Source organism: Salmo trutta, chromosome 39, assembly GCF_901001165.1.
Source record: "Salmo trutta chromosome 39, fSalTru1.1, whole genome shotgun sequence".
NCBI classification, from domain to species: Eukaryota; Metazoa; Chordata; class Actinopteri; order Salmoniformes; family Salmonidae; genus Salmo; species Salmo trutta.
In genome coordinates, this window is record NC_042995.1 from 19,383,526 (window position 1) to 19,527,704 (window position 144,179).

The 144,179-nt window shown below is 43.5% G+C and overlaps 3 protein-coding genes across 14 annotated transcripts in view; all 3 read right to left on the reverse strand.

The window, feature by feature from the left end:
- Positions 1-12,906: 12,906 nt before the first annotated feature.
- On the reverse strand, positions 12,907-87,479 carry LOC115179445 (aryl hydrocarbon receptor). Its single transcript, XM_029740983.1, has 13 exons — positions 86,992-87,479; positions 78,317-78,504; positions 27,732-27,877; positions 25,079-25,168; positions 23,259-23,382; positions 22,573-22,718; positions 22,105-22,307; positions 20,788-20,897; positions 20,430-20,571; positions 18,560-18,785; positions 18,127-18,356; positions 15,599-17,147; positions 12,907-15,161 (listed from the first exon to the last, which is right to left on the reverse strand). Exons 1-13 carry the CDS (start codon positions 87,048-87,050, stop codon positions 15,054-15,056), a joined length of 3,321 nt encoding a protein of 1,106 aa, XP_029596843.1. The 5' UTR covers positions 87,051-87,479; the 3' UTR covers positions 12,907-15,053.
- Positions 87,480-114,577: 27,098 nt separating this feature from the next.
- On the reverse strand, positions 114,578-132,377 carry LOC115179436 (aggrecan core protein). Of its 11 annotated transcripts, XM_029740952.1 has the most exons (15): positions 132,199-132,377; positions 131,701-131,815; positions 121,195-121,251; positions 121,000-121,056; positions 120,805-120,861; positions 120,610-120,666; positions 120,415-120,471; positions 120,223-120,276; positions 120,030-120,083; positions 119,833-119,889; positions 119,640-119,693; positions 119,448-119,501; positions 119,251-119,307; positions 115,421-115,468; positions 114,578-114,768 (listed from the first exon to the last, which is right to left on the reverse strand). In XM_029740952.1, exons 2-15 carry the CDS (start codon positions 131,798-131,800, stop codon positions 114,581-114,583), a joined length of 951 nt encoding a protein of 316 aa, XP_029596812.1. In that variant the 5' UTR covers positions 131,801-131,815; positions 132,199-132,377; the 3' UTR covers positions 114,578-114,580. The 11 variants fall into 11 exon arrangements, with proteins under 11 accessions (XP_029596812.1, XP_029596817.1, XP_029596816.1 ...); XM_029740957.1 differs by lacking the exon at positions 121,195-121,251; XM_029740956.1 differs by lacking the exon at positions 120,415-120,471.
- Positions 132,378-141,066: 8,689 nt separating this feature from the next.
- Positions 141,067-144,179, reverse strand: part of LOC115179665 (contactin-associated protein-like 5) — a 28,338-nt gene continuing 25,225 nt past the window's right edge. For both annotated transcript variants that reach the window (XM_029741326.1, XM_029741325.1), the window contains exons 22-23: positions 142,871-142,933; positions 141,067-142,666 (exon numbers count right to left, since the gene is read on the reverse strand). In XM_029741326.1, the coding sequence (XP_029597186.1) occupies positions 142,416-142,666; positions 142,871-142,933 (314 nt within the window). In that variant the 3' untranslated portion in view covers positions 141,067-142,415. The remainder of the gene's footprint in view (positions 142,667-142,870; positions 142,934-144,179) is intronic.

Here is a 144,179-nt window from a genome sequence, read left to right on the forward strand (position 1 = left end):
CCTCTCCTCCTATCCTGTGGGAATCATGAGGGCCCTCAGGCATACCTAAGAGTACAGATAATATCATTCACCTCTAGGGTGAAAAGGAGTCACGTAAGAATCTGGAAAATGTAGAATCTGAAATATATATAAAAAAAATCTTCCTGAAGTCACTAAAACTGCCCAAGCTATTGGAGACAGATAAGAATTTATTAGCCAATAAACAAAGGGGAAATACTGAGGGCACTCATGAGCCTTCAGTCAGGAAAAGCCCCAGGGCTAGACGGTTCACTGTAGAATTTTACCAAAAAAATCAACAACAATTAATAGATGCATTCATGGAAATGCATCAACATATTATTGACAAGGGTGTGTTGGCTCCAACTCTACAAGAGGCCTTGATTTCATTGATCTGTAAACCGGAAAAACACCCCATTATGGCATCTTCTTATCGCCCAATCTCATTCATTAATGTTTATTTGAAATTGATCGCTAAAGCCATTGCATTCAGGCTGGAAGGGTACCTACGAACATTGATTAACAATGACCAAGGTTCATTAAAGATAGAATGTCAACAAATAACTTAAGGCGCCTTTTTCATATCTTATCCGAAGCAAGACAGTCAGATGAACTCGCAGTTGTAGTATCACTTGATGCAGAGAAAGACTTTGATTGTGTTGAATGGGAGTATGTCGTAAAGGTTTTGGAGCATTTACATTTTGTTGCATATTTCAGTAATTATGTTAAGCTTTTATATGACACACCAAAAACCAGAGTGAACATGAATGAAATGGTGACTGCTCTGCTTCCCTATTGGTCGTATTACGAGACAAGGGTGTCCTCTTTCCCCCATGCTGTTTTCCTTGGTTTTGGAACCACTGTCTCAAAAGATTCGAGAGAACTCTTGCATCACAGGATTTTCAGTGGGAGATATAGTGCACAAGATTTCTTTGTACGCTGATGATATCTTAGTATTTCTCACAAAACCAGACACATCACTGCGGTCCCTGTTGAATGTGATTGATTATTTCAGTACTTTCTCTGGTTATAAAATTAACTAGTCTAAGAGTGAGGTCCTTCCGATATCTAAAGCTCAGATTAGAACACTATTTCACTGGTTTAAATGAGAATAATCCTCCTACATGGACTCGGATTGAAGGGCATATTCTAAAAGTACAAGACACAGTATGTAATATGTTCCATATTGCTTTACAACCAAGTAGTCAATCTGTAAAGGTATGGAATGATGTTCATCGATATATGGGGCAGGACACTTATTTGTCACCGTATATCCCAATTACACTCAATACTACACTTACAACAGGCCTGAAAAACCAAGCTTATACTTTTGACTCATCTGTAAATAGAACATTCTTCCAAGAGTCTTGATGATCATCCAGGTGCTCCCAGATGCCTTTTGACAAACTTGAGTCAACTTTTTGGACGAGATGGGTCCCATTATGTCTGGTGAAAACCAAACACTGCATTCCACACTAAGAACCTCATACCAACGGTCAACCATGGTGGTGGTAGTGTGATGGTTTGGGGATGCTTTGCTGCCCCAGGACCTGGAAAACTTGCCTTAATAGAAGGAACCATGAATTATGTTCTGTATCAGAGAATTCTACAGGAGAATGTCAGCCCATCCGTCTGTTTTAAAAAAAAAACAGTTTACCTTTATTTAACCGGGCAAGTCAGTTAAGAACAAGTTCTTATTTTCAATGACAGCCTAGGAACAGTGGGTTAACTGCCTTGTTCAGGAGCAGAATGACAGATTCGTACATTGTCAGCTCAGGGATTTGATCTTGCAACCTTTCAGTTACTAGTCCAACTCTCTAACCACTAGGCTACGCTGCAGCCCCTCTGTAAACTGATGCTGAAGCGCAGCTGGGTCATGCAGCATGACAATGATCCAAAACACACAATCACGTCTACATGAAAATGGTTAAAAAGCAACACATTTGAAGTTTTGGAATGGCCAAGTCAAAGTCCAGACCTTATCCCAATTGAGATGTGGCAGGACTTGAAATGAGCAGTTCATGCTTGAAAACTCACAAATGTCGCTAAGTTAAAGCAGTTCTGCATGCAAGAGTGGGCCAAACTTCCTCCACAGCGATGTGAGAGACTGATCAACAACTACAGGAAGCTGATAATATTCAGTATCAAAAATATGCAAACATAGAGCAAATCAGAATGGGGGCAAATAATTTATCACGGAACTGTAGCTTATTAACAGAATATTCCAAATGTACCACAACAAGGGTGAAAAATAAATGGGAGAGGGATCTTGAGACCCAGATCACAGAAGATCAATGGTCTGAAACGAATGAGCAATCCCAGAGAGTTTACATTAACACAAGATACAAGCTTTGTCAGTAGAAATTCATTCATAGAGCTTATCTTACACCTGAAAAAATGAACCTCTTTAAAAAAGACTGTCCCCACACTGCCCTCGCTGTAAAACAGAGACAGGTTATCTATTACACAGGACATGGGCCTGCTCTGAACTTGGTAGCTGGAGATTGAAAGTATTTTACACGAGGTCCTTCATAGGGAAGTACATCTAACTTCCATGATGACGATCCTTGGTGATCTATATACAATTTACAACTCACCTCTCAGAGAATTAAGAATTTATTTAGCTTAGCTATGACTGAGGCCAAAAGATGTATAACTTTTACGTGGAACCATGAGAATCCTCCCAATATCACTCAATGGATTAATGAGGTCAGCAACTAGTGTCACGCCCTGACCATAGAGAGCCCTTTTATTTCTCTATTTTGGTTAGGTCAGGGTGTGATTTGGGTGGGCATTCTAGATTTTGTAGTTCTATGTTCCATTCTATGTTTTCTATTTCTTTGTTGTTTGCCGAGTATGGTTCCTAATCAGAGGCAGCTGTCTATCGTTGTCTCTGATTGGGAATCATATTTAGGCAGCCCTTTTTCCCTCCTTCAGTTGTGGGATCTTATTTTTGTACAGCTCAGTTTAGCCTGCAGAACGTGATGGTCGTTTTCTGTTGTTTCTTGTTTTGCTTTAGTGTTCTGAGTTAAAATACATTTATCATGAGCACTCACCACGCTGCACCTTGGTCTCCTCTTTACGACGATCGTCACAGCTAGAAAAAATAACATATGATATGCAAGGTATCCCACAGTCCTTTCAAAAAACTTGGGATTCCTGGATAGAATACATAGAGCCATTATAAACATTTGATCATTGTTGGGTGTATGGTGTGTGATTTTGAGGTAAAATCTTGAACAGAGTACCCCCAACTGGTGGCCCGCTCCTGCTCCTCCCCTCCGGCGTACGACGTCGCCAGAGTACTAACCACCGGTCCTGGGATTCATCAGTATGCACACCTGGCACTCATCATTACGCGCACCTATTAATCATTATGATTCACACCTGGACTCCATTACCTTCATAATTTCCTCCCCTTTATATGTCACTCTTCCAGGTTCATTCACCAGTTGGTATTGTTCTTGTGTACTGGCGTTCTGCCTTATGTTAGTGTCGTGTTCTTGGTTTTGTTGTTTTATTAAAATGTTTCACCTGCTTCCGACTCACCGCCCCATCATCACAGAATACCAACTGAAAATATGGAAGCAGCAGGACAACCGGACATCTCCCAGACGATCAATGAACAAGGTGACCTTCTTCGGCAACACCATGACCAGCTGGCTCAACTGGGGACGGCCATGGAAGAGGTTCTCCGCAGTCTACAATGTCTCAACAGCGGAGGATATTCTAGAGCCAGTCTACCCAACGAGTCAGCACACCAGCCCATTCAGCAACCCGCTCAGGTCAGCGATGCCCATCTATCCCTCCCGGAGAAATATGAAGGGACACCATCCAAATGCCGTGGCTTCCTCCTTCAGTGCTCCCTCTATTTTGCACATCAGATGGGAGCTCCCACCACCGAGAGGTCTAAGGTTGTCACGGTTATTTCTCTGCTGACTGGGCGGGCATAGGAATGGGCTACGGCCGTCTGGGAGGGAGGAGAGGAGCTTGAGTCTTATGAGTGGTTCATGGCTCTGTTTTAAATGTATTTTCGATCATCCCACGGAGGGTAGAGAGGGAGGTGAGCGTCTCCTTCAGCTCCAGCTGGAGAATCAGACGGCTGCTGAGTATGCGCTTACCTTCCGGACAGTAGCAGCTTCCAGTGGATGAAATGAGCCGGCGCTCAGCACGTTATTTAGAAGAGGTCTGCGCGAGGAGGTCCAGACGGAACTGGCCTGCCGAGGTGACAACCTTACCCTGGACACACTCATTGCGATGGCCATCCATCTGAATAACCTCCTCCGGGAGCATCGGCATCTACATCGCTTCTCTCCCTCCTTCGGCGAGTGTTTGGGATGAGAGCCTGAACCCATGGAGGTAGGGTCACACGCCTTCCCACGGTGGAACGACGCAGACGGATGCTGCTGGGGCTCTGTCTGTACTGTGGCCAGGGAGGGCACAAGCGCCAGGATCCAGGATCCAATAGAGCAGAGGGATGGTCACGTGATGTTACATCCCCTGGACCAGGAATGAGTATTCCATCTACTGCTCTTCCTGTTACTCTTTTTAGTACCCATCTGTAGAAAAGGCCCATGGAGTTGGTGGAATAATCCTTTAATTCATGGCCACTTACTCAGCTGGGCCTGGGGCACTTTAATTAGGTCAGGTGGAAATGTCCGACAGATCTCATCCCCATAAAAGGAAGAAATCGCCATCGCCCGATCTCGCTGCTTTGTCTTCCTTAACTCCGTCTAATCCAGAAGTTCTGTGCGTCCATGAATCCACCTAAGTCCACCGACTCTGTTACCTTTCATCTGAACCTTTCATCTGAACTATCTGTTTCGATCGGGAGAGCGGGCCATCAGTTATTGTTTGTAGTTATTACCGTGGAGCATGGCTTGGAGCGCACGCTTCAAAGCTATTGTGTAATGTGAATGGTCAATGATCATGGCCCTACGGATCATCACAGGCCAATTATGCCATTGATATATGATTAATATGTAATGAAATTACATGTACACATGAAGATACTTGAAAGGGTGACATATGAAACTTCATTGTTTGCCAAACTGATCGATTCTGACATCAAACTAATGGGGATTATAGATTGAATAACCGATCACTGCTTGTATTCTTCTTCTTATGATTATGATAAATAGTTATGAGCATAAATGACTCAAAGATGATTCCTATTGACTTCTTAATGAACTGGATTGTTGAATTCCCTAATTTTGTTAATAATGAATGAATGTTATGAATTTGATTGGATACATGTTATGAATTTGATTGGATACCTGTTATTCTGTTTCCTTTGTTATGCAGCACAGACTACTCAGTAAATATACCACTTTATGGTTAAATGAATTCCTGCCTCAGTCTCATCCATTCCTCTGTCACCTGACATGTGACCACCTGTTCACCTTCACTGTCAGTCATCCTACCTGTCCAGCTACCCACACAGATTCCACTAATCTTTCACCATCACTCTGGCTGACTGTCCCTCATGCCCTGTGTCTACAGCTTTAGTGGATTCCGGCGCCACAGGGAACTTTATGGATCAGACCCTTGCCTCCTCTCTCAATATTACTACCTACCCACTCTCCTCTCCTTTTCCGGTTCAAAGTCTTGACTGTTGGCCTCAAGGATCCGGAACCATCACCCAACCACTCACCCTCACCGTGGAGCCCAATCACCAGGAAAACATCCCCTTTATCACCAGTTCACAAGATCATCCTCGGCCTACCTTGGCTTCAGCGCCATAACCCTACCATCTCATGGTCGAGGATGAGAATCACCGACTGGTCACCTGAATGCCGGAAGACCTACTTTCCTGTCCCCTGTGATTCCACGTCAGTTGAGTCCTGTGGTTGCCCTCCAGCCCAACATCCCGGAGGAATATCAGGATCTAGGGGAGGTATTCTCCAAGACCCACACTACCTGTCTCCCTCTTCATTGCCCCTGGGACTGTGCCATTGACCTGTTTTCCGGTGCTACACCTCCGCGCAGACGCATCTACCCTCTCTCAGTGGCTGAGACCCAGGCCATGGAGGACTACATTCAAGAGGCACTCCAACAGGGTTTCATCCGCAGCTCCACGTCCCCTGTGTCGGCTGGTTTCTTCTTCGTGGCCAAGGAGGGAGGATTACGCCCTTGTATCGATTACCATGGACTCAATGACTCAAAGTATCGGTACCCTCTCCCGCTGGTGCCGTCAGCCATCGAGCAGCTCCACAGGGCCCGGTTCTTCACCAATCTGGACCTGCGGAGTGCCTACAGTCTCATTCACATCCGGGAGGGGATGAGTGGAAGACGGCGTTCAGCACAATGTCTGGTCACTACGAGTACTTGGTTATGCCCTTTGGCTTAGCCAATTCTCCGTCAGTGTTCCAGGCATTCGTCAATGAGGTATTCAGGGACATGCTCGGACATCAGGTGATTGTGTACATCGATGACATTGTGATCTTCTCGACCCTCCTGGAGGATCACATCACTCACGTTCGAGCAGTCCTGGAACGCCTCTTGACAAACCACCTGTTCGTCAAGGTGGAGAAGTGGCAATTCCACCAGAGGGCTGTCTCCTTCTTGGGCTACCAAATCAACCTGCAGGGAGTGAGGCTGGAGGACAAGAAGGTAGATGCGGTAAGGTCATGGCCAGTCCCAACCACCATCAAGGGGTTACAACGGTTTTTGGGGTTTGCCAACTTTTACCTCTGCTTAATCAGCAACTTTAGCGTCGCCACACCTCTCACCTCCCTCCTCAAGGGTGGGCCTTGTAGGTTGGTTTGGTCTCCAGGTGCCGACGAGGCCTCTCGTCTCCTCAAGGGGCGTTTCACCTCTGCTCCCTTGCTAAAACACCCAGATCCCACGCTACCTTTAGTGGTTGAGGTAGACGCATCGGAGGTGGGTGTGGGGGCAGTTTTGTCACAAAGACAGGGGGACCCGCTAAAAGTATCCTTGTGCTTTCTTCTCCAAGAAACTGTACCCCGCAGAGAGGAATTACGACGTTGGCGATCGTGAGCTCTTGGCGGTGAAGTTGGCATTAGAGGAGTGGAGACACTGGCTGGAAGGTGCTGTCGTGTCTTTGGCTATGCCGGATTAGGTGATATGACATGCTATTCTATAAAATGATTTCTCTGTAATTAATATTACCTGATTAAGCTAATCAGGTAGATAAGTAACTAGAAAGTCGGGGCACCACAAAAGAATGTTTATTGAGCTGTCATCTTCCAAATAAACTCTTAAAGACCTAGTAATCTTTTACATCAATAGCATTCAATATTTAATCCTCACCTTGTTAAGTCTCATCTGAAAGTGGTAAATTCTTGGTTATCTTCACGAACCCTGGCTAACAAGTTGAATCAGCAATACAAAATTTGGTTTAATTATTTACTTACTAAATACCTAACTAATCACAGAATTACATATACACAGAATGCAAATTATGTCATACAGAAAACGTCCCTGGTGGACAGAGCCGACATGACGCCTGGTTACACAAAGGAAAGGGGGTTGGGTTTGAGTGAAAGAGCGGGAAGACTGAGGAACAAAGGGAGAAGCTATGCTATCGTAAATACAGTATCTTATCCATTCTAAATTACCGCCCATTTGAAAAAGGAGAATGCAATAAATATTTACTCTGAGCTGCGCTTCGGTAGGTTGGTCGTAGATGCTGGCCATGTTGCCCAACAGAGATCTTCCTTGTCCTTTGAAGAGTGTCTCTGGTGGTAAACTGGATACTTGGTAGTATCGTGTTTGTTAGGGCAGATCCTCTGTCCATCCTTTCCTAGCCCACGTTTACAGCGGCCGCTGACAACTCAACGGCTAGGAGGTATTACTTCTGGAGTGAATAAGAGTTCAAAGTTCATACCAAGTTGCCATACTTTTTAGCTCATGCTATATTCTGGCTGGTATAGTCGAAATTCATCATCACCTTCACATTGAAACTCAATGCTAATTTCGTTAGGTCCTTGTCGTTCAACCAGAGCTCATGCTGATGATGGCTTAGTTATTTAGGTGATCTTTGTCCTTTCAACGCGGGGACCGAACAGTTTATTATCTGAACACTTTCAACATAGGACTGTCGCCCTAATGTCATCGGAACAGAAGGTTACATTTTCATCAAGGGCTTTATATAGGAGTGGAGAGAAGGGCGTGTTTCAGTTTATAATCAATGTCTCTTCACATGGGCGAGCCACTGAGTGAGCAGAGCTTTAACCTTATGAAAACCCAATTCTCTCATTTGGAAGCTAAAATTACATTTCATCTTTTCACAAATAGTTTCATATTTAAACATTTAAATTGCACAACAATTCCATGTGAATCTGATAACTAGAATGTGTAGACTTTCCAAGATACAGTTTATGTATAATAATGTCTCAGACGCCAACTGATCTGGCATCATATTCATTGAGTACCAACGCATATTTTCAACTGGTTGGATTACCGAAATATGGTTCCTTTCCCGCCACCTTTTGATGTTCCCAGACTCTCTATGTTTAACAAAGGCTATTCAAGAGTCCTTCTGTAGAGCCAAGAGAGAGGAAAGGGAGAAAGGTATTTATGGGGTGTCATAAACCTTACCCACAGGCCAACGTCATGACAGTGCCAATTTGTCATCCTCACCGACCATCGGAACCTTGAGTACATACGGACCGCGAGGAGACTGAATTTGTGTCAAGCCAGGTGGGACCTCTTCTTCACCAGGTTTGACTTCATGCTGACCTATTGCCCAGGTTCTAAGAACATCAAGGCCGATGCCCTGATGCCCTGTATCTACGATTCGGGAGAGGCTCCTGTCCAGAGGGCACCCATAATCCCATCCTCCTGAGTCGTGGGTCCAGTGGTTTGGGACGTAGATGTGGACATCCGCCAGGCTCTAGAGAGGGAGCCCGCACCCCGGAATTGTCCTCCCGCACGCATCTACGTTCCCACAGGGATAAGGGATCGGCTGCTGACCTGGGCACACACAGCTGTCGTCGCTGGACATCCAGGTATTTCTCGCGCCATCCATTCATCACTGAGAAATACTGGTGGCCCACCTTGGCGCAGGATGTTACGCGGTATGTCAACTCCTGTTCCGTGTGTGCTCAAACCAAGTCCCCCTGGAATGCTCCAGCAAGGAAGCTCCTGGCGCTTCCCGTGCCTCAGCGACCTTGGTCCCATCTGTCCATTGACTTTGCTACTGATCTTCCCCCTTCTGATGGATAGATTCTCCAAGTCATGTCGGTTAATCCCTCTTCCTGGTCTTCCCACTGCTCTCCAGGTCGCTGAGGCACTCTTCCACCAGGTCTTCCGGCATTATGGCCTTCCGGAGGACATCATCTCAGACCGTGGCCCTATATTCACATCCCGAGTATGGAGGGCCTTCTTGGAAAAGCTTGGGGTCACGGTTAGTCTCACATCCGGGTATCGGCCTCAGTCTAACAGGCAGGTGGAGAAGATGAATCAGGAGCTGGGGCGGTTCCTGAGGAGTCACGGTCAGGACCGGCAGGGTGAGTAAGCACATTTTCTTCCTTGGGCAGAGTACGCCCAGAACTCTCTACTGGGTTGACCCCCTTCCAGTGTGTGTTCGGTTTCCAGCCGGCCCTGGCCCCGTGGACCCCGGGCCAGACCGCGGCTCCTGCGGTAGATGAGTGGTTCCGGCACGTGGAGGAGGTGTGGAACAATGCGCACGTGAGACTCCATTGTGCCGTCCATCGTCAGAAGAAGCAGGCAGGCCGTCACTGCAGTGAGACCCCTGTGTTCCATCCTGGGGATCGCGTCTGGCTCTCTATCAAGAACCTCCCACTCTGCCTACCCTGCAAGAAACTGAGCCCCCAAGGTTCTCTGGAGGGTCAATGAGGTGACATACGGTAGTGACTGGGTAATTGTAACCTGTATCTCACCCTCTTTTCATGTCTCCCTTCTCAGGCCTGTGGTTCCTGGTCCCTTAGCTGATGCTGTCCCCCACGACACACCTCCACCCCACCTGGACATCGAGGGGAGCTCAGCGTATGCAGTCAGATCCCTACTGGACTCCTGTCATCGTGGGGGTCGGTTCCAGTATCTGGTGGACTGGGAGGGGTATGGCCGAGGAGCGGTGTTGGGTTCCGGTGGAGGACATTCTGGACCCCAACATCTGTGATTTCCACGTTCGCCGCCTGGACCGACCCGCTCCTCGTCCTCTGGGTCGTCCCCCTCGTCGACGTCAACCTGTGGCTGGAGCCGTACGTCAGAGGGGGGTACTGTCACATACGACGTCGCCAGAGTACTAACCACCGGTCCTGGGATTCATCAGTATGCACACCTGGCACTCATTACGCGCACCTGTGAATCATTATGATTCACACCTGGACTCCATTGCCTTCATTTCCTCCCCTTTGATATGTCACTCACCAGTTGGTATTGTTCTTGTGTATCAGCGTTCTGCTTTATGTTAGTGTCGTGTTCTTCGTTTTGTTGTTTTAAAATGCTGCACCTGCTTCCAACTCACCGCCCCATCATTACAACGGATGTGTTGTTCCCAAATGTAATCAAGGTTTGAAACGATGTTTTAGTCAAATACTATATCTTTTTAGGCTTCTTGCGGTCAATTTGCAGTCTAAAAATATATTTGTTCTGGCCACCCGACCATCCACTCAAGAAAGAGTTGGCCCGCAGCTGAATCTAGTTGATGATCCCTGATCTAGAACAATGTGTTGCTATATTCAAGTGTGTCACGTTGGCATAAAGGGTCGGGAGACAGGCGCAGGAATGCGTAATATATTTTTTTTTATTAGACCCAAATTACGGCGTGCCGTGTAAAGGCACAGGGACGAAGACCAAAAACTGATACAACACACAGGGTTGAAACCCAAACAAAAGAGCAAGGAGTATCTCAAATAAATTTCACAAGCGCACAATGATTAACACACATGATGAGACTCGTAATCATCTGCGCAATCCACAAGGGTACGAAAGCCCAAAACACACAGCACAGGTACTCACACAAATCAACGGACATTGTAACAATAATCGACAGGACAAACCAAGGACAGACTTATACAATTGCTAATCACTGGGAATAGGGGCCAGGTGTGCGTAATGAAAGTTCCGGAGGGATCCGTGACAGTGTTATGGTATGGTACAGTGAGGGGAAAAAGTATTTGATCCCCTGCTGATTTTGTACGTTTGCCTACTGACAAAGAACGGTGAGAACGGTGAGATCAGTCTATAATTTTAATGGTAGGTTTTTTTGAACAGTGAGAGACAGAATAACAACAAAAAACTCCAGAAAAATGCATGTCAAAAATGTTATAAAATGATTTGCATTTTAATGAGGGAAATAAGTATTTGACCCCCTCTCAATCAGAAAGATTTCTGGCTTCCAGGTGTCTTTTATACAGGTAACGAGCTGAGATTAGGAGCACACTCTTAAAGGGAGTGCTCCTAATCTCAGTTTGTTACCTGTATAAAAGACACCTGTCCACAGAAGCAATTAATCAATCAGATTCCAAACTTTCCACCATGGCCAAGACCAAAGAGCTCTCCAAGGATGTCAGGGACAAGATTGTAGACCTACACAATGCTGGAATGGGCTACAAGACCATCGCCAAGCAGCTTGGTGAGAAGGTGACAACAGTTGGTGCAATTATTTGCAAATGGAAGAAACACAAAAGAACTGTCAATCTCTCTCGGCCTGGGGCTCCATGCAAGATCTCACCTCGTGGAGTTCCAATGATCATGACAACGGTGAGGAATCAGCCCAGAACTACACGGGAGGATCTTGTCAATGATTTCAAGGCAGCTGGGACCACAGTCACCAAGAAAACAATTGGTTACACACTACGCCGTGAAGGACTGAAATCCTGCAGCACCCGCAAGGTCCCCCTGCTCAAGAAAGCATATATACATGCCCGTCTGAAGTTTGCCAATGAACATCCGAATGATTCAGAGGACAACTGGGTGAAAGTGTTGTGGTCAGATGAGACCAAAATGGAGCTCTTTGGCATCAACTCAACTCGCCGTGTTTGGAGGAGGAATGCTGCCTATGACCCCAAGAATACCATCCCCACCGTCAAACATGGAGGTGGAAACATTATGCTTTGGGGGTGTTTTTCTGCTAAGGGGACAGGACAACTTCACCGCATCAAAGGGACGATGGACGGGGCCATGTACTGTCAAATCTAGGGTGAGAACCTCCTTCCCTCAGCCAGGGCATTGAAAATGGGTCGTGGATGGGTTTTCCAGCATGACAATGACCCAAAACACACGGCCAAGGCAACAAAGGAGTGGCTCAAGAAGAAGCACATTAAGGTCCTGGAGTGGCCTAGCCAGTCTCCAGACCTTAATCCCATAGAGAATCTGTGGAGGGAGCTGAAGGTTCGAGTTGCCAAATGTCAGCCTCGAAACCTTAATGACTTGGAGAAGATCTGCAAAGAGTAGTGGGACAAAATCCCTCCTGAGATGTGTGCAAACCTGGTGGCCAACTACAAGAAACGTCTGACCTCTGTGATTGCCAACAAGTCATGTTTTGCAGAGGGGTCAAATACTTATTTCCCTCATTAAAATGCAAATAATTTTATAACATTTTTGACATGCGTTTTTCTGGATTTTTTTGTTGTTATTCTGTCTCTCACTGTTCAAATAAACCTACCATTAAAATTATAGACTGATCATTTCTTTGTCATTGGGCAAACGTACAAAATCAGCAGGGGATCAAATACTTTTTTCCCCTCACTGTATACTACATACAGCATGTGTGACATATCTATACGTTGTATGTTTTTGTTTATTTCATTTTAAATTTGTATTTATTTGCTCTGCTGATTAAAATTGTATAATTGAACGTCACATTAAAGATTTATTGGATATTGTGAAAATAAATAAATCTCACCAGATCAAATTCCAGTTACATGTAAATGTACTTGACGAATAAAAGTGATTCTGATAAGAACAGACAAACATGTGTAAAGTCATTAAACCTCTTTAATGTGGAGATGAGAAACAACAATTTAGACGTAAGCGCCATGGCTGATACATTGTTAGAGGCAGAAAAACAACAAAAGCCACAAGGTGTATATTTATAAATACTGTTCTGAGGAAACAGGTCAAAAAATGTTTTACAGACATGAACTGTTCTGTGTGAAGAAAACATATGTATAAAATAGTGTACAATAATAGAGGTGAATCTTATGAAGGCCAAATTACTTAAAAATACAAATGAAAAATAGTATGTACACATTAAAACGGTACTGCATATAGAAAGGCGCCTTGGCCTCAGTGCAATAGTTATAGTGCCTACATTGTGCAGAAGCATACAGACAAGAATACTGAATACTATACTTTAATATGGACTCTTATGGTGTTCATTATAGGTTCTGTATTTTTGAAAGCACCCGATCCCCCTAGAATACATTGAATAATCCACATTGAATTGGATCATTGATCATTCTGAAACTGTAGCTGCCAATACTGTATTACTTCCCTGTAGAACTGCAGGGCAATAAAACAATTAATCAAAGAAATGAAAGTAAAGTGAAAGATATTCCCACTTAGGCATAGGAGAGCATATCAACAATGCAGTTTGAACAGTGGCTCTGCTTTTTCTTTTCAAATTGACTGATGATTATATGCTTTTCCATGTTTGGTTAATCGGTTTCTCTTCTGCATATTTATGCAAATGAGGCACTTAAACTATCTGATGCATTTCGGCATGAATACTTTACCAAGGCACCTCCCCTTCTTGGGTGTTTTCTATCAATAGAAGCACAATAGAAGAAAATAAAACTGCAGGTGCACAGGAATCCCACTGGACACAGACATCAATTCAACATTTATTCCAAGTTGGTTCAACATCATTTCATTGAAATGACGTGGAAACAACGCTAATTCAACCAGTGTTTTCCCAGTGGGACACTTCACAAAATAACAGAAAAGACAAAACTGGCTCAATTACATATTTATAGTTTTGGTTAAATGCTTATAAAAATACAAAAGATGATTTTTTTTTCAAAAAACAAAACAAAGCTGAGTAAATAAATGCATTTTTGACGTTGTTGTCATTACATTCTGATTAGCATATCTTGTTGTAATAATAGGATATATCAAAATGGAGCATGGTTTGTGATGCAAGAACGTGATGCAAGTCTCAAAAGTCATCACAAGGAAAATAGTTATTCAATTTTCATTCAGGCCATTGAAGTATTATGATCGCTGGGGAATAGTTTTTTTTTCTCCATATCAAAATAAGCAGTTGATACAGTTTAAACTGTATATCATTCATACATACGTATTGTACAGTACGTAACGATATCCATCCTGTCCATAATATCGTATGCCAACATATTTAGCATTTTCCAAATGCAAATGCTCTTCTTTTTGCCCTTACGGTCATACTGTAGTCAATTTACCAGGCATCGACTATCTCACCTTTCCTTTTGGAATTTGGCTAGATCCTATATGTTCAAATGCATTTAGGGATTAAAAAAACAACAACTTAAAAGTAATCCCAGGAATCTCATTCAGCGGGTTCTCTCTTTTTCTCTATTACTGCTTACTTCATCATCTTTCGTCTTTCCTTTCCAAAATCATCTGGCAATTCTTTAACATCAGAGGCACAATGAGGCACAATTCAAACGGGAGGTACAATTCAAAACAACCAATAAATATATTCTGTCTTTCCTCCATATCGACCAGACGTGACTATGTCCGAAATGGCACTCTATTCCCTATATAGTGCACTACTTTTGACCAGGGCATGCTCACCCAAGGAGAAAGCAAGTCAAGGAGGAGCTCGTGACAGTCACTGGAGCTTCTGTCTTCTGTCTGGTTGCAGAAGAAAAATAAGCCACACGACCCTCTGGTCCAAACGCCTTGTATCTTGCATCCAAACATACGATTTGAGACGCATAGAAGAGAAATGAAGGACGCCATCTTGGCCAATCTCCTTGGTGAAGTAAGGCATGGTGGTGGTAGAATCCCGAAAAGGCACATGGCTGTGTGAGTCTGTATGTGTCCGTGTATCTGATTGTTTAGCAAAGAGGGCTACTCTTCAGTATCTCAACAAATTCCATTCAGCCGTGGAAAAGGCGGGTTCTTCCTCCTTGTAGAACCTTCTAGAAGTCGCAACAGTTGGTTTGATTGTTCTCTGAGAAGTATGTGGTTCTGTTGGGCAGGGCCGGGAACTGGAACGATATGTTTTCCTCCATTGGACAGTTTGTGACCTGGATGGTAAATAATGGACCAAGTTAGCCACAACAGATCAGAAAGACAAGGGGATGATGTAATACATGCAACCCACCGCAAACTGTGCTTGTTTGAGTGCTTTAAAATCCTCATTATACCCTTCTCAAAGAAACCACCAACAATGGACAAAACAAATCTTCAAATGTGCATTTAAGTACATACAACAGAGTAATTAGCTCTAAATGCTTCAATATACGTCAAATACAAATATGAAACAGACACCTTCTTCCCAAAGGTCCCGTCGTGGCTCGTAATAACTGTCCTACTAGTAAAACCCTAAATACTGGTGCAATTAGAAACGCTGTAATCTGGCTGTAATAATGAAACAAGTCTCCCTTGAAAAATAGGTATTTTTACCTCAATGGGACAATCTGTTAAAATAAAGGTCCCATTTAAATACTGGTGCCCGTATTACCTGTGTCTGCCCGTTGCAGTTGAGGTACTGCTGCTGGACCATCAGGCTGTCTGGTGTGAGGCCCCCAGGGGTTAGACCAGGCCCCACCTGACAGGACAGAGGGCTGATGTTGGTGTCACCCTGTGGGATTGCAGAGGAGCCCACAATAGGCCCGCTGGAGTTCCTCTGGAAGTAGCAGGAGGCCTGGGAGGGACTCTGGTCGTGGAGGGGGGCCATGGCTCTCTGACAGGAGGATGGGACCAGGGAACCAAGGGCCGTGTTGGGGGTTAAACAGACCCCGTTGACAGGAACCGAGTGGGGGTTGGTGTTGCTGAACATACAGCTGTTGGAAGAGACGAGAGGAGGGGTGACGACAGCAGAGGTCTTTTGAGGCCTGTACTGGCCTGATATTGTTTGAGCCCTGTTGTAGTTATGGGCCTGAGAGTTCTGCTGTGGCTGGGCCTCGAGCACAGGGATAGGGAGCTGGGGAGCAGTTTGGAAGTCAGACACCTGGTTGTTATAAAAGCTGCCCATGACATTGTGTTGGTGTCCATTTTGTTGGTGTAACATCGAGGGCAGCATTTGCTGCTGCTGCTGATGCAGGGTCTGCAGGGAAAAGTGTCCTTGTAGGCAGCTAGCCGGGTTGGGATCTAGAATGACATCTTTTGGTTGATTTGAAATATTCTGGGCAAAGGTTTCCAACAAGGTGTCGGCCACCATGTTGGTATTGGGCATGGAGGAGGGCAAGGGCATCCACATGGTTTCCTGACCGGGCACTGCAAAGGGATCTGATTGGCTTATGGAGCTCTGGTTCTGGAATCTCATTGGCTGATCATTCATGCCCCACCCCAGCTGGTTCTGGATTGGCAGAACCATAGGAGCAGGGATGGCCTGAGTGGCAGAGCTCCGATTGGCAAGGCCTGACTGCATCTGATGTCTCAGGGAATAAGACGCCAGCCCGTTACCAGGGCTGGACAGGATCTGAGAGGCCTGGAGGCCTTGCTGCCTACCTTTGGCTTGGTTCTGCCGCAGCTGGGCACAGGAGCCAGCCAGGGCAGGGTTAAAGGCCAGAGGGTTAGCGTTGCTCTGCAGGCCCAGGTTCTCTCCCAGGGATTGGGCAAATGTGTTCCTGGAGGAAGCCTGCTGGAGTGTGGGGCCGTTCAATCCCATCTGAGAGCCCATGTTTGTCTGCTTCATCATGCCCTGAACGTTACTCACTGTTTCAGCCGCACTCAAGCCTCCCATCCCAAGCAACTGGTTCTGCTTGGGATCAACCCCCCAGTTGAAGCCCTTTCCTTCAGGCATCATGGTATTCCCCTGCAGGTCGACATTTGTAAGGCACTCTGGTACCTCCAGGAGAGGGTTGTTGACACTAACGGACCCCAGCAGTGAGCCCAAATGCTCGGGCATCTTGAGTCCTCCGTTCTCCTTGAAGAGATGTTCCTCCACATATGACAGGATGTCATGGTTGAGGATGTCATCAAGGTCCTCGGACATCTCACAGTTGCTGGAGCTCATCTTCAGCAGAGTGTTCTCCCAGTCCTTCAGCTCTATGGGGTCCACATCCAGGCTGCAACAAGATAAGATCAGATCAGATCAGATAAGGTCCACTTCCAGGCTGCAATCACATCAAATCCAACTTTATTTGTATAGCACATTTCATACAAGCTGCAGTATAGCAATACAATACAATGCGCTTCACATTATTTTTTAAAAAGAGATACAATAAATCATAGAAAATAGATGGCAAAATTCCATGAACAAAAATTGAAAGTATTTTTGTGGTGGTACAAGAAGTTTAAACATTTTAATTAAGTGAGGCGGTGAAATATATTCAAAGCTCAATTTATTAAAATATCTGGTCTGATTACTTTGATAAACTGTCAACCTCATTACTTTGGACTGTGGGGAAGTTAGATCACATATTTAATCACAAATAATTACACTAAGACTACTACACTTTCACGCATAAGGAATTAGAAATGTTTTTGGTTATCATTTGGGGAGAGAAATATGATGATGCATCTAGTGGAAGAAGTTTAGAAGTTTGTTACTGATGAAAATATGTTGCGGTAGTTGAAGAAGATTTTTTTTTTTTAAGGTTGAGTAAGTTTTGTCCACAGATGTCCACAAATTTCCATTATATGTAAATAGTTTATGATTAGTGAATACTATAACGCAGTTATTCTGTTACATACTTCTCCCGATTAGCTGAAATCGCATTTTTTCAAAGCCATTTTAGTTGTCATGTTAGCTGTTCGGTCCAAACTAATTCACAAATTTGTGGCGCTATGCAGAAGTTGACTCCCTCCAGGCACATGTTGCTAGGCAACCCCCTGCACTTGCCTGGGCAGGACTGCTCCCTCCATGGTTAAAGCAAGTGTTAGAAACGTGCTAACAAACATTTGTGCTGTGCAACTCAATAAATACTGCACTCTGAGTCATGATAGTGTTGCTAGACAAAGCAACTTTACTTTCACCTTTCAATTTTATAATCTACTATTGCTTTTTATTCATTTGTATTACTTATTCTATAGTAGAAGTCAAACCTGGAACACAGGCTGTTGTCCCCGATGATTTGCTGCAGTGTTTCCATCAGGTCCTGGACAGTGGACTCCTCCCTGATGCCTGCGTCCGGCCTGGGCATAGTGTGGTGTTGGGACTGCCAGGAATCACTAGGCACGTTAGCCATTGCATGGCTGTTGCTGAAGGCCTGGTCTTCCCAGGAGCACAGCTCCTGAGGGTTGGGGGGCTCGCTGGAGGGCTCACTGGGGCTGGTCTGCATGGATGAATGATTGAATGAATAAAATACTTTTCGTGTCAAGTCATCCTTAGCGACCCATCCTTACGGGACTATTTGACACATTGCCTGTGTCCAAAATGGCAACCTATTCCCTACATAGTACACTAGAGACCTATTGTCCCTGGTCAAAATTAGTGCATAATATAGGGAATACGGTAAAACAGAGTAAATTGCTGTACCTGCATGTAGATGGCCTGGTCCTGCTTCAGCATGGAGCCCAGCAGGGAGTCGGGGTCCAGGGCCATTTCTTCGGCCATCTTCCTGATCTTAGGGCCCTTGCTCTGGGATGGAACGTCAGTTACGTCCAGAGAGGGGCCCATCTCGTAGAGAACAGCTTCCCCAGTGGTGAAGTTAAAGGGCAGCTGGAGTCTCCGCTGGCGAAGGTGCTCCTCACCCTCATTATTTCTTGAGGAATAAAAAGGAGAGTGCTAGAATAAAATAGAGTAGTAGAGTATGGTAGAGTACAGTAGAGTACAAGAGAGTGCAGTAGAGTACGGTAGAGTAGAGTAGAGTACGGTAGAGTACAGTAGAGTATGGTAGAGTACAGTAGAGTACGGTAGAGTAGAGCAGAGAACGGTACAGTAGAGTACGGTACAGTAGAGTACGGTAGAGTAGAGTACGGTACAGTAGAGTACGGTACAGTAGAGTACGGTAGAGTAGAGTACGGTACAGTAGAGTACGGTACAGTAGAGTACGGTAGAGTAGAGTACGGTACAGTAGAGTACGGTACAGTAGAGAACGGTACAGTAGAGTATGGTACAGTAGAGTACGGTAGAGTAGAGAACGGTACAGTAGAGTACGGTAGAGTACAGTAGAGTACAGTAGAGTAGAGTAGAGAACGGTACAGTAGAGTACGGTAGAGTACAGTAGAGTACAGTAGAGTAGAGTACGGTAGAGTACAGTAGAGTAGAGTACGGTAGAGTACAGTAGAGTATGGTGGAGTACAGTAGAGTACGGTAGAGTAGAGTAGAGTATGGCAGAGTAGAGTACAGTAGAGTACAGTAGAGTAGAGTACGGTAGAGTACAGTACAGTAAAGTACGGTAGAGTAGAGTATGGTAGAGTAGAGTAGAGTATGGTAGAGTACAGTAGAGTACGGTAGAGTACAGTAGAGTACGGTAGAGTAGAGTATGGTAGAGTACAGTAGAGTATGGTAGAGTAGAGTACAATAGAGTATGGTAGAGTACAGTAGAGTATGGTAGAGTACAGTAGAGTACGGTAGAGTACAGTAGAGTACGGTAGAGTAGAGCAGAGTAGAGTACGGTACAGTAGAGTACGGTAAAGTACAGTAGAGTATGGTAGAGTAGAGAACGGTACAGTAGAGTACGGTAGAGTACAGTAGAGTACGGTAGAGTAGAGTACAGTAGAGTACGGTAGAGTAGAGTACAGTAAAGTACGGTAGAGTAGAGTACGGTAGAGTACAGTAAAGTACGGTAGAGTAGAGTACAGTAGAGTATGGTAGAGTACAGTAGAGTACGGTAGAGTAGAGTAGAGAACGGTAGAGTACAGTAGAGTACGGTAGAGTACAGTAGAGTACGGTAGAGTAGAGTAGAGTAGAGTACGGTACAGTAGAGTACGGTAAAGTACAGTAGAGTATGGTAGAGTAGAGAACGGTACAGTAGAGTACGGTAGAGTACAGTAGAGTACGGTAGAGTAGAGTATGGTAGAGTACAGTAGAGTACAGTAGAGTACGGTAGAGTAGAGACCGGTACAGTAGAGTACGGTACAGTAGAGTACGGTAGAGTACAGTAGAGTACGGTAGAGTAGAGTACGGTAGAGTATGGTAGAGTACAGTAGAGTACGGTAGAGTACAGTAGAGTATGGTAGAGTAGAGTACGGTAGAGTACAGTAGAGTACGGTAGAGTAGAGAACGGTACAGTAGAGTACGGAAGAGTACAGCAGAGTACGGTAAAGTAGAGTACGGTAGAGTAGAGTAGAGTTTGGTAGAGTACAGTAGAGTACGGTAGAGTAGAGTAGAGCACGGTAGAGTACAGTAGAGTACAGCGCAGAGTAATCTTAGATTGGATTGTCCAGATGATGACTCTACTCACGATAACGGTCTCTGTCTGACCATGATGAAGTCGGGCCTCCCTCCCTTGTAGATCAGTCTGGCATTAGCCTGAACCCAGATCCACACACCATTCTTGGCCAGGAGCCTAAACACAGTCAGACCAGTCTCCCCTGTCTTTATCACTAAGGAGGGAAACAGACACAAGGAAACTGTCAACAACAGGGTCAGGTACAGCAAATACAGAGCTCATTTGTTTTTGTTCATTTCATTCATTCACTGTTTAATCAATTTGTTAGTTCAGTTATTCATTCATTCATCCGTTCAATCATTCGTTAGTTAATTCAAACATTCAAAGAGGAAAGTTGTAATATTGATTTGGAAACGTGACAAAGACTTACTTCTGACATGGTTGTCGGCACAGTGCATCATGTCAGCAGCGTGAATGAACTGGTATCCAGAGCCTCTCATACACAACTCCAGCTCCGTGTAGCCCAGAACCACCTTCCCTCTGGCACACAATAACACACAGGGGGAATAACATTAGAAACGCTTGCTAATTATTCAGTTTTTTCTGTTCTCTACAGTTTGTGGTTACAATTCATAGTAATGTTCATGAAAAAGTCATTACAAATGCTTATAAATAATTTAGAAATTTATATAAATGTTATAACGCACACAAAGGAATAACGTTGTCTTTAAGTTAGATATACACCACATGGCCAATAGTATGTGGTCATCTTCTTGTCAAACATCTCATTCCAAAATCATGGGCATTAATATAGAGTTGATCCCCTCTTTGCTGCTATAACAGCATCCACTCTTCTGGGAAGGCTTTCCACTAGATGTTGAAACATTGCAGTGTGGACTTGCTTCCAAGTAGCCTAGTGGTTAGAGCGGGGGCCTTGGGCCAGTAACCGAAAGGTTGCTGGATCGAATCCCAGAGCTGACAAGGTAAAAATCTGTCGTTCTGCTCCTGAACAAGGCAGTTAACCCAGTGTTCCCCAGTGTTCCCCGGTAGGCCATCATTGTAAATAATAATTTGTTCTTAAATGACTTGCCTAGTTAAATAAAGATCTAAAATACATTTAAAATTCAGCCACAAGAGCATTAGTGAGGTCGGGCAGTGATATTATGCGATTAGGCAGATTCATCCGTTGGACTGCCAGATGGTGAAACGTGGTCCATCACTCCAGAGAACGCATTTCCACTGCTCCAGAGTCCAATTGTGGCAAGCTTAGGCTTGTGTACGGCTGCTCGGACATGAAAACCCATTTCATGAAGCTCCCGATGAACAGTTATTGTCTTGACGTTGCTTCCAGAGGCAGTTTAAAACTCGGTAGTGAGTGTTGCAACCGAGGACAGACAATTTTTTTGCGGTCCGCGCTTCAGCACTAGGCGGTCCCGTTCTATGAGCTTGTGTGACCTACCACTTCGCGGCTGATCCGTTGTTGCTCCTAGACGTTTCCACTTAACATTAACAGCACTTACAGTTGACTGGGGCAGAAATTTGACGAACTAACTTGTTGAAAGTCACTGAGCTCTTCAGTACGGGCCATTCTACTGCCAATGTTTGTCTATGGAGATTGCATGGCTGTGTGCTCAATTTTATACACTTGTCAGCAACGGGTGCGGCTGAAGTAGCTGAATCCACCAATTTGAAGGGCTGTGCACATACTGTAGTGTACTTTAATAATAACATTGGATGGGAGTGTTACCGTGTATCAACATTCGTGGGGGTGAAGTCCAGCTTGTGTTTGGTCTGGAATATAAGTGTCTTGGTCCTGATCTCCAGGATAGAGGGGGTCTGGATGGGGGTAGCCACCAAGAACAGGGCCAGCTGGGGGTGGTCTATGGTACCATCATCTGACATCTTGTTCTGGCCATGGAGGTACTTCAGACGCCCATTGAAGTTCAGGGCCTGGAGTTGAAGACACAGGGAAATGAGGAAGAAAGGTAAGGGACTTCTCAATCTGTGTGATCACATGAGGATAAACAGAAATCCTCAATACAACTACACTGAGGTAAGTTTTATATATATATTGTATTTTTGTTTTGCGTATATTGTCTCATTCTGTGGAGGTAAAAGTCGTATTTGAACCACTACAACAAAATTACTAATACAAAGTTCATCTGTGGACATTAGGCCTCTTGTCGTGTGTGGTTGGACTGTGAGTTTACTGTACCAGGAAGCCAGAGGAGTTGTCCAGGAGACAGCGGAAGCGACAGACAAAGCTCCTCTCCAGGAAGGAAGAGTTCTCAGGGGGAATGTGCTGCGGGTCGTAGCTCACTATGTTGCTGGTGATGTCACTGCTGTTGTTAGGCTGCAGGTCTACAGTACACACAGTTACAGTACATTTATATATATTTTATATTTTAGTCATGTATTAGGCACTCTTATCCAGAGCAACTTACAAGAGCAATTAGGGTTAAGTGCCTTGCTCAAGGGCACCATTTTCATGAAGTTGGCTCTGGGATTCGAACCAGTGACCTTTCAGTTACTGGCCCAATGCTCTTAACAGCTAGGCTGCCTGTTTATTATCCTGTATACTAACTATACAACATTTTTTTCAAGCAACCTCAAATCTTTCCACAAAGGTTGGCTTAGTCCTCGTGTCAAAGTCATTCCACGGAGGGACGAGTGTCTGCAGGTTTTCACTCCACCCTTGTACTTTACTGCTGAATTAAGGTCACTAATTAGTAAGGAACTCCCTTCACCTGGTAGTCTAGGTCTTAATTGAAAGGAAAAACCCAAAACCCGCAGACACTCGGCCCTCCGTGGAATGAGTTCGACACCCCTGGCTTAGGCAGTCGAAAACCAGGGTGAGTGCTAACATAGCAGGCTAGAGTACTAGCATAGTGTATTACTCACTCTCTGTTGTCCCTGGCTCTGTATCAAACTGGTTGGGGTTAAGGGCGAAGTGGAGCTGACGTCTGAACAAGGCCCTGTCGTCTGTGTGGATCAACTCAAACACACTCTGGTGGACCACATCTGACTGTGGGAGACAGGACAAAAGAGGGAGACAAGAGTGTAAAAGACGATATACAGTACAGTACAGACTAGAGAGGAATATATGAAGTGCATGAGATTCAGTCATTTCCAAATGTCTCCTGGGAATAGGAACTAACAGGTGCTGCCCCCTAGTGGTTTGGCAGCCCTAATACTCCACTGTCTGCTTCATTCAATGTTTTGTGGTAAGGGGAAAGGAGTGGGATGGGCTGTGCATCTCTCATTAAAGAGCAAAGCTCACTAGGGTGCAGAGGCACAAACAAGCCCCGTATCCCAAGAGGACTCTCTGTGAGAGTGTGTGCATACGTGTGTGTTGTTGTTTGGAGCATGAGTCATCAACATATTCAATAGAATACACCTGCATTGTGCTTCTATATCTACATTGCTTGCTGTTTGGGGTTTTAGGCTGGGTTTCTGTACAGCACTTTGGTATATCAGTTGATGGAAGAAGGGCTATATAAATACATTTAAAATTGATTTGATTAGAGCCTCTCTCCTGCAGTGTGACGTCTTTCTTTTGGCAAGTGACTCGGCCATGCACCGTGTGTGTGTGTGTGTGTGTGTGTGTGTGTGTGTGTGTGTGTGTGTGGGTGTGTGTGTGTGTGTGTGTGTGTGTGTGTGTGTGTGTGTGTGTGGGTGTGTGCGCACTGTAAGCAGGGGTGAATGTAGATTTCATTTCTTCTCAGTACGGGACGTCCTATGTGTGTACACGCTTATGGGCCTAATCATAGAATTTTGCCGGGGCGCCGTACCAGACCGCTTTACGTTCACCCCTGGCTGTAAGTGTGTGTGTGTACTGTAGGTGTGTGTGTGTGTGTGTGTGTGTACTGTAAGTGTGTGTGTACTGTAAGTGTGTGTATGGGTTACTGAACCGGGTTCATGCATCGTGTTGCAGAGAGCAAGCAGTGCTTCTGGGCCCAATGTTTTCCGAGCGCATGACTGATGTGTTTTCCCGTCCCCTTCCATCCATGAATCGCTCCGCCGTGAAAAGAATGCTGGGAACGTAGGTCTGACTGAGAGAGAGCTGTGTGAGACGAGCGTGTGCGCTTTGATGCTCTCTCTCTTTTCCCTTAGGCTTCCTAAAACTCGTACTTGACCTCAGTCAAGGTCTCTCTCTGGGAATGATGTGTGTGTGTGTGTGCACGGAACGATCGTTTGGAGTTTGTTGGCCGGTGAACGTCTGACTTAAATAAATATATCCATTTAAATGTGGTCTGTATACATGTCTGTGATGGGAAGGAGAGCCAAGGGCATATCAATCTCAACTCCATGCACTTCTGCTTCCGATTATAGCCTTGCTACTTCAGTTATGACTGATATGCTTTGGGGATGACAGGCTTTTTGACAGATTCATGTTAAAGTTGAGGAGTCACATTAGAATGTTCAACAAGGTCAGCTGGCCAGCAAATTATTCAACTGTGACAATATTGACATTTGTCTTTAGTGTACATATGATGGCGTAATTAGCTAGTTAGTTGATATGGATTGTCATGAGGTGACATGTGCGATACCATTAGCTAGCTAGGTGATACGGCTGCTATGAGGTGACTTGAAAGGTACCTACATACTGTAGGGTCTTCATAACACCTGAATAACCGATACATAATACATTTATAAGCAGTATATGCATAATGTGGGTGCAGTGTGTGTCAGTCATCGTTGGTCAAAAGGTTCTATTTAACCTGGTGGAAGCCTAGGTAGTCCTGAACAGTAGGAGAGGAGTAGAACACGTATCCCTCCGCCGTGACCACCAGCACGAAGCCGTTCAGGGCCTAGAGACACAGAGAGGCACAGTCAGGCAAAAATAAGCACTATAAACTTACTATTTATGAACTTAATAGTATTATATTATTATGAAGTTAACATATGTTCATACTTCATACGTCAAACAAGACACACTTAGTTATTCGACATGACGATGGGCAAATAAACTTAAACTGAAAGAAATAAGAATGAATCCCATGACGTAGTGAATGATAAGGGGCAATAAAGGAGTCAAATTAAATTAGAGGAGGAATTCTGGTCAGCTGTTGCAGGAGGGAGAAGTAGCCATGGTGTGTGTGTGTGTGTGTGTGTGTGTGTGTGTGTGTGTTTGTTCAGGGTTGGGTAAACATCCCATGTAATTAGCCATTCCTTTGTTCAGGTGTTAAATGTGACAATACAACAGAGCGGGGGGAATATAGCTACTTGTCACGCACAGGATCCTGAACCTTGTAAACAATAGACCACCAGAGTGTGTGTGTGTGTGTGTGTGTGTGTGAGTGAGAGAGAGAGCGAGAGAGAGAGAGACAGAAAGTGAGTGACAGGGTCTGTGAAAGGTCCTGCATTTTGGTATTACAATAAAGGGCCTGTCTGGATTTACTGGAAGCTGCTGCAAATTTTCAGCATTTAAAACACAGACATTAGCTGACAGGTTTAGGAATACAGGCCTAAGTATTTGTGTGTGTGTGCAGTGGTGGAAAAAGTACCCATTAGTTGTAGTTGAGTAAAAGTAAAGATACCCTAATAGAAAATGACTCTACTTGAGTAAAAGTCTAAAAGTATTTGGTTTTAAATATACTTAAGTATCAAAAGTACATGTAATTGCAAAACTATACGGATAACCATGGGCACACTCCAACATCATTGAGTCACTCTGGGGCTCCCGAGTGGCGCAGCGGTCTAAGGCACTGTATCTCAGTGCAAGAGGTGTCACTACAGTCCCTGGTTCAAAACCAGGCTGTATCACACCTGGCCATGATTGGGAGTCCCATCGAGCGGTGCACAATTGGCCCAGTGTCGTCCTGGTTTGGCCGGGATAGGCCGCTATTGTAAATAAGAATTCGTTCTTAACTGACTTGCCTAGTTAAATATAAAAACCTTCTTACAAACAAAGCATTTGTGTTTCAGTGAGTCCACCAGATCAGAGGCAGTAGGGATGACCAGGATGTTCTCTTGATAAGTGCGTGAATTGCACCATTTTCCTGTCCTGCTAAACATTCAAAATGTAACGAGTAAAAAGTACAATATTTTCTTTAGGAATGTAGTGAAGTAAAAGTTGTCTAAAAACAACTTAAGTAGTACTTTCAAGTATTTTTACTTAAGTACTTTACACCACTGTGTATGTGTTTGAGGGTAATAGTGAGTGATTCTAACCCACCTACTCTAACTATTTCCTGAGAAAGACTACAGGACAACAAGACGATAACGTGGTTTGTAACATCTTCATGATATATTCTCCCAGATAGCACTGAACAAGTTTTCTGCATGGTGAATCAACTAGCCCCATTAATCTTTGTCTGGTGTATAGGCCTACACAAAAAAACAACAACACACAATTGTGTCTCATAAAGAGCAGCGTTTGTTCTCTGTGTGGATTTACTGCAGTCACCAGGACAGCGACTGAGGAAAAAAGTTAAGATTAAACTACAAACTGCCCAGCATTACCAAACTATCAAGGCGGATAATCAGTCATAAATCAGTCTAGCACCATCCTCCATTAGACCGGTCCCTCCCGGAGAGAATAGCGCTGTGTGTGGTCCGCGTTGAGACCTCCCTGGAGATGGCGATGGTTATCTTTAGCAATAAAACAAACGCTAATGAGGACTAGTGTAGCCCTCACTGAGAAATGGGACAGCACGCTAACACTCCTAGCATTAGCCCCGGTGAGAAAAGGGAGGGCATTGCCCATGGGTAATGAAATGAGAGAGTCAAACTCAAGGATTTAGTCAGGAGGGGAGGGAATGTGGCTGTTTACTCCAAGAAAATGACTCTGTGTGTGTGTGCTCAGACAAGTGGTTGAATCTGCTTCTTTGTGTTCTTCCTTGTTGGCACCGAACATACATGTATGAGAGGCTACACGGAGGTTGTTGAAAAATCAAAGAGTTTATAATCAAGCAGATTTGTTCGAGACTGTACACAGGGCTTCTATATCTATGGTATGCAGTATGCATGATATATAGGCTGACGACGTGAGACAGTAATCCCTAACCTAACTCTAGGTGAGGTGGAGGAGTTTCGGTCGTGTCAAGACGTAAAACAAATAGCTTTTCGTATAACTGGAGGGGAAGGAGTGAGGTTGGTTTCTTTACATGCAGATGGGCATGAGAGGCATCATATAGTGTGTGTGTGAGCTGGGGGACAGGTTGGTGCTTGCCCTTCACGCCAGCTAAGCTTCCTCAGGTAAACCCCAGAGGGAGAGAGAGAGAGAGAGAGAGGCCTCGGGCTGGGGGGAGAGACAGACAGACAGACAGACAGACAGACAGACAGACAGACAGACAGACAGACAGACAGACAGACAGACAGACAGACAGACAGACAGACAGACAGACAGACAGACAGACAGACACTGTATACCTGGTGCAGGAGGTTTCCCTCGGAGAACGTGACCCCATCCACAGAGGTTGTGGTGGCTGTGCTCTTCGCTAGAGTGATCTGTCCATTCCCTCCGAACACCACCGCTCTCTCCACCCCCCACCCTGGACTGCCTTTCTTCATGGTCGCTGCGAAACAGAACAGAGAGAGAAACATAACTTCACACCGGCACGCAAACCTGAAAACAATATGCGCCGGACATTGGGAGAAAGCAGCATGGAAGTCACTTCTCAAAGATTTTGTCGACATGCTCTCTGCTAACGTCTGTAACTCTGAAACAGTTTTCTTCTTCTTCCAAGCCAACAGACTAAACTACAGCCCCTAAGACGGCTCTCCTTCCCTCTCTCCAACCCCTGTTGTTGTTGTTGTTGTTGTGTGTGGCTGTGTGCGTATATGTGTGTGTGTTTGTATGTGTGTGTCTAGGCTTGTTTTACTATCCTCGTTGGTACCGGAAATCCCCAAATGTCACCACAAGGATAGTAAAGGATAGTAAAGGACAGACCCCACAAGGACAAAGGCTATTTTAAGGGTTTGGTTTAGGGTTAGAATTAGGTTAAGGGTTGGGTTTAGGGTTAGGGCTGAAAGTTGGCGTTAAGGTTAGGGTTAGGTTTAGGGGTTAGGAAAAATTGGATTTTGAATGCAAATGCATTTTGAGTCCCCACAAGGATAGTAAAACATATGGTGTGTGTGTGTCTGTGTGTGTGCACGTGCATGTGCTTGCTTGCATATGTCTGTGTCAGCCAGGATTGGCTTGGGGCTCATTTGGGACTTAACTTTGACTCCAGACTTAACAGATGAGATTATAAAACCTCCCTCCCCACTTGTCTAACTCCGTTTTCTAACTTCCCTTGTTCCTTTGTTTTCATCCCCAGGAGAAGCCCTGACAGAGAGCGAGGCATATAGGGGACTAAGTGCGGTTGTGTACGTCATATGTTTCAACTGGAGACTTGAGACATACTCCAGATGTCCACAGCCAGGCCTCTAATCTATGTTTGTGTCCCCTAAAAGCAAAGCTGCAGACACCAAGTATGTTTGCGAAAAAGAAAAAAAAAGCCAATTGTTCTCAGAAATGCCGGATGAGCTGTGACTATTTCTGTCCATTAGTCTAATATCTCAAAGGTAGTCTTCTTAAAATAGGTCAGAATCGAAAGAGAGATAGGGAAGGAAAGAGATAAGGGGAGAGAATGCAGGATAAGAGAGAGAGAGAGGAAGAGAGAAAGAGATGCAGAGAGAGAGAGAGGCAGACAAAGATAGAGTGACAGAGAAGGAGACAAACAAATGGAGGTGACAGACAGTGACAAATAGCTGTACATACTGGAGTCGGACACACTGGTGACTGACTCCCCCAGACTCCAGAATGCAGTCCAGACGGAACCCTAGGGCTCTGGTCTTTCCCGTCTGTAGCTCCAGACCAGAACAAGAGCCTCCTTGTTCCCACTCTCAGCCTCCCCTCGACCCTCATACCCGGCTGGACACAACACACCCACTGTGCTCAGCCACTTCTGATGAGCGCTGAAAGAGCCAGGGGCTTTCTCTTCCTTCACCACAGATCTTAAATCAATAAAGCATGTTGTTCAGCCTGAATTACAGCTTGGACGGGCCTGGCTGGGCCTGGCTGGGCTGGCTGGGCCTGACTGGGCTGGTTGGGCCTGGCTGGACCTGTCAGAAGGCTTTATGGGGGCTGCTACACCAACACTAATTCTTTCAATCACAGAGATAAGTTACTCTCATAGTACTTTGCTATAAGTCTAGAAGTTTCCCAATTGGAATGTGAGTAAGAGAGCTAGCTAGAGAGAGCGGCTGCTGTACATTGGCTAGCCCAGAGCTAGCTAGAGAGACCGGATGCTGTACATTGGCTAGCCCAGAGCTAGCTAGAGAGAGCGGCTGCTGTACATTGGCTAGCCCAGAGCTAGCTAGAGAGAGCGGCTGCTGTACATTGGCTAGCCCAGAGCTAGCTAGAGAGACCGGATGCTGTACATTGGCTAGCCCAGAGCTAGCTAGAGAGAGCGGCTGCTGTACATTGGCTAGCCCAGAGCTAGCTAGAGAGAGCGGCTGCTGTACATTGGCTAGCCCAGAGCTAGCTAGAGAGAGCGGCTGCTGTACATTGGCTAGCCCAGAGCTAGCTAGAGAGAGCGGCTGCTGTACATTGGCTAGCCCAGAGCTAGCTAGAGAGAGCGGCTGCTGTACATTGGCTAGCCCAGAGCTAGCTAGAGAGAGTGGCTGCTGTACATTGGCTAGCCCAGAGCTAGCTAGAGAGACCGGCTGCTGTACATTGGCTAGCCCAGAGCTAGCTAGACAGACCGGCTGCTGTACATTGGCTAGCCCAGAGCTAGCTAGAGAGAGTGGCTGCTGTACATTGGCTAGCCCAGAGCTAGCTAGAGAGATGGCCTGCTGTACATTGGCTAGCCCAGAGCTAGCTAGAGAGATGGCCTGCTGTAGGCTACATTAGGCTAGCCTAACAACTCACACTGCTCTGTCATTCGCTACATACTTTAGTCGTCTGTGATGATGAGGGGAACGAGGGGTGTTGTACACAAGACAAAGTCAACAGTGATTGGATCGTCTCAAACCAATCAGAGTATCAAAGCCAATGCTTTACCCACGTGTGTTCTGGCTCTGGCCCAACCCGTACGTTTCTGGACCAATCACACGGCCCCGAATGTGTTCGCATTCTGTGAAGGGTCAGGGAGGTACTCAGATCCAGACTCATTGAGGAGAAGAAAGGAATGTCTGTAGGCGTGAAGGGAGTCTGGGTAGCCAGGCAAACATCAGGCTATAGCACAGAGCTAACCCTGGCTCTGTGGTACGGCCTAACAGTATGTGGCTGACTGCTATAGTCTACATTGGAGTTAGCTAGAGCGTGTGGTTGCTGTACAGACTAGCCTGGAGCAAGCTCTGCCCCTGAGGTACGGTCGGCTGCAGGCTGGGTGGGGCGCCCAGTCATTTCCTGTGTTGTGAGCTACAGGCTGCAGCTAATGCTATTTCTGGATCCTCAGCCGTTATCAAGCCCTCTGTATCACAAGAAGAAAAATATAGAAAAAAGAGGGGGGGAGAAATCGAGCGAGAGAGAGAGAGTGAGAGCGAGAGCGAGAGCGAGAGCGAGGGAGAGAGCGAGAGCGAGGGAGAGAGCGAGAGCGAGAGCGAGAGCGAGAGCGAGAGCGAGAGAGAGAGAGAGAGAGAGAGAGAGAGGAAAAACAACAGTGTTTCATTCCAGCAACAAAACCCCAAAATACCTTTCCCACAGGACACAGATGTTGGGAGATAATTTTGGGGGAAATGCAAAGTCAAAGGCAAACCACTTAAAAGGATGATGGCCTATCGATATGGCCCAGTAAATTGTCGAGTACTTAACTATGTAGCATACATCAGGGTTGGGAAGGAGAGAGAGAGAGAGAGAGAGAGAGAGAGAGAGAGAGAGAGAAAAAGAAAGAGAGAGAGAGGGAGCACCGTTTCAGGGTTTGACAGACATGTACAGTATGCGGCTATGCGGTATGGTTACTTTCCCATGTTTGTTCCAGTAATGACTAAGGGAGGAAGAGAAGACAGTGTTTCTATTTGGACTGACAATGAGGGCTCATGACTGGGTCATGACCGTGGCCCTATAGCTCAGCTGGTAGAGCGTGGCGCCTGCAGTTCCAGAATAGTGGGTTCAATTCCTGGGAGTACTGTATGTAAAAATGTATGCATGCATGACTAAATCTCTTTGGATAAAAACGTCTGCTAAATGGCATATACATTAAATGATATGTGGACCAGGGAGACCGCTATTTAATTCAGCGAACCAACTAGAGAGAATATGGGCCAGGGTTCAGAGTCTCAGTGTCGGAGCGCTGATATAGGATAAATGTTTCCTCTTAGATCGTTAATGAATACGATTATATGGACAGGGAGGACCGAATTCTATAAAAGCACTCTTACTCTGAGACGCTTTATGAATACGGGCCCAGGACCCCAGTATAGCAGTTGCCTGTCCCACGTAAAGGGAGCCAGCCCTGGCAGGACTAGATGTGTTGTGGTGCTGTTATCCTGCTGCTGTTACTGGAGCACAGAGACCAAACCAAAGCCTTGGAACAGTTCACAGGGCTTAACCAATCAACGAGCTTCGACTTCCCTATCAGAACATCTGTGGCCTGGTCTCTCGGTCTTTGGGGTTAACCTCGACACTGACGTGAAGCTCTGACTACACAGCAAAGGAATGACTGGAGAGCTGGCTCAGCCCGGTGCACACGCACACGCACGCACGCCAAATGAGGAAAACAGACCAGGCCGCAAAATTGCCACTTGGCCGGTCAGATAGCAGCAACAGCAATACCACATTCCTCTATTCTCTCCTGACTGACTGGCTGACTGTAGCCCTGAGAGCTGGAAATGGATGGGAGTCACCGAGTCTAAAAAGGAGAATGGTCTGTAGTGGTTTGGTCAGTGGAGGACCGTAAAGCGGAACTCTGCCCGGCCCGCGGAACTCAATCCATCAGGACTGAATTACCATCCTACTGCTGCCAGTGTATATTATGGAGAATAGCCTATGATTAGAGGCTTTGGAGTCATCTAGTTCCAGTTCCTCTTTCCTAATGATCGCCTGTCACTGACCATCGTACGCCTTCTATGTACTTTGATATGGCACTACGCTCATCATAATTTATCTTCATTTACTTCAAAACAAAATATTCCATTGATATTTTCTTTGAATGTTTCCAACACTAGGAAAATGCCAACATATCCCTTCAAAACCACAAAGTTGGCACTCTCACATTCAAACCATCGCTACTCAACCTAGTGGCGGAGAGAGAGTAGAGAGTGTACGACAGATACGCGCGCGCACACACACACACACACACACACACACACACACACACACACACACACACACACACACACACACACACACACACACACACACACACACACACACACACACAGCCACCTCAACACATCAGGGCAGGCAGCCGGTCCGCCGACCACAGCTGTCTACGCTGGGCAGAGAGCACCAGTCTAGCCTCATCATTATTTTAGTATTAGAAAGTCAACCCACCAGTCAGTCTCCTGTAGGACCAAACAGAACCATAAAAGGTCTCTAATTTCAAGGTCAATCCAATCTACCCACCCACCACTATAACCTGATATACGAGAGAGAGCCAGGGAGCCAAGGAGCCAGGGATGGTCTGGGCACCTAATGGATGAGCATGGTATATATATCCTGACAGTAATGGGATATGTAGTCTCACCCATCAACAAGTAGCCTACCCCATCAACAAGGCGTCCAGAATAATCACATTACAGTGAGACAACACTCCGAGGACAAAGAGAGAGAGTTCGTATGGCACCCTATTCCCTATAAAGAGCACTACTTTTGACCAGGGCTCATGGAGTTCTGGTCAAAAGTAGTACATTATATATATATATATATATAAGGAATTGGGTGCTATTTAGGACAGAGACAAACTCTCTTTCTTTGTTGTCTCACTGCAATGTCATCGGGCGGTGGAAGGACAATTCTGGATGGATGCCTTAATGACGTGCTTAGGCGACAGCAGTTTGTATGTGTGTATGTGTTTGTGTGGATGTGCATGCGCATGCGTGTGAATGACCAGGTTCGTGCCACCTGCCAAAAGGTTAAAGGGTAAAAGGCTGTGTGTGTGAATTATAATAAGCTTGCAGATGTTCAACCGGTATACAGAAGTGTCTCTGAAAGCATGCACATCTTATCACTACAGAGCAGGGCCTCTCTTGGACTGCTACACGAGAGATACAATAATGACACCCAAGATAAACGGCTTCCTGTCACACCGAAGAGGAAATGTTCAACCCCCAAACAGTCTACATGCACACACATATACAGTTGAAGTCGGAAGTTTACATACACCTTAGTCAAATACATTTATTTGTTCCTGACATTTAATCCTAGTAAACATTCCCTGTCTTAGGTCAGTTAGGATCACCACTTTATTTTAATGAATGTGAAATGTCAGAATAATAGTAGAGAGAACGATTTATTTCAGCTTTTATTTATTTCATCACATTCCCAGTGGGTCAGAAGTTTACATACACTCAATTAGTATTTGGTAGCATTGCCTTTAAATTGTTTAACTTGGGGCAAACATTTCAGGAAGCCTTCCACAAGCTTCCCACAATAAGTTGGGTGAATTTCAGCCTATTCCTCCTGAGAGCTGGTGAAACTAAGTAACATTTTTGTAGGCCTCCTTGCTCGCACACGCTTTTTCAGTTCTGCCCACAAATGTTCTATAGGACTGAGGTCTGGGATTTGTGATGGCCACTCCAATACTTGTATTTACTTTACCTTAATTTAACAAGGCAAGTCAGTTAAGAACAAATTCTTATTTTCAATGATGGCCTAGGAACAGTGGGTTAACTGCATTGTTCAGGGGCAGAACAACAGATTTTTACCTTGTCAGCTCGGGGATTCAATCTTGCAACCTTTCGGTTACTAGTCCAACGCTCTAACCACTAGGCTACCTGCCGCCCCATACCTTGACTTTGTTGTCCTTAAGCCATTTTGACACAACTTTGGAAGTATGCTTGGGGTCATTGTCCATTTGGAAGACCCATTTGCGACCAAGCTTTAACTTCCTGACTGATGTCTTGAGATTTTTCTTCAATATATCCACATAATTTTCTTTCCTCATGATGCCATCTATTTTGTGAAGTGCAACAGTCCCTCCTGCAGCAAAACACCCCCAAAACATGATGCTGCCACCCCCTTGCTTCACGGTTGGGATGATGTTCTTCGGCTTGCAAGCCTCCCCCTTTTTCCTCCAAATATAACGATGGTCATTATGGCCAAACAGTTCTATTTTCGTTCCATCAGACCAGAGGACATTTCTCCAAAAAGTACCATCTTTGTCCCCATGTGCAAACCGTAGTCTGGCTTTTTTATGGCGGTTTTGGAGCAGTGGCTTCTTCCTTGCTGTCGATACAGGACTCGTTTTACTGTGGATATAGATACGTTGTACCTGTTTCCTCCAGCATCTTCTCACGGTCCTTTGTTGTTGTTCTGGGATTGATTTGCATATTTTCGCACCAAAGTACGTTCAACTCTAGAAGACTGAACACGTCTCCTTCCTGAGTGGTATGACGGCTGCGTGGTCCCATGGTGTTTACACTTGCGTACTTTTGTTTGTACAGATGAGCGTGGTACCTTCAGGCATTTGAAAATTGCTCCCAAGGATGAACCAGACATGTGGAGGTCTACAACTTTTTTTCTGAGGTCTTGGCTGATTTCTTTTGATTTTCCCATGATGTCAAGCAAAGAGGCACTGCGTTTGAAGGTAGGCCTTGAAATACATCCACAGGTACACCTCTAATTCACTCAAATTATGTCAATTAGCCCATCAGAAGCTTCTAAAGCCATGACTTAAAGCCATCATATTCTGGAATTTTCCAAGCTGTTTAAAGGCACAGTCAACTTAGTGTATGTAAACTTCTGACCCACTGAACATGTGATACAGGGAATTATAAGTGAAAAAATCTGTCTGTAAACAATTGTTTGAAAAATGACTTGTGTCATGCACAAAGTAGATGTCCTAACCGACTTGCCAAAACTACAATTTGTTAACAAGAAATTTGTGGTGTGGTTGAAAAACAAGTTTTAATGACTCCAACATAAGGGTATGTAAACTTCCGACTTCAGCTGTATATATACACATCCCCATACAAGCCACCTACAGTGCAGTTCAGCTGTGTTGTACTGTACCTCACTACCTCCCTCTTTTCCTCACCTTTCTCTCTCTCTACCTCCATCCCTCTTTCACCCCCTCTCTATCTCCCTCTTTACCATGCCTCTACCTCCTTCTTTCACTTCCTTCCCTCTTTTACCTCCTTCCTTCCCTCCCTCCCTCCCTCGCTCCCTCCACCCCTGGTGTATAGAATAGGAACACACAACGACTGTCGAGTGACTAGCTCATCCCCCTTTGAATGGCTGATGTTTCCCAGCCATGGAGCCATGATTCATACTCTTTACACTAGAGGAGAGAGCGAGGGAGGAGGGAGCGAGGGAGGAGAGAGCGAGCGAGCGAGGGGAGGCGAAAGAGAGGGAGAGGAGAGAAAGCAGGAGGAGAGAGGGAAGAGAGAGGGGGTAATAGAGGGAGAAGAGAGACTGGGAGGAGATAAATGGAGAAAAGAGAGATGGGGTAAGAGAGGGAGAGGGAGGTGGGAGAGAGGGTGGAAGAGAGAAAGAGAGGAGATCAAGATCAAGATAGAGCGAGCGAGAGAGGGGCAAAAAGAGAGGGCGAGAGAGAGAGGAGTTACAGTTTAAGACAGAGAGAGGGGCATACATTGAAATTGAGACAGAGAGACAGAGAGAGAGAGAGAGAGAAAGAAATAAGTCCAGCCTCCTCTATCTGATCTTGCTCTTGTATGGCCGTCTAGTTAATGACCATCGCGTGCAGAGCGAGACCGCATCCTTGACAGCACCTGAACCCTATTAGCTAACAAACTGGACCACTTCCCAGTATTGTCTTTGCTCTCTTTTTTGTGTGTAAATGGTGTTTGGCACTAATGACTCCCACCCTCTTGCTGCCCTAAACATAAAGAACTCCATACATTTCATAGGTAAACAAATGTGTGATAGTGCCCCTAGCACTCACTGTGGGTGGACTACAATACCAAGACCAGTCGGGGGTAATGAGAGACCCACACAAAGGGTCCGCATCCTGTTAGTGACCCTTTCACTTAAACTGGAAGAAAATCGACAATACAACAATGTGATTGTTTTGTATGTCATTTTCGTAGCAGAGGATTGTGTACATGTGTATTTGTGTGTGCACGGTGTGAGGTTTTGCCCGACGGTACGCTTAAAGCCCAGGGAGAGAGAGGAGAGCTCCAGTGTGTGGGATGTATAAACATGTACTTCTAAATAACGACTTGCTCGTTTCTCAACTCTGGAGTTTTTTCTGAGCCGTGCCAAATAGTTGTAATTTCTCTCATGGCGCGCTATGTTGAACACGATTTACAGCAAAACACTGAAGATAGATTTTATGCACTCTCCAAATTCACAGACATCATCGGACACTTTTTCTTCCCACCTTTTTCTCTGTTTGTGAGGCTGAGCTATGTTAGAGATTGTTATTAACACGTGAAATAAAATGTAGGCTACGGCCGATTGATTTCCTCTGTGTCTAAGCTAAGCACACATTGGTTTGTAAACTCTTCAGTTCCTGATCAACTTTCCTTCAAGTGACAAAAAAACTCCATAACAGTGCCAACGCGTTACTGAGTTAGAAAGAATGTTAGAATGATATACAGTAAGACAAGTACACTGTATTAGTGTACTGTATACTAGTAAGTGTAGTACTCTGTACTACAGGGCGCTTTAGTAGGCTAGGCTTTGTGTTATGGGCATGTTGGGGCATGCTCAGTGGACCTCCTCTGTAATACTCGGTGCCTCCCGCACTTTGAACCTCTCTCTGCTTCTCTCTGCCTCCACGTCCTGACTCTCTACCCTCTGTGGCCAACCCGGAGCTGTTTTCCATTTGCGCAGTACTTCGGATTTAGGGAGAAAGAAGGAAACAATGAGCAAAAAAAAAACACGAGGAGAACAAAGAGGAAGAGAAGAGGGGGAAGAAATAAAGAGGGAATGTCTGTGGGGAAGTAGTAGTACCATGGGGACTCAACTGGACTGGTTCAGATTCTGATGCTGGAAAACCAGCCGACTTTGTTTCATCCATCCCACACTGCACTGTAGCACTACCTATAACTTTAATTAGAACCAGCTGGACAGGGGAAAGCAGCCAGCAAACCCCCAGTCAGTCCCGTAATAAAGCAAGAGACCCCATTCCTATCTCTCCCCCATCTCTCTCTACATCTCCCCCTTCTTGCCTTTAAAGTAAAGAGGTAAAGCGATGGGGCCTCCTCAGCCGCTAGGGGTTCCCCTAGGCTCTATGCTAAGTCCTCTAGAGATTCTACTACAACTTCTCCTGGCGTCAAACGTTGTACATACAGTAGAGGAAATGAAACCATTTAAGCCCCCTGCACCCCTATAGTCCCCCACCCTCTCTTCTCTCTCTCTCTCTCTCTCTCTCTCCATCTCCACAAACCCTCTGACCCTCCCCATACTTCGCCCGTCTCTCCCTAACTTCACCCCCACACCCATTCACTGTTTTTTTTGTTGTTGCAGATTTTGAAACCTAAGAGCTGAATTGAACCATTGTTTTCCCTGCCTGCCTCGTCGTCTGGCCAGCCAGCACAACCTCATCCAGCCTCTCTCATTCCCTCTCTTATCTCTCTCTCTCTCTTTTTTGTTTAAGGGCAGGTCGTAACTTGCAGAGCTCTGGAGGAGCACAGTGCTCTATCTATCTGTAGTTGGACACTCTCTCTTCAGCAGTGGCACAGACAGACCCCCTCGGTTCCCTTGTACAGAATAATACAGTACACAGACCCAATCCACACAACTCGTTTGAAGAGTAACTTGGATTTTCTTTTAATCAACTGCCATTACCATACTTGTTCTCCCTAAACATGCCTTAACATATTGTACCTACAGAAAGATATTCTGACAAGGTATCTACGCGTTTGTTTACATCTTGATAAAGGTCCCACAGTTGCCCCCAGGTAAGTGCAAAAGCTACTTAGCTTCCTCTGACTCCATGCAGTCAACCAACGCAGGATAATCTCAACGTTACGTACTCTCAATATTAGCTGTTCTAATACCCGATGAGCTATTCCGCAGAATAAAACGGACACTCTAGACGCCACACGCAAGTTACCCTTTTTTGGGCTTTCCATTACACAGTTTGGTGAAACTATGTGCAGGCCAGCTAATAAGCGACATTACTGTCTTCCCTCTGGCCCTCATTCATGTTTCACCCTCCAGCTCCCCTGTCTGTCCCTACATATCCCTATAGTCTAAATGTTTGCCTGTTGTCCCCGCCACAGGGTATATTATCCCCACCACATACACACACACACACACACACACACACACACACACACACACACACACACACACACACACACACACACACACACACACACACACACACACACACACACACACACACACACACACCACCAACAGACGTGCAGTTCGCTCCTTGCCAGGAGCGGATCAATAAATTGACCGCCTGTCGGACCAGCTTCATAATAATTTTATCCTGACACCCTCCTTGAATCCCTCCATCCATCCATCCCTCCCCCCGTGGTCTTTACATGGGCAAAATCTGACAGCAACCTTCCTGGTTTCTCCGAAACCTGCCAGTGTATCTCACCTGAAGCCATGCAGTAAGCATAAAGTGAAGGCCAAAATACTGGTCCTCTGTGGTATAGTTTTTAAGAGAGCAGCGTTAGCAATACGGAACACTTGCTCAACATGTATGCACTCATTATACTGTATTTGTGCACTGTGGCATACTTTGTCACAGAACACATAAACAGGAGTAGGCTGTAGCTGTCCGATGGTGGACTATAGGTGTGCTAAGTATACGTAGTGTTTTCATTTCACCTTCATTCTGACAGGGAGTCAAGCCGAGAACGAGGCCTCTTTTACAGACGAGCCCTGTGTCCACGTCGATACACATCAATGGTGGAAAACAAAACACATTCTTCCGTAAAAAGGTTCACAATCAACCCGGGAGGCACCAATTCATCCAGTTTCAGAGAGCCGTGGAGATTATTCCACAAGAGCTAAAGAAAAAAAGTAAAAGCAGATGGATCTAACTCAGTGGAGACGGAAGGGACCTACAGAGTTAGCCATCCCTGAGACCCGGGTCTGGTATCTTGTACGTCTGTTTAGTGTAGCATAGCGGTCTGACATGGCAGTAAATGCCCAGGCCACACCGGGCGCCTCCCAAAATGGCACCCTATTCCCTGTGTAGTGCACTACTTTTGACCAGGGCCCGCAAGCCTATGAAGGGAATAGGGTGCTATTCGGGACACAGCTGTGGCTTGTCAGGTGGGACAGAGATTTACTCTAGCCTTGACAGTATATGAAGCCCTCAAATTCAACTGTGGACCTTGAAGCCCCACAGGGGGTGACGTAAACAAGACCCCCTACAGAACAGGGACAGGGGCAAGCTTCCTGGAAGTCACAGCATGTTCCCAAAAGGTCACACTAAGGTATACGTTACAGCACATTGCTATTCAAGGTTCCACAGCAGCATATCAACCTACTGTACACTATACAACATGGGCATTATTCATTCCCCATAGGCTATACCAGGGGTATTCAGATCATACCCAGCTGGTTTTCTGTTGTATCTGAAAATGAGCTGCACCCACCTGGGGTCCCAGGTCTAAATCATTCCCTGATTTGAGGGGAAGAATTAGATAAAAGCAGGCTTCAAGGTCCAGATTTGAATTTGAGGGCTTTATACTGTGAAGGCTAGAGGAAGTCTAAAACAGTCATAGAGACTAAGGGTTAATGAAACAAACTACGTGAAGCAGAATACAGACCTATATAATACTACTCCATTATCCATCAACCATCAGACAGCCTCCTCCAGCCTACAGTACACCTTAAACACTCAGGGATCATGGGACGAACTGCACTCTGTTCTCTGTTTACAGAGCTATTTCCTGTTAGAGGAAACACATACAACTCTGTTCTCTGAGAGAGAGAAAGAGATAGCAAGATAGGAGAAACAAAGAGATCTAGAGAGGAGAAAGAGAGCGAGAGCGAGAGAGAGTGACATGTTATGCGAGAGGTCTTGCATTTTGGTATAACAATAAAGAGCCTTTGTTATATCTGGATTTACTGGAATCCTATTTGGAGCCTATCTTTGCACCACATTTCCATGTAGACCTCTATCTGCTTATGTGGGCACCATAAACCTGTTGCACAAACAGACCCTGACCCTTGACCCCGGTGTAAAGTGAGATAAGGTTTAGAAGAGCGCAGAGTGCGGTCCAGACATCCCTCTGTTTACATTCCCCTGTCTCCATGCTATGTCACATATGGGCCGCTGTTTCATGTAGATAGACCGTATTCATGCTGCCATTCAATTGGCTAGACTAGATCTAGAAGCAGCTAGCTTCTCGCTGCTAAAGAAATACAAACTTTTTTCCCGTTGACGTTTCACCACTCGGTGAGTGTGTTAATGTTGTTTTTTTTGCAAAGGATTCTGGGTGAGGGAAGGAAGTGAGTAATTAACGACAAACTATGAGTTAGGAGGAAACAGAACAGACCTTAAAAACAGAAGTTCAGACAGAATATAAAACATTTGAGTCGGGTTCCATGAAGTTTTGATCCAAGTCTAGTGTGAGAAAGATTCATATTCTACGCCGTATTCTTCAAATACCACAAGTAAATCAAAATGACATGCAGCACCTTCTACACGTCTTCTGTAGAATTGTACAGTGAGAGACTGTGAGATTCATTACTGTACTACAGTTTAGTTATTGTTTAATTCATGGTTTATGATAAAATATTTTGTTTCCTTCTCCAACAGGCCCCCTAGGCACCAGCAATACCTAAATCCTTGTATAGTCTGGATCCTATCCAGCTATCCACTAAAGTAGATAAATGCAGAGTTAAAGTGTGGTTGGAGCCAGCAGCACCCGAATCACTTGACAAACAAGTATTTTTGTTTCATCTGCAGAGAAAGAGTTATTAGAGAGAGAGGGAGAGAGAGAGGGAGAGAGTTAGAGGAAGAGAGAGAAAGACTCCAAAGAGACTGTGATGACTGTGATTGGTGTCTGTATGGACAGGCATTGCTGGAGGTCCGTTTATACTGTCGTCTGGATCGTTAGTGAATGGACGGATACAACGTAATTAGCCTTCAATGTCAAAGCCAACAGTCAGAGAGAGAGAGAGAGAGAGAGAGAGAGAGAGAGAGAGAGAGAGAGAGAGAGAGAGAGAAGAAAGATAAAGCCTGTACCAAAGATGAAGTACGGACGAGCTCAGGAGGAGGGAAGGAGACAGGGAGAAGAGGGAAAAGAGGAAGAAATACAAAGACAAGGAAGGAGTGGGGAAGGGATAAGTGACATAGGAGATTAAGGTGGAGATACCGGAAAAACAGGGGGACAGCCTGAATGTAAAATGTATTACATTTAGATTTTGTGTCACTGGCCTACACACAATACCCCATAACGTCAAAGTGGAATTACGTTTTAAGAAATGTTCAGAAATTACAAAAAAAAGCTGAAAAACGACAATTTTCAATTACAATTGAAAAGCTGAAATGTCTTGAGTCAATAAGTATTCAATCTCTCTGTCATGGCAAGTCTAAATAAGTTCAGGAGTAGAAATCTGCTTAACAAGTCACATAATAAGTTGCATGAACTCACTCTGTGTGCAATAATAGTCATACAATTATCTGTAAGGTTCCTCAGTCGAGCTGTGAATTTCAACCACAGATTCAACCACAAAGACCAGGGAGGTTTTCCAATGCCTCGCAAAGAAGGGCACATATTGGTAGATGAGTAAAAATAAAAAAAAGCAGACATTGAATATCCCTTTAAGCATGGTGAACCCATCACTGAGTACCACTCTTCATATTTTCAAGCATAGCTGCATCATATTATGGGTATGCTTGTCATTGGCAAGGACTAGGGAGTTTTTTGGTATAAAAATAAACGGAATAGAGCTAAGCACAGGCAAAATCCTAGAGGAAAACCTGGTTCAGTCTGCTATCCAACAGACACTGGGAGACAAATGCACCTTTCAGCAGGACAATAACCTAAAAGGCAATGCCAAATATACACTGGAGTTGTTTACTAAGACGAAATTGAATGATCCTGAGTGGCCTAGTTACAGTTTTGACTTAAAATTGCTTGAAAATCTATGGCAAGACTTTAAAATGGCTGTCTAGCAATGATCAACAATCAGCTTGACAGAGATTGAATAATTTTATAAGGGATAATGTGCAAATATTGCACAATCCAGGTGTGCAAAGCTCTTGGAGACTCACCCAGAAAGACTCACAGCTGTAATCACTGGCAAAGGTGATTCTAACATGTATTGACTCAGGGGTGTGAATACTTATGTAAATGAGATATTTCTGTATTTTATTTGCAATAAATTTGCAAACATTTATAAAAACACGTTTTCACATTGTCATTATGGGGTATTGTGTGCAGATGTGTAAGAGAAAAAAATACATTTAATTCATTGGAATTTAGGCTGTAACACAACAAAATGTGGAATAAGTGAAGAGGTATGAACACTTTCTGAAGGCACTGCATACACTGAATGAATAAAACATTAGGAACACCTTCATAATATTGAGTTGCATCCCACTTTTCCCTTAGAACAGCCTCAATTCGTCGGGGGGATGGACTCTACAAGGTGTAGAAAGCGTTCCACAGGATTGCTGGCCCATGTTGATTCCAATACTTCCCACAGTTGTGTCAATTTGGCTGGATGTCCTTTGGGAGGTGGACCATTCTTGATACACACGGGAAACTGTTGAGCATGAAAAACCTAACATACCCACCTAGTAAATCTAAACACCTGTCTCCCCAATCCCCCTTTCCCCAGAAACAACCACTGTCGAAGGGCGTTTTTTTCAGGTCAAAATCTCAGGGCAAGCTATTAATATCTAGTGTTTACTTTCAACACTTTCGATAAGCCAACGGAACATGTCTCAGCTCTAATGTCGCGTTTCTGGCAGCCGCTGAGTTAAACTGCGACTCGTTTCCTATTCTAAATCACTTCGTGGCACGACACCGCACCGCAAGGCTACTCAGGTCAGACTCCCTCTTTCACTTTTTCGCTCTCTCTCTCTTTTTCTTCTCCCTCTACCGTCACTCAATTTTCTTTGCGCCCCTCATTGTCTTTCATTCGTTCTTGTCTCCCACTTTCTAGGCCTCTCTACCTTCAACATACCCTCTCTCTTTCTCTGGTCTCTCTCTCTCTCTCTCTCTCTCTCTCTCTCTCTCTCTCTCTCTCTCTCTCTCTCTCTCTCTCTCTCCTCTCTCTCTCTCTCTCTCTCTCTCTCCTGACCACTCGACCACAGGCTGAAGTGGAAAATGCAGCTTGAAATAAGAGGATAGTCTTATTCTTGGCAAGTGGCTCCTCCATTTGGTTCCCTGCTGATGTTAATTACCAAACTCCATATCCTTGTGTAACCAAACACTTCACCCTGATCCTCCCCTCCACCCCCACCCCCTTGTCCACTTCTCCTCGCTGTCCCCCTCCTCTGTGCTCTCTCGCTCTCTCCCTTTCCCAATACTTCAACCTCGACTGCCAGGGTTGAAAGTTGGCATGCTTTCTCCTCACGCAAGGCGAAGGAAGGAAAGGCGAGGGGATCGGGCAGAGATGTACTCTGTACTCAGTCTCACTCCCCTGTTAGACTAGGCACAGTTCCCACTCAACTGCACTCCACAACACACACACACACGTGCCCACATGTACACACGCATACATGTGCACGTCGCACACAAACACGTGCACAGATGCACACACACATTAATTCACTACTTAACACACACAAATCCCACTAGTCAACACAACCTCCTCAGCCTGTGTTTCTGCATCAACACTCTTTACCACGATACACCCTCCTTTCCATCCCACACACATTCACCCACGTTGCTCACTACTCAACAAAACGTGCGTGCACCTCACACAAAAACCTCACAATCCTATAGCTAGCTCAACAAAATTGTCTCGCAGCCAACACACACACCTTAACCCGTCATCACACACACACACACACACACACCCCAGAACACGAGACACACACATCTCTTCTCCCCCTCCTCCTCCTCCCTGTTCTGCTGAGGAAGGCAGTTAGCAGCCAGCCAGCCAGCTAGCAAGCCAGCCAGCCAGCCAGCCAGCCAGCCAGCCAGCACCAGGTAGAGACACAAAGCCTCTCATTGTTCTATGAGTTGGCTGAGGCTTGAGTGCTCATACTTGGCTGCTTCATAAAAACTGTAGAAAGGCAGAAAAATTGGTGGGGGGTGATGAAGAATCTCAGGATTTCTCTCTTTCTCTCTCCCTCTCTCTCCTCCTCTGCCACTCCCTCTCGCTCTCTATCAATTCAATTCAAGGGGCTTTATTGGCATGGGAAACATATGCTAACATTGCCAAAGCAAGTGAAGTAGATAATATACAAAAGTGAAATAAACAATCAAAATGAACAGTAAACATTACACTCACAGAAGTTCCAAAAGAATAAAGACATTACAAATGTCATATTATGTATATATACAGTGTTGTAACGATGTGCAAATGGTTAAAGTACAAAAGGGAAAATAAATAAACATAAATATGGGTTGTATTTACAATGGCATTTGTTCTTCACTGGTTGCCCTTTTCTTGCGGCAACAGGTTCCAAATCTTGCTGCTGTGATGGCACACTGTGGTATTTCACCCAGTAGATATGGGAGTTTATCAAAATCGGGTTTGTTTTTGAATTATTTAAGGTTCTGTGTAATCTGAGGGAAATATGTGTCTCTAATATGGTCATACATTTGGCAGGAGGTTAGGAAGTGCAGCTCAGTTTCCATCTCATTTTGTGGGCAGTGTGCACATAGCCTGTCTTCTCTTGAGAGCCAGGTCTGCCTACGGCGGCCTTTCTCAATAGCAAGGATCTGCTCACTGAGTCTGCACATCATTTTGGGTCAGTCACAGTGGTCAGGTAATTTGCCACTGTGTACTCTCTGTTTAAGGCCAACTAGCATTCTAGTTTGCTCAGTTTTTTTGTTAATTCTTTCCAATGTGTCAAGTAATTATCTTTTTGTTTTCTCATGATTTGGTTGGGTCTAATTGTGTTGCTGTCCTGGGGCTCTGTGGGGTCTGTTTGTGTTTGTGAACAGAGCCCCAAAACCAGCTTGCTTAGGGGACTCTTCTCCAGGTTCATCTCTCTATAGGTGAGGGCTTTGTAATGGAAGGTTTGGGAATCGCTTCCTTTTAGGTGGTTGTAGAATTTAACGTCTCTTTTCTGGATTTTGATAATTAGCGGGTATTGGCCTAATTCTGCTCTGCATGTATTATTTGGTGTTTTACGTTGTACACAGAGGATATTGTTGCAGAATTCTGCATGCAGTCTCAATTTGGTGTTTGTCCCATTTTGTGAATTCTTGGTTGGTGAGCGGACCCCAGACCTCACAATGATAAAGGGCAATGGGTTCTATAACTGATTCAAGTATTTTTTTGCCAGATCCTAATTGGTATGTCAAATTTGATGTTCCTTTTGATGGCATAGAATGCCCTTCTTGCCTTGTCTCTCAGATTGTTCACAGCTCTGTGGAAGTTACCTGTGGTGCTGACGTTTTTTTAAAATTTGTTTATATATATTTCACCTTTATTTAACCAGTTAGGCCAGGTGAGAACAAGTTCTCATTTACAACTGCGACTGGCCAAGATGAAGCAAAGCAGTGTGACAAAAAACAACACAGAGTTAAACATGGGATAAACAAAAGTACAGTCAATAACACAATAGAGAAATCTATATACAATGTGTGCAAATGGAGTAAGTAAGGAGGCAATAAGTAAGTAAGGCAATAAACAGGCCATTTAGGCAAAGGTATGTATAGTTTTTTGTGTGTTCTAGAGCAACTGTGTCTAGATGGAATTTGTATTTGTGGTCCTGGTGACTGGACATTTTTTGGAACACCATTATTTTGGTCTTACTGAGATTTACTGTCAGGGCCCAGGTCTGGCAGAATCTGTGCAGAAGATCTAGGTGCTGCTGTAGGCCCTCCTTGGTTGGTTACAGAAGCACCAGATCATCAGCAAACAGTAGACATTTGACTTCAGATTCTAGTAGGGTGAGACCGGGTGCTGTAGACTTTTCTAGTGCCCTCGCCAATTCGTTGATATACATGTTGAAGAGGGTGGGGCTTAAGCTGCATCCCTGTCTCACCCCACGGCCCTGTGGGAAGAAATGTGTGTGTTTTTTGCCTATTTTAACCGCACACTTGTCGTATGTTTTTCCCCCATTATCATTTCCCATCAATTTGTATAGCGGACCCTCATGCCAAATTGAGTCAAAGTCTTTTTTGAAATCAACAAAGCATGAGAAGACTTCGCCTTTGTTTTGGTTTGTTTGTTTGTCAATTGGGGTGTGCAGGGTGAATACGTGGTCTGTCGTACGATCATTTGGTAAAAAGCAAATTTGACATTTGCTCAGTACATTGTTTTCACTGAGGAAATGTACAAGTCTGCTGTTAACGATAATGCAGAGGATTTTCCCAAGGTTGCTGTTGACGCATATCTCTATCTCTCTCTCTTATTTGCAACCCAACCAAGACAAACACACACTAGTACCTTGTATTACAACACTAACCCAACCAGTCAGCCATCCATCCATCTGTCACTTCTCCCTGGGCTTCACGGACAGACCACAACACTTCACATGTAACCAGTCAGTGAAGTCAGAGGACTCCATTCTCTTCTTCTCGCTCATATAACAGTATGAAGGATCACGTAACACCCTTCTTCTTCCAGCCAGCCAAGAGGAAAATGTTTCTTTGGCTTATGTCTATTGCCTACATAGTGCACAACTTTTTGCCAGAGCCCTATTGCCCCTGGTCAAATGTAGAGTGCCATTTGGGACGCAGCCAATGTTTTCTTTATGTCACTGAGTCTCCTCTCTACCTCCAACCTGAAGGGTGTTTTCTTTATGTCACTGAGTCTCCTCTCTACCTCCAACCTGAAGGGTGTTTTCTTTATGTCACTGAGTCTCCTCTCTACCTTCAACCTGAAGGGTGTTTTCTTTATGTCACTGAGTCTCCTCTCTACCTCCAACCTGAAGGGTGTTTTCTTTATGTCACTGAGTCTCCTCTCTACCTCCAACCTGAAGGGTGTTTTCTTTATGTCACTGAGTCTCCTCTCTACCTTCAACCTGAAGGGTGTTTTCTTTATGTCACTGAGTCTCCTCTCTACCTCCAACCTGAAGGGTGTTTTCTTCATGTCACTGAGTCTCCTCTCTACCTCCAACCTGAAGGGTGTTTTCTTTATGTCACTGAGTCTCCTCTCTACCTTCAACCTGAAGGGTGTTTTCTTTATGTCACTGAGTCTCCTCTCTACCTCCAACCTGAAGGGTGTTTTCTTTATGTCACTGAGTCTCCTCTCTACCTCCAACCTGAAGGGTGTTTTCTTTATGTCACTGAGTCTCCTCTCTACCTCCAACCTGAAGGGTGTTTTCTTGTGGATGGTGGATTTGTGCCTGAAGACACTTAGCTTATGTAAACAGGGCTCGGTTTCTTGATTCATCTCCATAAGGTTAGGTAAATGCTGGTGCTGTGCCAGGGGAGTGCTGCTCTGTGCTGAGGGCTGCTTGGTTTCCTACAGTACAGAGCAGAGCAGCTGGCTTCTGACTGATACTGTAGATATGCGTCCCAAATGGCACCCTTTTCCCTATAGCTGGTCAAATGTATTGCACTATATAGGGAATAGGGTGTCATTTGGGATGCACACTAGCTGTAGCACCAGCTGCAGCACCAGCTTCACATAGAGCTGAGAAAGAGACAACCAAAGCTGGGGGGCTTCAGACTTCAAACCGATCTCTGCAGGACCCGGGGGGGGGGGGGGGGGGGGGGGGGCGGACGGACGAGGAAGATTACTGAGAAACACCTGACACATGCTAAGACACAGGCACACACACACACACACACACAACTATGTCTTACTATACTTGTGAGGACGTTTTGGGGACCGACAGTTGATTCCCATTCAAAATCCTATTTTCCCTAACCCCTAAACCTAAGCCTAAGCCTAAACCTTACCCTAACCTTAACCCCCCTCACACACACACACACACACACACACACACACACACACACACACACACACCTGCTGCTACCAGACACTTATTATACTGCTCAGTTTATATGCCATCCCCCCTTCCCCAATACACATGTAAATATTTGAAAATAAATTGTATTATACTTGAATAAAATGTGTATTCTATTCTACTGCCATTTACTTTATGTTCATATTCTTATCTTTTATTATTTCTTATTGTTGTTGCATTGTTGACTAATAAAATGTGAAACCTTACCCCTAACTCGAACTCTAAACCTTAATTCTAACCCTAACCCTAATTCTAACCCTAACCATAAACCAAACCCCTAAAATAGCCTTTTTACAAGTGAGGACCAGCAAAATGTCACATTTTTGTTGGTTCATAATTCATAATACAGTAAAACATGAACACACGCGTGCACACACGAGAGAACCCCAACTGTACACCCACACCCCTATTTTGCCTCTGTACCCACACCCCTATTCTGCCTCTGTACCCACACACCTATTCTGCCTCTGCCTCTGCCACTGTGCCAGCCAGCCAGGCACTTAAAAGGTAGTTGAATGCTTGAATAAAGGCTGTGGGTGCATGCCAAAAGTACAGCATGGTTTACATAAGGGATGCAGTGAGTCTGAACAAGCCGTCCATTCTGCTGTGATTTGAATTAACCAGGGCAGAGCCAAATTAATGAAGGCTGTTAGCTATGCTCTAATGCCCACGGAGACACTGGTATGATGAGGATAACAAAACAAGGTCACGCCAGGCGGGGCATGCCAGCCAGCTGATCTGATCTGGAGTACAACAAGTTGAGCACCCGGAGGTACAGTTGGGCACGAGTTAATGACAGTGTGGAGCAGACTAAAGGGACTTACAGTCCAAATGCTGTCCGTCAAGAGTGGAGACTATGTCTGGATAACAGCCAGGTTTACTGACCATAGGGTAGCCTTGCGGTTAGACCATTGGGCCAGTAACCGAAAGGTTGCTGGTTTAAATACCTGAGCTGACAAGGTGAAACAACTCAATGTGCCCTTGAGGAAGGCATTTAACTATAATTTGTTCCAGGGGCTACGTACGTATTGGCTACGTATTGGCTGACCCTGTAAAATAAAAATAAAACATTTCACTGCACCTATTTTGTGTATATGACATTACATTCTCTCTCTCTACTACTGCAGTACTACTCACTTTCTAAACCCTATCCCCTCTTTCCACCCCCCCCCCTCTCTTTCTTTCTCGCTAAATAAACTCTTACACGCAAAGCCACTGCATCTGCCAATTACTGTCAGTCAACAGCTCCAAGAGGCCTTTTGGGAAGAAAGCAGGGCTCGAGCAGGCCAACCTCCGGGTGGGCTGGCCCAGCCTAAATACTGCCGCCTCCTTTAAAACCTCTACTAGTTCCTATGAGTCAGGGGGACACGCGGGGAGGGGAGAGGCCAGGAGGAGGAGGAGGAAAGGAGGCCCAAGTGGTCAGCTAAAATTGGATGTCGCAAAAACTATGTGAGAGAAAGGCAGCGAGAGAGAGAGAGATGTGGCATCCCAAATGGCACCCTGTTCCCATTTAGTGTACTACTTTTGAACAGATCCATATCGGTAATGCACTATATAGGAAACAGGGTGCTATGTGGGACGCAGTCAGAGAGTGGAAGGAAAATACAGACTGGAGAGAAGGGTTGGGGAGGTTTGTTATGAGTGGTTGGGGCCTTTAGGGGCCGGTGGTTTGGACTGGGAGAGCTACTGGGCCTCTGGAGCTGGAGAGACCGAATAGACCATTAATATGATGCTGACGTTCCCAGAATGCAACATGGAACCTCGGCTGACTCCCTCCCTCCTTCTCTCCTTCTCTCTCTCCCACCTCCACGCCCTGCCCTGCCACTGGCTTGACTCCCCGAACCGTCTGGCAGCCCTCCAAACCGCCAACCTTCCATCCCTCTAACCCCCTGTCTGTCGTGAGGCCTCCGCCTGGCTCTGGCTGCCATGACTGACTCCAAACCTCCATGGAGCCACGCAAAAAAAACAGTCTGGTCTGTCTCAGCCTAGTTTACAGGCTGAGAGATAAACAACATCAACAACAACTCTACTGCAAAGGATAGCAGAAATTCAAAACTATTAGTTTCAGTTTGAATACCACGTTTGTTTTCTGGGTTGTTACAGGCAACAGAACATATAATAATGAAATTGACAATCTATTAGTGCAAATAAATATACTTCATCATTTCCTTGAATCTCGAACCTACCCCTCCTAGCCCAAATAACCCAGCTCAACTCTAGCATGCAATGTACACCAGCAGACTTGGGTTCAATTACTATACTTTATCTGTGCTTGACTGAGCTTGCCTGGCTTAATGGACAAATAGAGTAGTCCCAAACTGCAAACCCCTTTCATCTGGAATTCGAGGCAGGCTCCAGGCAGGCTAGAGCAAACACTCAAAGTATTAGAAAGACCGAATCGTTTATGAACCCAGGAAGGACGCCAGTACTACGAAAACAAAGTATGCAAAAGACATTTCAGGTCGCTGTGTGGCTGAGACGAGAGAGAGTGCGAGGCTTGTGCCAGCCAGCCAGACCGAGGTGCAAAAGACGCATTCACATCCTAATGAGACTGCGAGAGGGGTGGGGGGAGATAGAGAAAGTGTGAACAGGATAGAAAGTAGAGTTAGACAGTGAGGGTGTGAGAGAAAGAGAGATAGAAAACCCCTTAATAAACCCCGAGGACAATAGAGCTACTCCGGAGGTTGTGAAATCGAGAACAGGAGTACGCAATGACTGATCTAACTGAACTGTGTCGGTTCTGCTCTGCGCAGCGCCAACACTTCCGCGTTCGACAGCCATCTGCACTTGGTTTATATAGCAGCAGTATGTGTAGGACAGTGTCACCCACGCTTCTCTGACAAAGCAGTTCATCACATACTGTACTTCCTCTTCTTGAGCTTCGGCCATTTTGAAGTCACCTAAGCACGTTGTAAGAGGCTTTCATGGCTGACGAGACTTATTACTGTTATTGTATCATGACAGCTAAAGTAAGGACAAGGTGTGGCTAGTTTGTTATTCGATATAAAAAAGTGAGGTATTATTGCTTTCCGAATTGAGATTGTGCTCCTCTGGTTCATTCAGAAACGTATCCTCATGTTCTGTAAACCTCAGGGCATGCTAACTGCATTTCAAATGAACACTCGCAAGCGGAGTTTTTAAATATTTGTTATACTCTTTATCTCATTTTTGCCGTGGGTAAAGTTAAAGTTCCCATAATCATCAGTGCGGTGGGTGTAAATACAGTCCTTACTGTGACGTGAGTCAGTGGGTGATTTCAGACCTTGATCAGCGTAGAGGGAAAATCCACGCACGTCAAACGCTAAGCTACCTACCTCCCACAGACAGAGAAGGACAAATTCCAATCTGCAACTCTGCAAGTCTGAAACAATAGCATCACTGATTTGTATTCTCCGAAATTGTCGTTTACACAGAAATATGAAATATCTACTTTCAGGCAAAGAGAGGCGGAGGCGAAACGGAGACAACAGAAAGAGGAATTGTAGGGTATAGTGCTCAGTTGCTGGGTAAAGATGTGGTACCAGGCTGGCCTTGTGGTAAGCATTCCACTCTCTCTAGTGACACTGCTGGGTAGAAGTGGCTGCATGGCCCTGTGGTAAACATGACACACTCTCTAGTGACACTGCTGGGTAGAAGTGGCTGCATGGCCCTGTGGTAAACATGACACACTCTCTAGTGACACTGCTGGGTAGAAGTGGCTGCATGGCCCTGTGGTAAACATGACACTCTCTCTAGTGACACTGCTGGGTAGAAGTGGCTGCATGGCCCTGTGGTAAACATGACACACTCTCTAGTGACACTGCTGGGTAGAAGTGGCTGCATGGCCCTGTGGTAAACATGACACACTCTCTAGTAACACTGCTGGGTAGAAGTGGCTGCATGGCCCTGTGGTAAACATGACACACTCTCTAGTGACACTGCTGGGTAGAAGTGGCTGCATGGCCCTGTGGTAAACATGACACTCTCTCTAGTGACACTGCTGGGTAGAAGTGGCTGCATGGCCCTGTGGTAAACATGACACTCTCTCTAGTGACACTGCTGGGTAGAAGTGGCTGCATGGCCCTGTGGTAAACATGACACACTCTCTAGTGACACTGCTGGGTAGAAGTGGCTGCATGGCCCTGTGGTAAACATGACACTTTCTCTAGTGACACTGCTGGGTACAGGTGGCTGCATGGCCCTGTGGTAAACATGACACACTCTCTAGTGACACTGCTGGGTAGAAGTGGCTGCATGGCCCTGTGGTAAACATGACACTCTCTCTAGTGACACTGCTGGGTAGAAGTGGCTGCATGGCCCTGTGGTAAACATGACACACTCTCTAGTGACACTGCTGGGTACAGGTGGCTGCATGGCCCTGTGGTAAACATGACACACTCTCTAGTGACACTGCTGGGTAGAAGTGGCTGCATGGCCCTGTGGTAAACATGACACTCTCTCTAGTGACACTGCTGGGTAGAAGTGGCTGCATGGCCCTGTGGTAAACATGACACACTCTCTAGTGACACTGCTGGGTACAGGTGGCTGCATGGCCCTGTGGTAAACATGACACACTCTCTAGTGACACTGCTGGGTAGAAGTGGCTGCATGGCCCTGTGGTAAACATGACACACTCTCTAGTGACACTGCTGGGTAGAAGTGGCTGCATGGCCCTGTGGTAAACATGACACACTCTCTAGTGACACTGCTGGGTAGAAGTGGCTGCATGGCCCTGTGGTAAACATGACACACTCTCTAGTGACACTGCTGGGTAGAAGTGGCTGCATGGCCCTGTGGTAAACATGACACACTCTCTAGTGACACTGCTGGGTACAGGTGGCTGCATGGCCCTGTGGTAAACATGACACACTCTCTAGTGACACTGCTGGGTAGAAGTGGCTGCATGGCCCTGTGGTAAACATGACACACTCTCTAGTGACACTGCTGGGTAGAAGTGGCTGCATGGCCCTGTGGTAAACATGACACACTCTCTAGTGACACTGCTGGGTAGAAGTGGCTGCATGGCCCTGTGGTAAACATGACACACTCTCTAGTGACACTGCTGGGTAGAAGTGGCTGCATGGCCCTGTGGTAAACATGACACACTCTCTAGTGACACTGCTGGGTACAGGTGGCTGCATTTGGGCTACTGAGGGACTTTCCCTGGTGGTGTAGTGACTCATATATTTGACGATGTTCCAACCTTCACACCTATCACACCGCATCAGAAAGGGACATGCCACATTTTCTTATACAATACTCTAATGATGAGCCGTACGCTTTCTTATACAATACTCTAATGATGAGCCACTTTTTCTTATGCAATACTCTAATGATGAGCCGTACTCTTTCTTATACAATACTCTAATGATGAGCCACTTTTTCTTATACAATACTCTAATGATGAGCCACTTTTTCTTATACAATACTCTAATGATGAGCCATACTCTTTCTTATACAATACTCTAATGATGTGCCATACTCTTTCTTATACAATACTCTAATGATGAACCATACTCTTTCTTATACAATACTCTAATGATGAGCCGTACTCTTTCTTATACAATACTCTAATGATAAGCCATACTCTTTCGTATACAATACTCTAATGATGAGCCATACTCTTTCTTATACAATACTCTAATGATGAGCCACACTTTTTCTTATACAATACTCTAATGATGAGCCGTACTCTTTCTTATACAATACTCTAATGATGAGCCATACTCTTTCTTATACAATACTCTAATGATGAGCCATACTCTTTCTTATACAATACTCTAATGATGAGCCATACTCTTTCTTATACAATACTCTAATGATGAGCCATACTCTTTCTTATACAATACTCTAATGATGTGCCATACTCTTTCTTATACAATACTCTAATGATGAGCCGTACTCTTTCTTATACAATACTCTAATGATGAGCCATACTCTTTCTTATACAATACTCTAATGATGAGCCATACTCTTTCTTATACAATACTCTAATGATGAGCCACTTTTTCTTATACAATACTCTAATGATGAGCCGTACTCTTTCTTATACAATACTCTAATGATGAGCCGTACTCTTTCTTATACAATATTCTAATGTACCATACTCTTTCTTAGACAATAGTCAGTTGGTCTGCAGTGCTAGGGCTCCGGTCAACTGTAAGTGCTGTTATTGTGGAAACCTCTAGGAGCAACAATGGCTAAGCCGCGTAGTGGTAGGCCACACAAGCTCACAGAATGTGACCACCGAGTGCTGAAGCGCGTACAAATCGTCTGCCCTCGGTTGCAACACTTACCACTGCCTCTGGAAGCAACATCAGCACAGTGACTGTTCGTCGGGAGCTTCATGAAATGGGTTTCCATGGCCGAGCAGCTGTGGAAAGCCTAAGGTCACCATGCGTAATGCCAAGCGTCAGCTGGAGTGGTGTAAAGCTCGCCGCCATTGGACCCAGGAGCAGTGGAAACGCATTCTCTGGAGTGATGAATCAAGCTTCACCATCTGGCAGTCTGATGGACGAATCTGGGTTTGGCAGATACCAGGAAAACGCTACCTGCCCCAATGCATACTGTAGTGCCAACTGTACAGTTTGGTGGATGAGGAATAATGGTCTGGGGCTGTTTTTCATGGTTCAGGCTAGGCCCCTTAGTTCCAGTGAAGGGAAATATTAATGCTACAGCAAACATTGACATTCTAGACGATTCTGTGCTTCCAACTCTGTGGCAAAAGTTTGGGGAATGTCCTTTCCTGTTTCAGCATGACAATGCCCCCGTGCACGAGGTCCATATAGAAATGATTTGTCGAGATTGGTGTGGAAGAACTTGACTGGCCTGCACAAAGCCCTGACCTCAACCCCCTCGAACATCTTTGGGATGAATTGGAACGCCGACTGGGAGCCAGGCCTCATTGCCCAACATCAGTGCCGACCTCACTAATGCTCTTGTGGCTGAATGGAAGCAAGTCCCCTGAGCAATGTTCCAACATATAGTGGAAGCCTTCCCAGAGGACTGGAGGCTGTTAAAGCCGCAAAGGGGGGGGACCAACTCCATATTAATGCCCATGATTTTGGAATGAGATGTTTGACGAGCAGGTGTCCACATACTTTTGGCCATGTAGTGTACCAGTGTATTGAGAAATTGTGTGTGTGTGTGTGTGTGTGTGTGTGTGTGTGTGTGTGTGTGTGTGTGTGTGTGTGTGTGTGAAGCCATAGCACAACTGCAGCTGACGCAGTGAACCAGAACACTGACCCTGCACACAGACGCGCACACACACACACACAAATACACACACTTGCACACGCACACACACTTGTGGCGGGGGAAATTATATTGATACTTTGACTCCAAGTATCGATTTTATATATTTTTTGCTAGGTAGAGTTAGCTAGCGCTAGTCAGCTGCACCTGCGCCAAAACTCTGGTATTTTTCATCCTATAGCTTGTTTTCTTTTAAAATAGTGACCCAACATGTTTTCAGTACTTTTATTTCCCCGACTGATCAAAACTCATTTTATCATACTCTCTCTTGTCTCTCTGCAGCAGACATATAGAGAGCAATATGTTAGGAACATCAAAGCGCAGTATCAAACTGTAATATCGTGAGAATTGCAATGCATATCAGCACCTAAATATCATGATTATATCGTATCGTGTGGTCCCTGTCAATTCCCAGCCCTTACGCACACACAGGCACACACAGGTGAGTGAGTGAAGGATCATGGGAGATCAGCAGCTGCCTCTGAGTTGTCCAATCAGCAGCTTTTCTTTAACGATGTCACAGACAGGCCTAATTACAGGGCAGTGAGAGAAAGTAAAAAAACAACATGAGACAGACTCCCTGTATCAGAATACACAACCCATTGTGTGTGTGTGTGTGTGTGTACACAACACATGAATCACAGCTAACGGTCTTGTCAAATCTAATCCATGCAACATTCCGTCGTCCAACAGCAGCATACTTACAGTATCAGTACTTATTTCCTCGCACACAGTACATGTACAGTTGAAGTCGGAAGTTTACATACAGTTAGGTTGGAGTCATTAAAACTGTTTTTTCAACAACTCCACAAATTACTAAACTAAAGTCTAGGCAAGTCGGTTAGGACATCTACTTCGTGCATGACACAAGTCATTTTTCCAACAATTGTTTACAGACAGATTATTTCACTGTATCACACTTCCAGTGGGTCAGAAGTTTACATACACTAAGTTGACTGTGCCTTTAAACAGCTTGGAAAATTCCAGAAAATGTGGTCATGCTTCTGACAGGCTAATTGACATAATTTGAGTCAATTGGAGGTGTACCTGTGGATGTATTTCAAGGCCTAGCTTCAAACTCAGTGCCTCTTTGCTTGACATCATGGGAAAATCAAAAGAAATCAGCCAAGACCTCAGAATTACAATTGTAGACCTCTACAAGTCTGGTTCATCCTTGGGAGCAATTTCCAAACGCCTGAAGGTACCACATTCATCTGTACAAACAATAGTATGTAAGTTTAAACACCATGGGACCATGCAGCCGTCATACCGCTCAGGAAGGAGACGCGTTCTGTCTCCTAGACATGAATGTACTTTGGTGCGAAAAGTGCAAATCAATCCCAGAACAACAGCTAAGGACCTTGTGAAGATGCTGAAGGACACAGGTATCAAAGTATCTAAATCCACAGTAAAACGAGTCCTATATTGACATAACCTGAAAGGCCACTCAGCAAGGAAGAAGCCACTGCCCCAAAACCACCATAAAAAAGCCAGACTACGGTTTGCAACTGCACATGGGGACAAAGATAGTACTTTTTGGAGAAATGTCCTCTAGTCTGATGAAACAAAAACAGAACTGTTTGGCCATAATGACCATCGTTATGTTTGGAGGAAAAAGGGGGAGGCTTGCAAGCCGAAGAACACCATCCCAACCGTGAAGCACGGGGGTGGCAGCATCATATTGTGGGGGTGCTTTGCTGCAGGAAGGACTGGTGCACTTCACAAAATAGATGGCATCATGGGGAAAGAAAATTATGTGGATAGAGAGAAGCAAAATCTCAAGACGTCAGTCAGGAAGTTAAAGCTTGGACACAATTGGGTCTTCCAAATGCACAATGACCCCAAGCATACTTACAAAGTTGTAGAAAAATGGCTTAAGGACAACAAAGTCAAGGTATTGGAGTGGCCATCACAAAGCCCTGACCTGGAAGGCTATCCGAAACATTTGACCCAAGTTAAACAATTTAAAGGCAATGCTACCAAACACTAATTGAGTGTATGTAAACTTCTGACCCACTGGGAATGTGATGAAAGAAATAAAAGCTGAAATAAATAATTCTCTCTACTATTATTCTGACATTTCACATTCTTAAAATAAAGTGGTGATCCTGACTGACCCAAGACAGGGAATTTTTACTAGGATTAAATGTGAAATTGTGAAAAACTGAGTTTAAATGTATTTGGCTAAGGTGTATGTAAACTTCAATGTAGACTTCAACTGTAGTATGCCATGACATAAATCACGCTGAATGTTACATGCTTCCTGGTTTGTAGTGGTGTTTACATAAAACAAGAGGGCTTGGATAAGGCAGAGATAACAGAACATAGCACAGTATAGACCAGCAGCTGAAGGATGTAACTTCTGTAGTGACAGTTTTCCCTCTGGGAATCAATGAAGTTGATTCAATTAAATTGAACATTTATCATATCCAGTTGTCCATTCAGTCCCAATCTGATTCCCGACAACACCACATATTGATTCAGACCAGGAAGTGTGATGTTGGTTGACGTGTAGCCCTTTCCTGCAGTCAATGACCAAAAGCGCCATATTTGGCCTCATGGGTGTAATATTATTAATATTTTTAAGAATTTTGTTGTATTTCAGTCTTCTGTGATGTATATAAAGTGTAATATTGGGATGTAAACTCAAAATGTAATACATTTCAATTCTATATCTGACATGGTACAGGTGTCTTCTTTTATTAAAGCCCATAACCATGTGTGTGAGGTCTATACTTCTGTTTCAAAGTAGATGTGTTTAAGACTACCAAGAAACACTCTGTGTGACCCTGATTTAACCCACAAAGGTTAAGCCACAAACTGGATCATCCAACAACCGTTTGCAGATGGCCGTTCGTCATTTCTATGACAATGTCACATAGACATAACCAATGACATGTTACTCAAGCTACCATTGGGCCTCATAGGTTGCACTCTGTGAGTGATTGTGTTTTTAGACATGACTGAACAGTACAATCTTAGAAAAAAGGGTTCCTAAAAGGTTCTTCGGCTGTCCCCATTGGAGAACCCTTTTTGGATCCAGGTACAACCCTTTTGGGTTCCATGTAGAAACCTTTGTGTAAATGGTTCTACAAAGGGTTCTCCTATGGGGACAGCTGGAGAAGACTCTTAGGTTCTCGATAGCATCTTTTTTTTTAAGAGTGTAGGCATCTAACTCCTCTCCTTTCGAAAGACCATCATATAATAATAACGTACAACATTTAGCCGGCACTTTTATCCAAACCCGCTTAGAGTCATGCATGCATACATTTCACATAGTGGCACCGGCAGGAATCGAACCCACAGCCATTGCAAGTGCCATGCTCTACCAACTGAGGCACACATGACTTAATTAGGCCTTCTTGCTCCAGATTCCCAGACATTCAAATCCAGCCTGCTTTAAATACAGCGTGGGAATGCAAATAGAAGTCTACATACTGCACATACTACCCTTCCTCCCCCGTTCTTTCTCCCTCCCACCTCACCCCGGGTCTCCTCTCCTCTCCTCTCCTCTCCTCGCAGCTAGGCCCTAATCACCCTCCCATCCACCCACCCTTGTCTTCTTGGAGCAGAGTTCCATATCATGGAAATAAGAAGTGAGGCCTTGAAGTGATGAATCCAATCAAAAGCAGAGGAAGAGGAAGAGGACGAGAGAGAGGAAGAGAGAGAGAGACAGAGACAGAGAGACAGAGAGACAGAGAGAGAGAGAGAGAGAGAGAGAGAGAGAGAGACAGAGAGACAGAGAGAGAGAGAGAGAGAGAGAGAGAGAGAGAGAGAGAGAGAGAGAGAGAGAGAGAGAGAGAGAGACAGAGAGACAGAGAGACAGAGAGACAGAGAGACAGAGAGAGAGAGAGAGGAATATGAAGGGAACGAGAGAAAAAGAGAGAAGAAGAGATAAAGAGATATAACCTGAGTGGCCGACTGCTTTTGCATGCCACAATGACTGGAGGGGAAGTGCGTCCACGTGTGTGACTACACTGTGTGTGTGTGTGTGTGTGTGTGTGTGTGTGCACGTGTGCGTGGGGTGTGTGTGTGTGTGTGTGTGCACGTGTGCGTGGGGTGTGTGTGTGTGTGTGTGTGCACGTGTGCGTGGGGTGTGTGTGTTCCTCCACTTCACTCTCACCTCTCCTCTCCTCCACTTCCCCCTCTCCTCTCCTCTAATTCCCCCTCTCCTCTCCTCTCCTCTAATTCCCCCTCTCCTCTCCTCTCCTCTCCTCCAATTCCCCCTCTCCTCTCCTCTAATTCCCCCTCTCCTCTCCTCTCCTCCAATTCCCCCTCTCCTCTCCTCTCCTCCAATTCCCCTCTCCTCTCCTCTCCTCTAATTCCCCCTCTCCTCTCCTCTCCTCTAATTCCCCCTCTCCTCTCCTCTCCTCTAATTCCCCTCCTCTCCTCTCCTCTCTCAATTCCCCCTCCCTCTCCTCTAATTCCCCCTCTCCTCTCCTCTCCTCCAATTCCCCCTCTCCTCTCCTCTAATTCCCCCTCTCCTCTCCTCTCCTCTAATTCCCCCTCTCCTCTCCTCTCCTCCAATTCCCCCTCTCCTCTCCTCTCCTCTCCTCCAATTCCCCCTCTCCTCTCCTCTCCTCTCCTCCAATTCCCCCTCTCCTCTCCTCTCCTCCACTTCCCCCTCTCCTCTCCTCTCCTCTCCTCCAATTCCCCCCTCTCCTCTCCTCTCCTCCAATTCCCCCTCTCCTCTTCTCTCCTCCAATTCCCCCTCTCCTCTCCTCTCCTCTAATTCCCCCTCTCCTCTCCTCTCCTCTAATTCCCCCTCTCCTCTCCTCTCCTCCAATTCCCCCTCTCCTCTCCTCTCCTCTCCTCCAATTCCCCCTCTCCTCTCCTCTAATTCCCCCTCTCCTCTCCTCTCCTCTAATTCCCCCTCTCCTCTCCTCTCCTCCAATTCCCCCTCTCCTCTCCTCTCCTCTCCTCCAATTCCCCCTCTCCTCTCCTCTCCTCCACTTCCCCCTCTCCTCTCCTCTCCTCTCCTCCAATTCCCCCTCCCCTCTCCTCTCCTCCAATTCCCCCTCTCCTCTCCTCTCCTCCAATTCCCCCTCTCCTCTCCTCCAATTCCCCCTCTCAACTTGTGTGTTATGTTTACAAAGGTTTACCTGTTGTTACAGAGAATGGAACCAAAGGAGAGCACCAAGGACATGAAAAAGATATAAAAAAAATACAATTAGTTCATCAAAAGGCTTGGAGGAAAAATATTACATTCATATCATCAAATGTGACTCTGTTTTCTAACCGCCTCAATGGGTTGATGATGAAACAGACCGCATGTATCCGTCTCCGTTTCCACGAACAATAAAGTTGTATGTTGTGCTTTGTATCGAAGGATGATGTATCACAGGCCGCTATGTTAAACAGACATAGATCACAGCAACTCTCCCATGTCTCCATGGACACACATGTACCTCATTAACTAGCGTCTTTGGTCAGACCACAATGGCCTTTCCTCCTTACATTGGGCTAAATACATGTGGTAATACATTACTTGCCCAAGTCTAAATCACTTGGACAGACATCACATAAGGCAGAGGATCGCATGACTACTCTACTGGATGGGATGGTCTCATAAGAAACAGCTAGCGGTTATTGTTTTAAACCCTTATTATACCAGGTAAGTTGACTGAGAACACATTCTCATTTACAGCAACGACCTGGGGAATAGTTACAGGGGAGAGGAATGAGCCAATTGTAAGCTAGGGAGGATTAGGTGGCCATGATGGTATGAGGGCCAGATTGGGAATTTAGCTAGGACACCGGGGTTAACACCCCTACTCTTTCGATAAGTGCCATGGGATCTTTAGTGACCACAGAGAGTCAGGACACCCAATTAACATCCCATCAGAAAGACAGCACCCTACACAGGGCAATGTCCCCAATCACTGCCCTGGGGCATTGGGATATATATTTTTATACCGGAGGTAAGGGTGCCTCCTACTGGCCCTCCAACACCACTTCCAGCAGCATCTGGTCTCCCATCCAGGGACCGACCCTGCTTAGTAAGCCAGCAGTGGGATGTAGGGTGGTATGCTGCTGGTTTTCTATTCATTCAGCACTTCAGAAACAGAGGAAAATAAAAGAAGAGGACTCTACACAGTGAGGAAACTACTTAGATTTTAAAATGAAATAAAACCCCGGCGAGCAGCGAGCGCACATCTGGAAGTGCACGACTACTCTGACACAGCCTTGCCTCCATAGTCAAGTCTGTGCCAAAAAGTCATGTTTGTTTTTGCTTGGAGGGAAGAAGCGAGAGAGGCAGAGAGAGAAAGTGAGAAAGAAGTGAAGAGAGAAGAGGGTTGAGGTGAGGTGAGAAGGAAGGAAGAATGAAAGAGAGTAATAGAGGAGCCAGACTACAGATTTTTCCTTGCACGCAGGGTCTAGGGAAGTAGTGTATACAATGTGCAGTCAGAGATAAAGGAACCAATGGGTTGGGGGACGATGCACTCACAACACAGCCAGAGAAAAGTATCCTGACTGCCCCTGCCTCCATCCTCCTTCCCTCGCCCTCTTCATTTCTGATTGTTTATTTCACTTTTGCTTATTATCTATTTCACTTACTTTGGCAATGTAAACATATATTTCCCATGCCAATAAAGCCCTTTGAATTGAGAGAGAGAGAGAGAGAGAGAGAGAGAGAGAGAGAGAGAGAGAGAGAGAGAGAGAGAGAGAGAGAGAGAGAGAGCAACAGGCGCACTCTCCACCAGTCCAACGCCTGATCCATATCTACGGGCGCCTTTGTGTCACTGAACTGTTTGTTTTTGCTCTGAGTTTTGCATACAGTAAGTGACTGGGGAGAAAACAAACCATACGTTATGGATGTGACTGATTGACTGTGTTCCAAGAGCACGGGTAGAGAGAACCACACCAGTTTCATTTCACCAGGAACTGCTACACATTGCACAAAACATTTTAGTCATTTAGCAGACACTCTTATCCAGAGCGACTTACAGTAGTGAATGCATACATTTCATATCATACATTTTTTTTTCTGTGCTGGCCCTTGTGGGAATCGAACCCACAACCCTGGCATTGCAAACACCATGCTCTACCAACTGAGCTACAGGGAAGGAAAAAGAGAACCTATTTTTACTATATGCACACGTAGCGTAAGTACAAAGCTAGACATACTGTAAATGTATGCTAACCAAGTGAACAGTATGCTAACCAATCCATGAATTACATACAGTATGTTAAACAACATGTCATCTGCATAATAACAACTATTCACGCCATTTTAGACGTACAGTCAAATGTATTCAAGGACTAGTCCGCAATCTATTTCCTGTTGCTTCAAGAATGCAACGCATAACACATTCCCAAAATGTTTTATTTGGTATTTCTAAATTGCTCTCCCTAAAAATAATCACGAGTCTAAATGTGTTTCTACTCTGGCTTACAATTGTGGAACAGCTGTTCATGTATTGATTCAAGACGATTCAGTCTCTCTCAGCTGCCGCATGAATTAGCAGTAAATAAAAAGACAGAGATACATCCAAAATGTCACCCTATTCCCTATATAGTACACTACTTTTGACCAGGGCCCATAGGGGACGCAAACGGAATGTAATTAACACCAGCAATAAGCTTCACTCTGTTGCAAGAGGAGCACAGGGGTTGATATCTCATGTCCTGTAGTAATACGGAACAGAGAACGAGGGAGGAGAGGAGGATGGGAGGTAGAGAAGGAGATGCTGCTTATTTCTGGCCCCAGTTTTGTCTTTTAACTTTTAATGATTCCATGCCTTGCATTTCTTCTCTGGCAGCACAGGGTATCCTGTTTACATACTTGGGGCCGTACTTGAAAGTGGGGCCCTGCGCCTTCCCCGCACAGACATGTTGGAGAACTGCTCGCACTAGCCCTTCTCTGCGCCCGCCCGCCGGCCCGCCGCAGGCAAAAACGAAACAAAATGGAGGGTTTGTGTAATCGCTACATAATGGAGCGAAGCACCGTTAAACCCGTCCGGTCTGGTTACAGTAGGATAGGCTAGACTTGACCGTAAGGCACATGTTCACAGCGTTTGTCTTTGTTCAACAGATCATATCATTTAGAGAGAATCAAATATCCTGTATGTAGGAAGTCTCAATCAATGCAGGAAATGAAGACGTGTACATTATTGCTGAGTCACTATAGCCCAATAGTCATGAGCCTTCTTAGACAATCTAGTCATTTAGCAGATGCTCTTATCCAGAGCAACTTTTTCATACTGGTCCCCCACGGGAATTGATCCCACAACCTTGGTGTTACAAGAGCCATGCTCTACTAACTGAACTATACCGTACCACAGACAATTGGTGTTCACCACTGGGGTGAGAGAGAGGTTGAGATGAGGTTATGGTTGTTGGTTAGGATTTAAGGTTTGGGTTTTGGTTTAGCCTGGTTAATGGTTAACCTTGAGTGGTTATGCAGAAATACACACACACACACACTAATGCCATGTCTGCAGGCCGACCTGGGCATGGCTTTGGCTGCTTATGTGGCATTACATCTTCATGTACCACTCATGTACCACTCATTCTTGTCCAACTTGTCGTAGCCCTTTACACTCTTACCCGTATAAGGGTTGAAAATCGCCGATTTGGGTACTGATAAGCACTTAAATTGGAACGCAGTGGCTGCACAGTAACATGCTATACATGACATCGCAGCTCTGTGCTTCACAGCGCCGTATGAGCTTTGACTGAACTTGAGCACAGCACGTGACAGGAAGTTGCCCCCATGCCTCCTGCTAATTGGGCAACATTTGCAAATGTTTTGCTCTCTGAGTGAGGGAAATGCTGTGAATTAAAGAGGACTCAATGTATTTTAAAAGATGAGACGTTGAGGATTATAATAAATAGCGCTTTGATGTCACACAAGTGAACCAAACATCAGTTCAAATGTGAACATCACATGCCATATCATAAAACTCATGAGAACAATTTCCCCATAACCTCCAAACTAGTCCCTTGTAATTGGTACCACGCTTATGGATTTTTCTTTTGTAAGAAAAGTTTCAATTTAGCCCTATCCATATAGGCCAATTCTCACAAGAGTAAAGGGTTAAACGTGTCTGTTTTATCTTCATATCAAAAGACAAAGAAAAGGATTCATTATCTCCAATAAACTAAAACACAGATCTGAGCTACGTCCAAAATGACACAGTGTAGTGCACTATGTGGGGAATAAGGTGCCATTTGAACCGCGGAAATAAAATCGGATATGCATCTGGGTAATGCAATGGTCTCGTTATAGGAGGTGTCCTGAGTAATCGTTTGGATCCCCACATCATCCTGTAACCACAGCCAGCGGATGCCTGCACCAATCAACAGGGGCTAAAGTAACTGAGTAATAAAATGTTGGTGACAGTTTGTCTCAACGTCAAGGCCAGCCAACCAGGCCCATGGACACTCCTGCCTCAATCTCTGCCACTGGATCTGACCTTCCAGACCCCATGTCATTTGACAGGTGGTGGCGGTGGTACAAGAGTGCGTCAAGCCGAGCGACGAGGCAGCAGCTAAAATAAGACCTGTAATATCTCTCTCTCTCTCTCTCTCTCTCTCTCTCGCCCTCCCTGCCGCCACATCCCAGCAACACCAAGAGCCCATGCTGAAAAGGGGCTCCTGAATTTCTGACATCAACACCCTGTGTTGCACTGTGTGTGCGTGTTCTTGAGGTTCGCTGACAGACAAGGGCACCTCGTCTGTGTGTCCCCAGCGCTAATACAGGAGACCTTGAGAGGCAGAGAGAACTGATTGAGAGACACCCCCCCCCCCCCCCCCCCCCCCCCACCACCTCCTCGCCCCAGCCCCAGCCCCACTGACAGATCCCGGGCCCTGCTCTCACACAAGCATGCCTCCCCTGGGGACCAAGAGGAAAGAGAGCCCTATCTCTTCCTGTGTGCCTCGCAACCCACAACACTGCGACACAGTACGACTATGAGAGTTTGCGGAAGACAGGAAGAGAAGAGTGGAGAGCGGACATGACCGGGTGTCCAGAGTGATTCTGCTGTCTGAGCAGGGAGGAAGCGATGGCCAGAGCCTCTCTCTGGAAGAACAGATATTCTACGTATCTGTCCGTCACTTCTTACATTGCACATATTGTAGCTGCTGGAGTTATTTTCTCTACTTCAAGTTTGCCTCAAGTTTGCTTGCTTTACACAACTCTTGCCAGGGGAAATGTTGTTTTCAGTTCAAGTTCAACATTTCTGCTTTTTAAAAGAGATATAGCGCTGTAACAAGGGCCAGGTAAGCGCAATAAGTTTACACAAGCTTGGTAGTGAAATATAAACTATTATCTTTGCCCAACAAGCCCATACTGTCTTATTTCCCCATGAATTATGACTTTGATTCCACAGATTAAGGATATGTTGGGAAACAGCTATCACACTCCACTGGGGAATTCTGTAATCTGCTCCAACAAGTCTTTCAGTGTTTAGTGTGTTGACTTCGAAGATGCAATTCATGCCAAGCAGAAGAGGGCGAAAGAGGTGCAAACATTTGATAAGGGAGAGAAAGAAAAGAGAGAGAAAAAGAGAGAGCAATAATGGAGGAGAGGGAGAGGGAGAAAAGGGAGTGAGCAAAAGAGAGTGATATAAACAAAGAGAGTGAGAGAGAGAGAGAGAGAGAGGCATAGATTAGAGAGAGGCGTAGATTAGAGAGAGGTGTAGAATAAACAATGGATTCTGACAAGACATGCAGGCTGGTTTGTTCTGTTTTACTTCTTACCTTCCTTCCCGATCTCCACTTCTCCACCTCTTTATTCTAAGAACCCACGTGGGGCTCTGCCTATGTAAACGTTCATTCATGACTCTGGGGGAGGGGAATGCCTGCCAGTAATTTTCCACCGCCATGATGTCAGGTGAGCTCGAAGTGTATGTGCAGTCTGGTGCAACATGTTTCATGGTCTGTGCCATGACAGTGGGTGAAATTGTTCCGTCATTATGTGTCAGTGGAAGAACATACATGAGTTTCAGAAGGAAGTCTTCATGGAAGAAACCGAGAAAACGTTTCTCAGAAACAGAAAATCCGAAGAGGCAAACACTTCTCATTAAAAAAAAGAAGTTGAGTCAAGAATAGGGCTGTTGTGGTGACCGTATTACCGCCACACCAGAGGTCACGAGCCATGAAGGCAGTCAAATTGCACGTGACCGTTTAGTCGCGGTAATTAGGCTTCTCCAAGCTCTGATGCTGCTGATGGTCATTAGTAGCCTACCAAACTTGCTAACTACCTGGTACTCAGTACTCTACTGTCCCTCTAATCCAGGGCTGCCCAACCTTCTTCCTGGAGATCTACTGTCCTGTGGCTTTTCAGTCCAACCCTATTTAACACACCTGATTCTACTAATTAGCTGCTCAACAAGACCTTAACTAGCTGAATCAGATATGCTAAATTAGGGTTGGACTGAAAACCTACAGGACATTAGATCTCCAAGAAGAGGGTTGGGCAGCCCTGCTCTAATCAATCTGACATCAATGCAAATGTTGCGCAACATTTCTATAGGCTATGCAATTGCGCGAGAAAACAGTGATGGCCTCTACTAAAAAGAGGAGGATCCCATCAGCTTCTCTAGGCTTGGCCTACTATATTTATTTATTAACTTTCCTAATATAGAGCACATTGTTTATCTTTACAACAGGAGTATAGCCTACATGGCTGGCATGAAAATGAACCAGGGGAAAAGCATCCTCCATTCGCTATTTAAGTGCATAGATGACATGTACTTTTCACCGCTGCCCCTGTTTCGAGACAGATGCATGATAATGGTCCATTCTAAATCAAAACAAATGTCACACATATATTATTTAGTATATGTAAAAATGACATTAAATCAAGAACAGTCTGATGGGTGACAATACTTGACTGTTACTTGTGAATTATATATTATCACTTGTGTATGATGCCCAGCACTAAAAAAACTCTCTTTTTTTAAACTTTTTCTAATCATAGTCGCACACCTCATGTAGCCTAGCCCATAGACCTATAGGTTTTGATAAGGTTGGTATCACAACTAAAGTGGCCAAACAACTTCTTAAAATTAAGCACATTAATCCGCTCATGGAAACATATTTTTCCTCCCAGAAACACTAGATCATTGCTGCTCTTATGAATCATCATGGCAGGTATGTACCTGATGCACGTTCTTATTCAACAGTCTTCTGCACAGGAACACACTCAGCTGTTCGTACAAACTCAGGGAAGTGGACTGTTGGAAATGGATATTCCCTTCCTGAGTCATGTTATCACCTGAAGGATACAATTAGAACTGCAGCTAACTAAACATCACAGCCCAGTCCTATCCAGACTTGTCCAGCCCAGCCCTGAACAACGATGACCATCCAAGATCCTGCATCTAATCCCCGTCTCTCCCCAGCAGCCGGAAGGAGCAGGCAAAGAGCCAGCGCTAGATCAGAGCCAGGGGTGAAGAGCTGGAGCGGAGGTTAGCGGGCACCTTGCTGCTCTGAGACACCAAGCATCAAGCCACAGTGAGGCATTCCTATTCGGCCTGACTTCCTATGATCCACTCAGTCTGAACAAAGAGAGCTTCCTGTTTACATAAAGGAGATCACTCAACATGCTCACCGGGTTTCCCCAGATAAATGACCGAGGAGCACACACACACAGCGTGTTTTACTATCCTTGTGGGGACCTAAAATGTATTTCCATTCAAAATCCTATTTTCAATAACCCTAAAACGAACCCTTACACTAATTCTTTAAAAAATACATGTTTTTTAAACTTTTACCCCTTTTTCTCCCCAACTGGTAGTTACGGTCTTTTCCCATCTCTGCAACTCCCCTACGGACTTGGGAGAGGTGAAGGTTGAGAGCCATGCATCCTCCAAAACACGAGCCTGCCAAGCCGCACTGCTTGCCTAACCCAGAAGCCAGCCACACCAACGTGTCAGAGGAAACACTGTCCAACTGGTGACCGAAGTCGGCTTGCAGGCACCCGGCCCTCCACAAAGAGTTGCTAGAGCGCGACGGGACAAGGAAATCCCAGCCAGCCAAACTCTCCCCTAACACGGACGATGCTGAGCCAATTGTGAGCTGCCTCATGGGTCTCCCGGTCAGCAGTGACACAGCCTGGGATCAAACCCCGGGCTGTAGTGACACCTCAAGCACTGTAACTCAACCACTGCGCCACTCGGGAGGCCCCGTTATACTAATTCTAACCCTGAACCTAACCCCTGAGCTTAAAACGCTATAGTGTTCTTTGAAATAATACTTTTTCCGTATTCTAATGTTACCCGACACCTTCATAAACAACCAAAGGAGTATTCTTACAATAACATATAAGAAATGTATTTATTAGACTGTAGGAATGTTGGAGTCAAAATTACTAGTTTTGGCATGAAGTAGGGGTCCCTCAAGATGTTTCTAGTGTTAAGTCGCACCGTTCTCATGACACAGTGTAGAAGGAGAACTCTATTATACATCCCGTATGTATTCTCTAGAAGACGTTTCATTCAATGAAAATAAAGGAATCGTTTTTTCCCCCCTCCTTGACTATCTCTTCTGTTGTGGGGTTGTTAGTATCGGCGTGTGTGACTTAGTGACAGCTGAATAACACTGGATGTTAATAAAAAAAGGGCCGAAAACATAACAGCTGTCCTTCAGAGAGATGAAGTTTCTCTCCGTTTCCTTTCCTCTTGCCAAAAGTTGAACTCATGCATCAGAAACGAGAAGCGATGATTCACAACCCCTAATTATCTCTGTTCCCATCAATCTCGATCGGATTTCTCAATAATAAGGAAGAGCATCAAATGCATTACTTAGCCAAATCTGCTGGGTAGGATGAGGGGCATAGGTCTGCAAAAGAGAACAAAGCAATAGGAAGCTAAAGTGCCCTATTTCCTGCTGCTCTTTTCTTGTTATTATCATGCAGCCACTTCTGTTGTTTCTCAGTGAAAAACAGGAGTAGCCTACAGAAGGAGGAGTAGGCCTACAGAAAGAAACAGGGGTAGGCCTACAGAAAGAGTAGTAGACCTACAGAAAGAAACAGGAGTAGCCTACAGAAAGAAACAGGAGTAGGCCTACAGAAAGAAACAGGAGTAGGCCTACAGAAAGAAACAGGAGTAGCCTACAGAAAGAAACAGGAGTAGGCCTACAGAAAGAAACAGGAGTAGGCCTACAGAAAGAAACAGGAGTAGGCCTACAGAAAGAGTAGTAGACCTACAGAAAGAAACAGGAGTAGCCTACAGAAAGAAACAGGAGTAGGCCTACAGAAAGAAACAGGGGTAGGCCTACAGAAAGAGTAGTAGACCTACAGAAAGAAACAGGAGTAGCCTACAGAAAGAGGAGTAGGCCTACAGAAAGAAACAGGGGTAGGCCTACAGAAAGAGTAGTAGACCTACAGAAAGAAACAGGAGTAGGCCTACAGAAAGAAACAGGAGTAGGCCTACAGAAAGAAACAGGAGTAGGCCTACAGAAAGAAACAGGGGTAGTTCTACAGAAAGAGTAGTAGACCTACAGAAAGAAACAGGAGTAGGCCTACAGAAAGAGTAGTAGACCTACAGAAAGAAACAGGAGTAGGCCTACAGAAAGAAACAGGAGTAGGCCTACAGAAAGAGTAGTAGACCTACAGAAAGAAACAGGAGTAGCCTACAGAAAGAAACAGGAGTAGGCCTACAGAAAGAAACAGGGGTAGGCCTACAGAAAGAGTAGTAGACCTACAGAAAGAAACAGGAGTAGCCTACAGAAAGAGGAGTAGGCCTACAGAAAGAAACAGGGGTAGGCCTACAGAAAGAGTAGTAGACCTACAGAAAGAAACAGGAGTAGGCCTACAGAAAGAAACAGGAGTAGGCCTACAGAAAGAAACAGGAGTAGGCCTACAGAAAGAAACAGGGGTAGTTCTACAGAAAGAGTAGTAGACCTACAGAAAGAAACAGGAGTAGGCCTACAGAAAGAAACAGGAGTAGGCCTACAGAAAGAGTAGTAGACCTACAGAAAGAAACAGGAGTAGGCCTACAGAAAGAAACAGGAGTAGCCTACAGAAAGAGGAGTAGGCCTACAGAAAGAAACAGGAGTAGGACTACAGAAAGAGGAGTAGGCCCACAGAAAGAAACAAGAGTAGGCCTACAGAAAGAAACAGGAGTAGCAGTACATAAAATAAATAGGAGTAGGCCTACAGAAAGAAACAGGAGTTGGCCTAGAGAAAGAGGAGTAGGCCTACAGAAAGAGGAGTAGGCCTACAGAAAGAAACAAGAGTAGACCTACAGAAAGAGGAGTAGGCCTACAGAAAGAAACAAGAGTAGGCCTACAGAAAGAAACAGGAGTCGCAGTACATAAAATAAATAGGAGTAGGTCTACAGAAAGAAACAGGAGTAGGCTTACATAAAGAAATAGGAGTAGGCCTACAGAAATAAATAGGAGTAGGCATACAGAAATAAACAGGAGTAGACCTACAGAAAGAAACAGGAGTAGGCATACAGAAAGAAATAGGAGTATCCCTATAGAAATAAACATGAGTAGGTCTACAGAAAGAAACAGGAGTAAGCCTACAGAAAGAAACAGGAGTAAGTCTACAGAAAGAAATAGGAGTAGGCCTACAGAAAGAAATAGGAGTAGGTCTACAGAAAGAAATAGGAGTAGGTCTACAGAAAGAAATAGGAGTAGGTCTACAGAAAGTAATAGGAGTAGACTTACATAAAGAAATAGGAGTGGGTCTACAGAAAGAAATAGGAGTAGGTCTACAGAAAGAAATAGGAGTAGGTCTACAGAAAGAAACAGGAGTAGATCTACAAGTCTCTTTGGGGCCATTCATTCATTTGTCTCTGTCGTCTCATCATGGCTCGCTCCATGAGAACCCCTTTCGACTTTCACTCTCAACTGACCACTCTTTTTCAACTAGTGTGGGAGCTATTACGAAAGACCCTTTTTCTTATACTTACTTTTCAAATTACAATAGCAACGTTGGACATTGTCTTCTCCAAGCATTGATTTGCCTGGTCCTATTTGTTTTCTATCCATTGTATTCTTCCATAGAGAGAAAGTTATACGGCTTCTCCATTGTTGATATGAAAAAAAGAAGCAGTTTGTTTCAGAGGGAGGCAGAACATCAATATTTGTTTTGGCTGGAGTCATTCAGTGTAACGTAATGGTACGTGTCCATAATGGCACCCTATTCCCTCCATAGTGCACTAAGGGCTTGAGCGAAAAGGGCTTGAGCTCTACGAGGAACATGAGATTGAAAGCTGTAGGTCATTAGGGCCAGTCTCAACATGTCCTGCATGGTGACCATTAACCTGGCCTGATTGAGACAGCCTTACTCGACTGCTGTTGATATCTGTCTGACCTTATGACCCCTGTGGTCATCCTGTGATTGGTTGTACGAACCACTCAACCTATGTGATTGGTTCAATGCACACCTTAACCCTAACAGTAACTCTTCCCTTACTCATCTCTGACCACCTTTTACTCAAAAATGTAATATGTGGATATTGTAGCAATCAATGCCGTACAATGCATAAGTCTTTATTTTGAGCATTTTAAGATAGACATTTCTTGTCAAATTCAATCCCAAATATGGGTAGAGACCCCAGTGATATTTTAGTTCAAATACAGTACAGGGCTAGTGTTTCAGTGCTAGCTAGCAGTTGGTATAACTGGAGGAATCTGCTGGGTTTGTGATACGGTTTAGTTGGCATGTGGCAGATTCCTCAGTCTTAGCACTTCGCCTGCAATGTAACTTGATCATAACTCAAACACAGGACCTCGACACCATCTGGAAAGTAGAGGAGCTCACTCTAACCAGACATAGATATTGTACATGTACCAACTGTTTGGCCTTGTGTTTGATAGCCATTACAGAGAGGGCGCTGCTCAATAAGTTGGAACTTCAAATTGTAAAAAACGTCAGGGATGGAGCCTGTTCACCCTGTGCCCAATCTAAGCAAGCCAGCGAGATGATCAAGATGGTCATGAAGCAACACTGGAGTAAATTACAGAGAACATGGTCTGTGGCAGCCACTGAACTGCACTCCTGTACGAAGCTAGATTTTTCCAGGTCCACCCAACCCACCCAACGCAGGACTCCATCTTAGCCATCTCAGCTAGCATAGGGCCATGACTATTGGCTTGCCCTCTGAAGCACAAACCCAGTCAAAACACAGCAGCAAGCGGCTAGCTGCTCAAGTAGGAACATGCCCAAGCACCCGCTGAAGACCCCCTGTGCCCCAAGAAAACGGAGAGAAGAAAACGGAGAGAAGAAAACGCCTAGAGTTGAAGAAAAAAAAAGGAAAAAAGCACGTTGTTAAAGTCTGGCTTTTATGGCTTATGTGCCTTTTTTTGTTTGTTTACTCATTGTGTACTGATCTGTAAATCATAAGCCGGTCTTGACATCATTGTGTTAAATGGGTGGTAGTTGGTAATATCACTGTGGTTAAATAATCACCATTGTTGTTATTCTTATTGCGGTGCCCCCGGGGACATTCCTACGGCACTATAACTATGTGTCATAGTGAAAGAACTAATGTTGACTAGTCTGGTTCTTCAAAAACAGATTTCAACTGTGACAGAGTGACTCATGTTTTAGTCAGGTTGTGACATTATAGGCTCATAAACCACTATGTTGTTGGTGCATCTTACTGTTGCCTGAATCGGTTATAGAAATCCCACAATAATGCTTCACGTATTGGTCTGCTTTCATACTTTGCTCAGTAAAGAACGGGTCGAGGGGGTGAGTGGAAGGAAAAAGGGTGAGAAAATGAATGAGAAAGAGAGAGGCAGGAGGGAGTAACAGAGACAGTACTAGTCATCTAAGGTAAAACTCAGCACAGACTCAACAAAACTAGACTAGCAGTGACTGTTATCCCTCTCAAACAGGTATTTGAACTAAAGCTTTGTATAGACCGTACTTGTTCTTGGTCTTGGTCGCCCAAACTCGCCCCCCCCCATGGGTGCATGTTTTGGAGTTTGAGAAACCCTGGTGTCTAGGTAGTCAACAACAACATGTCAAAACCTTGAGCCTGCCAGAGCCTGTGAGATTGTTCTGGGAGGTCAAGGGTTTAGAGGTCACTGCTAATGGTGACAGGGAACATTCCTCTCTGTCTCTGTGACTTCTCACTCCATTTCATCGTGTTATGTCCTGGAGCAGTGTGTGTGTGTGTGTGTGTGTGTGTGTGTGTGTGTGTGTGTGTGTGTGTGTGTGTGTGTGTGTGTGTGTGTGTGTGTGTGTGTGTGTGTGTGTGTGTGTGCGCGAGTGTGTGTGTGCGCGTAGCCCTCAATGTGTCTACAATGTCAAACATTACCCAGCTGAACATGTCCAGACACCATCCTGCTCACTAACCCCACTTACTCACTGTAGTTACAATGGCGTCACATAGACAGACGAGAAGAATGGCAATAACAATGCAAATGGACCTGGTGTGTGATCATGCACGTTACAAATCGCATCCACCCTTCAGGCAGCTATTTATGACTGGATGACTTCAAAATCCACAAAGGGATACAAGGTCAATGTTGAGATGACACGTGCATTACAGTCATTTGAGTGTATGAACACCTAAACACATATTTCTCTAACCCTGGGTCTGTGACATCATAACTGTGTGAATACTGAATCTGTGCCATGATTTCGCTCTGTACCGATTAAGAAAAGCTGCATTATCCAAATATTGGTCAATGATGTTCTGTTTGGTTTTAGGATTAAGCGTTTAGCGTGTGTTTAGTCTCAGCGGGAACATTTGTTTCTCAGCAAAAAGGCAGCCCAGTCACTCTACTTTTTGTTTGACCTGCACATGCACTAACGTTGAATCCAACCCTGTGTTGTATCTACGTCACCGACAGTAACACCCACAACACTCAAGTCTCACTCTGTCAACACTTCGTAACAAACAAGAGCAACTGAAAGAGATCCATTCAAAGAAGATTTCAGTTCAGAATAATAACAAATAAGACCAAATGTATGTCACACAGGAAGTGAAATGAAGCACAGTTGCCATAGTCCATCCTTATTACAACCTCAGTACAACCTCAGTATAACCGTACCATGACCCCAGGAGAATGTGAGATTGGTTAGCATGGAAGGGGTCAAAGGTGACTGTCTCAGTAGCTTGTTTATCATGTTTTACAGCCTGCGTCTGTTGGGGCATGCTAGCGACCCGACCTGCACTCCTCCCTATTCCCCAAAGCAAAATCCTAACGCTGGAAAAACATCTGGGAAAGCCATGGAAGGTGGTGGGGGAAGGGGTGTGAAATCACCACAGAGGCCCAAGACAGGATACAGCGAGGGGGGGATGGGAAGGGGTAGGGGTAATGGCATCACTAGTGGAGATAAAGTTGGGAGGCGTACATAATGGAGGAGTGTTCTTCCATCCTGTTTCCTAGGAACCCACAGGCTTTTGTTCTAGCCCAGCACCAACACAAATTCAACTGAAATACAAATGATCAGGCTCTTCATTATGAGTTGAATCTGACATGTCAGTAGTACTATGCTAGAACAGAAACCTGCACACCTTGCAGGTCCACAGGAACATGAAGAACACTACAGGTATATTTCAGTTATAATGGGACACGGCCTATTCATCGTTTCTTTAACACAGAGCTAGAACGTGACAGGGGTTAGGCCTACCAGTAATCTAGACGTCAGATCTGTCACTAGGCAAACACAGCTGACTCCGACAGCAGTCCCTCGTGTTGTGGTTGTGCAGCCAGCCAGCAATGTTCCAGAACTCCCCTCCCCAAACCTGCCCCTCCATCCCTCCGCGCCCAGCAGGCAGGCAGCCTCAGATCCCAGAGGTGATAAACAAGCTTCACAGAGACAAAGACCAGTGCTAAGCAGGGAGACAACGCACAGGGAGGAGGTGGAAAGATGGATGTGTGCGTTGTGGGTGTGTGTGTGTGTGCGTGGGTGTTGTGGGGTGGTTGACCGATGGAGCTCACACAAGCCTATCGTGACGGATAAAGGTAAAGCGGTGCTTCAGTATATTTTCTGTCGACAATCATGACTGTCTCCGAGTTACTTTCTGGATGAAATGTTGATCTTCATCAATGCAGACCACTGTTAGGAACCAAAGATCCAATGATCAGCATTACTGGCCCAATAGATCCCAGGATGCCTTCTCCCTGTCTGCTGACAGTAACACACACACACACACACACACACACACACACACACACACACACACACACACACACACACACACACACACACACACACACACACACACACACACACACACACACACACACACACACAGTATTTATCTCCCCCGGGTTTCTGCACTTTGCATGGGCCCCTCTGCTACAGAGTCTGTCTGTTGTCTCACCATAGAGTCACATGGATTCAGGGTGGTGATCTTTCAACTTCACTGACCCCAGTTCAGAGTCGTACAGTGTCAAACCTCCATTCCCACACTATCACTGACACTCACTGACACTCCCTTACTTCACAGTGTCAGTCAAGTCAAACACAGAGATAAGAACCACATGGTACGAAGAAGCCTTGAAAGACCACTGTCCATATTGCAGTAGTGAATGCATGGTGAGCTCAGCCACACAAATCTATTAACCTTCACTGTTATTCCCCCATGTGTAGACTTTGTTAATATGGGAATAATGTTGCAACTACAAGCTGTTTTGTGAGGTCATGCACCTTCTGATTCATTCTCAATCAGAAGATAGTTGAGAGATATCAAGTGTGGAAATGGTTGATTGACACTTCCACTCTGAACTGAGGTCACACACTAAAGATAACCACCATGGTCAGACAACAGATAGATTATGTAGCAGTGGGGCCCCTGCAGAGAGCAGACACCCAGGGGACATTAAAACACAGTACTTTCAGCAGACAGGGAGAGAAAGCAAACTGGGGTTTGGTGGGCCAGTAGGTTGACGATCATGGGGAAGGCACAATGTGCTGCTTATGTGGATCGCCGCGTGGGAGGCGTGGGAGGCGTGGGAGGCGTGGGACCCAACCCTTTTCTCATCAACCGCGACGCCTTACGGCTCGAGGCCGGCCTCCTTCCCGTCATCCTTTAGTGGTCTGTGATTGAGGCGAGGGGCAAGACAGAGCAGGTCCAACTTGAACCTCAGAGTACAGAGGTCTCTTTCTCCTGAGCCAAACATCCAGCCACTTCAACCCACTCTGAGCTCTCCATACATCTACATAGCTCAGGCCTGACCAAAGCGTATTATGGTCATAAATTAAAAGCGGGCAAGGGGAGTTGACCGCCACCGCATGTTTGAGGTTGACCAAAAATTGCATCATTGAGAAAATGTGTGTATAAAATATATAAGGCCCACTTTAAGTAGAGTTGAACTAGTTCTAGTATCTTTAATAGCAACTAATAATGGAAAAATGCTAATATATTGTATATGACAATCAATTTCCGGACCATTCCGTGCAAGCACAGTACACCACTCTACTTGGATCCTGTTGCATTTGTTTGGGGAGGGGGAGTTTGTGAACTACACACAGGCCGATGAGGAAGGAGTACGGGAGGGAACAGAAGAAGGAAAGGAGGGTAAGCGGTTGCACAGGAAGTAGAGTGTGGGTGGAGTTCAAGGCCTGACTTCCAACTCCCTCCACAAGCCCTCTCTGTCCTTCTGACCCTCTCTGTTGCTCCATAAGAGAAAGAGAGAGGGGGGATAGAGAGAGAGGGGGAGAAAGAGAGAGAGAGAGAGAGAGGATGAGGGAGAGAGGCTCTGCTGCCGCTCTTGCTGTTGTGTGTGTTGTTGTGGTGTCAAAAAAGGATGGAAACAAAACGGGATCTCCTAACCGCTTTGGGGCTTGCAGCTCATGACTACTCACACTGTGTACGGCCATCGCCCTGGCAACGTTTACTTAGTGACTCAATAAACGCATGTCTCCATTCATTACAATTAACACCTTTAGTTGCCAAGGAAGTTATGTCCAAAACATACACTATGCAAAAGGCCTTGTCTGATTTGCCTTTGTTGTTGTTGCAGAGTGTTTATAGCTAACAACTATGTCGGTGGATGCCCCAGACTAAAAATAAAAATAGTCTGTTCATTCGGAGTGTCTGTTAGCTCCCGTCATGGCCTGGCTTGCAACGAAGCCGCAGTCTGCTTCTAATTGATGCTATTTTGGACAGAGCAACGTGAGGAAACGTTGTGTGGGGCAGAAACACTAGCAGGACAGTACAATCCTGCCTGGTGTGCGTATGTGTGTGCGTGCGTGCGTGAGTGCGCGCGTGTGTGTGTGTGCAATGCTAGCTAACATCTCTGACCAAATGAACATCCTCTGCTGTTTTGGGAGTTAAGAGGGGTGCCGGAAAGTTAAGAGGAGCCAGGCGGTGGGGGGGACAAGGATGCGCGATGATATTTAGAACATGTGTTGCCGCTCGACAGGAAAAGGAAGCTTGCGTCTGGCCATATTTCTGTCTGTCCTCTACTCAACACTCGGCCTCAGAGACTCAAAGTGTAATTAACATGGCAACACAGATATAGACCGTTTCCTGAGAGAAATAGAGAGAGAGAGAGAGAGAGAGAGAGAGAGATGCAGAAAGAGACAGCGAGTGGAAGACTAGTAGTCAGAGTTGAGAAGCGAGGCGAATAGAAGGGAGAAAAAGAAGCCTCAAACCAAAAACTACAGATCTCAATCTAACAGTCTTCACCTCTGCCGTAAGAGCTAGCCACAATGTGACCTATGAGGCAGCTAAAGTGTTGGTTTATCTATGAGTCAGAGTATTTGACACTCACCATTGAAGAAGCTCTTGACCTTGAGGTATCCCACACTGAGCCGAAGCACAGACAGCTTGTCCAGCCTCGCACGCACATCCTCTGAGAACGGCAACAGCCCGGTCAACTTATCCAGCTCTCCGTTCAGCCGATCCCTGTGGCGCTTCGACGGGTTCGACTTGATGCCATCTGTAGGAGGGGGTTTAGGACTGAAAAAGACAGAAAAACAAGATAACGTTCAATGATGGGGGTTTGAAATTGATGCAGGGTTTTTTATGGTCCCCGTTTCAACCCGAGACCTTGGTCTTTCTATTACTGTTGAAAAGAGTCTTCTAAGATATGCTGGTGCTGAGAATTACAGACAAGAGTAGAAAGTCTGACAAGCAGCCCCGGTCTCTGCTACACAGCATGGTTTCTCTTGTAAAAAATATTTTGGTAAAGAAGAGAATGGAATAGTAGTGCACATCTTACATGGAATCCGATTGAATTTTATTGTAATGTGAAAATGCCTGATCAATTTAGTCCTTAATGAAGTTGGATCTACTCTATGATTTTAGCCGTGTGCTATTCGGGTTAGGGTATTCCCCTGTCCACTGTTGGGTTGCTGTCGAAGTGAATTCTGGCGCTAAAGAAGATTCTAAGGCTGCTGAAAATCATACATAGGGCCACTTCAGGAAATGAAATGTGATCCAGACCCAAAAACCTCCAAGAACAATTGTCTTTTAGAGAGATGTCTCAAGTTTGCAAACGCGCAAAATGGCTCCCTATTCCCTATAGCACGTGTCAAACTCAAGGCCAGAGGGCGATTTGAGTAAAGAAATATACAGTTGAAGTCGGACGTTTACATACACTAAGGCTGGAGTCATTAAAACTCATTTTTCAACCACTCCACAAATTTCTTGTTAACAAACTATAGTTTTGGCAAGTTGGTTAGGACATCTACTTTGTGCACAACACAAGTAATTTTTCCAACAATTGTTTACAGACAGATTATTTCACATACAATTCACTGTATCACAATTCCAGTGGGTCAGAAGTTGACTGCCTTTAAACAGCTTGGAAAATTCCAGAAAATCATGTCATGGCTTTAGAAGCTTCTGATAGGCTAATTGACATCATCTGAGTCAATTGGAGGTGTACCTGTGGATGTATTTCAAGGCCTAACTTCAAACTCAATGCCTCTTTGCTTGACATCATGGGAAAATCAAAAGAAATCAAGACCTCAGAAAAAAAATTGTAGACCTCCACAAGTTTGGTTCATCCTTGGGAGCAATTACCAAACACCTGAAGGTACCATGTTCATCTGTACAAACAATAGTACGCAAGTATAAACACCATGGGACCACGCAGCCGTCATACCGCTCAGGAAGGAGACGCGTTCTGTCTCCTAGAGATGAACGTACTTTGGTGCAATATGTGCAAATCAATCCCAGAACAACAGCAAAGAACCTTGTGAAGATGCTGGAGGAAACAGGTACAAAAGTATCTATATCCACAGTAAAACGATTCCTATATCGACATAACCTGAAAGGCCGCTCAGCAAGGAAGAAGCCACTGTTCCAAAACCGCCATAAAAAAGCCAGGCTTCGGTTTGCAGCTGGTCTGATGAAACAAAAATAGAACTGTTTGGCCATAATGACCATCGTTATGTTTGGAGGAAAAAGGGGGAGGCTTGCAAGCCGAAGAACACCATCCAAACCGTGAAGCACGGGGGTGGCAACATCATGTTGTGGGGGTGTTTTGCTGCAGGAGGGATTGGTGCACTTCACAAAATAGATGGCATCATGAGGAAGGGAAAATTATGTGGATATATTGAAGCAACATCTCAAGACATCAGTCAGGAAGTTAAAGCTTGGTTGCAAATGGGTCTTCCAAATGGACAATGACCCCAAGCATACTTCCAAAGTTGTGGCAAGATGGCTTAAGGACAACAAGGTCAAGGTATTGGAGTGGCCATCACAAAGCCCTGACCTCAATCCTATAGAAAATAGGTAGGAACTGAAAAAGTGTGTGCAAGCAAGGAGGCCTATAAACCTGACTCAGTTACACCAGCTCTGTCAGGAGGAATGGGCCAAAATTCACCCAACTTATTGTGGGAAGCTTGTGGAAGGATACCCGGAATGTTAAACAATTTAAAGGCAATGCTACCAAATACTAATTGAGTGTATGCAAACTTCTGACCCACGGGGAATGTGATGAAAGAAATAAAAGCTAAAATAAATCATTCTCTCTACTATTATTCTGACACTTCACATTCTTAAAATAAAGTAATGATCCTAACTGACCAAAGACAGGGAATTTTTACTAGGATTAAATGTCAGGAATTGTGAAAAACTGAGTTTAAATGTATTTGGCTAAGGTGTATGTAAACTGTATATACTGAACGAAAATATAAACGCAACATGCAACAACTTTGACGATTTTACTGAGCTACAGTTCATATAAGGAAATCAGTCAATTTAAATTAATTAATTAGGCCCTAATCTATGGATTTCACATGACTGGGCAAGAGCGCAGCCAATCAGAATTAGTTTTTCCCACAAAAGGGCTTTATTACAGACATAAATACTCCTCAGTTTCATCAGCTGTCCAGGTGTCTGGTCTCAGGCGATCCTGCAGGTGAAGAAGCCGGATATGGAGGTTCGGTGTTGGCATGGTTACACGTGGTCTGCGGTTGTAAGGCCGTTTGGACGTACTGCCAAATTTTTAAAAACGTTGGAGGCGACTTATGTTCGAGAAATTAACATGAAATTATCTGTTAACAGCTTTGGTGAACATTCCTGTAGTCAGCATGCCAATTGCACGCTCCCTCAAAACTTGAGACATCTGTGGCATTGTGTTGTGACAAAACTGCACATTTAAGTGGCCTTTTATTGTCCCCAGCACAAGGTGCACCTGTGTAATGATCCTGCGGTTTAATCAGCTTCTTGATATGCCACACTTGTCAGGTGGATGGATTATCTTGGCAAAGGAGAAATCCTCACCAACAGGGATATAAAACAAATTTGTGCACAGAATTTGAGAGAAAAAAGCTTTTTGTGCATATGGACAATTTCTGGGATCTTTTATTTCAGCTCATGAAACATGGCACATTATATGTTGCGTTTATATTTTTGCTCAGTATATACAGTATAGTCTCTTCACTCTGTCCAGCTAGCTAACAGTCGTCGAAACGAAAGCTTGACAGTCAATAAGCATCGAACATTCCAGAAAGCGATAGAGAACAAGTTTTTAGCAAATTTTGACGACAAGCTACATTTTAACTGCGGCCCGCCGGACCTCGGTGAAGATTGAATGTGGCCCACGTGGAACATTTGTTTGACATCCCGGCCCTATAGCATCAAAAGTAGTGAACTATAAGGAATACGGTGTCATTTCAGATACAAACAGAGACTCGGTCCCCTTTGATAGTTGAAGAGTAGCTGAAACAGATGTTTTTTTATTTATTTATTTATTTCACCTTTATTTAACCAGGTAGGCAAGTTGAGAACAAGTTCTCATTTACAATTGCGACCTGGCCAAGATAAAGCAAAGCAGTTCGACAACATACAACAACACAGAGTTACACATGGAGTAAACAACATACAGTCAATAATACAGTAGAAAAAAAATAAAAAAAATAAAAAAAATAAGACTATATACAATGTGAGCAAATGATGTGAGATAAGGGAGGTAAAAGCAAAAAAATGCCATGGTGGCAAAGTAAATAAAGTATAGCAAGAAAAACACTGTGATAGCAAGAAAAACACATGTGATTCTCAACCTCAAGTAAAGAACCAGGTCATTGGTGCAGTATGACATCATCCTGACTCCTCACAAATACAGGCCGCTGTGTCCCAGGTGTTTGTCTTAGAGTAAGTCTCACCAAGCACCTTTGGGTCACAGCTACTATACTCTCTCTGGCATATTCCTAGAAACGTACTTAACTCTCTTTGTAAACTGTCAAATAGCATAATTAATCCATTATAATGTTCAACTAACTACAAAAGGCCTTAAGTCCAAGAGCTTATATTAGGCTGGTCAGAGTTGTTTTAGGCATTTGATAAGCAAGGCAATATTAGCGCTGTGTGTCAAGTATACTGTACATCATAATCATCTATTCCAAGAAAAACCATGTGAAACATTTTCTTGGAAATTAACTGTCATAGACATATAAGAAAAATTGAAAAAATGTATTATAAACGAACGGTCATAGACATATAAGAAAAACTGAAAAATGTATTAGAAATGATTTGTCATAGACATAGATCGCATTTCAAACCCTAAACATTATAATGTTGTTAACACAGTGTGTCATTGTCTACTCTTACCAATCCTTAAAACCAACAACCTCTCCCACTTCAGAATATCCTGGTTCAATGTTTGGGAGAACTTTGTCTTGAGAAACCAAGCCATTGTTGTCAAATGGAGAGGTCTGTTGTAACCCAACACTGTATTTTCACCACCAAGGGCTTAACCGAAGGGATTTCAACAGTAACTCAAGCCAGAGGTTTGGAACCAAATTACACAATCCCCGAAAACAAGGGAAAGTGACGACACCAGAGACTGGCCTTGGGGACAATAGGCTCTTCATTCAGACCGTCTCTGTCCGTCCTCCGTCAGTTGGATTCCATCTTGGATTCCTCACACAGACGGAGGTACCTTCATTGTTGTAGCACAGGTGTTATCACAAGTTAATGACAAATTCCAAGTGACATTAGCATGTTTTGATACGGGTGCATGTAGTTCAATGTTACAGTAGTGTATTCTTAACCACTGCAAGGACCACACAGTGATGTTTACATACTTATGTATTTCTAATAACATAAGTGCTAGCTTCTTGTAGCATTTTGGATTACATAATTAAACTGGCCAACCTTCCCATAAACAGTTCAAACCAGACGGCCTAGATCTGAACCAAAATAGATAACAGGCCAGTCTTCCAAAGGTCAACCTGATGGCTGAACAGAGGAGGCGCGATAGAGGAACCAGATCTAGGTCATCTGACTTTGAGTGTTGTAATCGACAACTGACACGAGAGGCCTGTGCACATTTGGAAACAGCGGGGCCCAGGCCTGGATTCAAATAGAATTTGTTTCCATCAAATACTTTCAACATTTGACTTAGCCTGCACGGAGTGCCAGATTGGCAGGGTTTTTTCCCTTTTGGGCCTATTCTATTGGTTCTTTTGCGCCAGGCAAGCTCAACCAAGGGCAGTTAAAGTATTTGAAAGTGCACAAATACTATTTGAGCCCGGCTCTGGTAAGGTCATTCCCACCCTGATAACATCCAGTAGAACTTCATGGACATCTGTCTCTGGTCCACCTCAACAAGACAAGACTGGAATTAAACTCAGATGGCTCAACCTGCAGCGTTCGTCTTGCCCACCTCGCCGGCTCTCTCACCATTAATCATACTGTAGGTCCAATTCTTAAAACAATGGGTGTGTAGTGTTATCTATCTTGGCAGAGTTTTACCATCTTATTGCAAGACTGCTTTCCCAGACTCCCAAACAAAGGTATTTTGTCTGAGGCAGTGTAACAACAACCCCTGAATAAGATTAGGTTTTATGTCTAAAATAATTACATCAAAAGTGTCTAACATTCTTTCCAAACTGTTTGGTAAAGATGAAAAAAAAAGACAAGGAAAATACTGTCTAACATTCCTTCCAAACAGTCAGGACACTGTCTGTGAAGTAATGGTGAAGGTAGAAGCCACACCTATGGATAGGGAATAGGGGTCCCTTAAAGTAAAGCTTTAAAATGTGGGAAAGTGAATGCATGCCCCTCCATGGTCATCAAAGTCATATTAATCCATTGACATACTTGCTGCCAAAAATAGCCGAGTCACTTCTGGCTCATTGGGTCAAGAGTTCCCAGTAATGAGCTTCTGGTGAGGTCTGTTACAGTTAATGTAGCCATGTGACATCACTGACTAGTGGCAGGCCAGGGGTGGAGAGGTGGCCGAGGGTCTGGTGTGGACTGGAGAGCCAGGGTCTAACCTGTCTGTCTGTCTGTGTGTCTGTGTGTCTGTCTTTGTGTGTCTGTTTCCATGCCTGCCTGCCTATCTGTCTGTATGTCTATACGTCTCTTAGATAATGTGAAATGTTTGCTAAATTGTTGGATCACTCTTATTTGATTCACAAAGGCATGACAAAGAGTCATGGATTTTCTGTTCTAAAAGGGATTTTTCCTAGTGGAAATCTCACCAACTAAAAGTCTGTGACCAAGTGAGAATGGCTGACTCAGTATCATACTCAGAGCAATATCTACTAAAACACTAGCGATGCATCCCAAACGACATCCTATTCCGTATATAGCGCACTACATTTGACCAGCGAGCCCTATGAGTCCTGGTCAAAAGTAGTGTACTATATACGGAATAGAGTGCTGTTTGAGAGGCAGCCTACGCCTGGTCTGCACACAGCAGCCACACAATGATATCATTGTGGAGGTAGAAAAAGCTCACTCTATTAGACATTATAGAACTGTAGACACTGTCTACTGCTGTAGGTAATGTTATGTCATCAATCTTCTCTTTTTAAAAGGCCAACAAGTTACCCTGTGCCATTGTTCCAACCTTCTGGAAATGTGATAGAGGGAGAGAGCAATGAAAAGAGAACGTTTCCATATAGGGCTGACAGAAAGTTGGGAGATTGGAGAAAGAAAATACTTTTTAAAAGTGAGCAAAATACTTGCTGTTGCTAATAGGGTCGTAAGGTTATAAGTAGGTGTCACGCCCTGACCTTAGAGATCCCTTTTATTCTCTATTTGGTTAGGTCAAGGTGTGACTAGGGTGGGAAATCTATGTTTTCTATTTCTTTGTTGGCCGGGTATGGTTCTCAATCAGAGGCAGCTGTCTATCGTTGTCTCTGATTGGGGATCATACTTAGGCAGCCTTTTTTCCCACCTTAGGTTGTGGGATCTTGTTTTTGCATAGGTGCTGTGTTGCCTGCAGAACTTTACGGTCGTTTTGTATTTTGTTGTTTTTGTCGGTGTTCATTTTAAAATAAAGTAAAATGTTCGCCTACCACGCTGCACCTTGGCCCAATGTTTACGACGAGCGTAACAGTAGGTAATAATAAAGTAATTTCTCGTACTTATTAACTCATTGAGTCCCACCGTATCGCTGGTGAGTTTTGGACTTCTAACCCCTTTTAAACATTGTGTGTTTGAGCTAGTCTCGTACCATTGGAATCGTCTATATCTTCAGCATCCGTAAATACCAACCATTAGTCTGTTTGATTAGCGGGGGCTGAGCTAGAGCGGTGTTTGTGAGACAAGGGCGGAACCCGAAGGATCCCGGGGGCGGGTCTTTTATACAAAAATATCTGGAGAGTCCGAATGGTTTGAGCTACAAACTATTAAAAGCTTTCTATGAAACGCTAAGACTCTCACAAACACGCACATGTTTTTTGCTCTACGATGCGTACAAGCCACACAAGGGTCATTAAAAGGCAAGGGGTTCTCCAATATAGAAGATCATTGGAAATCCCTGGACATGTGTCTATAACACTGTATGCTCACATAGTTGCTGACACAAACTCCAAACTCAACACAGTTGTCAGTAACTAGTTAGATAATCTTTTTCCAGTGAGCAAACAATTGATGTACTTACAGCATTCATATAAATTCATTTTTTTATCAGGTTTGTGCTTAGACAGAACTTATCTTTTTATTGACATCTCATGAATGCAACTGTTTATGTAAATATAAGGGCTGGACATGCAGATAAATGAAAGTCAGATAAACGAAAATAAGATTTTTGCTGGAATCTTGGGACAAATGTTCTGAATAGTGCAATATATTTAAACATTAAAAAAACGATTTGTTCAAGTGAATTTTTTTTGCCAGAAAATACAACTGTGTAACTGTGTGACTTAGAAATATGGTAATTTGCATAGGAAAAAATTAAGAAATAAAAAAGTTTGTCCTCATGATCGGAAAAAAACGCAGGACTATCAGATTACAAAATTTCGCCCCAAATTCCCTTGCTCTCCCCATGTAAGCATTGCGTGAGAGCGCAGTCAATTTTCAACTTGATTATGGCTAATGCAAGAGTACCATTTCCATGCCAGACCATATCTACACACCAAAATTAAATCCTAAGGTAACCCTAAAGACTTGAGGAAGCATTTATAGTAGGCTGCCGTGGAAAATACTGAGAACTTAAATAGAGATTGTATAGATAAAAAAAAATCGAATGAAAATGGTGTGGAACGAGACAGTAGGCTAAATCAGTTTGGTATCGTTGCATCTGCAGAATCACTGCAGATACCCAGAGCTATACAACATTACGCAAAACTTAAACACAAACCCAGTATCATAATATGCATATTATTCATAGAATATGATCAATTGTAGATTGATACATAACACGTCACGCAATGTGTGTATCGTCAAAATGCCGTCATGCATTCACCCATAAAGTTATGATAAAAAGTGGTGAACATGCACATCGGTCTTATTTGCGTAACTTGATTTAGTAAAGCTCAGAACCCATAGCCTATAGTGAACATAAGTGCCACACGATAGGCTACACAAAGTCTACTATTCACATAATAGTAGAATAACCTTCAAACGAAACATTTAGTTTATTGTTTTGTATCGTTATAACCTGTATTAGTAGCATTGGTTGACCTGTAAGATAATGTAACCATTCCTTTACACAAAGTAGCCGTATCTTTTAACTTGAAAATGATATTCAGAGTTGCTTACATTTTCTGAACAGGCTTCTTCCGTTTCTTAGCTGCGTACTGCGCCGTACTCCCCAACATAATGTCTCCCTAAGAAAGTCTATAGAATAAGACTATCCTATACGTGTCCCTCTTATTGTTGCAGGTCGTTTTCGAAGACACACGACTAGATGCAGCTCTGTATAATGTAAATATCCACACGGAGTCCGCCGATGTACAGAACGTCTCATACGTCGACGCTCCAAATATGAACAGAAACTATTCCTCTTGGTAGACCAGACCGACAAAATCCAAAATTGCTTTTTGATACAAAAGTTTAGGAAACTTTTCAAACTGCACAGCAGCTATAAATGGCGTGCGTGATCCGAATACATTTGACTCCTTCCTTTTTAAAAATATTTTTATTTTTTTGAAGCTGTCATTCCTAATGCATTAACATACTGTACACTCCCCCAGTTGGGCGAGAGTAATGGCTGCTTTTTCTGCTCCTCCAACCAATCCAGCAGCAGGTACAGTAGGGCTGCTCGCTATTGGTGCAAAGCGCTTCCAGGAAATATAACACAAAAGAGAGAGAGATATACCTTTAAAGGGGCAATCTGCGATTCAAACAATAATAAAGCGGTGACCCGGCCACTGTTTATGGTAAACATCCCGAGGGATGGAGCTTGAGAAATGCATCCACTCTGAAATTATTAGGCAGAGGCACAGAGCTATGGATGCAAGGACTGAGCATCCATCATATCAAAATCATAGTTGTAACCATGTATTGAGGCTATACAGTGATCGTTTCTAATTACAAACAATAGAGTAAAACAAGCGTATATTTTGGGTTCTGATGGGGTACGACAGTTGAACTAAGCTCAAGAGGTAGTTAGAATTTACATTATTCAAGAATCAATACAGTATCATTAATTTACATGTCAAAAATTGGTTAAGAAATTGCAGATTGCCCCTTTAATGGTGGAGTTGTTGATATATACATCGAGGACAAACTGTACATATTGTACTTACATAATCGTTTGCAACCTTTGATATCACGGAGAATGCGCTCAGAGCTATGCGCAATAACCAATCTCAATTTAAATGCTGGCTATTGTCCTGGGCCTCTAACTTTATACTGGAATACTAGATTAAAACATGTTTAATATACACAGTTTCAGATCATTTTATGTTAGTGCATGAACTTTGGCAACCAGACATTTCCAAAGCCACTTTCTCCCATGCAGTAGAAGATAATAGATAGCCAAGTATTCCCTGGCTGCAGGGCTCCACCATAACCCTGTTACACTGTGGTTGTGCATGGTTCTATGATGCTGGGAGCTTTTCAGACGCTCTTCCCATTTAAGATGACTTATTGCTTCTGGTTCAATCATGAATGTGGTAATGGTTGCCTAGGGTTGTCTTGAAGAGTTGTTTGTTTATTTCAACAAAGATATCCTGTTATGTCCACGGGCTTTCGAAACTCCCCAAACCACAATCCATTAAATACACTTGCAAACTATGGACAGTTACTGTAAAAGGCCTTGTTTTATTCCTCTTCCTCTGTGATGGCTTGGCCAATGGATCCTAGTAGGAGGACAGCATTTCCAGCACATGATAATATTGGATAATTCAATTCTGAGAGAAGCTGAAGTGAATGATTAACACTGACAATAGAGACTTACTGGTAAATATTCAACAACTTCAATGAAACACAATAGACAGAATTATAATCACATAGAATATAAACGAATAGAATAAAATAGAGCCTCATTGTATCATGACTGTGCTACTACCAATCGTGTGGCACAGGCCAGGGAGGCCGATGTTTGCTAACACGTTGTTCTGTTCTATACTCAGGCTGCAGTGGTGTTGTCACCCCAGACTGTGATTGGTTTGGTTGGGTCGCCCCAGGCATTGCTGTGGAGAACCTCTGACCGACCATATTCACCACAGAGCATGGAACTATCTGCAGCACACGTATTGAAACAGTGTCAGTAGAGACAAACAGTCACAGAAAGGACAGTAAAGCACACCACAGAATAGCTGACAGCTTTGACTTGGCTGGCAGAGAGGAGTGATATGTAATGTGTAAAATCAACTCACTTGACACTCCACAAAGTAGGTCCCCATACAACAGCAGGCCATGGTTGCAAGTGAACTTCTTTGAAAAAGTAGGAGTTCAATCTATACCCTTCATTATTGTTCAATCTGTCACCCTTTACTCCTACACCCTGTCAGTAAACACTGAATAGAGGATTGGGGTTGAAAAGGTCTCTCTGCTCTTGTTCTTGTTGATTAATCAGTCGACCACAATGTATTTTGGCTTCATATATTCAGCTGCTGGCATTGACATAGTGTTCCAACAGATTTCATAACCGCTGTTTATGTGTGGATCCACATATTGACAAACTATTTGCCCAATTGTCAACTGAAGCAATGTATTGGGGTTTGCACTATAATGGAAACTTTTAACACATGAAATCAACAAACATTACTGTAGCACAAAAGCTTAATTGAATATAAATCGTGACAAATGTATGTTGAGAAATACAGTGATATAAACACAAAGGCTAAATTGAGTGTAATTCAAGAATTAACAACAGCTGGTTATTTTGTGGCTGCTTTTTTTGCGTCTGTTTTCCCCCTATTAACAACACTCACCAGAAATCATTTGGCATAGCTGCCTATTAAAGGGTCCTATCCAAGCAAGTATTGGGAATCACCGTCATAGCCACTGGAGGGAAAGTCTCCGCCATAGTGAAGAACAAATGAACACATGGGAAAACCTATTTCGTTACCATAGAGCCACTGTTGTTGGCGCTTATAAACAAACCAGTTACAAGTAAGCAGCTATTTATGATATGCCACCATCTGGCACCATGAAATTACTTTTACGGTTGAAAATACATCCAGTTAAATCGAAGTTTGACTTGCAATAAAGAAAATCTGTCCGGATTACATACAGGAAACTGACACACAGACCTTAGTTAGTGAAGTTGTCTTGGTTGCACTGTAATTATGTAGATTGCAGAGGGAGTGTAAATTGTATGAATGAAAATGAAGAAACGACTGTTTGTAGCGAGAACAAATGGCGTTTATGAAAACCCTCTCTGTTTTGACATTCATTCGAAGCACGCTGCCATTATTGTCGTGATGGAGTTTAGATCTGAAATTCTACTTCAATCTGAAATGTGATTTATAAAAGGCTGTTCAAATAGCTGTAGTATGATACAAATGAAATGGTTATCATCGAGGTAGAATTATCACATCAGTTTATGCAACCAGAAGAGAAGCTCTATCTGACATGTCAAGCAATAAAGATGCAACATTATTAACAAAATTGCACTCTTAACATGAGCTAATTATAGAATGACACATTTAGAGTTATACAATTCAGAGAAGTTTATGTTGTTTGGTGGGGACAGGGTGAAACTGTGGTTATTTTCCAGTTCTAGATGGCCAATCAAAGGTTGTTACCATCGTTTTTAACAAGACACGCAGAGATGATTTTAATACACTAGAAAATCTGTTGAAAACAGTTTTAAATGGTACCCATTCAACTTTTACTGGGTAGCATTTAGTTCTATAACCAGCTTCATAAAGTGAAATGAGCGCCGTGTCATTTTGCATTCTTCTCAATTTTGACATCTTTCTGCACCTGCATCCATGATATAGTGCTTCAGAAAACTGATGTGCTTTAAGGTTAACCAAAAGAAAATGCCATTTATATGTTGTCTGCCTTCGCAGAGGATTTGTTTGGCATGAAGGGACTAAGATATATTTGTTTGTGAGTGTCGTAACCAAGGACAGTTTAGGATGCACAATGGGAAAAGTAAACAAATTAGCTGAGGGAGGGTATCTAATACAATACTCTGATTTAATAGATTTGAGGCATGAAGTGGTTGGAAAATGTACATTCGCTGCCTGGTCTCTACCCTCAAGTAAAGCTAACCCCCTGGTCCCCTCTGCTCACCCTGCAGTTACTGATTGATATTACAGGCGTATTAGAGCAAGGAATTCTGCCCCTAGAGGTAAAAACCAGAACCTTTGTAGGATAGGTTGGCAATTTACAAGAACAGAGGCAGAGGAATTTGCCACTCTGACCATTCTACACAAAATCACTGACCATGGTTATTCATATTCACAGCATTTCTGTTTTCCTGATGCTGATGCCTTCTGACAGTGTTGGAGTCTAGCCTGACGAGTTGGTGTGGATGATGTTGTTTTGAATTGAGCATAATGTCTTACTCTGCCCTTCATCCTTCATTTGATGAAACACTGACTGAAGCACTGGTTCTTCAAAAGACTGAACTGGCTCGAAGTTCAAAACTCAAGCTGTTGGACGGCCTCCCTGTCCAGCAATCAACTTGTGCGGTACTTATAAGGGTGCAGGACTAGTGGAAAAAGAACAACAACCATAGCTAAATCTGATACTATCACATAGGTCTGGGAACAGTTACAGGAGCTTACCTCCAATCAAAATGGCTGCCGAAGGTTGTGATTTGGCATCGTTTCATTGGCTACAAGTTGTTTGTGTTGACCTCTCTTTGAAGCAGAGAGGGGAAGTCCGGGCTTTGTCTGGTTCACAGAGAAAGGAAGGGATTAAATCCATTGTTAAATCCAGAAGTGGCCCTTACCCTTTACTCAGAGTAGCCATATCTAGCAAAGCACTTGATCTGTGGAAGAGGAAAATAAAGAGTCTACAAGGAAATACAAGTCTTCTCCTCAGTGAAGTTCTTTCATCTCTCTGCACTCTCATCATTATATTTATGGGTACAGTAATGTATCATGGTACATAATATTGAATATATTATGAGTATATGCTTAGAGGATATCTGTCATCATTCTGATGCTGTAAATCATTAAGTACTGCACTCTCTCTGCCCGGTGGTGGACCTCGCAATGTTCCTCTCAACGAATAGCTTATACGGTCTTGTATAGATGTATGAAACATTATGAAAATGAAGGACACACTATCTCCACCTTAAAGTACCAAACCTGAGAGAGGCTCATCCTTCAAACTCAGTCCAGGTTTGGACCCTGGACCAACACACGCATAAGCACACGAACGCGCGCACATGCGCGCACACACACACACACACACACACACACACACACACACACACACACACACACACACACACACACACACACACACACACACACACACACACACTTTCAGTCTTATAGTCATCCTCAATTTAATTTACTTCTGAGAGACCCGTGATTGCGGACAGATGTTGGCGTAGTGGACATAGTGTGTGCAAAACAGGGTGGAGGGGGGGAGTTGGTTGGTCGGGTCATTGTTTAAACTTTACCTTACCGTCTGGTCATGGCTTTTTCCATGGCAGCTCTAACTCTCTCTCTCTCCAGCCCAATGAATCACAATTGGGTTTATTGGAAGGGACTTAACCCTCGTGGTTGATCGGTTGGCCTTTTGGAAGACAAATTGGTCCCATTTCTCATCTTGTTTTTTATGAGAGATTATTAGCTGTGAAATTTTTAAAGGAGGCGAGGGTAGTGAGTTATGCTCGTTGTCATGCAGAGTACTGAGTGGGCTTTAGGACTGTAGTCTTGCCAGTGCATTCCTACTCAGGAAACGATTTGTTTGTATCAAACACTGAAGTCAGCCTTCACTTTAGCCTTGCCTCTATACTTTCAACAGGAACTGAAAACCACCTTTATTCAAACAGTGTGTGAGGTAGAGTACTCCTAAGTGCCTACCTAGATGACATGTTTTGAATAGTCAGGCCAGGGTGTGTTTTTGGCCTCTACAGTGTAGATGGAAGGGCTCTAAAGTACGTTTCTCTCCTGTGAGTAGATCATGGGTACGCACACTGGGTCTCCTGTAGGTAGAAGTGGACACGGATCCAGTCATCTCAGATCTCTACAATTGCCAAGGAGGTAGGAGATAGGAGTTGGTTTGGGATTTAAGGGATATCGCTGCTGCCCAACCTACTGGGAAATGTTGGGCCAACTAAACTGTAAACTCCGGTCTGTACACAACAGGTATAAGGGAAGGGGTAAGTTTGGCAGTGGTGGAAAAAGTACTTGATTGTCATACTTGAGTAAAAGAAGATACCTTAATAGAAAATGACTCACCCAGTAAAATACTATTTGAGTAAAAGTCTAAAAGTATTTGGTTCTAAATATACTTAAGTATAAAAAGTAAAAGTACAAATTATATTATATTGCTTATATTAAGCAAACCATACGGCACAATTGCCATTTTTTATTGACAGATAGCCAGGAGCACACTCAAACACTCAGACATAATTTACAAACAAAAAATGTGTGCTTAGTGAGTCTGCCAGATCAGAGACAGTAGGGATGACCAGGTATGTTCTCTTGATAAGTGTGTGAATTGGACCATTTTCCTGTCAAAATGTAACGAGTATGTCACGTCCCGATCTGTTTCACCTGTCCTTGTGCTTGTCTCCACCCCCCTCCAGGTGTCGTCCATCTTCCCCACTTCTCACCTGGGTATTTATACCTGTGTTTTCTGTCTTTCTGTGCCAGTTCGTCTTGTTTGTTGAAGTCAACCAGTGGTTTGTCTCAGTGGCTGCTTTTCCCCAGTCTCTCTTTTTCTCGTCCTCCTGGTTTTGACCCTTGCCTGTCCTGACTCTGAGCCTGCCTGCTGTCCTGTACCTTGGCCCCACTACTCTGGATTATCGACCCCTGCCTGCCTTGACCTGTCGTTTGCCTGCCCCTGCTGCAATAAACATTGTTACTTCAAGTAAGAGTGCACTTGGGCCTTACCTGAAACCTGATAGTACTTTTGGTTGTCAGGGAAATGTATGGAGTAAAAAGTACATTATTTTCTTTAGGAATGTACTAAAGTAAAAGTTAGCAACAAAAAAAAATAGTAAAGTACAGACACCCCAAAAAACGACTTAAGTACTTTACTTAAGTATTTTACACCACTGAAGTTTGGGTAGCTTATAGTTTGGGTTTGAGTGTAGCTAACAGGTCTGACTGCTAACACCCAGGCTAGCCTTCTCCTACCGGGTCAACACCACTCCTAATGCTCAGTTCCTCCAAGTGTGAGAAAATAAACATGATAATGATGAGCGGGGCTGCGTGCTGAATGAGGCCAGCTCCACATGTGCTTTGAGTTGGGAAGGGGGATTGGGAGGCTCAGGTCTGACAAAGCCCCATTGGTCATTGATATAAGGCTGCCGCACTTTCAGGCTCTTCCGTGGGCCACCCCATAGACTCCCACGCGTGTTATAATCATTTAGGTGCAGGTTGTCATTGTTGAGCGAATTTGAATTGAAACATCTAATGAATCAGACTGATATATTCTCAGATTGTCTAGATCAGAGTAACCTACTCTTAATCAGCTTCCTAAATCGAACACTTGTTGACTTTAACAAAAAAAACAACACTTAACACAGTAAATAATTAATAGATGTAAAGGAGTAATCATCCAAGGCTGCCATCTCGGTGCTATGGCAACCACGGAATTCCTACTGATGCTATATAACATAACGCATGTGTGTAATCAAATCAAATCAAACGCTATTAGTCACATGCGCCAAATACAACAGGTGTAGACCTCACAGTGAAACGCTTACTTACGAGTCCCTAACCAACAATGCAGGTTAAAAAAAAATACAGATAAGAATAAGAAATAAAAGTAACAAGTAGTTAAAATTGAATCATGCTTTTCAGATTGAAAAACATTACCACCATTTTTTTTGTACCTGATGAAGTGCAAACTGGGCAGGAGACTCACCTTATCTCCAGGCCATCAGACTTTTAAAGATTCACCACTAGCCGGCCTCCACCCAGTACCCTGCACTGAACTTTAGTCACTGCTACTAGCCGGGTACCACCCGGTACACAACCCTGAACCTTAGAGACTGCTGCCCTATGTACTGTACATAGTCATTAAAAACTGGTCACTTTAATAATGTTTGCATACTTTTTAACCCAATATGTATCTACTGTATTCTAGTCGAGGCTCATCCTATATAACTACTGCTGTACATACCTTTTCTATTCATATACTGTCAATACTGTCTATACACCCCATACTATACTATATATTTATATTCCGGACTCTGAGACTGCTCGTTGAAATATTTCTATATTTGTTAATAACTTTCTTTTTAATTTTGGGATTTGCGTGTATTGTTTTGTATTGGTAGGTATTACTGCACTCGTAAGCATTTCACTACACCCGTGATAACATCTGCAAAATATGTGTACGTGACCAAAAACATTTTATTTCAATTGAAAGTCCCCTTTCTTCCTTCACTCAACTCCATAAAAGTTCTGGTGGACTCACATGAATTATGAAGAAGAGATGCATAGTTTACACTACTATCAGAATTTCATGGCAACAACATCCCACTGGGCACATACTTACGTGGAAACAAAATTGATTCATCCAGTGTGTGCCTATCTTCTTTTCCAAGTTCCCAAAATAATAAACTCCAATAATAAACCCCACTTGATCCTACTGCCAAGCTCCACTGTGTAATGATTCATTATATTGAATATCACGTCTACCTGGCTGGCAGGTAGGAGAATGGGATTTATGAGGAATGTACTTCTCTCATGTTTATCTTACTGGAAGTGTTTTCAAGATCGGAGTTGGAATTTTGGTAAAAATGTAAACATAAATAACAGAATAATATATAATCCATGACAGCAGTCTTCATACATCTACTTTCCTCTACTTGACCGTCTGTTATCTGTGGCATCCAGAAGGTGGGGCACTACAGTGATCTTGGAGGGAGACAAACAGCTCACCGTGGGTCCAAGGGCATCGTATTTATGACACCTGGGTCTGGCCTAGATCCCCAACCTTTGGGTTTTCCCAACTGATGACCACCACTCGCTCTGGACAAGTAGCATAGGCACAGATACTGTATGTTGTGGTCCCACAAAAGACAATCACACCACCTTACAGAATCATGTAAATGTTTCTAACGAAGAATGCAAATAAGGAGGCCCCTAAGGATCAACAGTAACGACATAAAATATATTTAGAGAGAGAAAAAATGTCAAACAACATCTGCAAATGTCACTTACAATGTTTGTTCTATTAGCATGCAGCAAAAGTGCCATTGAAGAGTAGGCCTACTGTTTAACGCTGGTAGCTACAGTAGAACCAATATCTTGTTTTCCATTCATTCACATAAGCCCAGTAATCAGTATGGCTAATCAGCTGTTGGAAAAGCCAGCACAAATAAATAGGTGTGAAGGAATTCTCTCCCCCTCAGCCCGACCAACAGATGGGAACACTCCAAAGTGGAACACTTGTGTTTGGGTACTTTCTACACGCCACACTTTCCCTCCGACTACTTTAGGATCTATTATGTGGGTTTGCCTAATGCCTTTTAATGGGCACGTGTGGTGTTTATGTGTATTTAGTAACACATCTACAATAACTCAGATCAATACCCTTTTTGTACAGTAAAGGCATTCATGTTTTGATTTTGTGGGACCAATGTCTATACTTGTATATGTGGTATTACATGCAATCTGAGGGACATTAGTCCTACGGTACTTATTTCTAATGGTGCTACTTGCGTGTCAATATGACCTGTTTGAGAAAATGCTCAGAATAACTCTCTTTTGGAGTTAGGATAGTAGTATACTACTCTTTACTGAGAACACAAACAATTGGTTGTAATATATGTGACCAGCACAAAGTCAACGTTCCTAACCTCTGCGGCTTTGCCTTTTCATATAACAGTATGCTGCAGTGCCTCACCGCATGGTGGCCTACTGTAGCCTGGACATGAGAGGAGTGGCGATTGCATCGAGTCAACAGCAGTGCCTGGTGTTGAGGCTATCTCGGCTCGGGCTGCCTGACTCTAAGTGGGTAGAGTGAGCCCCTTCCCTCTGAAAAACTGCGTTCGCACGCAAGGGGCTGTGGGGCCCCTTGTCCCAGCATTCTCAGGTGGTGACTTCAGGAGAAGACTGTGAAGCTGGAGCTGAAGAACTGAGAGTGGGCCAGGCCTATCTGGCCCATTGGGACCCGCCATCCACAGCCTCCCAGCCCCAGTCTGTTATTTCTAGTGTTATTGAATTGGGGCCTCCTCTGCTTTTGGCCGGGCTCTGTCCCTCCACTCATCTGTAGTTGATTAGGGCCCCGGTCGGTCGGTTGGTTTCTCCCTGATTCCCCAGCGCTGACATGAGGTATGGGCCTAGCGAGGCCCAGGCTACACTCACAGCGATAAACATGGCGGCTTTCCATGAACTCATGCATCCCCTTGTAGTGAATGAAAAATTTAACATTTTAGACCTAACAGTTAACACTCACTTCAAGCAGAACAGAGAGCGATAAAAGATCCCTGTTAATGTTAATGTTGTTGTATACGAGGCTGTCTGTCAAATTTGTTGATGTATTTTGTCATTATCGGTGTTGATTTGATAGGGGATGGATTTGATAACTTAGGTTGTGTTACAGTAGCAAGCGTGTGGTACTATGCCGTAGCCAGTCTACTATGCCATAGCCAGCTGCTACACTATACCATGTGGCTTTGAGTACCACAACGGGACAAGCAAGGAGGTGACACTTCCTATTGCATACAATAACAGCATCCTTGTAGAAAATATTTTACAGTAAATACATTATACCTACAGTATGTGGAAATATTGCCTAGTCCTTCCATGTTTTTTTTTTAGAATGTCACATTTTGTTTCCTTTGAGTGTTTAACCTTGGTTTTCGTTACTGTCACTGTCTGATGAAAATGTCTTATCTCCAATACAAAAAGTTTTCAGGAAATGAAAAATGAGCATATTTTCCCATTTAACTTCAGAAGCAATTTTGAATACATTTTACATCTTGGTATTAGTTATGAAATGTTCCGAGTACATTGAGGGGAGTTGATGCTTTTAGTAAACGTACAAAATTACAATTGGCCCAATTTTTCTTTACGATGTTATCAGACAGCGACGTTATGTATAGTTCCATTCTCACTATTAGTCAGTGGATGTCATTATTATTTTAGTTGCTTAAATTGATCTGATAAGACGTGTGAGTTAAAGTGCAAATTCCCCGCTACAGGCCTGCCCTCTCTCGCTCTCTCTCCATGCCTATTGGCTTCATCCATAATGGTCGCTGACTGGGAAATGTTTTTCCTGGAAACACGACAGTTTCCTTTTCCATTGGCCCTTCCCTCCTCTGCATCACTGAACACTTGTCAAAACCATTTTTAAACTCACGCGCATAGGACCGCTGTTCAACACACAGACTTTAAAAGTCAAATGTTAATCAACCATAACATTGTTCAAGGCACATGCAGAGGGTGAATTACGGTTAGGCCGTGCTTTTCTTGGCAGTCTTTTCCCTATTTTCTCTTAGAGGGATGAAAGCCAGCTGGGTATGTATAGAGAGGAATGGTGTGGGCCTAAATTACAAAACAAATTCTGAGGTCAATTTACAATTGGATTTTGGATATCCAACATTCTATCACTACTCTTAATATTTGGGAAATATGTCTTCTCGTGATTTAACTGGATATTTATACATTTATTATCAATTTATTATTCAAATGTTCAAAGGGTTGGATACATTAGATTAATGAGGCAATATATACTGAATAATGGTTGCAATGAACTTAACCAAGAATGAGCATATTGAAACTATTTGGTCTGAAAAAGAGGAGGAAGAGGGAGCTACTAGATTAGATGCACAGCAGTTACACAAAAACCTCTCTCTTAAAAGGGCTGAGGGTCATTTCATAATTGTAACGTTCGTCGTAAGGAGTGGACCAAAATGCAGCGGGTATATTGATCATCTTCTTATTTATTGAAGGAAAAAACACTTAAATAAAACAAACGACGAAAACAGTCCCGTAAGGTGCTCAGACTATACAGGAAACAACCACCCACAAACACAAGTGAAACAAACCCCAACTAAATATGGCCTCCAATTAGAGGCAACGACAACCAGCTTCCTCTAATTGGAGGTCCTAACAAAACCCCAACATAGAAATAGAAAAACTAGATAAACACATAGAAATAGAAAATGTAGAACATAAACCAAAAAACCCAAACCACACAAAACAAATACCCCCTGCCACGCCCTGACCAAACTACAATAACAAATAACCCCTTTTACTGGTCAGGACGTGACAATAATATTGATAATGTTAGAGAGGAAATACATTTTGGCCCTCCATATACTGAGCCAAAAGCATAAACTTTTATGTACCGTGTTTTCAATCATTTCTTTGAGTGTTTAATGTTTATCTGTCCTTAACTTACTTTACAGTTTTTTTGTTTGCTTTCTGTGTACGTCCATCAACACAGCTAGCAAGCTGAGCTAGCTACCAACTGGGCACATCAGTTCAACGTCTAGGAGACGGTCTTTAATAAGGTAAAGCCAAAGACGGTTATTACCGGATGTCGAGTGACGTCACTGAAATCGCCCAAAACCTGACTGGAGTTTTCAGGGAGAGTGGCAGCGAGCCAACCTCAAACTGGTAAGACCCTATCCCAAAATATTAGTAAAATGGAGAAGATATATGAAATGCTGTATGTAACAACGTTTCATGAAATGTTTGGCCTCTTATTTAACAAGCTATTATACATTCTTAGAAAAAAGGTGTTATCTGGAACCTAAAAGTGTACTTCGGATGTCTCCATAGGAGAACCCTTTGAAGAACCATTTTTGGTTCCAGGTAGTACCCTTTCCTGACATCATTCTACATGTAACTCAAAGAGTTTTACTTGAAACCAAAAAGGTTCTACCTGGTTCTACCAGGAACCAAAAAGGCTTCTCCTATAGGGACAGTGCAGCTTGTTATTTGGGTTAGCCCAGTTGAACTTGGCATGTAGCCTACTGCCGACTATTTGACAAATTGAGGCAGATGTTTATTGAATTGTGCCTCTGTCTCTCTAGGTGGCCAGAGGTGCCTTTATAACCTCTGTCAGTTAACCAATCAGAGAGAGAGAGAGAGAGAGAGAGAGAGAGAGAAACACTTCTCAGTCAGTTTCTCTGGTGATAGTCCAGGTGTGGATGCATTTTTCTTTGATGCGTTCTCGGCTGTACAGTGTTTGTTCAATTATACATTTAGCTCACTTTTTAACAGCTTTCGATTATGGATAATACTGTAAATCTAATTTGGCACTAAGCCTGCTGTAAACACTCATATAACCCTAATATGCTTGCTTAGAGACAGGGATTTTAATTCTTTCTGAAAGCATGTAGAGCTATGAAATGTTTGAGGTACATTTTTGAACTTGTGTCTTCTGTATCTCATGACGTACCTTCTCGACCCAGAAAGGCTTGGAGAGAATCTCAATTGCATACCCCTCGCATCCTCTCTCCTTTCTCGTCACCTACTTCTCACAACCCATGGGATGAGAAAGCCAGAGGCCCCTCCCCTGTGACCATCTCCTCCAATGGGTTTCAAGAAGGAGGCGAGGAGAGATGAGAGAGGACTCAATTGAGATTCCCCCATAGAGAGACATCCAGGTAGAAGTGACTGTGAGCGGCCTCAACTGGTGTGACCTGGAAGAACTTGCCCAGAACTGAGTGAGATGAAGGACATTCATCAATGGTCTGCTATGCTCCTTATGGGAGCCAAAGATTCCTAGTAAGTCAAGTAAGTCATCTTCTGAGTCATCTTAAGAAGTCAAAGGCCTCCATGTTTTATTTTACTGTTAAATTCGTCAAAATGCTTTAAGTTTTATAAGCTTGCTGAAGGCAGTAAATTTGGTGGAGAAATTCACAAGCACAACACAAAAAGGAAAAAAGCCCTGCCCCTATTGCATTACAAAGTGCAGATCAGGCTATTGTTTGATTTGGCCCAGAGAAACCAACTGCCAATCTGGGACCAACATCAAATTGAAATCACAAGTAACGTGTAAAATTGGGACAAGATGATCTGGGTGGAAAATGAGAGAGAAGTTGTTTGAACAGGAACAGGCGTTGGCAGACTTGATGTGTTTTCAATCCCAGGTGAGGTCCGGTCCTCTGATCAGGAGTCCATTAGTAGTGTTCCACTTCATTTCACTCAGGACTTGGCTCTTACTGGTGTGTATGTGCGTGTGGGTGTGTGTATGTGTGTTTGTTTGTTACTCAAACCAGACATCATTATGTACTATTTCACTGCTTCAGACTCGTCATAAAAACAAGTGACCACACAGCCACTCAAAGGCAATGGCCTTAATTGCCTCTGGCACTTTTTCTCACAGTATCCAGAAATAACAATGAGCACTAAACGGCTTTCTGCATACTAAGCTACTTAGCTACTTTTTTTTCTGGTGGCATTCGTAAAGCTGGCATGTAGTGTTTCATTTCACTCAAGACTTGGCAGTGTGTGTGTGTGTGTGTGTGTGTGTGTGTGTGTGTGTGTGTGTGTGTGTGTGTGTGTGTGTGTGTGTGTGTGTGTGTGTGTGTGTGTGTGTGTGTGTGTGTGTGTGTGTGTATGGAGGTATTCATAAAGCTGTTCTTTGCTCCTGTGGAGAGGGGATTGCAGGGATTGGGGCAGACAGAGTGAGGTCAGTAAACTCATTGGATGTTTTAATTAGCTCGTTTTTAATCCTCCTTTTTATTTACTATTTAACACATCTGAATTATTCTGCCTCAGAGGCTGGGAGGCTCTGGTTGTATAGGGGTTTAATATGATTCTGTCTCAGAGGCTGGGAGGCTCTGGTTGTATAGAGGTTTAATATGATTCTGTCTCAGAGGCTGGGAGGCTCTGGTTGTATAGAGGTTTAATATGATTCTGTCTCAGAGGCTGGGAGGCTCTGGTTGTATAGGGGTTTAATATGATTCTGTCTCAGAGGCTGGGAGGCTCTGGTTGTATAGGGGTTTAATATGATTCTGTCTCAGAGGAGGATGGTGACTAGAAAATGTGGGAGGATGGGAGACCCACAGTATAGTCGCAGACTGCATGGAGTCGACAAAGCATGCTTAAAAAAATCATCAAAGACAACTTATTTTAACCCTAAGATTTAATAAATACATTTTTTTGTTAAATAGTGTGAGGAATGGGAATGAAAGTTGATGTTGACTGTTGATACTTACACAGTGTTGGGAAGGGATCACAGCAGTGACTGAATGGGGTTATAAGACAAGAGTTGAGGTGTTCGAGAGGCTTGACTTCAGTGCAGGACAGGGGATGAGGTGTTCAGAGGCGTCAGTGCAGGACAGGGGTTGAGGTGTTCAGAGGCGTCAGTGCAAGACAGGGGTTGAGGTGTTCAGAGGCGTCAGTGCAGGACAGGGGTTGAGGTGTTCAGAGGCGTCAGTGCAGGACAGGGGTTGAGGTGTTCAGAGGCTTCAGTGCAGGACAGGGGTTGAGGTGTTCAGAGGCGTCAGTGCAGGACAGGGGTTGAGGTGTTCAGAGGCGTCAGTGCAGGACAGGGGTTGAGGTGTTCAGAGGCGTCAGTGCAGGACAGGGGTTGAGGTGTTCAGAGGCGTCAGTGCAGGACAGGGGTTGAGGTGTTCAGAGGCGTCAGTGCAGGACAGGGGTTGAGGTGTTCAGAGGCGTCAGTGCAGGACAGGGGTTGAGGTGATCAGCGGGTTTCAGTGCAGGACAGGGGTCGAGGTGTTCAGATGCTTCAGTGCAGGACAGGGGTTGAGGTGTTCAGAGGCTTCAGTGCAGGACAGGGGTTGAGGTGATCAGCGGGTTTCAGTGCAGGACATGCTCATCATGGATGGATGCGGTTGGAGAGCTCAGCTCTTCCACTGAGGATAGGACAGGATTTGACTGGGAAGACAAAAAACAATAACACAACACAGTTAGACGAAAGTGCTAAGAATTTGTTAGTCCAAGCAAGGATTAATCTACCTCCTACGTCTCCTGTAGTTTGAAGAAATTCATTTGAATTGAATAATAACCTAAAAATGCTCATCTATCACTATTCACTATCTCAATCTTTCAATCTATCCAACAATGTCACCAACTCACCAAGCTTCTAAATCAGACATGTGTAGGACTAGGTTAGTTCTCTGATCCTTTGATTGAGTGGACAACATGTTAGTTCATACTGCAAAAGCTTTGATTGGTTGGAGGTTGTCCTCCGGAAGGCCAATGAAAGCGGGTGAAAAGCAAGTGCCTCCTAGCTTTTGTACTGAAGTCAATGTAGCCAAGAGGAGGATGGAAAATATCTGTCCTCCAGCTACACCGTGGTGCCCTACAGAGTGCTGTTGAGGCTACTGTAGACCATTGCAAAACAGTGTGCTTTAATTAGGTATTTGGTGACATTTGAATATATTTACTATAGTTTTATCTAAAAAGGATTGTATTTTATTATTGTTTCACTATTTGTATTTTTATGAAATTCACTGAGAAGCATGGTCCTCCCCTTCCTCCTCTGAGGAGCTTCCATTGGTGTGTGTGTGTGTAATGTGTTAACAATAACTGTCTTATTAGGTCCAGACAGAGGGAGGGAATTTTTTACCTCATCCCAACACATCCAGTCCTCCACCCTGTGCTCACTCTTTCATCGCACGGATGTCACTCCCTCTGTCCTCTTCTCTGAAATCATCCTTTGTCCTGGCTTGGACCACATACAGTTGAAGTCGGAAGTTTACATACACCTTAGCCAAATACATTTAAACTCAGTTTTTCACAATTCCTGACATTTAATCCTAGTAAAGATTCCCTGTCTTAGGTCCGTTAGGATCACCACTTTATTTTAAGAATGTGAAATGTCAGAATAATAGTAGAGAGAATGATTTATTTCAGCTTTTATTTATTTCATCACATTCCCAGTGGGTCCGAAGTTTACATAGACTCAATTAGTATTTGGTCGCATTGCCTTTAAATTGTTTAACTTGGGTCAAACGTTTCGGGTAGCCTTCTAAAAGCTTCTCACAATAAGTTGGGTGAATTTTGGCCCATTCCTCCTGACAGAGCTGGTGTAACTGAGTCAGGTTTGAGGCGTCCTTGCTCGCACATGCTTTTTCAGTTCTGCCCACAAATTTTCTATAGGGTTGAGGTCAGGGCTTTGTGATGGCCACTCCAATACCTTGACTGATGTCTTGAGATGTTGCTTCAATATATCCACATAATTTTCCTGCTTCATGATGCCATCTATTTTGTGAAGTGCACCAGTCCCTCTTGCAACAAAGCAGCCCCACAACATGATGCTGCAACCTCCGTGCTTCAAGGTTGGGATAGTGTTCTTCGGCTTGCAAGCCTCCCCCTTTTTCCTCCAAACATAACGATAACGATGGCTTCTAAAGCCCTGACATTATTTTCTGGAGTTTTCCAAGCTTTTTAAAGGCACAGTCAACTTAGTGTATGTAAACTTCTGACCCACTGGAATTGTGGTACAGTGAATTATAAGTGAAATAATTTGTAGGGAAACAATTGTTGGAAAAATTGCTTGTGTCATGCACAAAGTAGATGTCCTAACCAACTTGCCAAAACTATAGTTTGTTAACAAGAGATTTGTGGAGAGGATGAAAAATGAGTTTTAATGACTCCAACCTAAGTATATGTAAACTTCTGACTTCAACTGTAGATGGATATTTGTTGTTTTGAGACAGAGGAAGGGATGTCACAATGGCCTGTGAATCAGCACATCTGCATCTGCACCCCACTTCGTCCATCCTTCCTTCATCGATCCGTTTTCCTAGTGACTGATGGGATTGAACTAACTGTGTGGTCCTCTAATTACCCATTCTAACGGGAAGTTATGCTCTTGGCGGCCCAGAGCCCTCTTCTTCTTCACATAATCATTTGTCTCTAGCAGGCCAGAGAATTTCACTGGCGTCCCTCCAACAGAACGGTCTGAGCGTCTGGGCCTAAGCTAACTCAAACCCCTGGCTGTCTCTCTGGCCCTGCCCACACCAGCCGCCTGCCAACAGCCCTGCTTATCATTACTAGCAGAATGTGCCCATCTAAAACACCCTTATTTCTAGAAACAAACACTCCGTCTCTGCCAGTCTAGCCCACTCTGTTATTGGCAGAGTATACCTCTGAATTCAGTTGAGATTTCAATTAGACTGGTCAGCTCGGTATTGCTTAATGGTAAAGAGCAACTTAAAGCATCCTTTGTATTTTGCTACCAACACTTTTCTCTGAGCCTACAACAGCCTTTTGTTTTTGCTTATTTGGCATGGTATCCATTATGCATTCCTTACTTGAGATACTTGGTACTGCCATACTTGGAGTTTTGAAGCACTTCACCCAGTGTACAACCTTCACAACAAGTCAGCTATCCTGATGGCAAGTAAATCAGTCTATCGCCTCGTAATTCTCCATCAGTATTGCCACCCCTGTTTCATAAAAGTAATCAAACAGATGTCCGGACCACTTTTATTACTTGATAATAAAATACACCCATATCATAAATCTCCCACGGTGGAGGCCCTCACTTCCCCAGGCACTTTATAAAATGTGGTCAGGGACTGATATTCAACACAGTCATATACGGTCATAACAGGACAACTTACAGTTCAAATGTACAAAGAAGTTCCCAAGCCAGAGTCTATGTTAACCCCTTTAACCCTCACCTTAACACATTCCCTCAACCTCAACTCTAAACCTAACCTCTGTACACTACATCAAAATACAACTTGAACGTTAAGGTTGACTGAGAAGGATGCTTTTCACTATTCATTTCACCACTCTATCACCAACTGTCACGTCTCTGTTGAACACGTTACTTTCATAAGGAGTGGTTGTTGATCAGTGGTGCTCCAGTATTCTCATTGCAGTACTTCGAATTTACCACAGGGTGGCGCAGTCAGCACATTTGACTTCCATACAACTACTCTATCCTTTTCACCACAAGAGGGAAGTGTCTCACTATCACAGAAAATGTAATACCACAGATAGAACAATGAGGCATATATTAAACTGGATGTATAATTGTGAAGCATCCGGTTGGCATTTCCACTCACTAGTGGCCGGCAGTGGGAGAATATCGAGCGAGATGGACTTTGGACGACATTCTTGCTCATTTTCTCATCCATGAAACATTTGATCTCCATACAGGTTTCTGTTACCAAACTAAAATCTGTAACAAACAGAGTGGACTGCGTTTTATAGACTTTACCCTTTGCCAAAGTTTAAAAAAAAAGTGCTTTGTTTCGAGTGCACACGCGTACGTCACAGAGAAGGCGTTCCCTACCGGAAATATGCAAATAACGCGCCAATAAGATCTCACTAGCTCGTGTTTGGCTCTGCCCACCTTGCTTGTTCTGCCCACTATGATTAATTTGCTCCCATTGGAAACGACAGGCTTTGGTCTATCTTGGGTTAGTTATAAAACACCTTGCTAATACTTTAGTGGAGGTGTAGACCAATGAATTTAGTCAAAGGCAAAGTAAAAATAGATGTACTTTTATGAATGGACATACACTTCAAGAGCTTATCCAGGAGAGTGCAAGGCTTTCAGCACTGATTGGTGCTAACCATTAAATAAAATAACAAATTCTCCTAGCTTATAAAGATGTCTCGTGATTAACATGACAGCTTTTATGCCATTGTTAAATCTTATGGAATGAATGTTATTCACTCTTAGGTTTTTAGGATTAAGAGGCTTTATTAACAATAAAACTTGAACAATAAACTGTATTTGCCCTGTCTGTGTGAAATTCTGTTTTTTTCTATTCTCATCTAATAGCGAACGAGCACAAAGGGAGACATCCCTATGTTATGTAATGGTGGATAAATTGGCATCATTCATCCACCCTTCCAACGTGACAATGGGGCTCACTGTTCCTAAGAAGTTTGTGCAGAAGCTTGAGCCATTTGTTCGATAAAAGAAAAGCATTGTGCGACGAGTAGGTGAGTCATTTCTAGGTGAGAAAATTGCTTTCCTTGTTCATCCACTTTCCAATTAGTCACACTTATGCCGCAGACGCAGCTCTGTAATAAAATGGGGTTTAATTGAGTTGAAATGTGGGATCTGACACAAAGGAGAACTAGAGCCAATTAATTGTTATGTTTGGGGCCTCCGGTAGACCTGCATACCAAACAAGGATATTAGTCCAGTCAGTGGCCTAACTCTCTTTGTCCACAGGAAAATAGTGTTCATAAAAAGGCAGATCACACATCAAGGTGCTGTGTTTACCATTAAGAACTGGGATGTACTCAATATGAGGAATAGTTACTTTAGCACTATCTTTATTCATTTGTATTAATTGCTGTTGAATAGACTGTATATTGTCTCTGGCTATTTCCCTGAAGAGTTGTAGCTATCTGCTCTAAAGAATTCAATTTCATTTTGACAATCCTGTAACACCGAGTCAGTCCACAGCAGAAATGACAGCGGAAATGTATCTGGCCTTCTAAGAGAGTGTAGAATAGATGCTGAAGATGCCTCTGCCTTTCAAGCAAAACCTGGCAGAGGACATGTAAGGTGAGCAAGATGTTTTGTGAGATCTATTTTTCCTGTTTCATCTAATTAGAGACAAAGCTTTATAGCAGATTTCTCACATCAGTCACCCCACACACTGTGCGCGTGTGATGTAGTTAGTCTGTTTGCTGAATTTCCGGAGTGATAATTGGCAGAGCAAAGACACAGCCATGATCCTACCGCGTTATGACTGTGGGGAACCTGGGAGGCCTCTGCCAAGACACACACTCTCCTCAGTTTGTCACTTTCATAACCTAAGGATGTGCAATTTGCTCCACTATATTTGGCCTGGTAGGATTATGCTGTAAATAAGATACAACTTTAGGAGATGACTGCCTGCTCTAATGAATGCAAAGCTGCAAAGTTAATGCCAGGGTGTCAGGTGCAATGACAAGTGATATTGGGCTCCCACTTTTAATTAAATCTAAATGGGCCTGCAGTCAACTGAGTAATTACACCCAGGGAACTGAATTATCTGGTTGAAAGTTTGTCACAACAACTAAGTCTGGAAAGACAATTGTAATGGAACTTGGGAACTGGCTTCTCACACGGAGAGAGAAAAATACAAAGTACAGAGACCTTTCAATGGTCTGCCTGCATTCAAAAAGCAGTAATTAAAGAAAATACAAATAGGATGGAACTACAGTATATGAAAAAAGTGAGCATACTCTAGGACCCAAAGTTACCCATCCATATACACACAAACACAATTCCAGTAGTTTGTTAATGACAATATAGCCTAGCAGACTACCTGCAGATGATTCAGTGCTGGCTGACTTGTTTTGCTGATGGGGTTTCTGCAGGTGCAATGCAGTTACACATGAAATAGCAAAAGCCAATTTCCCCTAGTGACCGTTCATATGAGGATGATTTATCAGTTATCATAGAGTAATAATGATTAGGCCTATATCACCTCTTATTGCTGAGCGCACCAGGCAGGCAGGCAGGCAGGGAGGCAGGCAGGCAGGCAGAGAGGCAGGCAGAGAGGCAGGCAGGCAGGCAGGCAGAGAGGCAGGCAGGCAGGCAGGCAGGCAGAGAGGCAAGCAGAAAGCCAAGCAGCCAGGCAGGCAGAGAGGCAGGCAGAGAGGCAGGCAGGCAAACAGGCAGGCAGGCAGAGAGGCAGGCAGAGAGGCAGGCAGGCAAGCAGCCAGGCAGGCAGAGAGGCAGGCAGAGAGGCAGGCAGGCAGAGAGGCAGGCAGAGAGGCAGGCAGGCAAACAAGCAGGCAGGCAGAGAGGCAGGCAGAGAGGCAGGCAGAGAGGCAGGCAGGCAAACAGGCAGGCAGCCTCCTTATGGACAGTAAATGCACGTTGCATAGTGGGAGCAAGACACAAGGTTATTATGATCTCTGGGATCAGAGGGCAGTGTACTGTGTGAATCTTTCAAAACCAAACTACAGGTATATAAATGACTAACAGTTGTTAGTGGGGATGATGTCCCCTTTAGTTTGATAGGGAAACAAGGATTCATCAAAGTAAACAGAAAGGAACAGACTTAATTAAACGCAGTTCAAAGAATAACACCATCTGTTCCCTCTTTTCTGAATAACTTTTCTTCATTTCTGCCTAGTTTTGCAATTACAAGCTTGTGAATTCTTCTAAAAACTGTTTTAACACTGCATTGGTTTAACACTGTTTAAAACTGGAATTCATACTTGGTGAAACTGCCACATCCATTTGCGATATTACAACAACAAAGAAGCTATTTCAAACAACAAACACCGTTTTTTCCCCGCACTGACATCATTGCACAAAACAAAAATCATGACTCTGAATGATCGGCTATGAAAAGCCAACTGACATTTACTCCTGAGGGTCTGACCTGTTGCACCCTCAACAACCACTGTGATTATTATTATCTGACCCTGCTGGTCATCTATGAACGTTTGAACATCTTGGCCATGTTCTGTTATAATCTCCACCCGGCACAGCCAGAAGAGGACTGGCCACCCCTCAGAGCCCGGTTCCTCTCTAGGTTTCTTCCTAGCCACCGTGCTTCTACATCTGCATTGCTTGCTGTTTGGGGTTTTAGGCTGGGTTTCTGTACAGCATTTTGTGATATCGGCTGATGTAAAACTGGCTTTATAAATACATTTGATTGATTGATTGATTGATGACAAATGTGCTGGGGGCGAATAATGACGCTGTTTCACCTTATGCGGATTTCAGATATAACACTGAGTTGGTTTAACAGTTCTCTAATGTTGCTCTGTTGGGGATCCCCTCTCTCTCTGCAAGTTTGACATTCACAACTCTTTGGGGAAGTGCTGAGTGCAGGAACTATTCCTGGCTGTAACAATGTAGCATCCATCTTCACAGGCAGATACTGTATTATTTATTCTTGTAACCCTGGCCCCCCAAAAATGTACTTCATAACCTTCCCAATGCACCTCTGAACAGAAGCGTCAAAAGCCTTAACATAAACCCCGGAGCAGACTTTGTGCGAGCAATTTTGCGAGAACTGCTTATCTTGCAATATTCAATATCCATAGCGGAAACGTATTGAAATAGTAATTGAGTCTGGAATGGAAGTCCTTTCTCCTAGGAAGCTTGCCATGTCAGGGGCTAAGTCACATTATATCTTCATTATAGCTTATAGGATATTCGCTGAAGAATAGAATAGAGCAACTTGGATGAGCTGGAGTTGAGCATTTTCTTGTTTTATTGTAGCTGTATTATGCAAAACTCTCCTTTCTCAAGAGCCCCAGAACCTTAAAAGGGCATCCCAAATGGCACCCTAATCCCTACGCAGTGCACTACTTTTGACCAGGGCCCATAGGGAATAGGGTTGCATTTGGGACAGAGCCTAAGCCATGGGGATGTTCTAACAAGATGATTCAATGAGTTTCCTGTTCCCGTTCTTCTTCCATTTGTCTGAACACATCCAAGTCTCTGTCCCAAATGGCAGCCTATTTCCTGTACATACTGTAGTGCACTATTTCTGACTAGAGCTCTATGGGTGCTGTTTGGGACGCACCCAAGATTTAGCCTATTGTCTAACAAGGGAGATAATCCACACAACTCAGACTACAGGACCATGGGCTTCCAAGTCAAGTTATTCATTAATTCATGTACTGTATCCTCTTTTACTGGAATTAGCTACAACTCAAAGAGAGTGAGGTAGCTACATTGTTCAAAATAAATGCTGTGTTTTCATTGTTGATGTGTTTAGGTAAATACAGTCGCATGCCATATTCATCCATGGAGAATACTAGCGTTTATTTTATGCCATTTTGTAGACAGTAGGAGAAGAGATGGAAAAGTCACCAGCTTTGGCTTTACCATTGTTCAAGCTTCACAGAGCAGTCGAGATGAAATGAATTTATGTTGATGCCTTCAGGGCCATATCAAAGTATGGCTTATTGTCGCAATAAAAAGTATGTTCTCTGCACACCAAGGCCAGGAGGAAAGCTGGGATACAATTGTAAGAGAACACAATGGGTGCCTTTCGAACGGTTATTTGATTTCTAATAATAAAAATACATTGAATGGGAAGTGAGGCTGGTTGCTGACTTCCTGATTATTGTCTTTCAAGCGCCTGGTGCTTGTGTATAGCTGTCTAGGCCAAGCTATAGCTTCAGTGACCCTGGAATGACTCCTGTAGAAAAGTTTTTCATCTCCTTGAGAGGTGTCAATGGCCCTGCTGAAGTCACGGCCGAGCCCAAAGTGGCACCCTATTCCCCCCATAGGACCCTGGTCAAAAGTACCCTAGTGCACAAAATAAGAAATAGGGTGCTATTTGGGACACATCTTATGTAAGCGGTTTCCTCTCTGATGGTTGGTCCCCTGATCAATAGGACTTGATATGATGTCGGTGAGGACGGCAGTTGGATAGATGTCTCAATGGCGTTATTGTCTTTACCTCAATCAGACAGAGCACTCTAGCTAATGCACTCAAACACACACTGAGTCACTGGCTTTGAAGTTAGACTTGATTAGAGAATTGAAGGTAAAACCTGTTTGGAGAAAGGTTAGCAATTGTTCCATATTTTGATTAGGAAGACAAATGGAAATAAATACTTTCAACTTGCAGTCAAATGGCCAAAAGTAAGTGTTCTTTGCCAGCCCGTAGATCGGGTGATGTATGATCTTGAGCTTGGCTTGTATTGTCTAGTATCCCGACCAAGAATAATGCGCAATTAGAGTAAAACGATTTCCCAGAGGCACCATGGTTTTTTTGAAAAGTGTGCTGGCTCAGCTCTGCAGGAACGTTTCTGGGGTTGTTCGAATTGCATTAAACCCACATAGCTCTGCCTGGCGCTACTCAAGGATTCAGAACTGCCCTTCAGCAGCCTCGGGCACTGCATCGCTCTATTCTAGCTTGATGAAAATAGAAAACACAAAATCCTCCATAAGCTTCTAAATCTCATTAACACATACTATTGAGGTGCAAACTTTTGCCCCTATATCTTGGTTTCCTGAACCCAGATGTTTTGTTGAATAATCCTATTTTTCGACTGGGTATAAAAGTAAACTCTTAATTTGGAGAAAAAAAAGTTTGGCTGATTTAGTCCATGACTGTGCAAATGTATCAAATGTGTAGCTTGATACGTACGCACCGCTAATCGAATGGGACTTTCATGTGATAAAACAGACATGCATTATCTTCAACAGAAACTGGACCACATTTAGTCACCGATACAGTATTTTGGGATGTTAATACTTTGAGCATTTATCAGGGCATTCCTGTTGATATGTCCTCTCTGAACTACATGGAAGCCTTTCTACCTAGCTGGGGCAGTGTCTAAGGAACAAACCCCTTGTGATTCAGATGTCTTCAGTTTCCTTTTGAAACTTCCCTGTTGTTGGCTTGTTGATACAAAAAGTCCTTCCTCTCTGGAACGAGTGTTTTCTTGCTAATTAGACACTGTTTTCATCAGGCAAAACAAGGTCGTTTCTCTTTAATCATATGGTAATATATTAGTTACAGAGACTTGCATAAGAAGAAGGGGAATTTACATTTTTGACTGATTTGTTTCCAGTATTGTCATAGGTGAAATGTCTGTCAGGTTTCATGAAAGTATTTTTTGTGTTCTTGTGGTCCTTGCCGTAGCATTTCCTTTTCTCAGTTATTGGTACCTTCAGGCCAAAAAATCAAACATCCAGTTTGGCGTTAGGAAAGATGCCTATGCCTTGATTTAATTTTACAAGCTCAGATTACTATTGGACGTCAAAAAATAGAAAACAGATATTACATTCAGCAATGCTATACATTATTATACATTAAGCCCGCTCAACATCCTCATAATAGAAATTCAAACAAGGTACTATCTTTTGAATATAAAAATATAAAAAAAGGTAAATAACAGGGTTATTATTGTTATTATAGGATTGTTAATTTCTCTAACTTTTACGTCTTTTCGAAATCTCAACAATCTGATATTGGTTTAACTATTGTACTATAATTGTAAGCTTGAAGTTAGTCACATGTAATGAATATTAATTGTTTATTAAAGTGCTTCTGTATATTGATTAATGAGAGAAATAAGGCTGTAATGTGGCTGAAATAGCCAAATCCACTAATTTGAACGGGTGTCCACATAATTGTGTATATACAGAGTATAGTATATACACTGCGTGCACAGTTATTAGGCAAATTGTATTCCTCGGGATTAATTTTATTGTTGAACAAACACAATGCTCTCAGTCAATCCAAAATGTTATTGAACCTCAAACCTGAATGTTTAACAAAGGAAAAGTGAGTTTTGTCTTTCTCAGGGAAATATATAAGTGTGCACAATTATTAGGCAACTATTAGTGTGCACAATTATTAGACATCTAAATTACAAAAATAATTTCTCTCAACTCACTTGTTTATTCTCATTTTTTAGAGTAAGTGTAGCAGATAAGTAACACAAAATGACAATTATATAACATTTTTGGCCTTTCAAAAATATTCAGTGACCAATATAGCCACCCTTATTTTCAAGAACTGCCATGAGCCTTCCATCCATGGAGTCTGTCAGTTTCTTGATCTGTTCACGATCAATTTTCACTGACGCAGCAACCACAGCCTCCCAAATGCTGTTCAAAAAGGTGTAATGTCTTCCATCACTGTAAATCTCACGTTTGAGAAGGGCCCACAAGTTCTCAATAGGATTTAAGTCAGGTGAGGAAGGGGGCCAGGTCATTATTCAGGCATCTTTGAGGCCCTTGCTGGCTAGGCAAGCAGTGGAGTACTTGGATGCATGTGATGGAGCATTGTCCTGCATAAAGATCATGGCCTAGAATGCTGAGGACTTCTTCCTGTACCACTGTTTGACGAAAGAATCTTCCAGAAACTGGCAGTAGATTTGGGAGTTGAGTTTCAGTCCATCTTCAACCCGAAAAGGTCCAACTACCTCATCCTCAATGATAACAGCCCATACCAGTACCCCTCCTTCACCTTGCTGGCACCTGACTCAAAGTGGTGCCCTGTGTCCATTACTGATCCAGCCACGGGCCCATCCATTTGGTCCATCAAGAGTCACTTTCATTTCATATGTCCATAAAACCTTTGAAAAATCTGTCTTCAGGTATTTCTTTGCCCAATCTTGACGCTTCAACTTGTGAATCTTATTCAGTGGTGGTCTTGTTTCAGTCTTCTTGACCTTGGCCATGTCTCTGAGCACTTGACACCTTGTACTTCTGAACACTCCAGGTAGGTTGCAGTTCTGGAATACGGTGGCACTGGAGGATAATCCTGGTAGTTTGACGTTTAATTCTTCTCAAGTCTTTTGCAGTTAATTTGCAGTTTTCTTCCCTATGTGTTTTTTTGCGCCCCAGTTGACTATTCGCAACAAAACGTTTGAATGTCCGGTGGTCACACCTCAATAGTTTAGCTATTTAAAGAGTGTCGCATCTGTCTGAAAGGCATTTTACATTTTTGGTTTTTCAGTGTCAGTTAAATGTCTTTTTGGGCCCATTTTACCTGAGGTAATGAGGCTGCCTAATAATTATGCACACCTTGATATAAGGTGTTATTCACTTTCGCCACACCCTCCCTCATTACACAAATACATATCACCTGAAAATTATTAAATCCAATAAGCATTCAAGTTTATATGGTTTGGAGTTCGAAAATGTGAATAGAAACAATGATAAGATCAGAATACTCACTTGCCTAATAATTGTGCACGCAGTGTATATGGGCAAATACAAAAATAAGTGATCTAATGATTCTGTCTCTTCGTGGCAAAATCTGCAGAGCTGAGATGGTTGTATGCCCCATATAAATGTTGCCTTGAAATTAGATGACCATCATAGGCATTCCCAATTCCGTAGAAAATATTTGGCATCTTGAGTTGACAACTGGCCCCGGTTTAGAATCGGAAAAAGTCCTGTTTCAAATGAAGTATTCTTCTTTCTATTCTTCCTCGTTCAAAATCTCTAGTTGAACCTGTTCGCTTTGAGAGGCACTGCCATACGTGTCGACAGAATCACCACACTCGGCCTCGTAGGTGTGGTAAGTGCCCTTACGCTTGGCGATGTAGCGCAGTACCAGCGCCAGTACCAGCACCAGTAGCAGCGCCAGGAGCAGAGCAAAAATGACTCCTGGGAAGGGAGAGAGACGGGTATAAATTAGACTGACAGAGGGGAGAATGGTCTCTGAAAATATAGAATACTCTTAAAGAGCAATATGTTTGTTCATAAGACACGTTATCATAGGGGTAATCGTGAACTAGAACATCAAAGAAACATTACATTTTTATGTGTTAGTTCAGTGATTTCAGGTAGGTGGATCGGCAGGTAGCCTAGCGTTTTAAGATTGTTGGGCCAGTAACCGAAAGGTCACTGGTTCAAATCCCTAAGGTGAAAAATCTGTCGACGTGCCCTTGAGCGAAGGCACTTCTAGAAGTTTCTCTGGATAAGAGCACCTGCGAATTGACTTCAAATGTAAGTCAAATAAATGACATTTCTTGATAGAGTAAAAAAAAGATGTCAGAACGTTGTTTCCTCAGCATGGCGAGGGAAACGATAACAATTATATAGGTGAAACCAGAAACAACGAGTGGAGGACTTTCCATTTACGTATACTCATGGAATTAGTTCCATTTTCAGACTATAGAGAGAACAATAATGCTTCCACATCTGGATAACCATCTCTAAAGCTTAGGGGTTAGGCCGGGTTAATGTAAAGCACCTTGTGACAACTGCTCAAATAAAAACGGCTTTAAAAATACATTGTGATTGATATATTTCTCACCTATGAAAATGGCTTCAAAGGATTCATCAGATACGTTGGCGGCTCCCACTGCAAATGACACCAGAACAGACAACACGATAATGACATTAGAGAGACAGGGCCTCGTAGTCAACACACAGAAATGTACGATACCTACTGATTTATCATTACATTTCCCTTCAGATTTCACCATACATTCATTACGCTAGCTTGTTTGACGCTTGCTTGCGTTGCTTATCTCCGTAGTTTGACTCTGGTTTAGACAATACAGTACTGACAGAGTTGTGTGTACAGTATACGATGTGGCTTTGAGTACAGCTACACTGTTGACTTTAAGTAGCCTATCTCCTGATTCTCCTGTGTCTGAAGCACGGAGGCAGCTTGATGTACAAGTACACCTCCTGGACAGGACGCTAGTCTAGCGCAGGGCCTGTTGACTGAATGCTATTCTCTCACTAAAACAGTGACAGGTAGAAGGTGCCTTTCTGCCTGTCAAAAGTGGAAGGGAGACTAAATCAAGAGGAATGAAGGAGATGCTAAGTATAAGTTATTGCAATGGAACAGCTGTCCAATCCACCTTGACTTTAATCAAGCCGAGGGACACAAACACTCCAATCAGCTCAACGTGTGTCATCCCCTCCACCCAACCTATCTTACAGTGCATCCCCAATACACACACACACACACTTCCCAGAACAACTTCCAGGTGTGTAGTGAAAAAAGTCACACACTTCAAAAGTGCCAAGTAAAAAAAAAAAAGAAGTGTGCCGGGGCGCTTCAGTTTGCAATACCTCATTAACTCTTAATTACCTGCTTCATCAGAGGAGTTAGCCTATCATTAATGATTCATTAATCACTATCGCAAAATGTGCAACCCCTTCCAAGGACGCCTCCCAAATGGCACCCTGTTCCCTTCATAGTGCACTACTTTTGACCAGGACCCCTGGTGCTCTGGTCAAAAAGTAGCACACTCCATAGGGAATGTTGCGCACACCAAGTCATTATCAAGATACATGCGTCGATAACCACCCGCCCTGAACAGGGGCACAAGTGTAGTGGATGACATGGCGGAGGTTGAGCTGAGAGTGGGAGATTGCTGCATTTAGAAGTGAAAGAGGGTAAGTAGTGTGTGTCAGTACTGAGAGAGTACATGTTTGAGCAGGGAGAGGAGAGTTCACAGGGCTTATTAACTCTCACCGCGTGAGGTCAGAGACAGGATGGTAATTGAGACTGAGGCATGTAGGCTTCAGGGAAAGACTACTCTCTCTGTCTGCTCACACACACACACACACACACACACACACACACACACACACACACACACACGCGCGCGCTCAGTGAGAGACTTCAGGGAGAGATTGCTCATGCTCGCTCTCGGTCTGCTCACACCCAGCCTTGTCATATCCATATCCCCCTGCCTGTTCTTACAACATTTGCATACATCTCCCTTTTTATATTCATACATACACTACATGACCAAAAGTATGTGGACACCTGCTTGTTGAACATCTCATTCCAGGGACCAACACTCTAGGGCTGTCAGTTTGTGAACACTATTTCGGTGGATCACATATAATTTCTAAGAAAGTGTTCAATTGAACACTGTGGGTGTTAAAATACTGATCTAAAATTTGCTGTGTACATACAACTGTTTATTATAGTGAAGAAGGTAAACTACAACCAACAAGTAAGAAAAAACTGAAAAGTAGGGTAAGAATAAAATGAGGAAAGTAGAAAATAGGGACATGTCAAAACAGGACAAATCAAGAGACGGCCACACTGGACAGGACAGGACCGGACAAGACAAAGCAAGACTTGTGGAAAAGTAGCCGGTTAGCATAGGGCTGTTAATAGTAGGTACCATTTTAATATTGTCTGGGGTGGCCTGCGGGCAATATAGGATAGAAATGGTTCCCAGATTGTGTTAAAGTCCTTCAGTTTGTTATTTTGTGGATCTCTCCAGGGAGGCCAGGTCAGACAATAAATGAAGCCAGTGTATGGTTGAAACATTGGATCTGCTTTTCCAATTCAGCAATATCACTTTTTGTGCGATTGTTAATGAAATCAATAGGAAGTGTCGTTTGTCCTTGGACATAGAGGAAACACAGGGGACGCCATCATCAAAGTAGTGTAGTATGCAGAGTGATGGGGATGCAAGAATGGTAATATGGAGGATGACTGAGGGAATGCTCAGAACTTTTTTCGAGTAATTCTCAATGATGGGACAAGACCAGAATGCATGGAGGTGAGTGTCAGGAAAGTATTTTTGGCAGACAGGACACAGAGGCGATCAACAAGCCCCATCAGGGACAGAAATAGGGAATTATTAATGAAAAGAGCAATGTTGGCAATATACAGTTGAAGTCGGAAGTTTACATACACTTAGGTTGGAGTCATTGAAACTCGTTTTTAAACCACTCCACAAATGTCTTGTTAACAAACTATAGTTTTGGCAAGTCGGTTAGGACATCTACTTTGAGCATGACACAAGCAATTTTTCCAACAATTGTTTACAGACAGATTATTTCACTTACAATTCACTGTATCACAATTCCAGTGGGTCAGATGTTTACATACACTAAGATGACTGTGCCTTTAAACAGCTTGGAAAATTCCAGAAAATGTCGACATGGCTTTAGAAGCTTCTGATAGGCTAATTGACATCATTTGAGTCAATTGGAGGTGTACCTGTGGATGTATTTCAAGGCCTACCTTCAAACATGGGAAAATCAAAAGAAATCACCCAAGACCTCAAAAAAAAAAATTGGAGACCTCCACAAGTCTGGTTCATCCTTAGGAGCAATTTCCAAACACCTGAAGGTACCACTTTCATCTGCACAAACAATAGTACGCAAGTATAAACACCATGGGACCACGCAGCTGTCATAACGCTCCGGAAGGAGACGCATTCTGTCTCCTAGAGATGAACGTACTTTGGTGCGAAAAGTGCAAATCAATCCCAGAACAACAACAAAGGACCCTGTGAAGATGCTGGAGGAAACAAGTACAAAAGTATCTATATCCACAGTAAAACGAGTCCTATATCGACATAACCTGAAAGGCCGCTCAGCAAGGAAGAAGCCACTGCTCCAAAACCGCCATAAAAAAGACAGACAACGGTTTGCAACTGCACATGGGGACAAAGATCGTACTTTGGTACGATCTGTGATGGCTACTCCAATGGTATTGGAGTAGCCATCACAAAGACATTTTTTACATTTTACATTTTTGTCATTTAGCAGACGCTCTTATCCAGAGTGACTTACAGTAGTGAATGCATACATTTCATACATTTTTTTTTTGTGTACCTCAATCCTATAGAAAATATGTGGGCAGAACTGAAAAAGCGTGTGCGAGCAAGGAGGCCTCAATCCTGACTCAGTTACACCAGCTGTGTCAGGAGGAATGGGCCAAAATTCACCCAACTTATTGTGGGAGCTTGTGGAAGGCTACCCGAAACGTTTGACCCAAGTTAAACAATTAAGGCAATGCTACCAAATACTAATTGAGTGTATGCAAACTTCTGACCCACTGGTAATGTGATGAAAGAAAATAAAGCTGAAATAAATCATTCTCTCTACTAGTATTCTGACATTTCACATTCTTAAAATAAAGTGATGAACCTAACTGACCTCAGACAGGGAATTTTAACTAGGATTAAATGTCAAGAATTGTGAAAAACTGAGTTTAAATGTATTTGGCTAAGGTGTATGTAAACTTCCGACTTCAATTGTATTTGTCCGCCACTATAGGTATCTTTACACTTTGGTGTAGACAACATGTTGCCATTTCTCTCTGTCCCCCTTCTATCTTTATCAATGTGTGATTTCTGATGACAGTAATGTACTTACCTAAAAAAGTGTCTGAGGTTGTTTCAGTCATATCTGCGGAAGTTGTTGTCAGAACTCCTGCGAAAGCAAGCACATAATAAAAAGATACATTAGCTACAAACACAAAATACCGTACTGCTGAAAGAGACAAAAGGAAGCCCCATTGCACTTTGCACAAGTGCAATGGGGCTTTCTTTTGAAGACAGTAATGTACTTACCTACAGAAGCGTCTGAGATTTTTTCAGTCATATGTGCAGGAGTTGTCAGAACTCCTGCGAAAGCAAGCACATGGTAAACAGATACATTAGCTACAAACACAAAATACTGTACTACTGAAGAGCCAAAGAAAGCCCCATTGCACTTTGCACAAGTGCAATGGGGCTTTCTTTTGAAGACAGTAATGTACTTACCTACAAAAGCATCTGAGATTTTTTCAGTCATATGCGCAGGAGTTGTCAGAACTCCTGCGAAAGCAAGCACATGGTAAACAGATACATTAGCTACAAACACAAAATACTGTACTACTGAAGAGACAAAAGGAAGCCCCATTGCACTTTGCACAAGTGCAATGGGGCTTTCTTTTGAAGACAGTAATGTACTTACCTACAGAAGCGTCTGAGATTGTTTCAGTCATATGTGCAGGAATTGCTGTCAGAACTCCTGCGAAAGCAAGCACATGGTAAACAGATACATTAGCTACAAACACAAAATACCGTACTGCTGAAAGAGACAAAAGAAAGCCCCATTGCACTTTGCACAAGTGCAATGGGGCTTTCTTTTGAAGACAGTAATGTACTTACCTACAAAAGCATCTGAGATTGTTTCAGTCATATGTGCAGGAGTTGTCAGAACTCCTGCGAAAGCAAGCACATGGTAAACAGATACATTAGCTACAAACACAAAATACTGTACTACTGAAGAGACAAAAGAAAGTCCCATTGCACTTTGCACAAGTGCAATGGGGCTTTCTTTTGAAGACAGTAATGTACTTACCTACAAAAGCATCTGAGATTGTTTCAGTCATATGTGCAGGAGTTGTCAGAACTCCTGCGAAAGCAAGCACATGGTAAACAGATACATTAGCTACAAACACAAAATACTGTACTACTGAAGAGCCAAAGAAAGTCCCATTGCACTTTGCACAAGTGCAATGTGGCTTTCTTTTGAAGACAGTAATGTACTTACCTACAAAAGCATCTGAGATTGTTTTAGACATATGTGCAGGAATTGTTGTCAGATCTCCTGCGAAAGCAAGCACATGGTAAACAGATACATTAGCTACAAACACAAAATACTGTACTACTGAAGAGCCAAAGAAAGTCCCATTGCACTTTGCACAAGTGCAATGGGGCTTTCTTTTGAAGACAGTAATGTACTTACCTACAAAAGCATCTGAGATTGTTTTAGACATATGTGCAGGAATTGTTGTCAGATCTCCTGCGAAAGCAAGCACATGGTAAACAGATACATTAGCTACAAACACAAAATACTGTACTACTGAAGAGCCAAAGAAAGTCCCATTGCACTTTGCACAAGTGCAATGGGGCTTTCTTTTGAAGACAGTAATGTACTTACCTACAAAAGCATCTGAGATTGTTTTAGACATATGTGCAGGAATTGTTGTCAGATCTCCTGCGAAAGCAAGCACATGGTAAACAGATACATTAGCTACAAACACAAAATACTGTACTACTGAAGAGCCAAAGAAAGTCCCATTGCACTTTGCACAAGTGCAATGGGGCTTTCTTTTGAAGACAGTAATGTACTTACCTACAAAAGCATCTGAGATTGTTTTAGACATATGTGCAGGAATTGTTGTCAGATCTCCTGCGAAAGCAAGCACATGGTAAACAGATACATTAGCTACAAACACAAAATACTGTACTACTGAAGAGCCAAAGAAAGTCCCATTGCACTTTGCACAAGTGCAATGGGGCTTTCTTTTGAAGACAGTAATGTACTTACCTACAAAAGCATCTGAGATTGTTTTAGACATATGTGCAGGAATTGTTGTCAGATCTCCTGCGAAAGCAAGCACATGGTAAACAGATACATTAGCTACAAACACAAAATACTGTACTACTGAAGAGACAAAAGAAAGCCCCATTGCACTTTGCATAGCCCCACCTGAACAAGCCTAAATCCAGTGAAAATGTTCTGTGGACCAATGAAAAAAAAAACACGGGGAAGGTTCGATAGTGCTTTGGGGTTCCTTTTGTACTTTGGGCCTTGAATGTGTGCAAGACAGGTCGTTGGCAGTAGTAGCCTATAATCAGTTGGAATACCAGGTTTACATCATGCTTCCCTTATTTTCCATCAAGTTGACTATTTTTGAAAAAATGAATCTATGGCATTATTTTGGATGCATAAGACAGAAGTTTATACTATACAAAATTAAATGAATTATTTGAACAACTGTGCAGAAAGTGTGGTTTCACATTAAAAAAAAATCTAAATAGTGTGCCTTCAACAGGATTTGACTTCATAACAAAGTGTCCCATAGTTCCCTTCGCTACCTGCTGAGCTAGCAGTCAAGTGAACCTACATGTGCAAAATCCTAACTATATTCGTAAGTACAGTGTCCAGTAGAGGTCAATGACTGAAAGCAGCTTGGAATTGAATAAAGCACCGAAACCACAATGAAATAAGTGGGATCTCACATTTTGCAACACATGGTTTGAAAAAAGCACGTGATGAAACGAAGCCTTGGACGTAATTGATGACGTACTTCTGATAAAGTGCTACACGGATTGACACACGTCTTCGAAGTTAGCTGTTTAGAGATTTCAACGCATGCCTCGGAGCCCCGGTATCAAACTTAACATCACTGCTAATCACTTCACAAACCAGCTTATTGTGATTTTGAAGGTTGGATGTGACCCATGATCCGATATTTTCAGACCACAACGTCGAGGACAACTAGGCCATAACTAAAGGCCTTACGACATGTACAACATAAGGTCATAAAGGGTTTACTTTGAATTTAAACACATTCACTTTCTGTAGGCGGTCACTTGGTGAAGGTTTCAGGACCTGAAGTTATTGAATGCAACAACCATTTCTCTGTCACTAACAAACACAGTCATGGGTAGGTATCTCTCACATTCACTTGAAAGGCATCCTGGGAGAAATGCAAATAAGGCTTTCAACCTACAATGTAAAAACAACACCCCGCCAAAATACCATAACTCTACTGATTCTATTTTTGGTTGGCGGTAAGGAGGCGCATGTGTCAAGCCCACGTTAGTTTACAATTTCGTCATGTAAAAACTGGCGCACTGGCATTTTCCAGCCCTAACGCCAGGTTCAGCAATTTACCTGTCCTAACATCAGATCACTTGCGCTGAGGGGGAGGGGTGACAATGTTTGAGGTGTGTCCTTGAAGGTCACGAACAGTCATTCTGATTCCCATGTAAAATAGACTTTTGAGTGACTAAAAACTATCACCCATAATATTTTGTGTGGATAGAAATGCTCAATATTTGAGAAAAAGTACTCTTTCTCTCATAGCTAACTACCTGGAAGTTTGAAAAGACAGGCTGAGTGGGCAGGGAGTTTATATTCATGAGCTTGCATTGACTGACAGCTCTTTGAAACGCCTATGTCAAGAAATGTGGATGTAGTGAGCAGTGTTGCAGTGTTGCAGTAAAATCCTCTCAAGCCAATTTGGTGATACACGAAGCAACTCAAACAACATTGAAATTGCGTCAATGATGGCAATTTGTTTTTTTATACATCTGCAGTTGTCTGTTGGGATGCAGTTCACAGCAGCACTGATGGATGTGTTGACATGAGTTTTGAACGACCCTTCCCCCCTTTTGTTCAATGCTGGCTGGAGACCTAGCTAGCCAGTAAGTAGCTAACACCAGACCCCAGATGAAAGGGGAGACATCACATTTTGGCACCAGTAGTGTAGCTATCTAGCTATATAAACCACGCCCCTGTCACAGTCGTCATAGTAAGTGGACCAAGGTGCAGCGGGTTGAGTGCTCATTTTCACTTTTATTTTTGAACACTTAAATAAACAAAACAATAAACAAACTAACAGTCTTGCAGGCTAACCACAGCAGTGCAAAGAACAACCTCCCACAAATCCCATAACAAACATACTCCTAATTATAGGACCTTCAATCAGAGGCAACGATAAACAGCTGCCTCCAATTGAAGGCCCCAATCCCAATACCTAAACATAGATCTAAACACCCTAGAACAGACATAGAAATATACAAACATCTAACATAGACCAAAACCCCGGAATACATAAATCAAACACCCCTCTACATAAACAACACACCCCGAACCACATAAAACAAATACCCCCTGCCACGTCCTGACCAAACTATAATAACAAATAACCCCTTTACTGGTCAGGACGAGACAGCCCCTCTGCAAACACGCCTTCTCCAATGTTGGTTACAAGGTGGTACTTATTTAAAGAAGGGTAATTTGACAAATATCTGCAGAAGATAGGTACATTAGTTACAAATGCAACACAGTACAGTTTTTTCTCAGAGACTGAACAAGTGCCACTGCAAGCTACAGTACACTAGAGCTTAGGGCTAAGAAGATTAATCAGTAGAACAAACAAGGAAGTGTTTCTCTCTGCCCCTAAGGGTGTGACTCTGCTGGTTCCCCTTGCTGCTGAGTTACAGCATCCCAAACGGCTCGCTATTCCCTATATAGTGCCCTACTTTTGACCAGGGCACATAGAGCTCTGATCTCAAGTAGTGTACTAAATAGGTAACAGGGGGCCATTTGGGACATAACCACAGTATGCTGTATGCATGCCTCTTCTACTGTTTCTGTATCCAGAACATTTGTTTCCCCAAGACAGAGCAGAACCCCGTCCATAGGATGTCCCCCCCCGGGAGGAAACAAGTTGCACTGGCGCCCAACCACGGGGACTGAGCCGGTAGTTGGTGGCATGGCACAAAATAGACTCCACAGCCCCACTGACTGACTGATACAAATATTTGTATGAGGACTAAATGTGCCTGAGAACAGAATACATTCCCAAAAGGAGAGCTAATCGATTATCTGAAAGCTGCCTGCACAGCTTTGAACTCTGCTGGTATATCTTTTCCACGAGACCAGGGCAGGGGCATCATATCTCCTATCTCCTCTGGTCCACAGCTTAATGGCAGGCTACATGATGATAGTGCTTTAGAAACAAGCATTGTTGCTGCTCTGGGTTTATTTGGAATTAACACACAACCTGGAACCTAACACAATATTTTTAGTTTGGGGTAATAGTTTCCTGTTCATCGATAGTAACAACATTGTCTCCTACATCACTTTCCATTACCTTATTCAAAGTAAGCTCAAAACAGTGGGGAGACTAAATACAGTGGGGAGTTGTACGTGGCAATTGAAGTTCAATTCTAGAACAGTACACACAGTTGTAGCGCTTGTTGTTCTCAATTCAAACCTTGACCCAGATTGTGTCAGATTGTTATATTGAATATTTTCAAGACAACGCTGATGCAAATATGACATATAGGGGAGAATATTGTGTAGTATCACTGCAATGGAAAGGTAGAGTACGAGCTTTGCTTTGATATTAGCTGGGTTCTTTTCATGAGGGCGTCCCAGATTCCCAAGTTAACTCTAGGCAGTCGGTTGGTCTTTTGATAAGGGGATGATGGCTGACTGTAACATTCCCCCGTATATCCCTCTGATGTTTCCCCTCTCTCTGACCTCCCCTCGGCTGCCCAGGGGTACAGAGTGGTTGATAGGCCAGGCAGGGGCCACAATGACGGTAATTTACATTTATTTTGTTTTGAAGCAGAAGTCCTTGGAGAGGAGGGTGAGATGAGATGGCTTTGTAGTGAGATCATTTGGGGCTCTGGCCCAGCTCTCTGTAGTTAATGAGGTACAGACAGAGAGCCTAGTATGAAGGAGAGCGGTGTAATGTACTGTAAGTATGGGCTTCCTGGTGCTGCATGGGCCATTCACTTATTGTTATGGCTTTAAGAGGTTGGACAAGTATATTATTGCCTGGGGGGGATATGGGCTACAGGGCATTTGAGGGGGTTATTCAGCGAAGAAAATGTTCAGCTGATTAAAATAAGGACATCTATGCATTCATGTGGGTGTCAGAGAGAGGGAAAGAGCGAGAGAGATTTGCTGAAACGACAATGGTTGCCATTTGTATAGTTCCTACAGATGTATCCACTATATCCACACTTAAGGGAGTGCTTCTCTATTAAGGTTAACGACACTATCTTAGACCCTTTCCCTAAACCGTTTTCACACAGCACCATCCTTTCTTCCTCAATGACATCATCCATGATGCAATAGTACAGTCAGAGCCCAGCGCAGTAAGTGGGCTATGCTGTAGTATGCTGTATGGCCTATGTATCTGTATATATGTATCACTTATGCTATTGTTACTCAATACTATCTGCCCTTCTGCTACGGTGACTGTCCCTATAGGGACTGCCCCAAGGGCAGCAACATCAATAGTACCTGCCCTTCTGCTCTGGTGACTGTCCCTATAGTGACTGCCCAAGGACAGCAACATCAGTAGTATCTGCCCTTTTGCTACAGTTACTGTCCCTATAGTGACTGTCCCAAGGGTGACTGTCCCTACAGTGACTGCTTCAAGCGTGACTGTCCATATAGTGACTGACCCAAGGGCAGCAACGTCAATAGTATCTGCCCTTCTGCTACAGTGACTGTCCATATAGTGACTCCCCCAAGGGTGACTGTCCCTATAGTGACTCCCCCAAGGGTGACTATCCCTATAGTGATTGCCCCAAGGGTGACTATCCCTATAGTGATTGCCCCAAGGGTGACTATCCCTATAGTGATTGCCCCAAAAGCAGCAACATCAGTAGTATCTGCCCTTCTCATGAGAGAAGGTTGTTCAAACGTTAAATAATTTAAAGCATCACAATGGTCCTTTCCAGTGAATGGATGCTGTACCATATCATTTCGATCTGGCTATTGAATTTGGATCAACATAATACTTTTGTGAAGGAGCTACCTATAGGTGTGTGGCTGTTCCTTTAACAAGGCTACAACACTTACAGCAATCCATGTCCTGATTAAGATAGAAGGAGCTGCTGCTACAGTATCTCCTCCTTCTCCTCTTGCTTTTTAAATGTATTTCTACTCTGATTTCCCAGCTGTCAAAGCAGCAGTTTGAGGCGAAGGCCGTGGCGCAGGCACTCTCCCAGGACCTGACTACGGTGCTGCTCTGAGCCAATGAGGTGACCTTGAGTTCCCTGCCTGGTCTACTGGGCACAAGCCGTTTGACATGCCTGACAGATGCTTTCTTTCCTCTCATTAACTTGTGAGAGGTGTGAAGAGAGAAAGAGAGGTGGGGGAGAGAGAGAAGCCCCGTTTATACCTGGTTCTAACTTGTGTCCGTTGTCCTGATATTGTCCACATTCTGATTGTGCCCACATTTTTAGACCGGTGTAGATAATTTAAAGATGCATTGGGATCTGAAGGTGATCGGATGTCCTGACCACATCCGGAGGTAGTCAGACACGCATTATGTCTGAATATCTTACCTGTGTAGGCCGATCTGGATAGTGAAACCAATTCATTCATCATCATCCCGCCCTCTAGAATCGTTGGCAGGTAACGCTATTAACTTATTGCATCAATACATGTCTTAAAATAAATAAATAAATATATATTGAAAGAATAACTGTCAAATAATTTGCATACAGGGAGGGACCAGGATATCTGGTCACAATGCAGAGACAGTGAACATGGATAAGAGACACATCTTAATACCATCTGTAGATGCAACGGATACAGTGCGGGCATAGTCAGAATGTGGATGAGATCAGGACAAAGGACGCATGTTAGAACCAGGTATAAACGAGGCTAGAGAGAGAGAGTAGAGGGAGAGAGGGGAGGGGGGGAGAGGGAGAGAGGGGGGAAGGGGAGGGAGAGAGGGGGAGAGGGAGAGAAAGGAAACAGGTCTAATTTGAGGCAGTGGACCCAGACTTGACTCCTCAGGTCATTGAGCTGGAGCAAGAATACAGGCAGGAAAGACACTAATGAGACTGAATGATCATACTGAGATGTTTGAGTAGCCCTTTACACTTGTACATGTGTACAGGTGGAAAATGGCAGATTTGGGCACTGATAAGCGCATAAATTGGAACACAGTGTCTGTACAATAACATTCTAAACATGACGTCAGTGCTCAGTTCTTCACAACGCTGTATGGGTTTTGACTGACAGCCGTTTTGAACTTGAGCACCGCACGCGACAAGAAGTTGCCTCCATCCCTCCTGCTAATTTTTTTGTTGTCTGAGTGAGAGAAATGATGTAAATGAAGATGACTCGATGTATTTTGAAAGAAATACCGCTTTGATGTCATACAAGCAAGCCAAACACCTGTGAGTCCAAATGTGTGCTTCACATTTCCATAACATAAAACTCATGTCATATACAGTGTCAACGTTTATGATCACTATGTTTGATGTACAGTTACAAGATGACATGGTGTCATAGCCTGGGTTATTCTGAACAGAATGAGTCTATGTTTGTCTATTGTGATGAAAAATTGCAGTTGAACACGCACCTGAATGCATTCATGACTCGTTTCTATGCTCACCAAAATTACGATTTCTCTGACTTGCCCTGTGAAAGAGTAACACTGTACTATCATATTTTATAACTTGACAATCGAACAAGCTTTCAAATGATTCCCACCTGACCCAGATTGCGATTTATAATGGGCCTTTCTTGGATTGCGTAAACAACAACAGTAATTGTGTGATGGTGGGGATGCAGGGCTGTTCCAAACAAAACAAACATCTGCATGCTCTAGGCCACTTGGAGACACCAGTTAGTTCTCTCACTCAAACTCTTGTCATTTTTTTGGTCTTATGTTGCACCTACCTCACATTTTCAAGGAATATTCTTATCCTGTTACTGAATGTATCCAGAGTATTGTCAGATTTCGTTATCAACAAATGCAGTGAAAAGTACAGTAAATGTAAAATGCACTGTAATGTTTGGATTCACTCTTGTCAGGTGAACTGTTGTGTCCTCATTTTTGGTCTAATAGTTTCCCCATAATCTCCAAACTGTTCCCTTTCAATTGTTACCATGCTTATGCATATGCTTTCTTCTGTAAGAAACATTTCAAATTAGACCAATCCATACAGGCCAATTCCTATGAGTGTAAAGGGATAATTAACGCAGAATGGTGACATAAACTCGTGCGATTTTTGACAGGAAGGCAAGTTAAGATCCACATACCAGTGTGGTAATGGATTTGGAATTGATCATGTATTTTAAGTTGAGGAACTGCTACTAGTGTATATATTATTTGAAACCTGATGTGCTTCTTTCTTTTTACTTTAGTTAGAACACAGTTGGTAGCAAAAAGTTATATTTGTCTTCAGTCCACAAGCTTGATCAATGAAAACTATGTTTTAATAGCTGATGTTCAGTACTGCTCTCTTGGGAACAACATTATTTAGTTTTAGACAGATTTGAGGCATCTAAGTCAACAGGAAACATACGCATAAAGGAATAGCAGATAGTCACACACCTGCTAATCAACATCTGATTGTCTCACCTCAATGAACTCTCCCCCACAAAAAAATACAAAATCACTGCCTTACAATTCTACTCTAACCGGTGAGTGCATTGGAGAATGATCTCTTTGCTTCTTCACTGTCTCCCAGGGCTGTTCTGACAGTCCAAAGCCTGCTGCGTCCCTTTGTTATTCATGTAGCGTCGCCTTCCTCTCAGACAGCATCACGTTGAGCCTGTCGTACAACTACAGTGCGGAGTCACTTTGATGCAGACATACACGGATCCCGTCACTGAAGAGGGGGACGAGCTAAGGGTTTAATTCGGTCACTTTGACTGGTGAGACACGCCGTGTTGGATGGCACTGTGGTAGCTGTTCTTTGTCAAACAAACCGAGGGGAGTACGAGCGGAGAAGATTCTCACAGGAATGTTTTCATGTAGATAGCCGATGTGATGTATGTCAGTGAGAGAAAGTGACTCTCTCTCTTTGTTGTAAGATAACCTCTTCATAACACCGTGTTTAACAATGACGAAGCTTTGTCAGTTAACAGTTCGAATTCAGTTCAAATGTGGTCTAATATTGTTCCAAGGATTTAACAAGAGAGAAACAGGAAGACACATTTGTTTCTCTTCAAAACTGTCTCACAATATTTTCCCCTACCCTTTATAAAAGCAATGGGAGCACAATTAACTCTGTTCCTTAAGTACCCCCACCAGTACATATTTTTGTTATGGCCCCTGGACAAGCACACCTGATTCTACTTGCCAACTAATCATCAAGCCCATGACAAGTTGAATCCGGGGTTACAACAAAAATCTGTGCTGTTGGGGGTACTCGAAGACCGGAGTTGGGAAACACTGGTTTAATTGGGAGACTGTTACTCTCTTGTTACATCTTTGGAACAGTATTAGACCACATTTGAATTGGTAGGGTGGCAGATAGCCTAGCGGTTAAGAGCATTGGGACAGTAACTTGAATAAATGGAGGGGGAAAAAAGTATATCATGCATGTTTTGCGCCAATACACATGTAGGATCTTAATTTGAAGCAGTTTGCTACAGCAGGAAAATAATCCTACATGAAATGTGGATTATAATTAATGGAGGAGATGGAGACCCGCACACTGCCTGAAAAATGAAATAATATCCAAAAACTGAAGCTTGAATGCAAAATAAAGATTTGATGTAATTTAGATTTCCAGGAGCAATTATGGCTAAGTGCCTTGCTCAAGGGGACATTGTCAGATTGTTCACCTAGTCGGCTCAGGGATTCAAACCATCAACCTTTCAATTACTGGCCCAATGCTCTTAACCGCTAGGCTACATGCCACACAGAAAGCTGTTGTTTATTTGAACATCATGGTGGCCAAAAAAATCATAGTACCAATCATTTATGATATTTCTCTGTCCGCTTTTTTATACTGTATAATGCAGATCATGCATTCTATTGTACTAGGTACCAATTATAGATTTTCTGATGTATTTTCTTGCTTGATCATGTGACATGCAATTATCCTTGAAATAGAAACAGGTGTGTGTGCCGACCATTTATACTGAGGATGGCCTGAGGCCGAAACTTTTGTTTCGATTTTTTTGGGCACCATGATGTTCAAATTAGCATCTTTATTGCATTCAAGCCTCAGTTTTGGATCTCCATTTCCTCCAGTATTCTTATTTGGACTCATACGCACCTGGAACCAACACTATTTAGTAGTAACCTTTAAAGAGCGCCTGCTATCATTTAAAAAACATAATTAATTAATGGACATTTTGTAGGGGTTGATACATTTTTCGTAAGGGAAAATGAAGTCTGAAATTTCAGTGGAAATTGCAAACTTCAGAAGACTTTTTAAACATTCTGTAAGAAACATAAAAATGTAGCCCTATCCATATAGGCCAATTCCCACAAGAATTGGCCTGTATACTTAACACTACAAGTTAAGTATAATTAACAGTACAAGTTTCAAATTTCCTGCATTGCAAGAAAGTGCTCCTGCAAAAGGGTGATCAAATTAAGGTCCTACATCTGTATTCATCCATACGGTTTTCAGATGCTATTATTTTCAGAGCATTTTCAGAGCATGTGAGAGAGCTCCCGTGTGTGTGTGTGTGTGTGTGTGTGTGTGTGTGTGTGTGTGTGTGTGAGCGAGAGAGATAGAGGGTGAATTTGAGCTGCTACCAGTCAGTCTGTCCTTATCACTAGAGCAGAACTTGTGGTGCTGGAGGCTTTCCTACCCAGACTTGGCTGGCTGATAAACAGACACTCCCCATAATCTGCAGGTCCATAGTGTGATACACCCTTCTAACCCTCTCTGGAGGCTTTGTCTCTCTCTCTCTCTCTCTCTCTCTCTCTCATACCTTCTTCACTCTTTAAAAGCCATCTTTTCTTCCTGAGGAGGAACTAACAACTAATAGGTCCTTTCCTGTCTGTTCATTCTGTTGTCTAACGCTCTCTTCTCTGGACCATCTCTAGGGCAACCTTCAACCTCCTCAGTCACCTGCTCTGGGCTCTGACACTCTAGGAATGTTGGCGTAGATTCTGGGTGCATCCCAAATGGTACCTTATTCCCTTTGCTCCATATAGGGAATAGGGTGCCATTTGGAATGAGGCCATTGTCTGAGAGCTTGCTTTAGAACAGTGTGGGATTGAATTAATATACTTGTATTTCCTAATGAGTTTGCATAGAACATGAATAAAACATGATTTAGGAGGATAGTAGTGGGATTGTGGGCGATCCTTTTGGCCTAAGAATATCTAATAGTCTAAATATTTCCCCCTACATAAAGATTTGTTTTAGGTTTTGTCCAACAGGATACAAATCCTTTGGATTAGCTTTGTCTTCACAGCTGGTCGAAGCAAAGTTTGTCCTCTCTTGTCTTGTCCACCACTTCCCTAAATACCACTAGAGTAGTACCTTGTAGGTCTATGGTTGTATCATGTGGAGAATGTGGTACACTCACCAGTTACGGAGGGTTGTGTGAAGAGTTCTGTGACCGGGTAGTTGAGGGCCCCTTTCCATATCGAGGGGGTTGTCGTATCTGCTGTGGTTGATGCCTCCATGATGAACAGTCAATACTGGACATGCAGAATGCAGAAAAATAGTGAATGGATTATTGGGAGAGATTCATTTCATAAATGAAACATAGCCCTTTCCCCTTTTACATATACAGAATTTCATAACAGTTAAGAGTGCATATTTTCATACAGTCAAAGTGGGGCATGTCGCTATTCAAAACCACACAAATTACACCAATGGCTACATGCATTATCAGGATTATTCCTCAATCTGAAAATCACTGATATGACAGAATTAATCCAGCTATTAAGGACGCTGTCTTGAAGCTCTCTACACTTCTTCTCTCTGTCCTCACAGTGCAACTTGTCTACAAAGTCTATCATAGAACGACAATACAGACTCCTTAATATAAACGGTAACAGCCAAGACATGCAGAACTCACCAAGTCCAAGTCAAGCAATAAGTTTTCCTTTAACTCCCTTTCCGTGATGAATTTGTGAAACTGTTTCGCTGTTAAGTTGACAGGAGTGTTAAGTTGGAGACCCATGCGCAATGTGTTTTTTTTTTCTCTCTCCCTTGATTGGGTGTGGGCCACATTTGTTGCTCTGTGAGCTGATCTGCTAATTCCCCTGGTAGACAAGGTCTCTTACGTAGGCACGTGTTAAGCATGCAGGCCCCTCCCTTTTACAAATGGGCCACAGCTGCTGGGTGATTGTCTCACACAATAGAACTGGCTGGGATAGGGTTATGGATAGGGCTAGGGGATAGGGAGGAGTAGAGGAAAACACAGGAAGCCTGTGAACTACTGTAGTGTAGAGTGATAGTGTCACACGGATAGGGTCCTGGGACAGAGTGAGGGCTAGGGTTATGGAGGGGAGGGAGAGAGAGAGACATACACAGGAAGACTGAAACCTATAGGGTGGACTGGCGGAAGTTAGCCTAGGCGACAGGTAGCCTAGCAGTTAAGAGAGTTGGGGCAGTAACCAAAACGCGGCTGGTTTAAATCCCAGATCCGACTAGGTGAAAAATTGGTCAACGTGCCCTTGAGCAAGGCACTTAACCCTAGTTGTTCTAGATAAGAGCATCTGCTAAATGACTTAAATGTAAAAATGGAACCAGTCCTAGTCTGGACAGCTAGGCAGTGTTAAGGCAGAAAAGAGTTACAGACAGACTCTTAGAACTAAGCGGAATCTCTCCCTCTAAACGAGATATAACAACTAAGGGTTATTACACATTGCCTCCCTCTGTGACTGCTAGTTGAGTGTTGTTCTAGCAGTCAGGGTAGGTGATCTGTAAGCAGAATGCCTTTTTAATCGCCACCCTTTTTTCAGTGAAACTTAAACTAATGTTTGTTGTCATGTCTGCAGATGCTAAACGGTTTCTAAGCAGGGCCAGATGGTGCTCAGTTGAATAGGCAATTACACAAATTACAAAGACAAACATTTACCTGTGGAATAGGCCTACAGACTTAACAAATATGAAAATGCCCACTTGGCAGGTTTAATCACAAGTTTGTTAAGTCATTTAAATTGTAATTTTAAACTAAGTCAATTACCTGCATAATAAGTAGCCTACGGACTAGAATCAAAATCCTGTTCCATATTTGACAGGCAGAAAATAGGTGGCATAATCACATCAACGTATTGATTGGCTGACTATGCAGTTCAGGCTTGATGGGATGTTGTGGGTTGTGTTGCGTTGTGTTGTGTGTGTGCATACATGTGTGCGTGCGTGGATGTTTGTGTTGTGGAGTTCCCCTTGTTGTTTCTTGCGTTTCTAACATTCATCCACAACACTCAGCCTGTCATTTCATATGACCTGTGCTTGATGAGAGCCTGCCCACCGCTAGGCTACCAGAGCGTTGAGGTCTTGAGGGTAAACGTCACAGCTGAGAAAATACCGAGGAGGATCGCTCCCTCCATGGGAGAGTGGCTTACTACGGTCTTCACCAGAATTGATTATACAGTAAGTATTACCTCCTTTGAAGAGCATCTGTTATCATGCTGAAAATTACAAGATGTTCTGATTACTGATGACGGCACAGAGAAGAGGCTGTGATGTGGTAGATACAGTTGAAGTCGGTAGTTTACATACACCTTAGCCAAATACATTTAAACTCAGTTTTTCACAATTCCTGACATTTAATCCTAGTGATTTTTTTTAGGTCAGTTAGGATCACCAGTTTATTTTAAGAATATGAAATGTCAGAATAACAGTAGAGAGAATTATTTATTTCAGCTTTAATTTATTTCATCACATTCCCAGTGGGTCAGAAGTTTGCATACACTCAATTAGTATTTTGTAGCATTGCCTTTAAATTGTTTAACTTTGGTCAAACATTTCAGGTAGCCTTCCTCAAGCTTCCCACAATAAGTTGGGTGAATTTTGGCCCATTCCTCCTGACACAGCTGGTGTAACTGAGTCAGGTTTGTAGGCCTCCTTGCTCGCACACGCTTTTTCAGGTCTGCCCACAAGTTTTCTATAGGATTGAGGTCAGGGCTTTGTGATGGCCACTCCAATACCTTGACTTTGTTGTCCTTAAGCCATTTTGCCACAACTTTGGAAGTATGCTTGGGGTCATTGTCCATTTGGAAGACTCATTTGCGACCAAGCTTTAACTTCCTGACTGATGTCTTGAGATGTTGCTTCAATATATCCACATCATTTTCCTGCCCCATGATGCCATCTATTTTGTGAAGTGCACCAGTCTCTCCTGCAGCAAAGCACCCCCACAACATGATGCTGCAACCCCCGTGCTTCACGGTTGGGATGGTGTTCTTCGGCTTGCAAGCCTCCCTCTTTTTCCTCCAAACATAACGATGGTCATTATGGCCAAACAGTTCTGTTTTTGTTTCATCAGACCAGAGGACATTTCTCCAAAAAGTACGATCTTTGTCCCCATGTGCAGTTGCAAACCGTAGTCTGGCCTTTTTAATGGCGGCTTTGGAGCAGTGGCTTCTTCCTTGCTCAGCGTCCTTTCAGGTTATGTCGATATTGGACTTGTTTTACTGTGGATATAGATACTTCTGTAACTGTTTCCTCCAGCTTCTTCACAAGGCCCTTTGCTGTTGTTCTGGGATTGCTTGGCACTTTTCGCAACAAAGTACGTTCATCTCTAGGAGACAGAATATGTCTCCTTCCTGAGTATTATGACAGCTGCGTGGTCCCATGGTGTTTATACTTGCGTACTATTGTTTGTACAGATGAACGTGGTACCTTCAGGCGTTTGGAAATTGCTCCCAAGGATGAACCAGACTTGTGGAGGTCTACAATTTTAATTCTGAGGTCTTGGCAAATTACGTCACTTACCCTATCAGAAGCTTCTAAAGCCATGACATCATTTTCTGGAATTTTCCAAGCTTTTGAAAGGCACAGTCAACTTAGTGTATGTCATCTTCTGACCCACTGTCATTTTGATACTGTGAATTATAAGTGAAATAATCTGTCTGTAAACAATTGTTGGGAAAATTACTTGTGTCATGCACAAAGTAAACGTCCTAACCGACTTGCCAAAACTATAGTTTGCTAACAAGAAATTTGTGGAGAGGTTGAAAGACTTAACCTGTTGGGGTTAGGGGGCAGTATTTGCACGGCCGGATAAAAAACGTACCCGATTTAATCTGGTTACTACTCCTGTCCAGTAACTAGAATATGCATATAATTGGTTGATTTGGATAGAAAACACCCTAAAGTTTCTAAAACTGTTTGAATGGTGTCTGTGAGTATAACAGAACTCATTTGGCAGGCCAAAACCTGAAAAGATTCCAAACAGGAAGCGCTCTCTCTGACTTTTTCTTGGCCTTCTTGATCATCTCTAACCAAAACAGGGGATCTCTGGCATGACGTGACATTTTCTAACGCGAGGTAGGCTCTCAGAAGGTGCCAGAACGATGAATGGTGGCTTTGCAGGCCATGGCTGAAAAACAGTAGCGCATTTTGTAAGTGGTCGATCTGAGGACAATGAGACTGGAGGCGCGTGCACGAGCCGACACCATGTTTACTTTCTCTCTCTTTGAACGAAAACAACGACTCCCGGTCGGAATATTATCGCTTTTTTACGAGAAAAATTGCATAAAAATTGATTTTAAACAGCGTTTGACATGCTTCGAAGTACGGTAATGGAATATTTAGAATTTTTTGTCACAAAACGCGTCGGGCGCGTCACCCTTCTTTACCCTTCGGATAGTGTCTTGAACGCACGAACAAAACGCCGCTATTTGGATATAACTATGGATTATTTGGAACCAAACCAACATTTGTTATTGAAGTAGAAGTCCTGGGAGTGCATTCTGACGAAGAACAGCAAAGGTAATCAAACTTTTCTAATAGTAAATCGGAGTTTGGTGAGTACCACACTTGGTGGGTGTCAAAATAGCTAGCCTGTGATGGCCGGGCTATCTACTCAGAATATTGCAAAATGTGCTTTCACCGAAAAGCTATTTTAAAATCGGACATAGCGAGTGCATAAAGGAGTTCTGTATCTATAATTCTTAAAATAATTGTTATGTTTTTTTGTGAACGTTTATCGTGAGTAATTTAGTAAATTCACCGGAAGTGTTCGGTGGGAATGCTAGTCACATGCTAGTCACATGCTAATGTAAAAAGCTGGTTTTTGATATAAATATGAACTTGATTGAACAAAACATGCATGTATTGTATAACATAATGTCCTAGGCGTGTCATCTGATGAAGATCATCAAAGGTTAGTGCTGCATTTAGCTGTGGTTTGGGTTTATGTGACATTATATGCTAGCTTGAAAAATGGGTGTCTGATTATTTCTGGCTGGGTACTCTGCTGACATAATCTAATTTTTTGCTTTCGTTGTAAAGCCTTTTTGAAATCAGACAGTGTGGTTAGATTAACGAGAGTCTTGTCTTTAAAATGGTGTAAAACAGTCATATGTTTGAGAAATTGAAGTAATAGCATTTCTAAGGTATTTGAATATCGCGCCACGGAATTACACTGGCTGTTGAGTAGGTGGGACGCAAGCGTCCCACTGGCCCAGAGAGGTTAAAACTAGTTTATGTAAACTTCCGACTTCAGCCCCCTTTGTACCTGAGCAATTTCAAGACTGGTAATCAACATGCTGTACGAAATGTGCCTCTTCACAGTCAATTTCTCTTGATTACCACCTTCAAAAGAGTCTTATTATGAGGACATTATTTTTGCTAGATTTACTTAGATGTTGTCAAAAACACTATACAGCTATAATTAAGAGGTATATTCATGATCTCTCCTGGATCTTCACACCCATGCACAGCCACACTCTAGGTTGAGATACACTTGCCTCTCCTAATGTTGTGGCTGGCTGGAAGTGCAAATATGCCATGACAAGCAATTTACTGTATGGAAGTGGTGAGAGACAGAACAGAATATTATTATCCTCCCACATAGAGACTCAACTTCCTATCCTACCTTACAAATAAAGGTTTTCTTGTGTTTCCCTGTAGCAAGTAGTCTTTGGTTCAAACAGCTACAGCCATTGAAGCTCAAAGTACTTCCTTATCAATCTCTGTTCTCCATGAGCTATTTCAGTTTAGAGTTAGCCCTTCAGTCCTAGGAAGGACTCTCAAACCCTCACTCAGGAGCCTGAAAGTTCCCACTGATCACTGTTACTGTCATTTTTATTTGACAAGTCTCAAATAAATTAGCCACTCGCTAGGAAATTGCTGTCATGTGGCTCTGGTGTTAAAGGAGTGTTAGTGGCACTGCTATAGTAGATGAGTCTTAGGGATATGTTTCACGAGTGTCCCTGGACAAAGATCTGAGGGTCCATGTTTCACTATAGGCTGTGAGGGACAGCTGGTAATTTTGTTGGCCAAGTTGTTTATTCCTCAGACACGACTGTCCGCTGCCCTCACCTTGACTTAAACGCTTTAGACATGTCTTATTTGTTTTTCCGGTTATTTTTAGGTTTCATATCCTATCTACAAGGTTGGCACATTCACCAATGCCCATTTTTTCTCTCCTATTTTCTGTCAGTTTTTTTACGTTAGACATTTCCTCATTCCCTAATATAACTCAAAGAGGCCAATGTGTTCCGTTAGTTTGCAAATGGAAGTAGAATTGAAGTAGTCACATTTGCACTTACCCTCATCAGTCTGAGGAAAGGTAGATGGATAGATTGGAAGCTTATGGGAAAGGTTAACCTGGTGTAATGAGGGAGCGGAGGAATGCAGGACAGAGATGGCGGGATGCTGGGAAAGGTCAGGGTGACACTGTCGGAGCGGCGCTCTCAATCTGTCTCTCTCTCTCTCTCTCTTTCTCTATTTCACTATCTCTCTCTCTGCATAATGGATGCTGGTTGCTGCATTATTACACTCTCTGCTATCGCACGGCAAACAGTACCGGAGCGCCAAGTCTAGGTCCAAAAGGCTTCTAAACAGCTTCTACTACAAGCCATAAGACTCCTGAACAGTTAATAAAATGGCTACCCAGATTATTTGCATTGCCCCCCCCCCTCTTCTACGCTGCTGCTACTCTCTGTTTATTATCTATGCATAGTCGCTTTAACTCTACCTACATATACATATTACCTCCATTACCACGACTAACCGGTGCCCCAGCACATTGACTCTGTACAGGTACGCCCTGTATATACAGTGGCAAGAAAAAGTATGTGAACCATTTGGAAATACCTGGATTTCTGCATAAATTGGTCATAAAATTTGATCTGATCTTCATCTAGGTCGGAACAATAGACAAACACAGTCTGCTTAAACTAATAACACACAAACAATTATACGTTTTCATGTCTTTAGTGAACACATCGTGTAAATATTCACAGTGCACGGTGGGAAAAGTACGTGAACCCTTGGATTTAATAACTGGTTGACCCTCCTTTGGCAGCAATAACCTCAAGCAAATGTTTTCTGTAGTTGCGGATCAGACCTGCACAACGGTAAGGAGGAATTTTGGACCATTCCTCTTTACAAAACTGTTTCAGTTCAGCAATATTCTTGGGATGTCTGGTGTGAACTGCTCTCTTAAGGTCACGCCACAGCATCTCAAATCGGGTTGAGGTCAGGACTCTGACTGGTTCACTCCAGAAGGGGTATTTTCTGTTGTTAATTTACTTCTGTGTTTTGGGTCATTGTCCTGTTGCATCATCCAATTTCGGTTGAGCTTCAATTGAAGTACAGATAGCCTAACATTCTCCTGCAAAATGTCTTGATAAACTTGGAAATTCATTTTTCCGTTGAAGATAGCAAGCTATCCAGGCCCTGAGGCAGTAAAGCTGCCCCAAACCATGATGCTCCCTCCACCATTGCTGCACATCTAAAGTTGGGATGAGGTTTTGATGTTGGTGTGCTGTGCATTTCATTTCTTCACACATAGTGTTGTGTGTTCCTTCCAAACAACTCAACTGTAGTTTCATCTGTCCACATAATATTTTGCCAGTAGGCTATGGAACATCCAGGTGCACTTTTGCAAACTTTAGATGTGCAGCAATGGTATTTTTTGGACAGCAGTGGCTTCTTCCTTGTTTTCCTCCTATGAACACCATTCTTGTTTCGTCTTTTACGTATTGTAGACTTGTCAACAGAGATGTTAGCATGTTCCAGAGATTTCTGTAAGTCTTTAGCTGACACTCTAGGATTCTTCTTCTGCGCTTTGCTCTTGCAGTCATCTTTGCAGGATGGCCACTCCTAGGGAGAGTAGCAACAGTGCTGAACTTTCTCCATTTATTGACAATTTGTCTTACCGTGGACTGATGAACATCAAGGCTTTTAGAGATACTTTTGTAACCCTTTCCACCTTTATGCAAGTCAACAATTCTTAATCTTCGGTCTTCTGAGATCTCTTTTGTTCGAGGCATGGTTCACATCAGGCAGTGTTTCTTGTGAATAGCGAACTCAAATTTTTTATAGGGCAAGGCAGCTCTAACCAATATCTCCAATCTCGTCTCATTGATTGGACTCCAGGTTATCTGATTCCTGACTCCAATTAGCTTTTGGAGAAGTCATTAGCATACTTTTTCCAACCTGTTTAAATGATGTAAAATGTTTAAATGATGTATTCACTATAGACAAGAAAAATACAATACTTTGTGTGTTATTAGTTTAAGCACACTGTTTGTCTATTGTTGTGACTTAGATGAAGATCAGATCCAATTTCATGACCAATTTATGCAGAAATCCAGGTAATTCCAAAGGGTTCACATACGTTTTATTGCCACTGTAGCCTCGCTACTGTTATTTTACTGCTGCTCTTTAATTATTTGTTAATTTTCTTTTTTACTTATCTATTTTTTATTTAACACATTTTTCTTAAAACTGCATTTTTGGTTAAGGGCTTGTAAGAAAGCATTTCACTGTAAGGTCTACACCTGTTGTATTCGGCGCATGTGACAAATACAATTTGATTTGATAATCATACACAGGTGAAGAACTAGGGAAGACAAAGCTCTCAGGTAATGTGGCATCATCATCCTCACCATGTATATCTCTGTAGCTGTCACAACAGCTAGAGGAAGACATATAGTCTCATTACTGACATGTCCCAAAAGGACTCATTTAACTGTTCTATTATTTTCTCCCTCTGTAACCAACCTGAGGCTAATGTTGCTGGCTTTGTTGTTTCTCAACATCCAGACTAGATTTCTTCGAACGTTTTCCTTTTGCTTGATAATAAGTTGAACTAGTATGAGGTGCAAACTTTGCTTATGCGCAAATGCTTTGTACCACTTTTTGAATATTGAACTAGCCTTCTTCTTCCACTGCATGCCATTTTATTTTGATAGGAGGAAGGAGAGGAGAACAACAGCAGTGGTGTGGACCAGAGTATAACAGCACGGTTTTGATTTTAGGATCAGCCCACAGCTTGTAATTGTATTATTAACTAGCTGAGGGCAGAGGAGAGGGTAATGGTCTACTTCATCACTCTGGGCCTCTAGAACCGCTTCTTCCCAAGTGATATACGATATCACAAGTCATCTCAATCATCCAACCACGCTTTTCCCTAGTCTCCTAAAACTAAAGCTTGCCTTGAAGGCAAAAAAAACAACAAATGGCCGCATAAGAACATTACTCATAAATATGTTCCTCCCGCACTTTTTAGGAGTTTTCTTTTTCTGGTTTGTGATAGTGTGGGGTAAATTATATTGTGGATAAATCACAATGCCAGACTTTGATAATAGATGTTTTTAAGATAATATGACAGATGACAGTGTGTACTTTGTGCTGACCCAAGCTCAGATGGAAGAGGCAAAAGAGATTTGGGAAAACAAGATAAGAATAAGCCATTTCACATCAAATCACAGCATATACTGTTATTCACGCAAAGCTGTAAAAATGTATTTATTAAATATACATTTGTTTACAATATACCTGAATAATTCTATAAAACAAATTCAAAATAAATAGGATATTTAAATGAATCGTATTCAATAATTGTATCAGTGAGGTACAGTGAGGTACATCTTTTATAATAACATTCTGTAGATAAATTACCTAATGCACTTGAAATAATATAACCAGGCAATAACAATCCTTTATCGTGGGTCTTTCATGACAGAAAATCATCCCCTGAATACATGTTTCATTTGTATAGCAAGCTTGCCACACAGATTTGTCGTACAATTTAGTTGTTCTGTTGGTTTGCTAATTGTGCAAAATATGAAGACTTGACGTTTTACCAATGTAAGAGCAAGTAACAAGGTTTCTGGAGGAGACTGTAGCAAATGTGTACAATACTGTACTTCTCCGTTCAACAAAACTCACAACAACAACAACCAGGACAAGAGCTCTCCTGAGAATGAAACTACCTTTATACCCTAAACTCCCTCTGATTATCTCCTTAAGGTCTAGAGATAATTCATTTCAAAAGTTACTAGCACAATCACATAACATTGTACTGTACTACATTTTGACTTTCAGACATCTAGTATCCGTTTACTGTACCACTCTTTGGTGATTCATAAAAGCATAACATGTCGGTGATGGTGGATGCAGAAAGAATAAAACGGTTATTGGCAGTGAGGGCACAACAAACACACTGGGAACAGAAAACCGATGTGTTCAGAGAACAAAAGAGCCAGCCACAAAGTCCTTGGCACACAGTCACAATGCTTTTCAGTGAGATTTGATCAGTGGTTTAGCCAGGGACCAAGAACAGGTGCATTGCTTGCCCAGACCTTGCTTTGGCAGATGGTCGAACATCATTAATCAGTCGTTATCACATTCACAATCCACAAGTGAATACAAGTAAGTGAGTTAGAGTACCGGTGCCCAACCAACCCCAAACGGATAAATCCCTTTAATTGTACATTCAGAATGGAAGGCTATATAAAGCGCGCTTATAAAGTCACTGGGGTGGATCTGATTCTTTGAGGCTTTTTGTCTCCTGACTTTAGGGCAGTATAATATAAAGTAGATATATAATAAATGTTCTCCAATTGTCATTGCACATAAAAAGTGGTACAGCTCCCATGCCCCAATAAACAGCCTTTGAGATATAAAACTGCGGAATGACCATCCTCCATTGGGTCATTCTTGGAGCCAGACAGGGAATGGATCACCAATGATCACTGCTCCTAGAAAGCCCAGGGACAGGCAGGTGACTAACCTACCCAGAGGGGCCTGTTCTGTATTTGAGGCCAGGCAGAACAGTGCGCAGAACAGGAGGCAGGTAATTGGGCAAAGAAGGCTATGGTGGCGTCAGATGTAGTACTCCATTCTGCTGTGACTCACAGAGCTGAGCAGGTCCAGGTTTAGATCCAAGACCAAGTCTACAGGATAGCTGTTCTCCAGGCCTGCAGGGTAGCTGTGTTCCGGGCTGCGTCTGGGATCCTTCTTCTGTGAGATGGAGGACTTCTCCTGGGGGTGGGTGTGGCTGCAGCGGCGGTACAGGAAGCATGACGTCACGGCCACGGCACAGAGGGTGATGAGGAGCACAGCTGTGATGAGACCTGGGAAGAGAGAGCCAGAGAGAGAGAACATTGCTTTTACTTTAAAGTTAATAATTCTGGGGGTTACTTGGTAAATATGAATATCCCTAAAGTCAAGAGTATTTGTTTCAGGGAGAATGGCTGTACACCGACAGAAATTCAATAATTTGCTACATAATTTCAAATATGAAGGAACAGATAACTGGGGATGATCTTCTGGTTAACCTCCAATTACTGCTGAATCACTTCTTGTCTTCTTCAGTCGATCTATGCCCCTATCGACGCCCTCTGAATGATTTATTCCAGAAGAAAGGAAGCAAGCAAACAAAGGAGATGTCAGACATGACCTTCAATTATATTCGGTGGACAATGAAAGGCTGCGTGGAATTTATAAAGGCATTTCAATCAATGAGTCATTTAATTTAGTAATTATGCCTGCTCATGTCAAAACCTAAAAGAGATAGGTCAAGTTAATGAGTCATTAAAGACCCACTCTGTGGTACTTACAGCCGTTATAACCTTTTGCATAATTTGGATTTACAGTGCATTCGGAAAGTATTCAGACCCCTTCCCTTTTTCCACATTTTGTTATGTTACAGCTTCATTCTAAAATTGATTAAATAAATGTTTTCCCTCATCAATCTTAAGACAATACCCCATAATGACAAAGCAAAAACAGGTTTAGAATTTTTGGCAAATTTATTACAAATAAAAAACAGAAATACCTTATTTACATAAGTATTCAGACCCTTTGCTATCAGACCCGAAATTGAGCTCAGGTGCATCCTGCTTCCATTGATCATTCTTGAGATGTTTCGACAACTTGATTGGAGTCCACCTGTAGTAAATTCAGTTGATTGGACATGATTTGGAAAGGCACACATCTGTCTATATAAGGTCCCACAGTTGACAGTGAATGCCAGAGCAAAAACCAGGAATTCTCCGTAGAGCTCCGAGACAGGATTGTGTCCATTCACAGATCTGAAGATGGGTGCCAACACAATTCTGCCCCCAAGAACACATTCTTAAATGGAATAAGTTTGGAACCACCAAGACTCTTCCAAGAGCTGGCCACCCAGCCAAACTGAGCAATCGGAGGAGAAGGGCCTAGGCCAGAGAGGTGACCAAGTACCCGATGGTCACTCTGACAGATTTCCAGAGTTCCTCTGTGGACATGGGATAACCTTCCAGAAGGACAAACATCTCTGCAGCACTCCACCAATCAGGCCTTTATGGTAGCGTGGCCAGACGGAAGCCACTCCTCAGTAAAAGGCACATGACAGCCCACTTGGAGTTTGCCAAAAGTCACCTAAAGGACTCTCAGACCATGAGAAACAAGATTCTTTGGTCTGATGAAACCAAGATTGAACACTTTAGCCTGAAGGCCAAGCGTCACGTCTGGAGGAAACCTGGCAGCATCCCTACGGTGAAGCATGGTGGTGGCAGCATCATGCTGTGGGGAAGTTTAGCAGGGGCAGGGACTGGGAGACTAGTCAGGATCGAGGGAAAGATGAACGGGGGAAAGTACAGAGAG

Excerpts from the sequence above, each read along its gene's own strand:
- LOC115179445 (XM_029740983.1), bottom strand. The coding sequence starts at position 87,050 with ATGTTGGGGAGTACGGCGCAGTACGCAGCTAAGAAACGGAAGAAGCCT. Across the intron at positions 27,878-78,316 it reads GGTCAAGAGCTTCTTCAATG|CGACCATGAAGAAAGGCAGT; the intron begins GTGAGTGTCAAA and ends TCTGTTTCGCAG. Across the intron at positions 23,383-25,078 it reads ACTACCTAGGCTTCCACCAG|TCAGATGTGGTCCACCAGAG; the intron begins GTTAAATAGAAC and ends TGTCTCCCACAG.
- LOC115179436 (XM_029740952.1), bottom strand. The coding sequence starts at position 131,800 with ATGGAGGCATCAACCACAGCAGATACGACAACCCCCTCGATATGGAAA. Across the intron at positions 120,277-120,414 it reads AATCTCAGATGCTTTTGTAG|GAGTTCTGACAACTCCTGCA; the intron begins GTAAGTACATTA and ends TTGCTTTCGCAG. Across the intron at positions 119,694-119,832 it reads AATCTCAGACGCTTCTGTAG|GAGTTCTGACAACTCCTGCG; the intron begins GTAAGTACATTA and ends TTGCTTTCGCAG.